Source organism: Bos mutus, chromosome 7, assembly GCF_027580195.1.
Source record: "Bos mutus isolate GX-2022 chromosome 7, NWIPB_WYAK_1.1, whole genome shotgun sequence".
NCBI classification, from domain to species: Eukaryota; Metazoa; Chordata; class Mammalia; order Artiodactyla; family Bovidae; genus Bos; species Bos mutus.
In genome coordinates, this window is record NC_091623.1 from 70,463,606 (window position 1) to 70,607,784 (window position 144,179).

At 41.8% G+C, this 144,179-nt stretch overlaps 1 protein-coding gene across 2 annotated transcripts; it reads right to left on the reverse strand.

Moving 5' to 3' along the window:
- Positions 1 to 7,820: 7,820 nt before the first annotated feature.
- Positions 7,821 to 121,490, reverse strand: PRDM6 (PR/SET domain 6). 2 transcript variants are annotated; one of them, XM_070374082.1, is made up of 8 exons: positions 121,102 to 121,490; positions 119,989 to 120,580; positions 110,620 to 110,927; positions 44,324 to 44,451; positions 40,656 to 40,780; positions 29,317 to 29,659; positions 20,268 to 20,444; positions 7,821 to 13,259 (listed from the first exon to the last, which is right to left on the reverse strand). In XM_070374082.1, the coding sequence occupies exons 2-8, from the start codon at positions 120,563 to 120,565 to the stop codon at positions 13,145 to 13,147; spliced, it is 1,773 nt and encodes a 590-aa protein (XP_070230183.1). In that variant the 5' UTR covers positions 120,566 to 120,580; positions 121,102 to 121,490; the 3' UTR covers positions 7,821 to 13,144. The 2 variants fall into 2 exon arrangements, with proteins under 2 accessions (XP_070230183.1, XP_070230184.1); XM_070374083.1 differs by lacking the exon at positions 121,102 to 121,490 and having other exon boundaries at positions 119,989 to 120,896.
- Between the last annotated feature and the right edge of the window lie 22,689 nt (positions 121,491 to 144,179).

The following is a 144,179-nucleotide window of genomic DNA, read 5'->3' on the forward strand; positions in this document are numbered from 1 at the left end:
GCATTGTAAAAGAGACATGGTAAGTCTTATGGATCAATGGGTAGAAGAGCAAATGAAATTACCTTGATGGAGAGAATTTCCCAAAAGTGAATTTGATTGCCAGATGGACAGGGAGGCCTGGTGTGCTGCGATTCATGGGGTCGCAAAGAGTCGGACACGACTGAGCGACTGATCTGATCTGATCTGCCAGATGTTGGGTTATGAACCACAATGGTGTATTAGTTTCCTACAGCTGCTATAACAAATTACTACACACCTAGAGGCTTAAAATTACAGAAATGTATTCTGTCACAGATCTGGAGGCTCTAGGGGTCTGAAATCAAAGTGTCAGCAGGCCCATGATCCCTCCAATGGCTCTAGGGGAAAATCTTTCCCTGCCTCTTTTAGTTTCTGGTGGCTCCAGGTTTCCTTGGCTTGTGGCCGCAGCACTCCAATGTCTGAATCAGTCTTCATACAGCCTTCTCCTCTGTGGGTCTTCTCTTCTTCTGTCTCTTATAAAGACACAGCACTGGCTTTAGGACCCACCTGGATAATGCAGGATCATCTCAAGATCCTTAATTATACATGCAATAACCCTTTCACAAAATAACGTCACATTCACAGGTTCTGGGAAGACATATCTTTTTTGTGGGTTTGGGTGGGAGTGGGTACCATTCAGCTTGCTGCAAAGAGGAAAAGGGGATGGCAAAATTCAATACAAATGGAAATGTGAACGTCTTGTTAAGGATGCTAAAGATAAAATGGATTGTAATCTCTTATAAAATGTGTGTGTGCATGCTTGTGTGGGGTAGTCACCTGAAAGCAGGAAAAACTGACAGAAAGGCTCTGTGAACTTGCTCTGTTTTATCATATGGTGAGTTTGGGACTAAAGGTTCAATTTTACCTACTCTGACAGGTACTAAAGAACTGATTGTGGTTGTCCCTAGTATTCCAACTAATTAGTATTCTCTCACAGTTGTAGGCATGTCGTGCATAATTTCTGTACACTCACATTTTCTTTCAGCTTAAGGGGATGGGAAAGAGGAATAATCTGGGATAACTGGTGGGGAAAATCTCTGCCTGGCTGTGAGTTCCCCTTTTAATGGATAAGAAAATGACCAATCTGTTGATTTGGCCTGGCTTTCCGGGTCTCTGTGGTCCTCATGCTGCAACATAAACAGGGAGAGGTGCTCTTGGTCTCAGAAGCAGGTATCCAGGCCTCTTATCGGCCTTGCTAGAAGAGGGAGTCAATCCGCTCTGCTTGCTCTTCCACATTACTTAGAAACTTCACGGAGAGCATGAAGAAATACACATCTCTTGATTAACTGCTCTATCTACTATTATTTTCATTTCCACTCAAACTTTTGAAGCTCTAACAACTGAAGGGCACCATTCAAAATGCAAGATCTTAAGAGTCAGGGTCTTAAGCTGAGATCCAGGACCCTTCCCTGAAGTTCAACGTAAAGTTCAGTGTATTTGTGAAGCTTTCTGTGGAGCAGTCACATTCTCAAAGAAGTCCATCACCCCCAAAATGTAAGAATATCCTTCAAGATGCTCCTATTCTTATTTTTCCTGCACTTGATAAAATATTCTCAGAGAAATGTTAATATGTCTCACTATGATTATACACTTTTTCTTTTCCTTTATATTTCTTCTGGTTTTTGCTTTATGTATCTTTGTTTCTTTGTTGTTAGGTGTCTAATGATTTATAATGTCTGTCTTCTTTGTGAATTGTACCGTTTATCATTAAAAATATTCATCTTTGTTTTAAAATTAATTAACTAAAGGCAACATGCCAATAAAAGAAAAAAAATATCCATAGATTGGCTCAATGCTATGAAGCATTAGTTCATTGCTGACCTTTGGCAAATTCTTTAATTTCCATGTACAAACATATCAACATAGGGGATGACAGAAATGATAAAATTTCAATGAAACAAAAGAAAACAAAACAAAAACCCTTTGATTCAAATGGCATAAATGTCCTAGGGTAGCACACATTGGGTTGCCTTCAACATAGGTGGCAAATTTTCCAAAAGAGCTCAGACGGGCAGCTCTTGGTGGTAATTGTTGAATAGGGAATACAAACACTTGTCTCTGTTTCTTTTGACTCCCATCTCAGAAAGCAACTTTGTGGACTTGCCTGAACTCCTCCTGAAGGGAAAACTATTCTCTCAAATCTGTCCCCAGTTGCTTATACAGCCTCCTAACAACCTGTATATTTTACTCAGTTATGTGTTTTTCTCTCTCTTCCAAATTTTATTACCCACCATGTCCTACTGATATTTGTACTAAGCAAAATGGAATCTTAGCATATAGATTTTTAAAAATACTTTTTAAGTGGATACATGAATGAATGGATGAATGAATGACAAACACGAATTGTCTAAGGGCATGAGTTTCACTACACCTGCTTAGAACTGTCCCAACCGGAGGCTGAAAACCACAACTGACTCTCTGGCTGCCCTGCCCTGCCCTCCCGCCACCAAGCACAGAGCTGACAGCATTGCCAGAGAAACAAACACCACAGGAAAACAGTCTCATGTGTATTTCCAGAGCACCCTTCCTTAAAGGATCTCCAGAATGAGACGCTGGTGCCCCATGGCTGCTGAGTACTATTACTTTGAAAGTAGATCCTCACTTCTGCTGTAATCTTTTACTCAAGAAATGTTTGCAAGTTGTTCCTGGACAATGGCATCTCCATTTGGTGCAACAGAAGAAGCAACCTGGAAATTCCTTGTTTCCCAGATGGGGCTCACTGCTGAGCTTGGCCACTCAGAAGAGCCAGCAACCCTGTCAGACAGCAGCATGTTGGCAGGATTGTTTCCACATTTATTATACTGGAATCATGCTGGTGCTTATGAAAAAATAGCTGTTGTTGTTTAGTTGCTAAGTGGTGTCTGACTCAGTGACCCCATGGACTTTAGCCCACTAGGCTCCTCCCAGACAAGAATACTAGAGTGGGTTGCTGTTTCCTTCTCCAGGGGATTTTCACAACCCAAGGATTGAAACTGCATCTCTTGCATTAGCAGGCAGATTTTATTTTATTTTATTTTTACCACTAAGCCACATGGGAAGCCCACTTATGAAAAAAAAAAGCAACCAAAAAATGGAGAGTAAGCTCCCAAATGAGCTTCCCTGGTGGCTCAGTAGTAAGTTGGATATGACTTGGCGACAAAACAACAATAAACTCCCAAACAGAAACAGCGCATCTTTCAGTTGCTTAGACCAAAACACCTTGTAGTCATTCTTGACTCCTCTCTTTATGTAACATCTCACATCCAACCCATCAGCAAAGCCTGACAATCTTCAAATTACAACCAGAAGTTAACCACTTCCTGCCATGCTGATCACTCCCATCCAAGTGGAAGACACCATCACCCTCTCCATCTGTACTGAGATACACTCCTAATCATCTCCCATCTTCAGCCCACATTCCCCCACAGTCTATACACAACAAATCACCCAGAATTATCCCTTTCAGTCAGCTCAAGCCAGTTTTGTGAGCAATTTCAGTTTTTGAGCAGTTTCAAACTGCTCAAAGCCAGTTTTTTCCCCCACCTCACTCAGAGGAAGCAGTCAGGTTCTCACAATAGCCTCCCAGGCTCTAAATGGTCCACCTCACTTTACCTCTCCAACCTCACCTTCTACAATCTCTGCCTCTTTCCATCCGCTCCAGCCTCAGTGTACTTGCTAATCCTTGAAGCTCATTTATTCTTTTTCTTCAGATACAAGTGGAATTTTATTATCTAACAGAATCACAGATAAATGAAATAGCTGACTTGAGGTTTCTGATTGAGGGCCCCATGGCCCTGGATATAGAGAAGAGTCGCAGATCCAGGTTCCTCTCAGAGCAAGTAACCTTCTTGAAGTTTTATGGAGGCCAGACATCAAATAAAATCCATCCAGCCACAGAATTGTGGCTGGACCTCTGTACATGAGTTTCCTTGAGAGGGGACCCAACTTGGATTAACAGATGAGCATGAGAGCAATCTCAAGTATACCAGATAAATCACAGGCATGAATTTTAGCCACCTTTCTGCTAGCTAGCTCTACAAGCTTTCTCACTCCATTTTCTAGCTCATGTTTCCCCCCAGAGAGTTTGTTGACTGCCTAGGCCCTAAGCTGCATGCTAGAATTAAACAATTCGCACTTGGAAAAAGGACCAATGTGGGACTAGAAAGAATCCAAGGGCAGATCAAGTCATCATAGGAATGTTTTATTTATCAAATATATTTATGTTTCTTGGCCAATTATCTCCAAATGTGTTTTTCATTTAAATACAATTGAATCCTGGTAGATTCTATCATAAGAGTACAGTTGCATGCATGAGTTCATTGGTTCTTTGTAGTTTTTTAAGATGTGAGTTTAATAAGTTTGTTTTTTTTTTAAAAAAAACAAGCAAATTGTTTACCATTCTAATGCCAGGATGATTGTTCTTGTCACATCAGTGGCTTCTAGAGCAAGGGATTCTCATCATTCACGGTAAGCTTCTCGTCATTCTCTTGACTGACTTGTTAAAACTTTTCAAACCTCAAAAATCAAGACTGAAATAGAGCCCTAACTCTAGCATTTTCTTTGTGGGGAAGCTGAAGAGAGACTTATGTTTATTTCAGCGAGAACATTTACAGTAAATTTTAATTAGCATATGAGGGAAATCTACACAATGCCCTGATAGCAACTAAATATCACACTTTTATTCAGTTCAGTTCAGTTGCTCAGTTGTGTCTGACTCTTTGCAACCCTGTGGACTGCAGCACACCAGGCTTCCCTGTTCATCACCAACTCCCAGAGCTTACTCAAACTCAAGTCCATCGAGTTGGTGATGCCATCCAACCATCTCTTCCTCTGTTGTCCCCTTCTCCTCCCACCTTCAATCTTTCCCAGTATCAGGGTCTTTTCAAATGAGTCAGTTCTTTGCATCAGGTGGCCAAAGTATTGGAGTTTCAGCTTCAGCATCAGTCCTTCCAATGAATATTCAGGACTGATTTCCTTTAGGATGGACTGGTTGGATCTCCTTGCAGTCCAAGGGACTCTCAAGAGTCTTCTCCAACACCACAGTTCAAAAGCATCAATTCTTTGGCACTTAGCTTTCTTTATAGTCCAACTCTCACATCCATATACGACTACTGGAAAAACCATAGCCTTGACACGACAGACCTTTGTTGGCAAAGTAATGTCTCTGCTTTTTAATATGCTGTCTAGGTAGGTCACAGCATTTCTTCCAAGCAGCAAGTGTCTTAATTTAATGGCTGCAGTCACCATCTGCAGTGATTTTGGAGCCCCCTAAAATAAAGTCTCTCACTGTTTCCATTGTTTCCCCATCTATTTGCCATGAAGTGATGGGACCGGATGCCATGATCTTAGTTTTCTGAATGTTGAGTTTTAAGTCAACTTTCTCACTCTCCTCTTTCACTTTCATCAAGAGGCTCTTTAACTCTTTGCTTTCTGCCATAAGGGTGGTGTCATCTGCATATCTGAGGTTATTGATATTTCTCCTGGCAATCTTGATTTCAGCTTGTGCTTCATCCAGCCCAGCATTTCTCATGATGTACTAATATACAGCCTTGATTTACTTCTTTCCTGATTTGGAACCAGTCTGTTGTTCCATGTCCAGTTCTAACTGTTGCTTCTTGACCTGAATACAGGTTTCTCAGGAGGCAGGTCAGGTGGTCTGGTATTCCCATCTCTTTAAGAATTTTCCACAGTTTGTTGTGATCCACATAGTCAAAGGCTTTGGCATGGTCAATAAACCAGAAGTAGATGTTTTTCTGGAGTTCTCTTGCTTTTTCTATGATCCAACAGATATTGGTAATTTGATCTCTGGTTCCTCTGATTTTTCTAAATCCAGCTTGAACATCAGGAAGTTCACAGTTCATGTGCTGTTGAAGCCTGGCTTGGAGAATTTTGAATATTACTTTGCTAGCGTGTGAGATGAGTGCAACTGTGTGGTAGTTTGAACATTCTTTGGCATAGCCTTTCTTTGGGATTGAAATGAAAATTGACCTTTTCCAGTCCTGTGGTCACTGCTGAGTTTTCCAAATTTGTTGGCATATTGAGTGCAGCACTTTAACAGCATCATCTTTTAGGATCTGAAATTGCTCAACTGGAATTCCATCACCTCAACTAGCTTTATTCATCATGATGCTTCCTAAGGCCCACCTGACTTCACGTTCCAGGATGTCTGACTCTAGGTGAGTGATCACACCACACTTTTATTAGCATATTACAAAGCTGGATGTCCTTCCCTTGAGATAACAAAATAAATTAAGGGAACATCAGGTTTCCAAATTAATTTTGCTGATCTGAGCCAAAGTTTTCCTCAATATCTGAGTCACCAACCTGGCATGTGCATTCATGTCTGAGGAAGTCTCTTTCACAGAGTACCTGTAACTTCCAAGGAGAGAAATCTCGCCTATTTTTCACTATTTCATTCTCTCCAAGATGGGAGAAGCTTGAGTATATGAACTAAACTATTTTGAAAAAGTGAGTCTACAGGGTTGATTTTTAGCGTTAAGATGATGCTTGAATGGGGATCAACAGGGATGATGAGCTGGTGGAGAACTGATCTAAAATGGCAGCTCTCCCCAAAATGTGGTGATCACCTGCCGTGGGATAGGACTTCTTAAAAACCTAAACAAGTTCTGCTGTAGAAAAATATACCCAAGTTGTTGAGGTCTGTATCAAGATAATAATTTTCAGTCAGGAGTGATGTGCCAAGTTTGGGGGAGAAAAGCAGCAACAGGGATGTTTTGTAAGGCAGGAAACACCAACTGGAGTCCACCATGTTTGACGGGGAAAACACATTCACTGTTTTGACAATCACTGTGCCTGTTAGAATCTGTGGAAAAACAACATAGACTGTACTCTGAGGACCACAGTAAAGAACTGGCTTATAATTCAGTTCATGAAGTTTTATAAACTTCCTTCTTAAATACCTCTCATAAATAGTCTCATCTAGATTATATCTAAGAACATGAACTGGTTCCTTGAGTACCTCATGCATAGAACTACATTATCTGTGTCTTTGACAAACCAAACCTATGAGTCCAGTGTCTCTACCTCAGTGCTTTAAACCAACAGCCTAGCCACAGAAGCTCATATTCTTAATGGACACAACTGCATAATTACTCCATTGATGTCTGCAAAGTAACTCACTTAGCATTCAGTCAGAACAAAGAAAGAAAACTAGATTTCACTTAGCCCCATTCAGGATGTGTTTTCACTTGTCAATAGCATTCAAGCCTACTTTTTCTTGGCCAGTGTCCAACATAACTTGCCTTCCTGACTGTTGCTATTTGTCCTAATGTGTATCATATGCTTGAGAGGATTTTTTTCTTTTAATGTGGAGTTTTACTTGCAAGTTTAGAAAAACAAAACAATACCTGCTAGCAGTGGGATATTTGAAATTCTGCTGTCCAGAGGCACAGGTTGAGAGATGACAAAATCAGCAACTGCAATAATACATATTTTGAGAACAGTTTAGCATTTTTTCCACAAACGCATTTGACAAATTATATTTGTGTTTAAAAAGCTTTTATGCTTAAAGAGAGTTGGAATAAAGATATTTTCCCTTTTAAAAAATACTCTCAGATGGTTTTGGAGTGGGAAAATTGTAGACCTGCAAAGATAAGATTAAGAATATAAGAGAAAAGGATAATAATTTTATCTTTGTTACAAGGATTAAATTAGATAATCCATGTTAGGCAGTTAGAATGGCACCTAACAGTGATTGCATCCATGTTAGGCAGTTAGAATGGTGCCTAACAGTGATTGCATAAAATAAATTGCTATCATTATTATCCTCATCAACATTTGAGGGAATAAGCAGCTCAGATTTTATTTTTCCATTAAAATTTACTCAACAGATTAGCATCTCAATGCATAGGGCAGACAATCCAATGGCTTCCTGTTTTCTGACATATTTTTGTTTTTCTAAATAATTTTTCATATTGATTTGATGAAACATCTGACATCCATTACTTAAAAGAACAAACCAAATAAATATTTTAAATGTTAAACATGACCATGGATTACAGGCTAAACATTTGTGGCACAGCTTCCCCAGATAAAGCGATATCCTTTTCAGCTTGGCTCCCTTTGGTCAGTTGTCTGGGAAAGCTGATTGTTGGATTTGCAGAATGTAATCTTGAGAAGGTCTTGAAACATGTGGTTTTTCCTGGGATCTTGTTGTTATTTTCTGGTAGTTCAGATAAGCACTAGCAATAGGGAAAGCCTCAGTTCTTGGGTGGATAAGGACCTAAACATCCACCTAGCCACTTCATACAATGTCTCCAAACCTCTTCATCTTGAAAGGAATTTGATAAATGAGTGACATATCTGGAACCTACTGTTATCACTTAAAGAAGCACCTCTCTCAGTATCTTTCAGGATTTGGTGTCAAGAATCGGCAAAGGCTATGGGAAATAAAATTAAGTTCACATCAAGGAAGGAAAATTGAAACTCACTTTTTCAAAAATGTGTTTATTTAGTTTGTTGTTCTTGGCCTTGTTTCTAGAGGCATATGTAGTCCTAATATGAGAACGACTGATCTGCTCTTCAACACAGGCTACCACTGGGCCTGCTCGGAGGACCCATGACCCCATACTGTTCTGGAAATACCCTGCTTCATGAGATGTGCCACGTTTCCCATTTTAAACAGCTCAACAGGCACTACATTTGATTTTCAGAATCAGCACAAAACAAGTAACAGTACTTTTACTACAAAAAGCAATGAAACATTAGTTTCTTACATGTACAACTCAGATCCAATTATCAGCAAACGGCTTTGCAATAAGGTACCAGATACCTGGGGCCTAGGAGGTGGTGTCACTACAGAGGAAGATAGTCCAGTTGTAGCGCTTTAAGAAGAGCTGGATAGTGAGGTTCAAAAATAAAGTTATCGAAACAACTGCTATCTTTAACCAGCAGTGAATATTCACCCTGACAGGGCTCTCTGAAGCCTGTGAGTGCAAGTCAGGAGTCCCCACCTCTGAGAGCACCACAGCCACACACCGGGAACAAGGACCACACTGCCAAGGCTTGACACTAACGAGGCCACTCAGACCCACACAGGGTCTGCAGAGCTCCTGTCCTGAGCAGCTCCAGCCCTGTCCCCATTTGTTGCCTTATCACTGGAAGAGGCTCATAAAAATCTAAGAGCCAGACCCTCATCCTGGTATCTTGAGATTGTTGCTAAGAAACAACAGCTGGGCTGATCAGACAAAGACAACCAAGCTGTATATCTTAATCTGTTTTGAAACTTGCTACCTTCTGGTCACCAGCTGAATTTACATCTCTCTGATTCTCCCAGTTGTAGCAATCTCTGTAACTTCAGAGACACTGGTCTAAAGCAATAAAAGATCCATTGCTATTAGCCAGCCACTTAGGAGGAAGATACTATTTTCTCATCAATAGTCATTCAAACAAAACTCCTTACAGCAAACACCTAAAATGGGGTCTTTATACAAAATTAGACTTCGGTAAATACTTGACGAATAAATGAATGAAACAATGAACGAACCAACTGATGAAAAAAATTTGATGAGTTGGTAAATGTTAGTAAATCTTTGTCTATCTTGACTAGAACGAAGTTTTCCCAAAGTACAATCCAATAACTCGTAAGCCATGTGAGGACACATGTGAACCCCTATTACAGTTTCCCCCCTATAAGGTTATATTTGAATGGACATTCAATAAATATTTACTAATTGAATCAAATTATATAAATTATACAAGATTTAGTTTTATAGTCTTAATTATCCTAAGAACTCTATAAAAGCATATCTCCTCTTTTAAAAAAGTCATTTTTAAAGATAAAGACAACCAAAACGCAAAGCTTATCTTAAAAAAAAAAATCATGCACATTTCCTGGGGAAAGTATTTGGCTTTATCTAAAGTTACTGAGACTTTTCTGGAATCTGCATACCCACCTGGGATTACTTGTTAGCTTAGGCTCTTAGCCACACAAACAGGCATATGCTGGGATGGCATGTCTTATTCTGGAAAAAAAAAATTCCATCTCCAATGATAGAAAGGGGCAAGAAGGGTTGCTTCAAGAGCCAAACACAGATTCAGTTTAGAGAGTCTCCCTTTCTCATCTTAGATATCCTCCCCTCTCCACAATGACTCCGAGTTTTTCTTCTCTCTACACAAGGATTACTGGAGAAGGAAATGGCCACCCACTCCAGTATTCCTGCCTGGAGAATTCCATGGACAGAGGAGCCTGGCAGGCTACAGTCCATGGGGTTACAAAGAGTCAGACATGACTGAGCGACTAACATTACATTACATTATACAATGATTAGGAAGTTGAAAATAAGGAAAACTAGCGACTCTTGATGACTGCAGCATCTACTACCCATTTGCAGTGTTCCTAGAGAATATCTGTTAATTTTAAACAGAAAAGGCTAAAGCAATTGTTGGTAGGTTTTAGGGAGAAACTCCCTCCACCACCCTCCTGCCCAATACATACTTTGATTAAAAGCATTTAGGACCCAAACGATGCTAGTATATGCTTCAGGGCTCCAAGTCAATCCACAGGTGCAGGCCTGTCTTAACCAGTAGACCGACGGCCAAGGCCAGTCTGCTAGAAGCCAGCAATGGCTCAGCAGTGTGAAAATTCTGAATGTCTCTTATAAATTTCTATTTATTAAGTGGCAAATATTTTCAGGCTAAATTTGGTGGAAATGACATGGCAAAATTATCCCTTACTTATAAAGGAGGAAAAGATGCTTACATGAGCAGAAAGCTAGAAGAATCTTTCAGTATTGAGGTTATCACCATATTAAGTGGGAGTTTGGGATCAGTTGGCAAAGCCACTAGACTGGCAGAGACCCCTGTCACTGTCACAGAAACTCTGACTACATGACTACAGGGCAGAGAGAAGGCTTCCCATACTCGCATGGGAGCTCACAGGCACTGGCTGGGGTGCACTCTATAAAACTTAGGAAGTGAGACAAAAACTTAGGAAGTGAGACAAAACGCAGAACTCGTTTTTCTCATGGAAAACAATATTAGAAACAAACAGGTGAGTTCCTTATCATGTTGAAAAAGTATAACCAAATGTTTCAACTTGAGTAAATCGAACAGCCTGCTCATCAGTGTAGCCAGTGTGTCACTGTCTTGGAGATTTCCAGTTAGTACCGCTACATAATTCTTTCCACCCTCCCCAATGGCACATGTTTTCGTCAAATGTCTCCATCACTTAGGACAAGAAACTATAAAAGTTCAACACATTCCAATCCACCAGAGAAAGCATTTTCCATCAGAAACAGCAACACAGTTGCACAGATTACTTACTACTTTTATGACAAGGGGCCAACAAGAATGGGGGGAAATGTGAATGACTTCAGATTGGACAATGGAGGTCAGAATTAGCAAAACTCCATGAAAGATTATTTTGAGACGTATATAAATAAGTTAAAACACAATTAGTGAGGCCCTGTTTCCTCCATTTTAAATGTGGCAGAATGGGTGCTAAGGGATGGCGAAAGTGAAATGAAGAGGGAAGGAAGATTTCTTAGAACAAAATACATGACAACAGATTAAACCAAACCACAGATATCCTTGCCTATCGGTGACCAGTTCAGTTATGTGTCTTGTATTTTTGTTACAGGAAGACAATGGGAAGGCTAAAAAGACAAGGAATTCCTTAAAAGGGTGTGTCCTGATATCACATGACCAAGAAACCTACAAAGACTGCTGCTGGTGTGTGCTCTAAGCTGTTCAGATTTACACTGGTCATCAAGGTAGACTCAGTCTCTCCAATGTCGCTGGGAGCTAAAGGCCTATAAGCGAGGGCTGTCAGTTCTTCCCGATGTTGGATCATTGCGTGGAATAGGACCCAATCTTATTGAGCACCGTTGCTGAAAGGCTAGCTGAAGTGACACTCACTCTCCTAGCACTCAATCAAAGGTCAGTGAAACTGTGCACACACTCCTTCCTCTCTCAGTAGATCAATGCTGAAAGAAGAATATTATCAAGGGCCAGAGGGGATGAGAAGGTAACTCTTCTTGATAAAATTAGCTGTTCCAGGGCAGTCTGTTTTAACCACAACCCTCTGCATGGCTCCTCCTCTCAAGGTTTCCTTGTCTGGGCTATTTTCACCTATTTTTGCAGAAACGCTTCCCCACACTCAGGAGGGCATCCTAGGCTTCCCCTTGGAGGTACAAGGAAGAAAGATGAAGATGCCTAGAATGGTCTTGACGGTGGGGCTTGGCATGACTTTTGCCACATATTCAATGCTTTCATAGACACAACAAAAAAATCACTGGAAGCTTAATATCTTATATTCAGCCTCTCACTGAAGTACTTTATTTTCGTGGGTTTTTTTTTTTTTAACGCTAAAATGTTACTGAAAACATGAAAACAAAATTTTCTCAACTACCTGCTTTGGAACAATAATATACTGTATTATGAAGCTCCATACATTTTAAATGTTTCTGAAATCCTGACAGGACACGGTTAAGTCCCCATTTTTCTTTTCCACTTGAATTTTAAATTTTAAACCATCTTCTTCCTCTTTCAGGCTCTTCTGCATCAAGACCAGCTGCTGGATAGAAGGAGCCATGAGAAAAGTGCATGAGAAGTAAGCGTGGAAAACACAGACATGGAGCGCCTGTAGGGCTGAAGATGGCCCAGACTCAGCAAAGGCTCCAGCAACTGCATCCGTAGTCCCCGCTGGGCGGCCCGAGGCAGAGGCCAGGCCAAACTGCAACAGCAGGAAGAAGGGTTGTACAACGGGTCCCCTTGAATTCATGCTACTAAAAAAGGTGCAATGAGAAACAAGTCCCTGTGCATTCTCAGTCACAACTGTGGGCAGAAGAGCCCATCCGATTCCTCCCTTTGGTATTAAATAACAGTTTTTTTAAAAAAAAGCTTTTTAGAAACAAAGCAAATACACGGTGGGCCTGGAAATGTAAGCCATCCCAGGTTGGTTGTCCACTGAAATGAGTCTCATCCCTAGTCATAAATAAATAATCTCTCTCCTGGTCTGACTTCCACGCCAGGATCAATATCTCTTAACATCTTACTTATTTTATTACTGCTTTTGGTTTTCTGGGACTGATTGAAAGTTGCTTCGAGGAAATCTTTGGTTTTGCTTAAGTGTCCGTGACATTTAATCATGACTTTCCTTGCAGTTTAATTCCAAGCAGTCAATCAGTTAATCCACTTCGATTGATTCTGGGCTCTCGGTTATTGGCTTGCACTCATTGGGCATCCGCTGGTGTCGGCTCAGCTGGGTGGCCTGCGTGAAGCTCCTCTCACACCTCTCACACCTGGAGGAGGCAAGAGAGAAAATTGAGACCAGGGAGCAGGGCCCGCAGGGTGATGGGCTTCCTCTCATCCTGCCTAATCAGAACAGACACTCCAAAGTGGCTTCAGATTTTACCGGCTCAAGAGGTTTAATTGGTGGCTCCTTCCAAGGCCCGGACGCCCGTGATGGGACAAAGCCCGGCTGATGCAGAACAGAGGGATCTGTCAATAGGCAGGGGGAAGGTGATTTCTCCAGAGGGCCCTGTCCTGCTGCAGCTCTGATCACTGTCAGTTCAAATAGATAAAGAACAAAAAGAGATTTTTAGGAGTGAGCCATCAAAGCAGCAGCTTGTCTGCAGTTTTCTGCTCTGTAACCCCAAAGAGAAATGGATGACAAATAGAATTTCACCTGCTGCTAATTTGAAATCGGGAATTCTACTCCCCTCAGCACAGTGGCCAGAGAGCCATCAGCCCTGAATCTGGAAACTGGAGGAAGCAATGCATTAGTCTGTGGTGAGTGTGGGAGGTGGGTATGAGTGGCCGCTTTTGTGCAAAAGCTAGAGTATTGCACCTCAACCAAAGTTAGGGTTAAAAAATGTTTGCAGAGGGATAGGGAAAAACTCAAATTCAATCAATATTTGTGTGTTTCAAGTTCACCTCTCTACCAGACACAGAAGAAAGAATGTACATGTGGGCCATACTTAAGAGTCGGTGTGTCCATTAAGAACAAAACTGGCATCACGTTTCAAGAGTATCTCGTCTCCTTAACTTAAAAAATAAAATAGCTAATCTAGAGACCTTGGGCCTAACCCATCTTCCATGCAACACATACCAACTCGCTTGATGGCTACACAATCTTCAAAACACACACACACACACACACACACACATCCAACGGTGTCCTCTGGTTTTTCTATGGTGGTGGTGGTTCCTGGCTGGTTATCGATGATTGTGTGTGTATACACATGCGTGCACACACACACACTGCAGAAGCAAGCTCTGCAGACAGTGGCTTCCCTGTCACTCAGGCTGCTTGTCTGGGCTACCTGGAGCACTGGGCAAGCACCCACTAGGGCACAGCAGCCACCTTAGCTCTCCCCCTAATGTCCTCTCCTCAGACTTTTGAAGGAAAAGATACTGGGGAGAGCTGCAGACACGTGTCTTCTTTTAAATGAGGCCATCCTGGTCACTGGTGGGGCTGAGGGAAAGCCCTCAGCAGAAAGTCCACATTGCATCACACGTGCTGTGAGCCCCATTATCCAGTCGGAGGGTCTCTCATTTTCCTTTTGAGTAAAGTACACAAAGTGCTTTGCTAGGAAGACAATTACCTATAAAAATAAAGCGCCTCTATCCATATTAGGGAGTCCCACCAATTTTTTTTTTAACATTGGGAGGCTGGAGCTTGACCATCACACTTGGATTTTTCAGGGCTCCTGTGCCAGCTGGATGGTCAGGATGAGGAAGTTGTGTTTCTTTGATTGTCTTTCAGGGAATATTCTTAGCAGCCTGTTCCACTGTTAAAAACTGCACTGTGATCTTGACAAATGTATAATGTCAGCTTTAATGTATCAGACCTATCAGCTCAATGAAAATAACTCAGAAGTATTGATCAGTTAATGATTTTTGGTGTATTCATTAACGTCCATGGGCAGCTTATCCCCTCTCCAGAGCTCCTGAAGTGCTGATGACATGCCAGCGAACTGCTGATTGTTTATTAGAAAACTGATTAGTTACTGGATTGGTGTGTCAAAATATACTACCTTTCACTGCCTGATAAACTTTCAAATTATTATTTGAAATAATTAAAAATTTTTAAGCTTTAGAATCAATTTCAAAGAGAGCAGAAGAGTTTGAACAATTGTAAGGAATGACCAGTCACGTAGGTTGTGCTTTTGTACCTGTGATCCTGTGTATCAGAATATAAACAGTTCAGAAGTGGGAAGTGCAGTGCTTCGTGTATGGCAAGGGTGCATGTCTATATATAAGCATCAGACAGTACAAGCTGGGTTGACACTTTTCTCATGTGTTTGCCTAAATGCCTCCCAGATATTTACACTCATGGAACCATTTGTTGTTGTCATAGTCGGGAGATTTACTAAATCTATCGGGCTCCTGAGATCATCACTGAAAAATCTTCTCTAGGGCCATCTGCTCACCAAGTGTGAGTGAAAACGTACGCAGATGTGTAGACAGTTACCTTAACTTAGATCCTTTACCTAGGAATTTCCCCTTCTGGAGAAAAGTGGGCTACCAGAATTAATACTTATGTGTGTTGGTAATTATAAGAATACCATTTATATAATTAAGGAAGTAAAAAAAGCTTGATAGAAAACCATTTTTTAATAAAGGAAGAGCCTTGGTTTTATGTTCATCATCTTTAATTTTAGAAACAAATCTCTTCACAAATCATTTTCATAGACAATAAGAACTCATCAGGACAGACTGACAGCTCTGGCAGGTCAGAGCTGGACTTCAGCTGGACTGGGATTGAACTAATCCTGAATTACAATCCCAGACAAGTGCCTGGGCATGGGACCCTCCAAGCTTGGATTTCATGCTACTTAGCAGAAAAAAAAAGAAGGAAAGACATGGGTAATGATCCAGGAGGAAAAGACCTGCTCGGGCACAGGGTCCTTCTCACGGTGCTGATGTCACAACCTTGAAGGAAATGTCGCAGGAACAACGAAGGGAAAGTTGTCCAAATATTTCAGCAAAGAGCAAGTCCCCAGCTTTGTACCAATGTGGGCATCTTATATAATTACACTTGAGTTCCTTTTAGATTTGAGATCGTTCTTTACTTAACATGATAGTTGACTGGCTTATAGGTTCAGAGGGAGCTTAACAATTGTCATCTGAAACTGACCGAAGTGTAAAATGATGTCAAGTTCTGTCACACAGAAAACATGCAGGAAACTTTCTTTCTGGTCCTCGATGGCCTGTCACCAAATACTTCCTGAATTAAATCAGATTGCTTCATACTTATGATGCAATGCACATTCATTGCATATTATGCATATTTACTGATGTGCTTTTTTGATTTGCTTTGATTTTGACTAGATCTTGTTAAACTATAAGATGCTTTTTGGAATATCCTTTGATTATTTTCTATACTAAGTCAAATTGTCTTAAGGCAAAAACGTAGTGATGAGCCTTTCCCCTGCTTCTAACGGTGAGGAAAAGAAACTCTATGGAGACTCCTGGTCTTCCCAGGCCCAGAAGCCAGGCATCGAGCAGCTCACATGGATGCCAGGCAGAGCAGCCTCCCTGAAATCTTGAGAGTTTATGTTTAATAACAGAGAAGGAGAAGGAGATCTTATTGTAAAGAGTAAGTTGGAGACTGACAACTTCCTTCCTTCCCTCCTCTTTTTGATAAAGCGCTTGGCAATTACTGTGAGATGAAATGAAGTCTTATCTTCATCCCTTGTTCTCCACAACTTCCAGTCTCACAGTACAAACTGAAAGTACCTGATCCTTTGAAATGTGCTTTTCCTATGATCTCCTTCACCTTACACATTCGGAGTCCACAGCCCAGGTTAGCCCTTGACAAGCTCAAGGTCTACCTAGAGCATGGGGGGAGGGGGGAGAGGGGAGTTTTTCAGTGGGATTTCAGCCAATCACACCATGAGACAAAGCCTGGAATGAAACTCTCTTCTCAATACCAGATCTCCTCCGGACTGCTTGTACGGCACCAATCTTGATTTGCCTTGAAAAACCACTTTTCAGCGGAAGATTTTAGAAGTTATAAAGGGCTTTCCCCTGCTGGGGCCTGGCCCCCGAGAATCCTGCAAAGGCCTCCCAGGCCCTGGGGTGGGACAGTTTGGGGACTGAATCCTTTGCGGCATCTATTTGGAAGCTGCCCAAGGTGTATAGTTTAGGGTTGTGCTTCTTTACAAGATTCTTTTCCTTCTTTGCAAAATTGTTTAAGTCAATACCCATTAGTTGAAGTAGTAAAATTAACTGTTGTGGCAAAACCCATTTTATTGACTAATCTGCAACAAACTTTTTTTTTGAATGTTTGTTTTATAGGCTTGTAAAAGGATATCTTCAAAATATTTACAAATGTCCATGGGATGGATATCCATGAGCTATAGTTGGAAGATTCCCAAAATTCCCCTGGGATAGTTCAATCCTGAACGATCCGGTTGTATACACTGAAGGATTTAGCTTTCCATTTCCTAGAAGACGTTTATATCTTGCACTCAAAAAGTAAGTGTTCACTCAGGTCTCCCCTGGCAATATATATTTGAAAAATTTTTAAAAACCCCGCAGCATGTGGCTATCTTAATACAAGCAGCAGCAGAAGGAACTAAACCATGCACAAAGAATCTGATCCAACCAACTCTGGGGTTTCTTTGTTTTTCCAGATGAAATTAGGTTACGGTCCCTAAAAATACTTTGATAAAGGAAAAACATACAAATACTAAAGTCCTGGAACTACTAATCTCATGAATTAAAAGTAAGTTAAAATGGCACCTTTATTGGAAACATGACAAAAACGGGATGTTAGAGGAAAAAAATTGAGTGGAGTCAACGAGGTTACACTTAAGTAACACCTTAACATTAACAGAAATCTATTTCCCATTCTGACCCTGAAACCTCTTCAATTAATTACTAAAATCTATTTACACAGCAACAAGATAAAAATCAATCTGATGCCTGGCACTGTGTCTGTCTGGCTGCCTTCTCTGTTATAAGGGGCCAGGAGGATCGTTGGCCCTCTTGCATCTCTGCTTTTGAAGAGCTCTCCTGCTCACAGGCACAGGGAGTGTGCCATTGTTATCTCCCACATCCAGAGCAGTGGTGAAGCCAGAGATTGTGAACCCCCTGAGGACCTGGGGCAATGACAAAGCCCACTGTGCAGGACACAGACACCTGCCCTAGGGAACTCCAGGGCTGTGCTAACCCACTTGGTTCTCACAGTGGACTAGAAGGAAAGGGGCTGCTCAGGGCTATGGCAGCCCCAGAGAACACGCCTGCCTGGTGTGGTGCAGGCTGGATTTTTAGACCTCATCCAGTCCCCTCACCAGATGTCTTATGCAATAAACAAGCTCCACCCACAAACACAGACAAAAATGAAAACTTGCAATTATTAATTAATGTCATAAATTAAACCACAATGGAAAATAGTTAAGAATAATGAATAAAGGTTACTAATTCGTGAGGAAGTGGGTGAAGATGAGTGTTTATGACCTTTCCCTCAGCTGCGGACACTGAGGCATGCAGGATGCAGACCAACAGGACTCTGCCACTGTGAGCCAAGCCCCGCCTCCGGCTGAGCACCATGGCAACCGCATGCTCCACCCGGCAGGTTCGGAGGGAAAAGCATGCGGACTGACACTCTGCGGAGACTCCTTGGCTGAGACCAGCAAGGGGATTCGCCTCCTACTGCCTGAATCATTTCCTTTCTTGCTTGATCTTATCCTATAGAAGCAAGGAGATCAAACCAGTCAATCCTAAAGGAAATCAACCCTGAATATTCACTGGAAGCACTGATGCTGAAGCCCCAATACTTTCACCATCTGATGCAAAGAGCTGACTCACTGGAAAAGACCCTGATGCTGGGAAAGACTGAAGGCAAGAGGAGAAGGGGATGACAGAGGATGAGATGGTTGGATAGCATCACTGATTCAATGAACATGAGTTTGAGGAAACTCCGGGAGATAGTGAAAGACAGGGAAGCCTGGCTTTCTGCAGTCCATGGGGTCACAAAGAGTCAGACACAACTAAGTGACTGAACTGAACTGAACAGAAGGTAAACAGAGTGTACATCCATGCCCTTTTCATGCTCCTTCTTAATGAAGTACAGTCATCATGGCAAATGAGCAAAGAGAGATATAAGAGGGCTGAACAAAGAAGAGCCTATCACACAGACAGTAAAACCTGTTCTGAGATGACCAATTGTTCACACAAGCTGGTTCACACTCCCAAGCCTTTCCGTATCCCACATGGGCTTCCAGAAAGCCTTCTTTCCTTGTATTTCTGGAAAACTCCTACTCAGCATTCAAAACATACCTTAAACCTCATCTCCTCCAGACAGCATTGATTACTCCACTTCCGTGCTACCCGAAATGCTGTATACACACGCCTTACTGTTTTTCAATTTTGCGCCTTCCCCTATGTGGTAATACTTGCTTATTAATTGGGCTTCCCCCAAAACTATGAGGTCGTCAAAGATTAGGGGGCTGAGTCTCATTCACCTTTTTATCTCTTATGCCTAGCAGTGTGCCTAGCACAAAAGAAGGTGCTCAATAAATATTTGCTGCATGAATGAACACACACATACATGAACGAATGGGTGAGAGAATGAAAAGGCCATCTTACAGGATTCAAACGTCCGCTGTTTTCATGACCGTGCTGTATCTAGAAACATCATTTCCTGCTCAGGTGTCCTTGCCTTAGCCAAAGCCCTTGTCTACCTCTTTCCACATTCCTTGAATCCTCAAGAACTCAAACATGTCCTGTGTTTGGTTTTGTTTTTCTTTCTTTCATTACCATGGTAAGTCTGAAATCCAAAGGGGCACATTGAGAAGCTACCAGTTAGCTGCTGTAATAGATTCAAACCTCCTTACATATAAAAGAGGAGGAAATCATTCATCAGAATTTTAAAGGGTTCAAATTTCCCAAGAGACAATTATTCAGCTGTTCTCAACTGTGGCCACCTTGCAGATGGCCACAGATGGCACTCTGCGAGGCTCCCAGTTCAAATTCCAGAGGCACAGACCCTGAGAAACTAGAAAGAATCTCTAAATTACTCATTCCTACTTCATTATTTTACTTATGAGAAAACAGATCACAAAGAATGTCTCATGTTCAAGGCTGCACAGCTCAAGCCAGGCTCAGTATATAAATATTCTGAATTCATTTTCCCAGCATCAGCTACTACACAAGCAGGTAATTCTGCAGTCTGGACGCTGACTTTGTACCCAGCCTTCTCCAGCAGCTGGCTAAGGTGGGCACTGCTGCCCACCTTGTCTGCCGGCTCTCAGGAAAGGCGAGGAGAAAGGAAGGAGGCAGCACGAGCCACTACTTACTTGAAGGGCTTTTCTCCAGTGTGGGTTCGGATGTGGTTGTTGAGAGTGGTGGCCCCAGCAAAGGCACGACCACAGTAGCCGCATTTGAAAGGCCGGTCACTGGAGTGAGTGACCACGTGGTTCCTCAGTTCTGAAGGCTGGGAAAAGGACTGGGAGCAGTGGCCGCATTGGTAAGGTCTGCAACAAATGAAGACACTACCTGGTCATTATATTCTACATTAGTCAGTAGAAGTTAGCATCACGAGGCTAGGGCCAAAATGTTATGGTAACATTCAGTTTTTGTAACAAAGCATAGAGCTGGGGCCACTGGGTTCTCATTACTATACTTGTTGCCACAGGAACAAAATTCACAAAGCTGATGAGACACATTCAATACCCCCACGAATATTCCTTTCCAATATTAACCACACCATTTCCACAACTTCTATTTCCTACTTTGATCCCCACCCCCAGGCAAATATGGGAGCTTTGAGAGTACAGACTTGATGAAGCAGAATGGTATAAGAGAAAATATGTAATTGTCTCTCATAATTCTGTGGCACTTTAACTTTACAAAGTGCGTTAAAATCAATTATCTGGTTTAATCTTTACAATAATCCTCAAGGAAAGCAGTTATTATTATCTCTGTCAGTTCAGAAAATGGAAGATAAACTGTCCTCAAAGGAAATAAGCTCTTGATGCCAAGGTCACTCAAGAGTGATTGGACTTTATTCTAAGTCCCAGGCAAACAGGCAGGCAAGTTGGCAAGCTGCATGTGTGTCTTAAAAGATACTAGGTGGTCCTGGGCTCTGTTTACAGCACATCCCCAACTTGTGGCTATCTGGTAGCGCACAGATCAACACGGTCATGCACTAAGATTTGCTTCTTTGAAAAAGACATCCTGATTTCAATTTACTCTCTCCCCACCCACAACCCTGACTTATATTTATCCACTGGGTCTTTTTCTGAAACTTCAGCTCCCCAGTTTAATCTGGTAGCAAGCGATGATTTATAGTAGCCCAGAAATGACAGGATATCACTATGTTTGCAGGAGGAAGACTGGGATGCAAAAGCAAATGGAAGGAAGTTGTGACAAATACCTGATAATTAGCAAGATTATCAGAGCACGTTCTTTTCAGCTCCTGAGAAGGAAATCAATTTTTGGTTTTCATAAAATAGATTAAAATTCTGTCTTCTCTACAGAAGCTCTTCTGCTTACTTAAGCAGAATCTGGTGAGTGATATAAAACCTGGGGAGTTTTCCCTATTTGAGGCTATTTCATATCATTCCTTGACAGGGCTCTAATTTGTTTATCAAAATTTTTGTTAAGAAAATTAATAATCTGTCATGAGAGATATCAAGAGAGCTCAGGAAGCCCTGGCTTGTGGCGCAAACATTTCTGGCTGTGTTTAGAAAGCCAGTGACTAAAACAGTCTTAACTGCTCTCCCTTTAGCAAATGCATACGTTCCAATGACTGGAAACCAAAATGTAGGGCCAGGAGACAACGGTGACCGAGCATGTACAACAACTCAATTAAGTGCAAAATAAAGTGTACCCTCTCATTTGTCAAGTGAAGTGCTTAATTGTGGCTACTTGCCTCACTGAACACAAATACTATTATTTTACCAGGCTTCAGCACACTGAGCACTGATTGTAGAATTTTTTAGCTTGATTAATAGTCCAGGATTGGTCAATAACTCAATACTATACAATTTTAATTACTTACATTTAGAAATCTATCTGCTTTCAAACAAGTTTCCAAGAAATATATAAGAGTCCTTGGTAAGGAGTTTATCAAACTTGACAAATTGCACATGCATTTTATTACAATGATAAAATAAAGCTTTGATGTCATTAAAATTATATGTAGATGAGAATGTCCTTTTGCCAAATCTATTCTTTGTAGTAACCATTAGCCTTAGAGGGGTCCTCCAGAAATCATTCTCTCAGGGTGAATTTCTTTAATGTTACTGAAGATCATAAACAAAATAATGTATTAATATATGCTATATCCACTGACAATTGATTTTTCTAATAGTGAAGGACCATTAACATTTATTAGCCTCTGGTTATCTATTTTTAATAGCTATCACAATAAAAAATAAGCCACTAAATAAAACCAATTAATCTTTTCTTCTTTTTTTCTAATTCTTCTGTCAAAAGTTGGAGTGATTTATCTCCTGTAGTCAGAAGTCATTCCAGCCTTCTTATACTAATAATCAAGGTGGCAAAGATTTACACACCAAAGAGAAAAAAATGACCACAGAGGGGTTTATGCTGAATTATTATATCAAGGTAACAACAATGAAAGGCAAACTGGATTCTAAAACATCACCTTGGCCAGTACTAGCCTGAGAGAGGTTTGCTAGGTATCCCGTGACCTATGGCACAGCTTTTAAAACTCTGCACAATTCAGCTGAATGAATGGAATGGCCTCAAATGAGGGAAATGGAGATGAGTCCTGCTTCAGCCTCTGAACCTAATCAGCTGTGGGACTTGACAAGTCGCCCAACTTCCCTGTCCCTCATCGCTCTGGTAAGCAGGATGGACTGAACTAGTTGCCCTCTCACATCCCATCCTGTTCTGCTCCTGCTTTTAGATAATCAACAAACATGTGCCACCTAAGGATCTGGCCAAGACGCAGCCTCATGGGAGACAGCATCAACCATGTGACCTCCACCCTCCATCGTCCAGCCAGTGCCCTGTACCCAGGCTTCCACAGTTTTGTCTCTAATCCTGCTAATTAAAATATGGACTATTTAAACTAACTTGGTAAATCATTGAGACTTCCAAGCAACAAGAAAATCTAGAACTGAAATACAGGAACAAACTTTAGCTGATCTCAAAAAACAAAGTGATATCCCTTTAATTCTGGTACCCTGAAGAGTAAGATTTTAGACCATATTGTCATATTCACCTTTGCAGATACTTATATTATGTAGACTTTAGTACCAAAATGTGTACTCTATTTGCCATTATAACAACAGATCCTCTCTTTCAGCCTAGAAATATATGGAAAGTGAGCCCTCAGGAAATATAGACAAGATCTTTCTTTCTCTGGATTTTCAATATTTCTCAAGAATGAATAAAAGGAAATGATCAAAAAGTAAATTTAACATTGATTGCATCCCAGTGTTGACCTAAGCACACAGGAATACCTTTAAGACAGAATAAAATCTTCATGCCCAAGAGCAGCGCTTAGAAAACATCATGGTTACTACAGAATCTCAGATGTCACAACTTGTTTGGAAACAATTGACCTCAGGATTTAAGACTCTGTAGGTATGTTTTTATTAGCACACCCTGACTCCTCACCTCTCAGTTTACATCCAAACGGCTTTGAGGGCACAGAATCACTTGCCATTTCTCAGCTTTTTATTCTGATGACTAACATTCCCATTAACTTTTCAAGGTCTGGTTGTATAGGGGCAATATAGGGATGGAAGAGTGGGAGATGCAAACTCTTGGGTGTAAGACAGGCTTAAGGATGTCTTGCACAAGGGGAATACATTCAATATTGTGTTGTAACTACAAATGGAAAGTAACCTTTAAAAATTGTACATTTTAAAAAAAGACTCACAGAATAGAGGGTAGGGTTTGAGAAGTTCTACAAATAGAATTTTTTTAAGTGAAAAAAATGAAACTATCAACAACAAAAAAGTAAGTCTTAATTTATTAAACTCTTGGATACGATCCATTTCAGTTCCCAAAGTCTGCATCCCTTTGATGCAGGAGCAGCACAGGAGGACTGGCATTGTCATGTGCCGTGTTCAGCTTCACTCTTGGTAGGATCGCAGGTCACTGGGCAACTAAACAGACTCTCCTTTCTAAAGCACTTGGATTCTCTCCAAGTTATCGTACACATATATCATTTTATTATTCTCCAAACAAATGCAATGAGCATTCCTCACAAAGCAATCACATCTAGTAACCAGAAAAAGCTTTTGGCTGTTTGGTTTTTTCTAAACACTACTTGAGATACCTAGCAGTGCTGATGGAATGTTCTGTATCTACACTATTCAGTAGGGGAACCACGAGACACACACAGCCACTGAACACTGGAAACGCGGCTAGGGTGACTAAGAAACTAAAATATTATTTTACTTCATTTGGATTAATTTAAATAACCTTGTGTGGCTTGTTCCAACACAGAAATATCAAGTTTCAAGAAAAAGTAGGAGGTGCTCTGTCCTCAACAATGAAATATCTAAAAAAACAGACAAAGCCTGGGTCGATTTAGTTAGCATATATCAATGCCGGTAAATTTCTACGCAGAAAGAAAGCAGCAGGATGGTTTTCTGCATCCCCTGGCATTCTCTGCAACTGGTGGCTCCTCTGCCAAAGATGACGAGTAAAATGTGCAATTCATTTACTTTGAGTCTGTAATTGGTTTGGTGTACACACAGGAAAAGGATGAAAGGTTTAACAAAATTAAGTGTGGTTTGGTTTAAAATATTATTAATCCTTCCTTGATTTTTCTTTCATGGCATGAAAGCCTCCAGGACAAAAGCTGTTCAGTTGGGCCCACGTTCCCTCCGTGCTCCCCGTCAGTCAAGCCCTAGAGCCCATCCCCAGAGACTTCAAACGGGGCGCCGTTTAGGTCACTGCAGGCTGTATTGAGTGAGAAAAGAACTAAGCTCTATGTAAGAAGGAAAAGATTTCAGGAGACTGGCAGAAGTACAGAGCCAAGACACTCGGAGAACATGGAGAGCTAGGGAGAAGATAACCTTCACACGTAGGGGAGGGGGAAACAATGGAACAGAAACACCAATGCATTCCAAAGCAACTATTAGGGTGATGGATTATCTTCAGGTTCCTCCCATCACACAGCTCTTTCTAGAGTTATCTTCCCCTCTGGTACTTCCACATACAATTATATAAACAAGGACGCTCAAAACACAAATGTGAGTGGCTGATATTTGTGAGTATGTCAAATGTGAGTGTGTCCACGAGTGTAAAGGCAAGCTTTCCCCATGTGGCACAATCAAGAAGGAAAGGAAAATGATGCAAAATAAAGATAAGCACTGTAGAGACATTCCGCAGAGAATAAAATAGAACATATTCATCAGAAAATAACCCACTGTGATTGAAGGCTTTGCTTACTCCTTTCTGGAGCGCCACGACCACTGCCACTACCCCCAGTGGGACCTTGGAGAGTCTCTGCAGCAAAAAACAGAAGGGAAAGGGATTTCTAATTCCTGGTTCAAGCACAAGTCTGTCAAGCTGCCCTGGCCTGGATGATAAGCTTATGTGCCTGTGTGTACACTTGGTCACTCTGTCATGTCTGACTCTTTGCGACCCCATGGACTGTAGCTCACCAAGTTCCTCTGTCCATGGAATTTCCCAAGCAGGAATACTGGAGTGGGTTGCTATTCCCTTCTCCAGGAGATATTCCCAACCCAGGGATTGCATCACATGCATTGTTAGGCAGATTCTTTACCACTGCACCACCTGGAATAAACTTATGCTAAACCATAAATGTTTTTTGAAATCCCTAAATAATATCTAGGTTGATCTAGATTCCTATAGCTTCCTCCCTTTGAATTTACTCATGAAAGAAAAAGTCAGTAGCTTGAGAAAAGGGAAGAAGAAATTTGGAGCGGTGGGGAGGTATGTTTAATATTAGGACATCCCTGGTGGCTCAGATGGTAAAGTGTCTGCCTACAATGTGGGAGACCCAGGTTCGATCCCTGGGTTGGGAAGATCCCCTGGAGAAGGAAATGGCAACCCACTCCAGTACTCTTGCCTGGAGAATCCCATGGATGGAGGAGCCTGGTGGGCTACAGTCCATGGGGTCACAGAGTCGGACGTGACATTAACACAAAATTAAGAAATAACAATCCTGTGGCTTCTGGACCCTATTATGGGTATATTTTTATCTTTAATGCTAACTGCTACTTTGCCAGGTCAAATGAATTTTCCTCTTGTGTTCAATGTAAATAATATGGCAGTGAAAATCGGTAAGGCTGCCAATCCTGGGTATCCTCGGATCTCTTTCCTTTGTATCAAGGCATAGACTTACTGATGGTCCCTCACATGAAAAAGCTTACAAATAAAGACACACACAGTCTCTCTGATGAAAGTTCAAATGTCTTGGGTTTCATGGCCAAATATTCAGTCTGTTGAGTGAAAAATCTTTTGGACCTAAGATTCGGGGGACTGTTTCAAAACTTGGACACATCTGAAACTAAACTCTAGCTTGTTTACTTTTTGACTTTGTCTTCTGAGTCTCCCTTTCTTGCCTCTAGTTGTAGCAAGATTTTCCTATCAAAATAAAAGCATTTGTGTTTTTCAAATAGAAGGGAAATGGTTTCTGACTGGCAGGTTCTAAGTTTTTTCACTGTTTAGGGCTGAATGGGCACAAACTGCCAAGGACTAAAAGTCAGTTAATTTTTGGAGTCAATCACTAAAGAAAATACATCTATTCAGCAGTTCAAAGTCTCCACGTGGATAATAAAAGACTCCAAATCTCACAACTATGCACAAAGTGATGCTCCACTTCAGTTCTATATATTTCTCCTCTGCAGAAATTCACTCATGTGGTTAAGAATTATGGAGAGAACGTCTTCTACCCCCAAATGTGCTGGTACAGGAAAGCTTGTGAGAGTGTGGAACACCAGCCATACAGCTCTTCCAAGCCTATATCCTGAAAGCACATTATGTATCTCAGTGAAACTAGTGGGTCAAGGAGACTGAGCATCTCTATTTCCCTTACCCCCACTAACCAACTCAAATGTGATGGAATAATTCAAGCATCTCCCTGTTATTAATAAGAAACACTGTACTTTATTACTCTGCCTATAAAAGGACTCCTTCATTGAAGTCATAATTCTTACTTTTAACTTATTCATGAATGATGGTGACCCCCTCTCAAGTCTTCACCAACAAAGTACAGGGAAAGGAGAAGGAGATGAGGTGATCTACCTGCATATCAAGTACATTACTTCACCCCATCTGGGAGGGCCTGGCCAAACCACGCCTGGACATCTGCATCAAACAAGCCCAGTGGGGTCTCACACAGGATAGGAGTCTCAAGCCACCTGGATTTTTGCCAGTAGCTCTAGATTAGCTTGGAATTGGCAATAACCTAACAGTCTCTCGTGGAAGTGTATTTTGTACACTTTGTAAGTTTTCTAATTTGTCAGGCACTTGTCTGACAGATTACATAGATGCTTTACAAATTCTAACACTATTATTTGACAGAACAGACTTCACAGGAACTTAAACCAGAATACACACATGGTTTTCGAAGCGAAACTGAGGTCAGACAAAACAGTCTGTTTTGCTATCTTTTTATTTACCATGATATATTTCATTGTTTCATATGACATTCAGTGTGAAGTCATCATACTCAAAGCTAAGCTTTCGGTTCCTCCATCCAGAAATTTTCAACTATCATTTCATCTTACCTTGTGTATTCAGTTGTGATGATCACAATGAATCTCTCAGGATACACCTAAACTCATGCATACCTAAAGTCCCTCAATTTAAAAAGCAAGTTTATAATAACAAATTGTAATGCACTTCTTATATTAAAAAAAAACCAACCAAAATGCTTTGCAAACTTTGAAAAGATATATCTTTAGGCTATCCGTATACTTGCAAGGAAAGCAAATTAAAAAAAAAAAAAATCCTTCTGGAGTAAGAAAAACATTTCCAAAACTTTTGTGTTCCCTTAAAGCCAACACTACAAAGATATGCAGAAGTCTGTTGGTATTTTCACCAGGAGGCTCTCCTATTGAAGGTAAAAGATGATACAGACACAGCTGCCTTAATGGCCTTAATATGAATGTTTCAACATCAATCAGTTACAGCAATGCTTTGATGCCAAGCAAGTGGTGTCTAGCATGGCACAAAAGAAAACATATACACACATAAAAATGCATGTGTACCCTAAAAATGGATCATTATCTGAAATAAAAAGATAAAAAATATAAATTAAATGGAAATAAAATAAATTAAAAAAATAAAAAAGATCTGCCCCCTCTCCAACATCCTCCCTGCCTGCTTGGGTTCCAGCACACTGCTGTATCCTGCAGAGCTAAGGAGGGGACAGTTGGGTGCATATATCTTAGGGCAAGGAGTGCTGAGTGGCTTAAGGTTAATCAGTGGCTAAATTAAGAAAATTAATTCAGGAGTCCTGCTTTGGAGTCTCCTATTCTACTTCCAAAATTTACTTTCTGCCTTTATATTAAAAAGTTTTTTAGGTAGTTTGCATTTAATCAAATTTTCATAGGATGTGAAGGAGAGATAAAACACTGTCCTTTCTTACTGAATTAATTTGATTTTTGTCTTTTGCGCTACCAGCTATCAAGACTGTCGAATAAACCCGTTTTGATTCATAAATAATAGTTCCATTATGTCTACTGTGCCACTCATCAAAGTACCTGAAATTTTAATTCACTTGTTCAGCTAAATTTCATCTTCAGTTCATGGCCATAAAATTCTTTATTGACAAACTTTCAAACCAACTTTGACTCCGAGGTATCTAGTCAACATTTTTCTTCTGTGTGGATATTAGTTTATTGAATAAGTGGCATCTGTTTTCCTCCACATCACTAGCAGAGTAGGTATTTCCTTTTGACAGCTTTGCAGGATTTATGGGTTTGCATGCTCTGAAGAAAAATAGTACTAAGCAAAAAATTCCAATTCATTACCTCTTAGTACTTAATTAAGTTCATACCCACGGCACACTGGAGGTGAACCCTGAGACGACTGTGACAGCAGCGGAGCGGGCAGCTATATTATCTTTGGAAGACAGAGAGGATTCTAATTATCCTGACCTCATTTTTTCCACCTATGATATTCATAAGTTTGCACCTTCTATTTTGCCTCCCTTTAGACCCAGGCAGAGCTCTTTGGAAAGTGACAGAAGATTCCTTTCTGCAGCCCCCATTCATGCAGCCCTTCTACACAATAAAAGCCAAAGAAGCACCTCACATGACTCTCAACTTTCCAGACCTCTGATTGCAGGATTTTCCCCCAGGTGTGGCTGGAAGAGGCGACAGGAAGGCAAGCAGTGAGTCTCACAAGCACGCACACCCTGGGAGCGACGAGAGGTGGGGTTACCTGTCAGGGTTCTGTGTGCACACGTGCATCTGTAGCAGGATCCGCTGTGTAAAAGTCTTAAAGCACTGCCCACATTTCCAGAGGTGCCAGTCACTGAACTCCGAGTGGAGCTGGCTGGTGGAGGTGGGGCTCGCCAGGACGCGCTGGTTCTTCACGCTGATTTGATTAAATCCAGATTCCAGGGGCCCTGACTTATCCAGGAGGGAGAAGTTCCTGCCGCACGGAGTCTGGGGGAAGACAACAGAGCGCTGCTGGGGAGCCTGGGAGAGTTTGCTGCTCTTGTTGAAGGGCTGCAGGGCGTCCTGTCTGCACATGGCTTCCATGACTGTCGAGGGGACATTTACTGGGAGAACAGCAAAAGTTTGAGATCAGTTTTATTTGCCCTTCAAATAAGCAAAGCACAGGCTTCTAAAAAATTCCTAGAAGTCATAATAACAAACAACATCTAAAAAAATTCCTGTAAGTCTGTATTTTAAAAATTGGCTTTTCTGGTCTCAGAATAAATGTAAGAGCAGACAGTTTGATTTGAGGGGGAAAGCACAATTATCCAAAATGAACTCATTCAATGTCTATTTATTAAGCAATGATTATCTGCTCAAGATTTTCATAGATGGTCTTTGCCCTCACAGAGTTACTTATGACCTGAGATAAAAGACTCCATAATGAGGCTCCACACTGCAGCCCAGATGTGGAGACCGTTGAGATGGGAGGTGCAGCAGGGGACAGGGAGAGGAAGGAGGGCTCCCCGAGAAGGGGGCTTTGAGCAGAGAAGGGAGATTCAGGCCCTCTGGATTTCAGGCCTTCCGCTCAATCCTGTCAGCACAAAACAGGTTTTCAAGGAAAACTGGCTGAAGGATGAAGGCAACCCTATGAAAGATGCCTGGAGACAGAAGTCTGGCACGCTGGTGGGATGGCGGGGAATCAGGCCGACAGAACACAGCATGGGTTTTCGGCACTGGGGGAATAAAAGGGCAGCAGGGGGCAGACCTCAGTGGGCCTTTAACGTCCAAATAAATAAATAAACAAAAGACCTTGGGCCTAAGAAACAGACACTGACTGTTTTTGAGCATAGGAACAGCAAGAAAAAAGAAAGAATTAGTGTTCAGGGAGGGCCCGAGAGAGGCACAATGCACAGACAGGGTGCAGTGGATAAGGTGAAGTGGGAGGCAACAGAGTAGCAGTCACGGAGCTTGAAAGTTGGGCTTTCGAATCACAAAGAGCTATGTTCAGATCCTAACTCTGCCTTTTATTAGCATGGTCACCTAAGGCAAGTTACACAATCTCTCTGTCTCTGTTTCCTCATCTGTAAAATGAGGGCAGTGGAAATAGTAATCTTCACAGTAATAGCAGCATGGCTTAGTGATTCAGATGGCCAAGATTTAAACTCCACTATCTACACCCGTCCCTTGGTATCCAGAGGAGTTTGGTTCCAGAACCCTTGCAGATCCCCAAATCTGTTGATGCACAAGTCCCTTATATAAAATGGCACAGTATTTGCATATAATCTACTCACACCCTGCTGGATACTTTAAGTCATCTCTAGATTAGTTATAACACTTAATACCATTTAAGTGCTATGTAAATAGTTGCCAACATACAGCAAATTCAAGTTTTGTTTTTTGGCACTTTCTAGAATTTTTCTTCCAATATGTTTCATCTGTGGTTGGTTGAATCTGCAGATGGAACCCACGGATACAGAGGGCTGACTGTATTACTTTTGACTGTGGGCAAGTATAGGACATCTAAATCCACAATTTAGTCCTTGGTAAAATGTAAAACGGTCATCAGAAGGACTGAATGAGATAGTGCAAGAACTCTTCATTGGGCTGATGCTGCAGCTCCAATACTGTGGGCCCCTGAAGTGAAGGGCTGACTCACTGGAGAAGACCCTGTGATGCTGAGAAAGACTGAGGGCAGGAGGAAAAGGGGGCAATAGAGGATGAGATGGTTGGATGACATCATCAACTCAATGGACAGAAGTCTGAGCAAATTCCAGGAGATGGAGGACACAGAAGCCTAGCATGCTGCAGTCCATGGGTCGCAAAGAGTCGGACATGACTGAGTGACTGAACATCAACAACAAGGACGCTTTACCTCTGAGTGTTGTAATAATCACATGTATAAGGTGAATTCAACAAAGGAACAGCTTATCTTGCAGGGCTCTGGATTGGCCCATGCAGTTGGCCTGGCCCGTCCTGTCTTAGGAAGGAGAACTATCAATTTAAAAAAGAGACTCACAGACCAAGGGAGAGTTTGTCTAGTTGGCAGTTCTTTACCCTGAATGCATAATAGACTCACAGGGGAGATTTTCTTAAAAATACCAGAATCTCTTGGTAGGGCCTGGGCATCTGCATTTTTTAAAGTCCCCCCCAAGTACTTATAATATATAGATATGAGAACAACTGATCCAGTTCTACCCTCTCTTATAACCAAAAAAAGAAAAAAAAAAAAAAGCTGAAGGTCTAATAATTTGCTCACGGTCTAATAACTGCCCATGGTCACACATTTGGTTAAGGACACAGCTAAGCTGAAAGTTTTAGCTCTCTGATTTCCAGGGTGATTTTTTTTTTTCCTGACCACACTCCAATTCTGTGTCTACTCAATAGCTGTGTTGCAAAAATAAAAAGGACATTTCACAGCTAGTACAGAGGTTTTTTGTGTGTGTATACAAACCCATAAATAAACATAAAAGTTATAAATGCACCTATAAACCCATGCATATACATATTTATGTCTATATTTCATGTATAAAATTTGTGTATAATTTCAACTTCTGGGGCAAAAGTGTATCACCAATATGAAATGTGTGCACACATTTTAGACTTTCAAAAAAACCTTTGATTGCACAGAGGCTGTGACTTCTAAACTACATACTGAAAGATAAAGAGAAATGTTTTATGTTTTGGCTCTTTCTTAAAAAACAAAACACCAGTACTGTCAAGAGATTAAGGTAAAACTCCTCTTACTTAGCCCATTTATAACTAATCCGGAAGAGATAAAGCAAAGGGAAACCCGCAGGTCTTCAGGCAACACAGAGCTCTGGTGGGTTGGGAAGGCCAGACTAGCAGGAAGGAAGGCAGGGTGGGGAGACTGTGGAATGAAGATGTCATCAACATGCAAGAGAGCAGGAAAGCCAGCCAGAAGCTCACTGCTGGAAAGAGGAATATGATGTCTCTGGGGGAAATCATACAAATAATACTCTGAGTATAGATTATAAAGGCTGACTTCTCACTTAAGCTCTTGGAAAGTAACTCAAGAAACTCATTTTCAAAAATTGTTAAGGTCACATCACCTTTCTATTAAAGAAAAGAATGTGTGGGCCAATAGATTTTTCTAAGTTTAATAACCAAAGTCAAAATAGTAACAAAGAAAAGTTTATATTAGCTTTTAGGATGATTTGGGATAAACAGGGATCTAAGTTAATGATAATAAGAGCATTGAGGTAATAGGAGTTGGGATGCTTATTCTCTGTCTTATTTTCTCTTACAGGGTCCTCAAAACAAACATGTTTTCAAGATATACCAGCAATGCTTACACTCTATATTCTGCTTTTGGCATCACCTTTTCTTGTACTTGTGAATAAATTCAATCTTACTGAACGAAATGGGCATATAATTTAGAGAGAGAAAAAAGTAAAGCTAGGAATGGATAATTTTCACAAAAGAACTGTATTTGCTCTCAAAGTTGTTCTGCAGAGTGCCTGCACATGCCCACAGACCCTAGAGGTCTAGATACCCTTAAAGGTCTAGAACTTTAAGCAGGACTTAAAGGACGCAGAGGATCATTCTTTCTGAATACCACTTTGATGGGGCCAATAAACAAAAGTATTAATGAAAAACAGGGAATTATAAGAGGACAAGAAATGAATCAGAAAAGACTATGCTATCCCAAGCCAAGACAGTCCAGACAACTGCAAAATGCCCAGAGACAACTAAGGAAATTCCTCCAAAGGATAAAGGGGTTTCTCCATGAAGACATGGTAAGCAAAGAAGACTTTGTCTTCAGTCTATAAGACAAAGATTGAGGGGGAGAGGGAAAACTCTGGAAGCTCTAAAGGATATACTCAAGAAAGAACGTGAACTCACCAAATCCTGCGAAATTAAAATTCTGAGAGAGAGCAATACAGGATCTGTATAACAAAGTCCTATTTTACACCCTCAGTCATTCATTCAGCCCATGAGTGCTTACAGAGCATTGGTGACAAGCCAGACACTGCAAGCGCTGCAGATATAGAGGAACAGGACAGTAATAGCCCGACTCTCAGACCATTTAAACTCTCATGAGAGAGACAGATATACAAACGTCTTCACAATTATTTACTTGGTTTCATCAAATTTAAAGTTCCATGAATTGCAAGCTGCACCATTAATTTTAAGTCACTGTCATTAATTTTAAGTCACTGTGCATTGTAAGACCAGGTTCAGAAAGATTAAAATGCAAAAAAATATGCAAATCTTAGAATTGACAATATATAGTCTCTACAAGTATAACTGCTGTGACAGAGAAGAAAAGGAGTCAGGAAAACATCTATCAGGGCTGGAAACTTGGGGTAGGAAAGATAGTTTCCTTGAGACAGATACCTTGAATGTGAAGTAAGTTAGTACAACAGAGGACGGTGGGATCTGTAGCAAACCAAATAGAGCATGGGCAGTCTGATGATGCTTGAATTAGAATTTTACAAAACACTAAGTGAGCCATACAAAACATTTCTGAAGACTATATGTAGTCCATGGGCTATCATTTTAAAGAGCTGGGGATTGATTATAAGAGTAACGGCAATCCAAAAAAGGGGTTGAAGCTAGGGTGTAAGGTGATTGCACTTATACTTTAAATGCACCATCACCCTATATCATTAAATGAAAAAGTGAGCTGCAGTACAAAAAATCTAATAGTAGTAGTGTTAGTTGCTCGGTCATGTCCGACTCTTTGTGACCTTATAGCCTCTAGCCCTCCAGGCTCCTCTGTCCATGGGATTCTCCAGGCAAGAATACTGGAGGGGGTTGCCATTCCCTTCTCCAGGGGATCTTCCCAACCCAGGGGTTGAACCCAGGTCTCCTGCATTGCAGGCAGATTCTTTACCATCTGAGCCACCAGGAACCGAGAGGCAGAGAAAAAGAGGGAGAATGTGCACAAATGAGAGAATGGGCAAAAAAATACATCTGGAAGGACACCTTAGAACGTGTCAACTCCCTGCCTCTGGAAGAAGAACTACATGTCCGTATTATCTTCTGAATTCTGATCAACGGAACCAAAAGTTAGTTAAAAACTAACTTTTAACCAAATAAGTGATTAAACTGAAACAACAAAATCAATGAGACTTCACTTTGGCTGCTGTGATACTAAAACGAAAAATGCAGAGGTCCAGGCCAAAGCTGTTTGTGAGGCTGATCGGGAGGTGGCAGCAGAAATGGAAAGAAAAGCATTTAAGAATATATAATCAACAGGGATTTATGAATGACTAGACAGATGGGCTGAGAAAGAACAAGGTGTCAAGGTTTCTAGAAAGAACAGCTGAGTGAATGGGAGTGAGGTACTGAATTGGGAGAGAGACAGCTTGGGGGACAGAGTAGGATGGTTTCAGTTCACTATGTTGAGTTTGAGACATCTGTGAGACAGGCAAGTGCAGGTGGGAATTCAACAGGTTGACAGGAGCCTGGGTCTCCAGTGAGAAGTCTGAGCTGGCAATATAAATCTGGTAGCACCTGTCTGAATTCAGGTCCCCTGGGAAACAGTCTGAAATGGAGATCTGCGTTTTGTGTACAAGAGGTTTACTGCAGAACGAGGAGAGAGGATGGTGTCAAGAGCAATTAAAAGCACTTAACTAAGCACTTAATTAACCTTTCGAGTCATCTGGCTTTGGAATAACGGGAGCAGTCCTTAATACCCACCCACACTGACCAGTCCCTGGACACAGGCTACACGGGGAGGGAACACGACCAAGGGTAAAGTGGCTCTGTAGGCTGAAGACAATTCAGCTCTCAGCCCTCTACACCCTCAGAAAGCGGAGGGATGCGGGCCTCAATCCTAAAGCAAGGCTCGCAAGGCGCCAAGGACTGAGGCATCCAAGAGGTCAAATCTCTCATGACAGCGGGCTCCTCTGTGTCTTTTGCCGCTTCCTTCAATGAAGGTGTTTTTCAGTGGCCACTGCCTTCTATTGGAGTCCTGAGCAGATACCTCTGGGGTGGAACTCTTCTCTGCTTGTTCTAGGACCCTCCATGTCCCTCCAGTTCTGGGCCAAGTTTTATATCAGCTTCTTGGCTTAAGGTTTCCACAACTGGCAGGTAATGCAAAACCCAACTCCATACCCTCCCATAGCTGGGGCCGGTTTTGGAATGCGACATACTGCTTTCATCAATGGCCCCAAATGGAGAGCTCCTTGGACTACGGGCCTGAGGGTAGCACTTTCTAGTCCCCATTCAGGGACAAACAGTGATTTCTAGTTCCCGGATTTATGGGAGGGGTCCAATCTCAGCTGCCCACTGTGCACGAGGGCCTGGAACTGGACTTGTCCCAGTTCCTACCGGCCTGGTGGCTCAGAGAGTGGAGAATCTGCCTGCAACGCAAGAGACCTAGGTTTGATCCCTGTGTTGGGAAGATCCCCTAGAGAATGGAATGGCTACCAACTCCAGTATTCTTGCCTGGGAGAATTCCATGGACAGAGGAGCCTGGCGGGCTACAGTCCATGGGGTCGCAAAGAGTTAGCCAGAACTGACTGACTATCACTGACACCACCGAGGCCAGCTCCCTGCTATGGCCATGTCACAAGGCACCCGTATTAGGTTCTACAGTGTAGTTTTTGCTTATGTGCCTTCTCCTACACTGAGCCCTTCGAGGACAGGGTCTGAGGTTTTGTTCCCCATCACGATGCTCCCCATAGGGTCTTGCAGACCGATGTTCTTGTTGGACTGAACTATACCATCATCTCCTCAATGTTCACAGACAGAAGGCTTGATGGAGCCTTCTCTACCCAGGGCCTAGTTCCACACTGTTGGTGGGATGGTGGGGCCAGGGCACCATGCAGAGGTGCCCGTCTTTATTTTCTGCTCTTTAAAATCAAAACGAAAAGGCAGGCCTCTCTCAGACAGAGTTTAGTCCAGTGTAACAACCTCTGTGTTGCCATCAAGTTTCACATTCCACCACCTCAGCTTCATATGCCAAGACAGAAAAAGCAGCAGGAAGACTTGTTTAACATTTATTCCCAGGTTTTTTTTTTTAATTTCCTCTGAAATGAATATGAATACACTATGGTCTTTACACTCTGCAGGAGCTAATCCCCCACTGGAAGCTTTGGGGAACCTCATTCCTCCTTGCGGATACAATCTGTCGACACAGGCGTTCCTTCAGGCTCTTCTGAAAGGCCCACAGTGGACGCAGCCGTGCTCTCTTTGCAGCTCTATTACATTTAGAACTATGGGTTTTTTTCTTTTTTCTTTCTTAAAGAAAATAACATATGAATTGCTTCCAGAGCCCAAATGCCTGTGTGAAACGCTGCCCTCTCTTTGAGGCAAGGCGGCTTTCAATGGCTGGTCCGGGCAGGGAGCGTGTCCCACTGCTTCGTGGCCGCTGCCAGAGGGGCCAGTGCCTGAAGCCTGAACCCACCCCACACGCTCAATAGGAAATGTGTACTTTCACCGTTGAAAGAACCATGGGAAGAAAGTGGTATTTTTATAAATGAAAGTGCTTAATAAGTATTATTCACTAAGCAAAATCATATTTTCCTTGAATGTCTTGGATCATGTAACAATTTTATTAACCAAGAAAAAACAGCTGGCTGAACTTTGTATCCATCGCTTCTAATAATGGCAGTAAAATCCTCAATATATATCCAGTGAGTGTGTATTGTTTACTGTGTGCACAGCACTAGAAGGAGGCTCTGTGGAGGCATTTTGTCAAATAAGTCTTTGATCTCAAGAAGCTTCTTTATAAGGTACCTAATTTATTTTGTGGCTAGCTTGGTAGAATAAAAATTGTCTTCAAATTGCTAATCCTGGTGAGATGATTTAAATTACTCAGGGCTGTGAAAGGCTATCTGTTAAATTATCTGTCCATGCCCTTTCACACATTTGCTCTTTTAAATCACACCGAGTATTTTCTCGGTACAGAAAAAAGAGCCCTCATTATAAAGCCTCCCTAGGTACCTCTGTGAATCATATGGAATGAGAATCCATCTTCCAGTTAGAGTCAAAGCTGTATATCTACCCCCACGCCATCTGATCAAGCTTTCTACTGGTTTCTTGGGTGGCCAATCCCATGATAGATATACGACTTTGAGACAGGAACTGAAATAAAATTCCTATAATACCCTTAGGGGGATGGGGGATTGTCACTGTTGAACATTTTAGTCAATGACTTAATTCTCTTTCAACTTCCCTCCACCCTTACTTAGAGCTCTGAACTCAACCCAAAAGAGCTACATGGTTTGTCTACTGAATCCATAATACTTGAAAGTGCTGAAGTTTTGCGAATTTCCTTCCAAGGATTTCAGGTGCTAAATGATACATAACATGTGCCCTGGTAGAGTTTATTCAATACTCTAATCAGCAACCTCAAGAATGCTTCACAAAGGCTGAACTATGGGAGAAAGAAGGTCTGAGAAGCAATGCCCCTGGGGTTGCCACCAAGCACATTTTGGATGGCACTAGCATACAACCTGGAGACCAGCTGGTACACTCCCAGACACCACAGTCAGGTGGCTGTGAATGGCACACAAAACCCAAATCATCCAGCCCAGGCCCTAAATCCCTCTCATCCTTGTAACAGCATCACAAGGTAGAAGCAATGTTGCAGACGTGAGACTTCCACCCCAGAGATCCACGTCAAAGGGAAGAAGAGCATTCCCTGAGCAGTCACTTCACGCTTCCCATGAGTGACTCGTAATCCAGTTAAGTGGCCACTCCATCCACCCAGCTCTTCAGACCAAAGCCCTGGAGTTATCCTTGACTCCTTTCTCTTACTCGGCATCCAACGTGTCAGCAAATGCTGTTGACTTTACCTTCAAAATGTACCCAGAATCCAAGCGCTTCTCACCACCTCCACCACTTTTACCCTGGTCCAAACCACCATCACCCTTCCTCCCTGGATTCCAGCAAGAGCCTCTAGCCGGATCCTGCTCCATCCTCACCCTCACTGTCAGATCTCCACTAAGTGGCCAGAGTAAACCTGTAACAACTTCAGTCAGATCATATCACTCTTCTGCTTGAAACTCTACAATACTGCATTTGTCCAATGCAAACAGAGTAAAATCCAGAGTCTTGACAGTGACCTTCTGGACTTTATAAGATTCTTGTCCCCAGATCTAAGTTAACTCCCCCCAACCCACTCTCTCCAGCTGACATACCTATGCTAACCATTGTGATGCCCTTCCTACAGGCCAGTAGCATCTCCATCTTGAGCCTTTAGGCTTGGAGTCCAGCTGCCTGCAACACTCTGCTCCCAAAGAACATGTGGCTTGTTCTTTCACTTCCTTAAGTCTTTGCCCAAAGGCCACCTTCCTCGTAGGGCCCACATTGGTCATCTCTAAACCCGCAACTCCCAATTCCCAGCACTCCTCGCCCCTTCTCTGCTTTGTTATCTCTATGACACTTATCATCACACGACAAACTAACTTACATTTATTGGTTGATAATCTGTCTCCCTCCATTAGACTATACGCTCCATGAGGGCAGGACTTCCTGTATGTCTTGTTCACTGCTGTACTTAGAGTATGCAGCAATGACACTGGTCCTTAGTACGTATTCAACAACTATCTAATGAATGAATGAATTTTTGGACTATGTGCTACGTACTTTAGAACTCTACACTTTGATGTGTTTACTTCCAGACGTTCCTTGACATGCACACCAGAATATCTTCAGAGTCTGTAGCAGGCTGTACTAAAGAAGGAAATAGAAGGCCGTATAGGATTTATGGAATCTTTCTGGATCAGATTCCATCTTTTAGAAGGTGAAGCTACACCGAGGTTCTAACCAGGGGAGCTGATAACAGTGCTTTTCCACATGTGTACCTACACCCAGTCTTGGGAATGCTGAGCATGGAGCCATCCTGGGAAGACAGAGCATACTGGCCGCCATGGCCATTTCTGCTTCTAACACCAACCACACACTCATGTCCAACATGGAGATTTTCCCCTGTGAAAACAGACACTCCCTCAAATAGGAGCATTACTGCAGAAAAAAAAACTTTCCAATGGAAACTTGGTAAGTAAGAGGAATGTACTTATATGTCCAAAGATTCATTTTTTTGATTTGAGATTGGCTTGGGGTTAGGGTAAAACAGAAAAAGAAAGTTGAGCATAATATGCTTTTTGAGGATTCTATTTTTTTTTTACAAAGAAAACAAAGATAACATGGAAAAGAAATATCTGATCATCAGCATTTTGATCAGTAATATTATAAATATTTTTTTTCAGTTCATATGTGTGTGAGAGAAAGTAAGTAGAGAAGGAAAAATTAAAATAACACTTTTTTTCCCCCAAAATTAAGTTTCTTACATAAATCTGTTCTCTCTGCTTCTTTTTCTACTGCATAATCCAAATTTATCAGTTCACAGATCAGTCAGTTGGATGACAAGAAAAAAATTGCATCATTCAAACCAGTGTTTCTCACTGAAGCACATCAAAATCACCCAAATCTAAATCTATTCCAAATACTAGAAATCACCTTATAACATTTTCCCCAAAATTGATAAAAACAAATATATAAAGTTTATATGAAAACTACTGCAAAGGTTTGCATTAAATTATTTTTTCAAACATAATGATAGTAACAGTAATAAAGATAGAAGAAAATTACACGGTTCATTTTAGACTAAGATGTTTAGAGACAAATTCCTCAATCATATGTCTATGGTTTTGACTACCATTTCTTATTCCAACAACTACTTAAGAGGAAGAAAAGCCAATTGACTGGAGGGGTGTTGTTCCTGATTAAAGAAAGTGTTGTCTCCTTACTTCGTTTTTGCAAACAGTGTGACTCCAGCAAGACTGTGCAATCCTTCAGAGCAGAAGTTATAACTTATGCTGCTCTTGGAACCAGACACATAGTTGGTACTCAGTAGATACCAGCTGCCTTAACACCACTGCTGGCAATGATTTAAACTAGGACAAAGGTTTTCAAATCATAAATGGGTGAAAAAACATTGAGCTGTATAGGTCAAGACATCCTTGGAAAAAGCACAGGATATACAAGGAAAAATAAAATGATGGAACAGACTTGTGCACATTTGTGTTACACAGCAGAGTGAACCACATTTCAGGAGTTTCAAACAACACTCTTATTTTAAAAGTTAGTTTTGAAATAGGTATTTGGAAATGTGAATTCAGAGCTAAAATAAATTCTTACAGTTTTCATCCTGGGCAATGCATTGTAAAGGGATCCCAAAGAAAGACGTATAGCTGTCATTGTACCACACGAGAAGCTCGGTACCCCTGGGAATATCTATACAGGCTCGGTAGAATATATTCGACCTATTCAAAACAAAAGAAAACCCAGCTTAGTAATCGGTAGGACTCACATGCTCCATCCACATTGTTATTGCCCCAAAAAAGTTCTGCCCAGTTTCCCACCTAAACAATTTCTGTTTGTAATAAAATCTGCACCCACCTTATCGTTCCCAGCAACCAATTAGAGCCTGTAACCCAGTACGATAAATAGCTCACAGTTTATTTCCACAGTGTCCTTCCATGGAACATCCTGGCCAAAGAGACAGATATTTGGCCCCGGAGAGTCAGCAGAAAGGAAGAGTTCATTTAAAGAAAAAATTTCATCTCACACTAACGAGAAAATTCTCTTTCTTGGTAAACTGCAGACTCTGGTACGTCGACCCCACATACAAATTAACACCATTGATTTCTTATTTGAAGGAAAAGCGTTAGGTGTATTCTTACAACTTGGCATGGGAGTTCTCAAATTTGTAATAAAATTAAGCAGCTTTGTGATATAAGGGCTAAGAGAAATAAAAATCTTCCCCATAGCTTTTTTTTCCTCTAAAATTTGATACAGAAGAAGAAGGAAAATAACCCTCTTATGTGAAGTGGATGGAAATTCAATAAATACAAGAGGGGCACTTTACTCTGGCTGAAAGATTACACTATGAAATGACAGAGTGAAGGTACCAAGAACTAAACAGCCATGGCACAGTGAATAAAAACCTACAGATTTAAAAAAAAAAGAAAAAAGAGGAGCCTGTGATCGGTTTTCTCAGTGAAGAATTGCTACAAACATTAGCCTCAAGTTCAAGATAAAAGGGTTCAGGGTTGGTGAACCTTAAATTTAGCCTTTCTGTAAGGAACTGGCCATAGCAGGGCAATCTGTTCCTTGTACAACACTGTAGACATAAGGCGAATCCTTCACCACATTTTTCACGGCGGTGAGATATGCACTTGTCAACATATTTTGTCACCACAAAGTGGCTCTTGGCAATAGGATCATAAAGATCAATAAAAAAGTGCAGATTCTCAATATTTTACTTGCAGCTGCAAAAATTTCATTTATCTTGTTATTTTCCTTACTTGCTGCCATTCTGTCTCATGAGGGCACTGCTAGCTAAGCAGAATGTTTTTCCCCAACATTCTATGAATATCTGACAAAAACTCCAGCCAGTTGTCCAGACCTCACTCCCCTTCCTCCCTCCGCATCTCCAAGAGCTGTGCATTTTATTAATTCTTTCCACTGCTACATAAAAAAATCAAAATTGGAGCTGGGATATAAATCACTGGCATCTCCTAACTTGAGAAAAATTGAGTCGACTTTGTACTTCACCCTTGTAACATTTCATCTCTCGGTTTGGCTTCCCTTAATATAAACACAGCGCCGGCAAATGAATGTGCTAAAACCAAATGACACACTTTGCCGCTGAAAGAGCAGAACTGTTTTCGAGCGATGGGTGGTCTTTTGAGGCAGAGTAGGCCAAAAGGGGAAAAAGAAAAGTGTAAGCGTACACCGTTCCTTACAAGCGGGCAGAGCTTCCAAAACTCGCAGAAATCTCTGCATGTTGAAGCACATCAAAGGGATTTTTCCCTTTTCAGATAATATTTCCTTTGCTGACATGTATTTAGGATTGTGGTTGGATGACTCATAAAGATAGCTTCATGGCGTCCCAACGCAGCTGAAGCGGAACACACGCCAACAAACATTATTGTCAGCCTCAAAATAAAAACAAAACGTTCAGCTAAGGGTCAATCAATCAAGGGCGCTTTGAAGAAAATTCCATTTAGATATTACAAATCATAACAGAATGAATCTAAACCAGCTGACTTTTTGTGAAGAGGACATTCATGTATAATAAAAATTAGGCTGGCTCTTCAGGGTCCAACTTTTCTATTTTCTTACTCTTGGACGTGGTCACTGGTGATGGATGCCAGTTTTTAAATTGTGTTTTTGTAGTTCATTTTATAAAGATCTGAGGTAATCGAAAACAGATCGGCAGAGAGAATTCAGTGTGGAAGCACCATAAGGAAGGGAGCAATAAAACCCACTTAATATTGACAGAAAGGTAACGACTTTCTCATGCCCACCTTTCTTGCAGGGGTTTCTTATTTACCCAAAGTCAGAAGTCTCCTCAAGAGCTCCCAGGGTGCCCATGACGGAACCAGCCAAACTATCTCTTGCCGAGTAGACAAACACAATCTTTACTACTTTACTAGCTCCGAGTTTTATAAAAACTTCACAACAGAGATGCAGCTGCAGGGAAGGTGGGTGAAGCCCATATACAGACTGTAACCAGATACCATCGTGTGCAAGTTCATATAAACCCTTATGTAATGAAAGATAACTGCCTAGGAAACCAAGGCAGTGAGTCACATGCTGTCCAAATATGTTCCCTTTGAATTTGGAGGCCTTCGGAGAGCAAGCCAGATTTGTGCAGCCTTTAACCTATAAGGGGAATAAAGTTTGCTTCTTTTTTTAAGGCTTCATTTTTAAAAATAAAAAAAAAAAAGAAATTGTCATCAGCAGGACTCCAAGTTGCCGAGCAAGGCTCCTTCTGCTTTGATGTGTCTGTGGTGCCTGATAAAGTTAAACAGTTGCTTCTGATTCTAAAGGGAACGTGGCTGTTTATAACTGAGGTCATATATTTACATGGCACATGTTTTCGAGGGATTCTGAGAAAAGAAGGCTTCGTGGCAGGGCTTTTTTCCTATGGGATCTGTGTTTGCCTTTGGGTTGCCACTCTAGCCTTTAGTACTTGATAGAAATGCTTGACCAACAGGTGCATCAGGCAGGTGTGGCTTTAGATCTGGGATACCCACTGGCTTTTCTGCCCCTCCCCCACTCTAGGCCTCCCTATGAGACTCTGGGAACTGGGGAGGCTTCACCTCATCTCCACTCACCTTTGGGATTTGCCAAAATATCTCAGGGGACTGGTGCCTTCTCTGTGCTCTGGAACCACCCCATCCCCCTGAAACATACTCTGAATGGCCGCAGGACCACAGCCAAATGCTTTGGCACCTTTCAAGGGATCAGGAGAGGTTACTATGACTCAGTCAAGGCTGTTGAGCACAATGGTTTCAGGAAAGCAGCCTGGGGAAGGTTGAGACTTCTTGATTTCCCATGCCTTTGTGCAACTCAAACTGTTTCCTCTGAGAGACAGCCAGACTGAAGGCGACTGAAAGCAAGTGACGTGGGCTGAATCTGTGACCTCCTGTTTGCGTGTGGACACATCTGCTGGGGAGGAAATCACTGCAAGTCAGTGAGTTCACTGGGCTCACTCAGGCCATGGTGAACATTCATGTGATGATGTGGAAGTAACTTTTTCATGTGCAGTGAGTGAAAAAGGCCTTCTCCTAGCATCCTTATTCCTGAATTCTCAAGAAATGACTGTTACAAGAACTAGAGAGATATCACAAACCTAGCAGAAAAAAAAAAAAAAAAGAAATTCCTGCCAGCCCTGCAGAGTTCTTCAGGACTTCAGGACTCTGCAGGATTTTTTCAAAACTAGCAGCAAGCCTGAATTTATATATGCAAGGCAAAGGGCTTCGGCTTTGTAAGTGGTAAATCAAGGTATACTTTACCTGTACTGAACTACTGTTAGATTCTGTTCTCCGCAGTGCCTTGCACATCGGATATACCTCATCCAGCTCGACTTACTAGGTTCCCCACCATCAATAAAGTGCTGTAGTGTCCCATCTTGGTCATATATCTAGAGAAGAGGTCAGAAGGTCAAGTAGTTAGAACGAATCATCAGCAATCATTTCCCCTGCTTCCCTTGGTGTCTTTATGTGTTGGCTGCAGCAATTTATTGCCCATAGGTTTGCTAGTGCTCAGGAATGCTTGTGGAAACTCAACTAGAATAACAGGAGAAAAACATTTTCTGGTGATGCAAGTCAATCACGTTTTTCTTATCAAGCCAATCTTCCCTTTATTAAACATATTTGTGGCATCTCAAGGATGTGAGTGACCATGTTTCCCAAAGAATATTTAACCTCTTTTTGACAGGCTACTCTTTAGTAATGAACTGCTGGATAAACAAAGCAAGCTGAGAGGCGAGGCCACGCTGACATGGCTGGAACATCCACATGAGAGGCCCTCGTCTCAAACACGTAACTGGTCGAAGGCATCTGGGAGGCAGGGACTGTCGGCTCAACAAGCCGGGTGACACCTAGCAGGGGTTGGCGCATTATGGAGCTGTTTCAGACTGATAAAATTAGACTCTGATTTGGATTGAAAAAAATGGACTCTCACCTCGCAGAAGATGTAGGACTTCAGCTGTCAGGACCTGAAACTATTAGGAGAGGAGTCATCAAAAAAGAGGGACCCTCGCAAAGGGAAAGAAAAAAATAAGAAAAGTTTCCTATGGATTTAAAATGTCTTAACTGAGGTCGGTCTAATCATTATTGCCTTAGATCACCTCAAGCAGATTTTCTTTCAAGATCACATCCAAGGTAATGGAATCCCAGGCAATGAGCATGGGACCAAAAACCTTCTGCTAAACAACTGGCCAGCCCAGGATGTTGGAATCAGGGCTAACAGCAGAAACAATCAGCCCCCACTTCCAGAAACCAGGCCAGCCCTGGGCACCTTGGAGGCTGGGGTATCTGGAAGGGTGGATTGGGGAGTTATATATGGGCAGCAATTCTGGAAGGCCATCCTCAGTCCTAGGGGCAGCCAGGAAGCAAGGGGTACAGTTCTCAGAAGGATCATGGCAAAACTGGGCCTTTTAAAGAAAAATCAGCAGTAAGATTGTGTTCCGCAGAGCATCCTGAGAAATTAAGTCTCATTCTTGCTAATCAGCCTTTCCGCTTTTCTTTTCCAAACAGACACAGAGAACAAGTCTCCTGGAGCGCCTCACTGGTTACATTTCAGCCCTAAAATTAGTAAGGTCATTCATATTAATTTAGCTCAGCATTTCTATTCTGGGGGCCAAAAGACTTAGTGATGACAGTTCTTTTTATCATCATCAGTCATTTTAAAACAGTTGATTTGTTTTTTGGTTTTGTTTTGTTTTTTTTTTTTTTTTTGGCTTTCTTGAACTCATTCGTCTTCACCCCCAATCTTTCCACTAACCCCCACAAATAAAACTAGAGATGAAGCCAACCTAATCAATATAATGGTTGGAGAAGCTATGACTGGGTAGCAGGCTAGAATGATTATAGTTGATAATCAATGTAGCCTGAGAAGAATGAAGAGAGTCCTAGATTATATTTAAGATAATGACTTTAAAATCTTAGTTTAGGGATGATAGCAGGAAATGGGAGCATTTCATGTGGTAGATACATCTGCTCCGTAAGCAACCTGATGACAGATTTCCTATTTAGGTAAGATTATTACACGGTACTTATTTTGTTGCTCTTATTTTCGTTTTAGGAAACTGGTTCAAAGGCTCAAAGTCGCAATCTTGAGTCTGCTGTCAACAGCCCATGTGACACTGTACAAAGCCATCAGTTCTTTGAATACCACTATCTATCTATGCAGCTAAGCTAAGTCACTTCAGTTGTGTCCGACTCTGTGTGACCCCATAGACGGCAGCCCACCAGGCTCCCCCGTCCCTGGGATTCTCCAGGCAAGAACACTGGAGTGGGTTGTCATTTCCTTCTCCAATGCATGAAAGTGAAAAGTGAAAGTGAAGTCGCTCAGTCGTGTCCCACTCTTAGCGACCCCATGGACTTCAGCCCACCAGGCTCCTCTGTCCATGGGATTTTCCAGGCAAGAGTACTGGAGTGGGGTGCCATTGCCTTCTCCCTATCTATCTATAATGGAGCCCAAAATGTTGAGGACCCAGCCCTCTGCCCTGTCCCTCTCCCATGAACAAACCTTCCATGACAGCTGCTGGTGAAAATACTTATGAAGCACTTGGAGAAGTGCAGTTCTCCTTCATGCTTCCAGCCAATGTCCTCAACAGCAAGTTAAACTCTCTAACATTTACACATCACGGGTGTCGCCGAGTGTTAGCTCATCTGAACACCAGACATTAGCCAGTCAGTCTCCAAAATAAGTATAAAAAAGTGTTTTCTCCCACACTGTTTCAGCAATAACCTCCTTAAACTAAGTATATTGTGATTACAGGAATCCTACAATTCTTGCCTGCCTGGTGAAAACGCTACTTGCTTTGAGGAAAAGTAGATGGTTATTTGCAAGGCTTCCCCAAAGTATCAAACACTGAGCACATACCGTGAAGCTGAGCCTCCCCTGCTCCAGTCTGATACCAGTATTACACTGTTTCACATGAAACCTGACAAAAATCCCACTTACCAAGTTAGATCCCGTAAGTGTGCACCCCATCAGAAATGAGGAAACTCAATCAGGCTTGATACTGTTCTTTCCCTTAGCACCCAGAGCCCAGCCATCACCAAATCCAGCTGAATTTACCTCCTAAAACTTTTTCACATGCATCCATCTCTCCCTCTCCACCATCACCATCCTACCTGAACCAGCTTCCTCTCTCGCCTGAAGGACTACAAAAGTCCCTTGACAGATTTCCCTGCTGCTGCTTCAGGCCCTTCCAACCTAGTCTCTCAAGTACAGCCAGAGGGATCTTTCAAAATCCAAATGTAATGATTGCTTTTATCCCCCCTGCCAAAATAAGAGTTTCATAAATGCCATAAAATGTCAAGTAATAACAACATACATTCTCAGCATGTGAGATTTCCTCAATGGGATCCATCATGCTAATATGGGCAGCACCTCGAGCCGAAGTTATTTAGGGAGGCTGGCCAAAAACATGAACCTTTGCATTTGGCTCAAGGCCATCTTGGGGCCCTTTCTAGCCTGTGTTGTTAAACATTTAAACTGTGTTTCTTGAAAAAGTAACAAGGGCCCAGCAGTCAGTGATGCCTATTTCTGTTCATTTTCCTAATAAAAGTAGAATAAAATTGGAAAAACCACTATATCCACATGTAAGCTCTAAAGAGGAACTTTTCAAAAAAGTTCTGCATCCCAATTTGTGTGTTGTTATTAATCTCCATCATTAGCTCAACTTTGTTTTCATTTCAGAGTTCAGTAAAAGAATTTTTTAAAAAAGAGGGAGATAAAATTCCACATGCATCTGAACTATACAAGGACACTGTCCCTGTGCCCAGACGGGCTGACATTTGTCCTTCTGGGAGACAAGCAACCACAAGTGGGGAAATGCTTCAGCAGACTTCAGTCCACAGCAGCTGCAACAATTTCAAGGTCGAGAAGCTGTTATTGGAGGCTGCACCAACATCTACATTTGTGTGACGCTAAAATGTAACTGTAAGATAGATACCTAACAGGTCTAAAAATGTTAAGGAATTTGAGGAGATTTATTAATGCCAAGACCAAGAGTTATTTTGTTTTCATTACCTTTCAAAAGATTTAAAATAAGAAGAAAAATATAAAAAATCTTACACAGTGTTTAGATAATCTCCTCAGGACCAATGAAAATGTCAAAGAGGTCAGAAATTGAATTCGTTCAAATGGTAAGAATGCAAGTAAGAGTCAAATTTAGGAAAAAATTCCTTGAAAGAATCCTTGAGTCAAGCATAGTTTTGCTGAAAACTGTGCACTTTATTCTCCATGAATATGAACCACCATAGTTTTATACTTGCTCTGTTTTTTCTAAGGAAGCTAGAGGTAGGGGAAACACACGTAAAGAAACACACAGGACACCTGGAAGGAAAAGGGTTAAATTTTGTAACGCGAACCCCTCGAAACTGTAGAAAGCATATTTGTTTTACAAAGCTAGTCCTAGCATTGCTGAAAGGGAGTATAAAATGGCACAGTCATATTGGAGAACATTTTGGCAATGCTGAAATAAACTTGACAATGCATATTTCCTGTGACTCAGCAAGTTCACTTCTAGGAAACTACTCCAATATAATTCTGACACCTGTGCCTAAGGAGAAAAGTTCAAGGGTGTTCACTGGAACACAACTTTTAATAGCAAATAAGTATAAAAAAGAGAAATATCCATATCAGAAGAATAAACTAACTGTGGTTTATGTATTCAACAAAAAAGTACTAAACACTTAAAATGAATGAACAAAACCTGTTTGTATTCAGATCTAGTTGATATAGATCAAAACATCAAAAACATAATGTTGATTGAGAAAATCAGTTGCAGATTAATGCATATGATATCATTTGTTAACATTTCAAAATATACAAAATAATGCAATTGTATATTTTAATATAGTGTATATTGTAATATACAGATAGCAATATGTCTATCTATCTGTATCTGTTTACAATAAACATGCTGGAAGGATTCACCATTAACTTCATCAGAGTCCTGGCCTTGGGAAAGAAGGGGATGGAAGGATAACAAAGGGAACACACATATATCTGAAATGCTTTATTTTTCTTTAAAGAAAAAAAAGTTTCTGAAGCAAATATGACAAAGTGTTAACATTCTCTTTTTTGGCATTTATATATTATACTTTGAACTTATTCCGGTTTTTTAAATCAAAGTGAAGCAATAAATGAAAAGTCTAGTCATCTATTTCTGTGTACATCAATTTTGGCATGGGTTGTTAAAATAGAGGAGCAGATTATCTTACCCAAAGTTAGAAACTATCTGTGTTATCCTCCTGGAAAACTCTCAGTAATATGCACCCACTGATTGCCTTTCTGATTGCTTTGTTGCTATTTTAAAACCCCTGGTTGTGGTCTGTACTTTTTCTTTTATCCTGTATCAACAGGACGAGAAAGATAAGGGGAGAGCTCATTCTTACCTTTTTAAGGATATTTTTATAGTTTACAAACCAATAATATTTACTGAAATGCCACACATGTGGTTGAGATAATGATCACACAAACTGTCACTCATTATAAACCATGCATGCCATTAACTGAAAACCACTATGTGAAAGACTTCATTGCAATCCTGAAGATCAGGGAACTGCACTCTTTGCTACAATCTTACTTTCCTAGAACACTAAACCACTTTAAATGAGAACAGCAGGGCTTCCCTGGTGGCCCAGTGGTAAAGAAGCTGCCTGCCAGTGCTGCTGCTGCTGCTAAATCACTTCAGTCGTGTCCAACTCTGTGCGACCCCATAGACGGCAGCCCACCAGGCTCCCCTGTCCCTGGGATTCTCCAGGCAAGAACACTGGAGTGGGTTGCCATTTCCTTCTCCAATGCATGAAAGTGAAAAGTGAAAGTGAAGTCGCTCAGTTGTGTCCGACCCTCAGCGACCCCATGGACTGCAGCCTTCCAGGCTCCTTCATCCATGGGATTTTCCAGGCAAGAGAGATATGGATTCGATCCCTGATCAGGGACGATCCCACATGCCTAGGAGCAACCCAGCCTGTGTGCCACAATTCTTGAGCCTGTGCTCTAGAGCTTGGGAGCTAAAGCTACTGAGCTCATGAGCCTAGAGCCTGTGCTCCATAACAAGAGAAGCCACTGCAACGAGAAACCCAAACACTGCAACTAGAGAGTAGCCCCCGCTCATCACAATTAGAGAAAAGCCTGCACAGCAACAAAGACCCAGTGCAGCCAAGAATAAATAAATCGTTAAAAAATGAGAACATGAGTGAAAACCGCACCAGTGTTGTGTCTTAAATAAGCTGGTCATGAGAGGTTTATCCACGGCTTTGTCATTTATGAATGCTGCCAACTTACATTAACAACAATAATCATCACAGAAATAGTGTAAGCTAGGAGAAGGCAATGGCACCCCACTCCAGTACTCTTGCCTGGAAAATCCCATGGACGGAGGAGCCTGGTGGGCTGAAGTCCATGGAGTCGCTAAGGGTTGGACACGACTGAGCGACTTCACTTTCACTTTTCACTTTCATGCATTGGAGAAGGAAATGGCAACCCACTCCAGCGTTCTTGCCTGGAGAATCCCAGGGACGGGGGAGCCTGATGGGCTGCCATCTATGGGGTCGCACAGAGTTGGACACGACTGAAGCGACTTAGCAGCAGCAGCAGCGGTGACTGACTTGGGCCCATTTTAACGTAATACAGAGAAAAACATCTTCTGAATGATAGAAATTTACGTATATGGGTGGCTCTGAGCAATCTGTATCTCTAAAACAAGATCTGCAAACTGGTGACTCTTGGGTTGAATGCTTGACCAATTTTGTTTTTCCACAAGTGTTTTAAAATTTTGGAAATTCTATCTAATTTTTAATTTTTCTTGAGGAAAAAAATCAGAAGATGGGTCCTCAATCTCTAGGACTAATCCACGGAAACTTAGGTCACCTTCAAAGTGGCACCCTGAGATCAGCCATGGGCTTTTCTCCTTCCCCATCCTCCCTACCCTCCCCTATTCTTAGCTGTTCCTTACTTCACTCATTTACTTAGCTGCTCAGCCTCATGAAGCACCTAAGTTGGTAAACCCTGCTGTAAAGGAATTTTTCTACCCCTGAAAATCAATCTGCTACAGCTGGGGGCACTTTCAAGAAAAATCATCTGATCTGATGGCCTGGAAACACTGCAAATGTCCATCACTCCTTCACAGCCCAGAAGCCATCATATGACTGGGATGCAGGCATTTTGTGCTATAGTTTTCCAGGGAGTGGGAGAGCAGAGCAGAGCGTTCATTTATTTTTACCAGAAGGGCTTTCAATAGTCTTTTAAAGCAAGGGGTCCATTTTAATTCAAAGACGTCATAAATGTAATTACACTATAAAATCAGATAAAAGTTGCCTGAGTCTACTTTAAAAACAGATACAAAGAAAGCTCATCAGGAAGCACCCCACCACCTCAACAAACCTCACCTTTGCTCTCTGATGCAGGCGCTGGGACATCACCAAGGGCTGGCAGGGAAGGGGGGACCTTGTTGGAAAAATGCCAGACAGAGCACTTCCTCTGCCAGATAAGCTTCCATTTCTTCTGTTAGACCATTGAGTACCACAGCCACATTGAGAGGTCAGGAAAATGAGATAGGGAAGAGAGCACCAGTTCTAACCTCATCAGCTTACAGACAGCTTTTGTTTCTCTTGCGAGTTTTGTTTCTCGCAAGTTTCTCTTGGGAGTTTGCACCCTCGGATTGGATTCAACCAATCACGGAGGGCAACTCAGGGCCAAATGCACTAGTCCAGCTTGTATAAGGGATCTTGAATGATGAAGAGTAGGGTATCCACGGTGGGTGCTGGAACTGACACCACAAGAAAACCCAGGAGCGATTATATACATAAGAAAAAGGGGTCTCCAAAAGTTAGTTGTATAGTGCTGTGTTAGTTGCTCGGTCGTATCCAATTCTTTGTGATCCCATGGACTATAGCCTGCCAGGCTTGTCTGTCCATGAGGATTCTCCAAGCAAGAATACTGATGTGAGTAGCCATTCCCTTCTCCAGGGGATCTTCCCAACCCAGGGACTGAACCCAGGTCTCTTGCATTGCAGGCAGATTCTTTACCATCTGAGATACCAGGGAAGCCCAGAAATTAGGGACTTCAACAAACAGACTCTAGTCAGAGGCACAATGAGGCCTCCTCACACCTCATTCAATACTACAAATAAAGAGAGCCAAGAACCTTAAACAAAAGAAACTTAAATTATAACATTAAACATTAATCCACTCCTCCCAGAACCTGGTTCTCTGAATCTTGGCATGAAACAGAGGAAAAAGAAAAGACCAAAGGTTGTATTTGAAAGGCTTAGCCAGTTTTCAGCTAGCAGGGAGATGTCTCAGGCTCCCTCTCCTGTGATTCCACACCGTGCCAGGTCCCTATGCCAAGGACCCAGACAGCAGCATTTGGTCCTATACTGAAACACCGGTATCCTTCAGCTTTCCCCCCAAAAAGCTAAGGTGAGGGTGCACATTTTATACCCAAACATCTAAAACAAGGCCTAACACATTGGAGGAACTCAAAATACGTTGAAGTGAACTGAATTCTCACAATAATTAAATAGCTTCTTAAAGATCTCAAATTTTATTCAAAACTTGAGAAGAAACCACCACTAAATGCGATTAAAAATCCATTCTAAGCGCTAACCACCAGGGCTTTTTAAAGAAAATATTACATCTTTTTGAACTTAAGTTCTTTCAAGTCTATGAAATGCAAAGGTGGTTTTCATAAGATGATTAAAATGTAATAAACAGTTGTGTCTATGTCCATGTGCTGTACTTAGTCGTTCAGTCATGCCCGACTCTTTGAAACTCCATGGACTGTAGCCTACCAGGCTCTTCTGTCCATAGCGATTTTCCAGGCAAGAATACTGGAGTGTGTAGCCATGCCCTCCTCCAGGGGCTCTTTCCAAGCCAGGGATCAAGCCAGGTCTCCCACACTGCAGACAGATTCTTTACTATCTGAGCCAGCAGGGAAGCCCTCAGAAAAGGGTTGAGGAGAGGTCTTAGGGAGTTTCCCAGTTTAGACCTGAGAACCCAGCACTGTTTTAAGACCTCTCACAGCACTTGGAGAATCCAGGGAAGAATAGACACAAAGATGGTTTCTCAGATCTTCTCTACCTATTCTCCACACACTACCTTAGATGGCCCCATCTTTCTGTTAAATTCAGAAAATGAGGGCTTCAATAATCAAGTGTATTAGTAATTTGAGAAACTCAATTGAAAACTATAGTTTGCAAAGATAGATAAAAATGTTTTACTGTGAGATTTCTTTGTATCAGAAGATAAGAGGTGAGAATCTGTTTTGCAACTATTTACACAAGAATAATTCCTGACTGAACTGTGAAAAGTTAAAAAACCCAATACCTTTATTGCTCAATAAAAGACTTTACTTTTAATATTATAATTGTTAGAGGGGAATTTCTAAAGTATTACTAATGAAAATATGCAATAGAAGTCATCCTAGTCAATAGGAACTGGAGAGGGGGTGGAGGGCAGAGGTTAAGAGCATGCCTGTGGGTGTCAGCTCCAATGTGTGTGAGTTACAATCACAGCTTCATGTCTGCTGGCCAAGTGACTCTGGGCAGTTACTTAACTCTTCAGGAAGGTGAGACCTTCTTTGAAAAAATGATGCTACTGACAGTCCCAGTCATAGGGCTCATATGAAAATCAAATGAGCTAGTGTAGGTGAAGGACTTAAATCAGTGCTGGGCACACAGTAAGAGTCCAAAAAGCATTAGCTTATTCTGAGGCCATCACATTAGATGGGACACGTCAGCCCAGGCTTCATCTACTAACCTGCTCATGGACCGTGACCACAGGATAATATGTGCAGCGTTTGGAAACTCATTATTGCTAAGATTATAAGACCAGAAGATTGCAAGCTCACTGAGGGCAGGAATGCATTTTTAATATTTTAAGCTTTTACCCATCAGTATCTTACACAAAGCTTTGTACACATCAGGAAATCAACTTTTGTTCAAAGAGAGAGAGAAAAAAAAAAAAGTTGGAAATAACATAGATGGGGTGTAGCAATAAGCCAGTCATTTATGTTTTTGTTCCTCTGATGAGTCTATCAAAAAATAAAATACTGAAAATGCTGGATAAATGTGAATATTCTCTAGAAAAAACAGTAAGGAAGCATTTTTCCAGTCCTACATTTTCCATTTGCTAAAGTTAACACAAACACAGGTACCTACCACACCTTTAAGAGCACTCCTGGAGCTTCTGTAACTAACAGGTTGTTCATGCTCAGTCACTCAGTCATGTCTGACTCTTTGCAACCCATGGGACTGTCGCCCGCTAGGAAGTGTTTTAATTTGCTGTGGCTTCAGCCCTCTTACTGAACAATACCTACCACGTAGAACTGCTTGACTTCTGAAGACACTGACATTTCTAGCTAGAAGAGGCCCCAACTCACAGTATCTCATATGCACATGAACCTTGAACAAGGTCCAGGTACATGAGCTTTCTGTGCAGTCAAATGTACCTGGATGAGGGGCAGGGGACATTTGTGGATGGCAGCCTGGGGAATCAGATCAACAGGGAGCACTGTCAGCCACGGCTTCTGGGTACTGCTTCCCAATCCAGAGAGGAGGACAGCAAGGACCACACCACTGTGGTCTCCTAACCTTTTTACTTGTAAACTCTCAACTCCAGCTAAATCCAGCCTTGAGAATAGAGACCACAAAGCAATACTCTCAAAGGAGTGAAGCATCTGCCACCACCTAAACACAAAGAAAGAACAGCAGCTAATGACCAGGTCATATGCATCTGGTGGTATTTTGATTTATAAAATACTTTCCCAACCTTCAGTGATCCTTATAACTGACCTAGAAGGTAGACTGGAACATTTATTCCATTTTACAGATCTGATACTTTGGGCTGAGAAAGGGGAGATGAGTTGCCCACAGTCACATAGCAGGTCTGTGTGACAAGGAGGAAATGTTCCTGAATCATAGGCCACCATGTGACTATTGCTTTCATCACATCCCACTCGTCCTATCAAGGAGAACTAGTAGAACTCTTTCATTAAAACTGCCTAAAACTCTTAATATGTAAGAATGAGGGCTATAAAACATGTTCATAATAATTAACAACGTCATTTATAAAACAAACTCCTATCATTCAGAGAAAATACCAATTTAGTGAGAATTACTTAACCCATTAGTCAAATTTACACAAAGCAAGCATGCACTACTGGATAAAGACACCACTCTCCTCCTGCTGACCATGTGCTATGACAAGGACCATCAAAAAATGGCTAGGGTATAAATCTATGGAGGAAGATACACATTTTAAAATGAAAGCTTCTTCCTTAAAGCAAATATTGGCTAGTGTGACCAGAGTTATTTGTGTTCAGTTTTCCCACTTTTTTTCCTCAAATATGTAATACTACACTTTTTTTTATTTCAGTAGTTTCTCTCTCCATTAGAATTAAGTTGTTTCATTGCTATTTTTCATAAGAAAACTCTTCCCTCTCCTTCTGGTTTGGAGTACATTGGAATGCTAAGGTTTTGAGTTGAGGTTTCAAAGGTCAAGTAATAAATGCCCCATAAAAGAAATGAGTAATGGTTATATACACCGTTGCCGTATTTTCAGTAATGCTGATATAAAGCTATATACTGTACTTTGTCAATTCACATTCATCAAGTTCCAGAAATATTAGAAAATCATTAGAGGTTTATGTTGAGTTTGCAGATAATACTAACATATAAGTCAAGACTGAAATATGGTAATCAGAAAAACAGTTGAAAAGTGTCAATAAACCATAAAACACCGGTGGTGGTATTTGTGAAGTCTGCCTCAGAGAGCTGGGCACGGACAGAGATGAAATGGGTGTTTCTGTCACACTCTGGGGCAGTGGCTGTTATGCTGCAGGCTGGCAGAGGAGAGTGGGTGACTGAGGATTCCAGCACAGAGACTGAGAGCTCCCGAGAGCCACTGAGCACTTGGTGAATCTCCCTTATCTCCGAGGACAGCAGTGGTCATCCATACAAAGTCTGCCATCCATCAACCCAGAAGCTTCTTCAGACATCCTGTCTGCTGATCGGAGGGGAGACTTTGGGGAATCAGGCTTGCATTATCAGGACTTTGTCTGTGATCCGAACAAGCCACTGAACCTTCAACTTTTCACTTGGCAGAAGCCTACATGCTGGAAAAGTCCTGACAGTTCATTCATTTTGCTCCATTCTGGAGCCAGCTGATGTCTGACTGAAGAGACCCGCCCTCTTTGATGTTGTCCTCTTCTGAGAGTGCCCTGCTGTGAAAAAAATTTTATCCATCCAAATTAAAGGGAAATATTTTTGCGTCCAGCTGTTAGCTGTGACATGTTTGCCATTTTTCAGGGCACTGGCTTGGTGCCATCCTCAGGCTCGGCTGCAAACCTATATCTTTTCCCTTCTCCTTCGTCGCAGCAGTAATATTCACAGTGCACAACTGTCTCCAGTGTCCATACAACATCGACACTGAAAAGGAAAATACTGCTAATCCTATACTGCTAAGAACAGTCTTGGAAATATTTTCAAGTGGCAATTTGTTTTCCATTCCTTTTCTTTTCTTTTTTTTATATCAGCACTAATGTCTTTCATAAACTATAAAATTTTTTGATATAAGCCATCCATTTAAATATTGCTTCAACTCAGTTTTTTAAAAATCCAGTTTTAATTAAATTCACCAACAAGAAGTCCTGACCAAATGAAATGAATTTGGATGCTGTGAAAACTTGTTTCATATACACTGAGTCCACACTTAAAAATGGACATTTGTCCAGTGGAGAGAACTCTGTATAAATGAAGAAAAGCTCTCAGGGAAGCTTGAATAAACATTTAGATCTAAGTAATCAAGAAAGCTTGTATCTTCTCACATTTGCTAAATGCCATTGAAGTGAAGTGAAGTGAAGTGAAGTGAAGTCGCTCAGTCGTGCCTGACTCTTTGCAACCCCATGGACGGTAGCCTGCACCAAGCTCCTCCATCCAACGGATTTTCTAGGCAAGAGTACTGGAGTGGGTTGCCATTTCCTTCTCCAGGGAATCTTCCTGACCCAGGGATCGAACTCAGGTCTCCTGCATTATAGACAGACGCTTTACCGTCTGAGCCACCAGGGAAGCCTATAAAGACTGCTGCCATGAATTGTGTGTGTTATAAACAAAGGGCAGCTCTCAGCATTACCACGTTTTTCTCCATCTACTGAGATGAACAAGTAAAACACCGCAGTTTCCAGCCACCCTCCCATTCTGGCCTTTCTTTCCTTTCTCACTTTCACTTTTGTTGAGAAGAAAAAGAATCGGTGGAACCAGATCTCAGCACTGAGCCTCAGAGAATCCTGCCTTGATACTGATCTCAGACTCTGACTAGCGAACACGCACAGCACTCACCATCCTTTATTCTATCCATGAGAGGTAGATTAAAACAAAACAAAACAAAACAATAATGTATTCCATGTGAGAAAGCATCAATTTTGGAAAATAAAACCACAGGGAAATTTGAATGAACATACTTGGAAAAACAAAGCCTTAGTTATCTACCAAACAGGAAAGGGGACTGTTGTTTTGTTAAAATAATCCTAGATTATTACCAATGTGAACTTCTGGGATGTGCAAATTATCTATGACAGTGTACTAAATAGTTCTATGATTGAAAGCTATAAAAAAACACAGTAAAGTGACTGCACTGTGGCAAGCACTTGAATTCTCCATATGGTATCTCACGGGGTGCTATTTAACCCTTATTGCGGTAGAAATTTCTGGTTTAAAAATTCCACGTGGTATGATACTATGCAGACCTTTAGACCTTGATGAAAATGGTTAGTGATTTTATACTTCAGCATGGTAGCTACGATTTGCAAGAAGTAGCCTGACCAAAGCCTACGTGCAAACTGCTATGTTAGCAACTGTATTAAAAACTTACAAGGTACTAAGTGGGGAGTGTTTGCAAAGAGAAGGTCCCTAAAAAATCAGAAAGAGGCGACTTCCACGAATGTATAGACACACATGTACCATGCCCTAGAGGTCACCCTCTTTTTTTAAGTAAAAACTTTCTGAAGACGCAGAATGTTTGTTCCAATGAAATCATGGTTTCCTATGGTTTTACTTCTTTTTTTTTTTTTTTTTTTCTTTTCAAAGTAGCCTACAGCTTTATTTCTTCTCTGAAATGTGTCACTCTCTGAATTATTATGTTTTCTCAAGTCTACGACATTTTCTTCCTAGCCACACCAATAAAGTGTGACTGTCAGACATGCTTTATTAAGGGGAAAGTGACCATCTGTAGAGGGTAGAAAACATATTTTCAGATCTTAAATAATTTAGGTGACATTCCTTACGTCAAGTTGGGACAGTACCAAACATGCCCTCAATTCCCAATTTACACCATCATGGCCTGGATCACAGGAGAAACAAGGAAACAAAATAAACCCTAGATTCAGGGCGCTCAAGAAAGTGAGAGTGTGGAGGCTAACACAGGCCTAGATCAAGTGGTCCTGAGGGGAGTTTGCTGTTTTCCCAAGTTGGAAAAGACTCTTGGGAGTCCCTTGGACTGCAAGGAGATCGAACCAGTTAATCCTAAATGAAATCAACTCTGCATATTCATTGGAAGGGCTGATGCCGAAGCTGAAGCTCCAAAACTTTGGCCACTTGATGTGAAGAACTGACTCATTGGAAAAGACTCTGATGCTGGGAGAGACTGAAGGCAGGAGGAGAAGGGGAAAACAGAGGATGAGATGACTGAATGGCATTACTGACTCAATGGACATGAGTTTGAGAAAACTCCAGGAGATAGTGATGGACAGGGAAGACTGGCATGCTGCAGTCCATGGGGTCACAAAGAGTTAGACACGACTGAGCAACTGAACAAGTAACTGCTTGCAGGAAAACCTGAGTGAAATTCCAGGTTTGTCCTGGAGCAAGAAACATGGTAGAGGGATGAATTTTGGCTTCTTGGAACCGTTCTTGAAGGAAGGTTTGCACAGTTGTGCAGAGGACTGAATGAACACATTGGTTTGCACAGAGCTCCTCCCCATCAAGACCCAGGAGATGATGCAGCCAAGAACAGAATATCATAGCAGCAGTGGCGAGCCTCGATATGAGACTTCTGACTCCCCAGACGGCATTCTTTTAACAAACATTTAGAAAGTATCCACTATGTGCCAGCCACTGTGCTTAGTGCAGGTTTAAAAAAAACTGCAGACCCAGGCCCTACCTTCAAGCAATTTACCATTCAATAGGAGAGATACACGGAGAAGGCGATGGCACCACACTCTTGCCTGGAAAATCCCATGGACAGAGGAGCCTGGTAGGCTGCAGTCCATGGGGTCGCAAAGAGTCGGACACAACTAAGCAACTTCACTTTTCACTTTCATGCATTGGAGAAGGCAATGGCAACCCACTCCAGTGTTCTTGCCTGGAGAATCCCAGGGATGGGGGAGCCTGGTGGGCTGCTGTCTATGGGGTCGCACAGAGTTGGACACAACTGAAGCGACTTAGCAGCAGCAGCAGTAGCAGGAGAGATACAGGTGGCACCGTGGTAAATAATCTGCCAATTCAGGAGATGCAGATTCGATCCTTGGGTCGGGAAGGTCCCCTGAAGAAAGATGGCAACCCACTCCAGTATTCTTGCCTGGAGAATCCCCATGGACAGAGGAGCCTGGCTGGATATGGTCCACAGCATTGCAGAGAGTCGGACACAACTGAGTGACTGATCACAGCACAGCATGCAGAAGAGATAAACACTTAAACAAATCAGAAGACGTTCATCCTGGCATGACTCTCTGTAGATTTTCCTATCCAGTCTTTGCACATTTGATGTCTAGAATGGGGTTCCTAAATGTAGGAAGAGTAATCCATTACAATTTTTTACAGCGTAAAAAAGACATGAAGACTTAAAGAGCTAAAGTTAAAGCTCTTTAAGTCATCTCAATTGTTTAAACAACTTGTGGACTGTGAAGGCAGCATTAAACAGATGTTTAATTAAAATCTGCTAGGCTATAACCTCAATGAGGACAAAGATAAAATCTGTCATGTTGCCTATTAATTCCCTAGTGGTTAATAGAGAGCTCAGTTCAATCAATGTCTGTTGGTTAGTTGGTTTGGTGGGTGGATGGATGGGTGGTTGAGTGCGTGGCTGGTTGGATGAATAGATGGACAGTTAGAAGGATACAGATACCTTCTAGGTACCCAAACACTAATGGCTGGACCATGTCACTCTGCCCTCTGGGCAGGTCCACACATCTCAGGCAGGGCTGAATATTCTGGAAAATTTTAAGGAAAGCAGCATTTCCAAAAAGGAAATGCTTTTCCTCACTAGTTAAAATGGACACTCACGATTTCACGATTTGATCCATAGCTCAGTTGTGTCCAACTCTTTGGGACCCCATGGACTGTAGCCCCCTGAGAGGCTCCTCTCTCCATGGAAAGAATACTGGAGTGGGTTGCCATTTCCTTCTCCAGAATCTTCCCAACCCAGGGATCAAACTCAGGTCTCCTGTATATAGGAGGCAGATTCTTTACCATCTGAGCCACCAGGGAAGCCCTTAAAAAAAACTGACACTACTTTTATTATTTTTCCCATAGTCTTTTGTTTCTTTTTTAAATTTCAGTTTTACTGAGGTATAACTGATAAATAAAATTGTAAGATACTTAAAGTATACATGGTGGTAACTTGATATATACTGTGAAAGGATTTCCTCCCCATCTAGTTACTTAACACACATTCATCACTTCATCTTTTTTTTTTTTGGTAAGAACATTTAAGTTCCTTTACAAATGCCTAATTGTCTCTGCAGAGCTGAGGTCAGTGAAAAGCAGATGGATATAGACTTCAGTCAACAGCAAGGCCAGAAGTTACTCAGAACCTGGCAGATACCTAACTTTCTGCTGTTGGCCCCTCCTCCCATCCCACTCCCCAAATCTACCCCTAGCTGGGGATCACTGTTACTATCCCTTGACTCTTTGCAACCCCATGGACTGCAGCCCACCAGGCTCCTCTGTCCATGGAGCTTTTTAGGCAAGAATACTGGTGTGGATAGCCATTCCCTTCTCCAGTAGATCTTTCTGACCCAGGGATTGAGCACAGTTCTCCTGCATTGCAGGCAGACCCTTTACCATCTGAGCCACTGGGGAAGCCCAGAGTCTTTCCTTAAGGTGGCACTTTTTCTACCTTCCATCACGCTTCCAGCCCTCTCTCCTGGGCCCAGTGTTGCCCTCATCAGGCTCCCAGAAGCTGAGATTTATACCTAGTGAATGTAGGTCAAGGTGCTGCTCCTAGAAGGAATATTTGCATCTAGAACTTCATCTTCAAGTGAGGCTTGGAAGGGGGTCTGCCCTCAAAAGGAATTTGAAGTACCATAATAAGGGCTGAAATCATCCTGGGGAGAACAGATGACCATCCCTGGAACCCTGGCATGGCACAGACAGTCCATTTTGATCCTTGGAAGAGAGGCAGGGTAAGGCCACTGACTGTACTGCTGTAGCTCCAGTCAAGGGCACAGGCGTCTTGTGAAGGGTAGGGGCTCGGAGGAGAAGGTCAGGGACTCTGGGCAATCCCAGTTACTCCTGCAGAAGAGTTCCCTGCAGATCCCCTCCAGGTGGTGCCAACAGGGCCATTCCGCCTCATTTATGTAAAGAGCCTCAAATTGAGACCTCTGAAGTCATTTCCAAATGAAGTTACACATGCAATCACAGAGACAGACCCACAGGATTAAAAGGAAGCAGCCTTCACACTCTCTGATCTTGGGTCCTTTGACCAGACCACACTGCCTGAAGTGAGTCATAAATTAACATTTTTATAAATCCTGTAATTATCTTATGAATAGCACAATTATATGTTGCTGGTATTAAAAGCATTAAGTTGTTAAAGGTAAACATTTTAAAGTATACCACTGTTTTTGTAACCCTGTTTCAGCATTTTTTCATTTTTCCATATATCAAGGACCTCAGAAAAATGGAAGTAGCCCATGTCTGTTAAGCCTTCTTTGCTGCTGCTGCTGCTAAGTCGCTTCAGTCGTGTCCGACTCTGTGCGACCCCACAGACAGCAGCCCACCAGGCTCCCCCGTCCCTGGGATTTTCCAGGCAAGAACACTGGAGTGGGTTGCCATTTCCTTCTCCATTGCATGAAAGTGAAAAGTGAAAGTGAAGCCACTCAGTCGTGTCCGACTCCTAGCGACCCCATGGACTGCAGCCCACCAGGCTCCTCTGTCCATGGGATTTTCCAGGCAAGAGTACTGGAGTGGGGTGCCATTGCCTTCTCCGAAGCCTTCTTTAGGGCTTGTTAATAAAGCTCCTTTTACACAGTTGGGTCAAAGGACTGGCAAGCTTGGAGCCGGCACTGAGGTTCGCTGCCTTCCCCCCAGAGACAGTCCTGTGTTCCTGGTAAGGCAGTCAAGTCCTTAAGGCAGGACTCCCCGGAAATCCAACCAAGAGATGGAGTAAACCTGGACGTCTAGGGCCCCAGGTTTGCAAATCCTCTGGCTAGTGGGGGTGTGACATATGTCAACACCCAAAGCAAAGCAACCACCTAATTATCACACTGTTAGAACACGCACATTTCGTTTTAGACAAGACTCGGGATTCCTTTCTTTCCACAGGAAGCATCTGTGAGCTGAAAGGAAAGAACGGAAAGAGATCTTTCACACCAGGGTGCATAGTGAAGTTCCAGGCAAGGCTACAAACACCTTGAATCTCAAGAAAATGATGGATGAGCATGTGAGTAATCTTCTGGGAAGAAAGTCTGCAGATTTACTGGAGTCTCAAATGGGGTGTGTTTACACACACACACACACACACACACACGGAACTACTGCCAGAATTCTATACATTCAGATAGGAGAGTACTGAATGAAGAAAAGATGAGACCCATCTGTGGATGATGAGCTAGAATCCTTGAGGTGTTTTATATACTTCTGTTGAGGTTCTCTTTAAAGACTGATAGGCTTCTCTGGGTCTCTGAATTATCTGATCTCATTCTTATTTCCTCTTCTCTGAAACCAAGGACCCTGAGTTTCCTGTGACCCCTTTACGGGACTTTGATTTTATATTTGATTGCAACTGTGTTTTGTTGTATTGGTTTTGCCTATATCTCTGATCACATTTTCATGACCACTAGAAAAGTAAACTGGAATAGTAAACCTTCAGTTTGTTTATTTCATAAGACAGATATTTTTAGCTTAGAGATTATGTGGGCCAGATTACATTGGATAGCTGAGTGTTTCAGTTCGGTGGACATAAACATTCTGGATTTAGTGAGTCAATGGTTATTAATACTCTAAAGTGTTTCTTTTCAGCTTTGATCAAACCCTGATGCCACCATTTTTTACTACTAAAAGGAAAGTATACTGTCACACTAAATCAACTCACCAGGTAGAACCACTTGCTTTGTAAATGGTAACGTTTTTATAAATTAAGGCATTATTTACTTTCTTCAGGCATATGCCTTCGTATCTCCTAATTAACTCATTGGCACATGAGCTACAAAATAGGAATCCTGGATTCTAACTCTGCTTAGCCAGTACTAACTCTGTGATGTAGATAAGTCACTTAACCTGACTTCATAAGTTCTACAACGTGAAGTATGGATGTTAAATTAGATAATTTGGGGATCCTCCAGATCAACTTCTATGACCCTATGAATTGATGACTATGTAAACATGTTTTAAATATAAAAACTTGGTTGCTGGAACCTAGAAGGATAAAAGCCATAACAACAGTTTTGAGTACCTATAAAAATATTCTGATATCCAATTACAGGGTGGGGGGGACATGCTTAGAATAACAACTATAAGTCACATACTTTTTCATTAGATCTGTACAAATTCAATTACAAATCTGTACAAATTCATCTGTACAAATTCATACCTACCAAGCTGCAGAACAGACCTAAGTCAAGAATAAACTCTTCAACAGTTAATATATTTTTAAACAGCATGTAATTGAAAGTGAATTCAATTATGTAGATATGTAATGGTTACATTCAGATTTCAATGAAAAGGAGACACAGTCATGGAAGATAATCAGACAGACTGGGTCTGAGTCTTGGATTCAGCGATTAGGAGCTGTGTAATCATCCTACGCAAAACACGTCTCTCATTTGTAAGATGAGGAAGATGTGAATGCAACTGCAAAAGGGTTTTGTGAGGATGAAATGAGATGATTCATGTAAGTGCATGAATCATCGCAAGTGCTCAATAAATAGCATCACTGCTGCTATGCTTTGCTCAGTAGTGTCCGATTCTTTGCAACCCCATGGACTATTAGCCCACCAGGCTCCTCTGTCATGGAATGTTCCAGGCAAGAATACTGGGACGGGTTGCCACGCCCTCCTTGAGAGGATCTTCCCAACCCAGAGATCGAACCAGCTTCTTTTGTGTCTCCTTCATTGGCAGGCGGATTCTTTACCACTGCGCCACTAGGAAAACCCTAAATGTTAATAGCGCCATTATTGTTGCTTTTTAACTGATGGGTTTAAGTTTTCCTTTCCAAACAAATTTCCCTCTACTTTAGTATTGCTGAAAAACTAATTACAGAAGAAAATGATAAAGAATTTTCAACTCCAGGGTGTTTCAGTATTCAATGGAATTGGGCAGAGCAGGAATAAAATCTCAGCTGTGTGACTCTGAACTGTGGGTACCTCTGAGCAAACTGCTTAATATTCCCACGTTCATTGTTTCATGTGTAAGAAGAGAATAACACCCTGTGCTAGGATTGAGAAAAATAAGGCATAAAACAAGAGCTGAGAATAGTGTCGGACATGCAGCTACAAAAGATAACTATTAGAAAAATTAAACTTTCTTTTTCTGTAGTTCAGTGGCCCCGTAATCTTAAATACAAAGAACACCAAAGAAGAACTAATTCTGAAAATCCTCTATATAACTATTTTTAATCAAAAACATAAATGCCAAAGTACTCAATGTTTAAAATATTAACTGAGGCACATTTCAACTTGAAAATATATTTCCACATCATTTCATTTTTATCTCATTTTACTGAACCACATTATATTTTATGTTAAAATAATAGTTTAAAGGGGGAAAATACTACTACTACTATATCCTCAAAAGAATCAGAATTTGATATATTTATTTTACAGAACAATTCTGAGCTTGGGATATAATTACTCAAAACTGGCTTATAAAACCAAGGAAGTATAATCACAAGAAGAGTCACAGACTTTATTTTTTTCTCTATCTAAATAGAAATATTTAGTTTCCATAATTACCCTTGTAACAACTACCATATTAACCCTAAAAAAAAAAATTGACTTCATTTGAAAAAAAATTTAACATTAGAATCTGCGGTTCAATTTAAAGGGGGAAGGAATGCAACTGATGAAATAATTGTTCAATAAAAACATTAGAAACAATAATACCTATAACTATAATTTATTTAATAATTAACAAATTGATCAGTAAACCATTTATAAACCAGACTCCCAGCAAGAGTAAATATATATAACAATTTCACACACCAGAGGGAAGACTGAAGACAAAGATTCTCTCATTCATAACTCCTGCTTCTGACCTTTGCTTTCCTTAGAAAGCAAAATTAAATAATCTTACCAAGATATGTGTCATTATTTAAGACTCTTTTCTATAAACCATCTTTACATTTCTCTTGTCATAAATTCAACACACATCGTATTCTAAATGGCATAATTAAAATTCAACACATGTATATTTTTCCTTTAAGTTGAATAATTTTGTCCTGCTTAGAAACTGCATAAATCTTGACTAGTCTGTACATTTTTGCTTTCAAGGATGTAATGTGACCATTGAAGCTGTTACATCATGTCAATAAATTTCAAAGATGGTATTAATATAAAAACTATATCACATAACCCTAAAAATTTAATATAGCTGCCATGGCAATAACCAGATCATTTTTCCAAACAAATATATATTCCATCATGTCATTTTGAACTTTTTCTGACCTATTTTTTAAGAAAGAAATCTACAATTGAGACCAAATGTTTTGTGAAAGAAAATACAGGCAAGCCGATTTGGCCAAGCAGAGATAATTTTACATGTAAGGTGTTCTTATATCTTAGAACTTAATCCATTTTTTTCATAAGCATGAAAATTATAATTATGATCTGAAATTTTGACGTCACTTAATTGCCAACGAAGGTCCGTCTAGTCAAGGCTATGGTTTCTTCAGTGGTCATGTATGGATGTGAGAGTTGGACTGTGAAGAAAGCCGAGGGCCGAAGAATTGATGCTTTTGAACTGTGGTGTTGGAGAAGACTCTTGAGAGTCCCTTGGACTGCAAGGAGATCCAACCAGTCCATTCTGAAGGAGATCAGCCCTGGGATTTCTTTGGAAGGAATGATGCTAAAGCTGAAACTCCAGTACTTTGGCCACCTCATGCGAAGAGCTGACTCATTGGAAAAGACTCTAATGCTGGGAGGGATTGGGGGCAGGAGGAGAAGGGGACGACAGAGGATGAGATAGCTGGATGGCATCACTGACTCGATGGACATAAGTTTGAGTGAACTCCGGGAGATGGTGATAGACAGGGAGGCCTGGTGTGCTGCGATTCACGGGGTCGCAGAGTCAGACACGACTGAGCGGCTGAACTGAACTGAACTGAGGAAATCTATGAGCTTACAACTGTACTTAGGATATGTTTTGAACAGCTTGATATAAACTGTGACTACCAATTACACAGCTCTTTTATTTAAAAAAAAAAATCAAATGCAGGGATCACTGCTGTTTGAAATAAAGGGTACAATTCTGTCAGCATCTTTTCACAAACAAATTACAAAAACATGTACATCAAATAGAGGCCATTCCTGAAGCATCTTTTTTGCCACCCATCCTTCCCCATTCGTTCCAGGTCATCCTCCCCCATTACTCAGCCCAGTCCTCGTGCTCTTCTCTCTCTTAATTTAGTTCAACTCACTGAGCAAGGGGTTTCAGAATCTCTGCACTCTTTCAATCCAACTTTGACCGTGGAATAAACCCAAAGTCCCTCAATTTCCACATTTTAAACATTGGTTGGATCAGTCAATGGAATCAAAACAGTAGACACAGTGACTTTATAGAAATAAGTCACTAGAGTCAACACTGAGGGAAGCCTATGTCCGCAAGGATGGGCTCAGCATATACCAGTAAGGAAATGACTCTCCAAAGACCTTTTCAAGAATGGAAAGGACCCCATGGCCCACACTGTCCTGTATCCTCCTCTCTCTCAAGATCACCATCCCAAACTATGCACAAAAGAAATTACTCCAAAATGGATGCTAATTTTAACACCGCAGCAAAACCTGACTTTCACTATATATAATCTCTAAATGATTGGCTGTGTTTCTGAATCATCCGTATGAGGAGATTAGCTCACGGATCACCTAAAAAAGAATTGGCTTTCAGAATCTACCAAGATTCCAAGTTATGCTTTAAAGCTGATTTAAACCAGACTAGCTCCCTAGTTGGAAAGATAATAAGAAACTTCCCCATTTTTTGGTCACAGAACTGCCTTTTTAATATTAAAATTTCATTCATTTAACAAATGACCAAGTATACTTTCATGGAGAGAGAGAGAGAGAGAGAGAGATGGTGCTTAACAAAGGTGGGTGAAGCATCATGGATGGACCCAGAGATTGTCATACTGAGGAAGCCAGACAAAGAAAGAGAAATATTGCATGATTACACTTATATACAAAATCTTTTTTTAAAAATTACACAAATCAACTTATTTACAAAACAGATTCACAGACTTAGAAAACAAATTTATGGTTACCAGGAGGAAAGGCTGGTGGGGAGGGATGGTTAGGGTGTTGGGATGGGTATGTACACGCTGCTATATTTAAAATAGATAACCAACAAGGACTTACTATATGGCACATAGAATTCTGCTCACTATTGAAACAATCTAAACAGGAAAAGAATTTGAAAAAGAATGCGGATGCTGCTGCTAAGTCGCTTCAGTCGTGTCGGACTCTGTGCGACCCCATAGACGGCAGCCCACCAGGCAGCTCCTCCGTCCCTGGGATTCTCCAGGCAAGAACACTGGAGTGGGTTGCCATTTCCTTCTCAGATACGTGTATAACTGAATCACTCTGCTGTACAGCCAAAACTATGAAAACATTGTTAATCACCATACTTCAATATAAAATAAAAAGTAAAAAAAAAAAAAAAAAGAAAAACAAGGGTGGATAAGGGACCTGTCATTCCTCTCCATGAGTTTGACTGACATTTCCAAGGGCTTCCCTCCATGCTTTCAAAAAGCATCAACAAACAGCACAAACAACTGAAACGAAACCAAGCATTTGTTGCCTAATATGCCCAAATCCTGAACATTCTACTTCTGTCTGCTTTGTTTTAAAAAATGTGATAAATAAATAACTGAATTTATAAGAGTTACGGGTGATTTTGTTTGACTAGTAAAAACTTTACTAGTTTTCCTTAGAATGTTCGACTTCAGCAGAGCCCTAAAGGTTAACCTGAACGAAACAAATTCAAAGTACTCATACCATTGCAAAACTACAGTTACTGTGTGAGAGAGGGTTTACCTGTGTGTCCACACAGCCACAGAGAAGAGATGATAAGGGTACGTCACAATCATGTGGAACATGAGTGGGTAAATGTACATCTGTGTGTAATAAGATAACCCTCTATCAGAACCATTCCTGACATTTGGGTTTTCATATCTGCCTTTTTCCTCTAAAGTGCATCTCACACTTCGCTCTGCTCAGTGCCACTGCCAATGACCACTGCTTCCCTTTGCACTTAGGATTCTAGAACAGGATGTCATTTGATTAACCAATATCCATTTATTCACTTTTTAACTTAGTAGAACAGGAAAAACTCCTCAGGTCTAAAAAAAAATCTCTTTGGGCATATACTCATGAATTAAAAAAAAAAATCTTAGATCATAGAAAACCATGTGAGCTGTCACAGAGTTCAGTGTCTGAAACTGATATGGAAAAGCAGGATTTCCCAGACCTCAGCTTGCACGTTGATGATTTTTGCTTTATCTTTACAATATCTATACCATTACCTACCTGATGTCCCATTTTAAAATGACTTTAATTCTATTTATTCATATTATTTAGCCTCAGTGTAAACAATACTATTTATAAAACTGTGGGTTTGTTTGTATATTACTGCTGTTACTACTTTAATACTACTAATCCTGTAACAACTGTAATACTATCTTAATACTACTAATATGGTAGTATTGAAAACATTTTTCTGTATACTGCCTAGAATTCTTTTTATCTACAACAACATGCTCACTTTGGCAAATATCAACTTTAGAAATAAGAACACAGCATTGGCTTCCAAGGTCAGCTCTGCCCTTGTGACTTGGGGCAAGCAACTGCAAATTCTACGGATCCCCTCTTTTGTTCAGTCATAAGTAAAACATTAGGGCAACCTCAAGGCTCTTCTAAATTCTAAAAGGTGATAATCACAGGACTCCTGGAATGATTTGCACCATCACTGAGCTCAAGAAAGCTAGAGGAGAACCAAATCCAGACCTCAGGCTTCTTGACTCCCAATTGAATGCACCTTCATCCTCATCCTACCTTGCAAACAAATTTGCAAGTGGCTTGGAAATGAGTGTATTGGGAAATGACAACAAACACCTACCTAGTGCCTACCTTGTGCCAAGGATGGTGCCATGGATGCACCATATATTATCTCACTTGATCCTCATAGCCATTCTTTAGCCCATTTCACAGATAGGAAACTGAGGCATGAAGAGATGAAGGAGGTGAGATAGCTGGGAATTGGAGCCCATGAGCCTGGCGGCAGTGTGGGCTTTTAGGTTCCCATGCACACTTTGCTGAGGATAACGTCAGAAGATGTAAGGAGAGCAGATAGGAGGGGCAGAGAGAGAATTTAAAAGTAATATGGAAAGCAATTAAATTAAAAAGTAACTGGAAAAGGTCAGTTTTCATTCCAATCCCAAAGAACGACAATGCCAAAGAATGCTCAAACTACCACACAATTGCACTCATCTCACATGCTAGCAAAGTAATACTCAAAGTTCTCCAGGACTTCAACAGTACATGAACTGTGAACTTCCAGATATTCAAGCTGGATTTAGAAAAGGCAGACTAACCAGAGATCAAATGGCCAAAATCCATTGAATCATAGAAAAACCAAGAGAGTTTCAGGAAAACACCTGCTTCTGTTTTATTGACTACGCCAAAGCCTTTGACTCTGTGGATCACAACAAATTGTGGAAAATTCTTGAAGAGATGGGAATACTAGACCACCTTACCTACCTCCTGAGAAATCTGTATGCAAGTCAAGAAGCAACAGTTAGAACTGGACATGGAAAAACAGACTGGTTCCAAATTGCGAAAGGAGTACGTCAAGGCTGTATATTGTAATCCTGCTTATTTAACCTGTATGCAGAGTACATCATGCAAAATGCTAGGCTGGATGAAGTACAAGCTGGAATCAAGACTGCCGGGAGAAATATCAATAACCTCAGACATGCAGATGACACCACTCTTATGACAGAGAGTGAAGAACTAAAGAGCCTCTTGATGAAAGTGAAAGAGGAGAATGAAAAAGTTGGCTTAAAAGTCAACATTCAAAAAACTAAGATCATAGCATCTGGTCCCATCACTTCATGGCAAATAGATGGGGAAACAATGGAAACTGTGAGAGACTTTATTTTGAGGGGCTCCAAAATCACTGCAGATGGTGACTGCAGCCATGAAATTAAGATACTTGCTGCTTGGAAGAAAAGCTGTGACCAACCTAGACAGCATATTAAAAAGCAGAGACATTACTTTGCCAACCAAGGTCCATCTAATCAAAGCCATGGTTTTTCCAGTAGTCATGTATGGATGTGAGAGTGGGAACATAAAGAAAGCTGAGTGCCAAAGAATTGATGTTTTTGCACTGTGGTGTTGGAGAAGACTCTTGAGAGTCTCTTGGACTGCAAGATCCAACCAGTCCATCCTAAAGGAAATCAGTCCTGAATATTCATTGAAGAACTGATGCTGAAGCTGAAACTCCAATACTTTGGCCACCTGATGCGAAGAACTGACTCCTTGGAAAAGACCCTGATGCTAGGAAAGATCGAAGACAGGAGGAGAAGGGGATGACAGAGAAAGAGATGGTTAGATGGCATCACTGACTGGATGGACATGAGTTTGAGCAAACCAGGGAGTAGGTGATGGACAAGAAAGCCTGGTGGGCTGCAAAGAGTTGAACACGACTGAGCCACCAAACTGAACTGAATGGAAAGCGAACAACAGTTGGAAAATGAAAAGGAAACTGAAAAGAAATACACTGCAAAATGTATTATTTACACTAAATTTAGCTTAAATGACATCAGTAATATTAAATCTTTCAATAGTACTACAATCAATTGAAAAAAAGAAAAAACCCAAATAATCCATACCCAATCTCTGTCTGCCCTGCCCCCTAAAGGATTCTTATTAAAAAGAAAGACTGTGGTTGAAATATTCCAAAGTAGAGTCAAATGCGCAGCCTCTTTGATTTACTGGCTATTTAAAATAGTTTGCAGTTAGGTTATTTTTTTTTTCTTTTTACATGTTCATTTTTTCTACAGAAGAACAGAAAATAATAACTTTCGGAAACACTTTGACTGGCCTCTTGGGTATCTACTTCGTGAAACAGTCTACTGTATTAGGCGAACAATGTTGTATATTTCACTGTCATTCCTGGCCAACACGAACCCTATAAACACATTACAACAATTAGAGCAGAAATAAAATAGAAGTGGTTCATTTAAGGCCTGCTTAGTTCACATTACACTATGCGACGTGCCAAGGAATACATTCAGAGTTGTAGTCATACGATCACTGCCTTAAAACTTAAAAGGAATGATTTCCAAAAGGAGATAAAGGTCTGACTTCAGAGTATGAAGAGACTGAAAACACAGCCTTATAATTTAACTCTTCCCCAAAATTTTTCACAAGAAACCTGGCTGCTATCACATCACAGAGACCTCTAAAAACCATGAATGTACGCAGAACAGTGAGACTTGGCCCAACAAGGAAGTTTCGTTTTTATTGTAAGATTTTAGACTATCTGCAATTTAATTTTAATACTTTAATTTCCTTCACTTAGTGAGAGTGAAAAAGTAATTTTAAAAAATTGAAAAAAAAAATATCCCAGGGCAATGTGACAGTTAAAAAAAAAAAAAAAAACAAAACTCAAAAATAATTATGTTGAACTTTGTTGCCCAAATGGATTGGTCTGGTTATTACAATATTTGTGTAACATGGATAAATATGTGTGTGTATGTGTGTGTGTTGTGGGGTGATGGTGCATGAATAGATTCTAAGGAATTTAGAAATTCATCCAAAACCCAGCAGTTTGAGATGACTTAATGAGTTTGATAATAGGATACAGAAACTTTAATTCTTAAATCATTTGTTTTATTTCAAAGCAGTCAGAGGTGATTAATCAATTTTAGTAATAGTTTAGTGGCTTAGATGTATAGTTCCTGGGGCTCTGAGCTAGGGAGATGAGGTTGGTTTGGGGTAATGCTGCATTACCAACATCCTTTCTATAGCAACCATTCAAGGATACACCTTAAAGTTTTATTAAATCCACAGGTCTTTAATGCAAAGCTGACATACAGCTGTCAGATATGAACACAGAGCGGAGCCACATCATTGGAGAAACTCTTGCATTCACTCTTGGAGCCAGGGATGGCTTTCCGGTTTGGTTTGTTTTGTTCGGGCGAATGGCCTTAGCTTTTTCAGCATGGAGAGTTTCACAATCACACACTGCCTTCAAGATGTTCTACGAACACTTTATCTAAACTGCTGACTTCTATCCCGTCTTCTGTTAGGATGAGTAAATGTTTTCAATGCTTACAGTTTCATCCAAGTTCATCCAGCATCACTGTGCATTTGTGCAGAACTTTATTGTTTTCAAAAAACTCTCATACATTTTACCTCACTATGGTTTCCAGCCTGTATAAACCATTCAATAATTGCTACCTCTGGGATGCCCATGATCTTTTAAATCAAGACAACCATACAGATTTGTTTTCAGTCACAGTTTCTAATTACTTAAGGAGAACAGGAATTGATGAGCCTTGCTGAAAGAATATTCCGGCTTTTTTCATGCATTTATTTGGTATGATCTGGGTGTCCTCAAATCCTGCAGAGGTTGAATGTGTCAACCACTGCAGGTTGAATGTCCCAGCACTTGTGATCAGTTTCTTAAAACCCTGACATCTTTTCAAACGTTCTATTGTACATCTCCACGTGCTAAACAGTAACTGGAGATGAACCAACCTATTGAAATGTACTCAGATAATTAATTCTTGGGAGCTAAACCATACGACTGTTCTGCAGAAATCCTAACTGAAAATGATTGGTGGAGATGTGAGGTTAGTAATGTTTATGTCTGTTTACAGTTATTCTGGCTTAATTTCATTTAATGAATCCATTTCATGACAAACACAAACAGGTTCAGGTCCTTTCAAAACATAAATTAAAACATGCCCATAAATTACTTTTTATATGCTACTATAATTTAAAATACATGAAAATTAAAAACCTTTCTAAAGAGATGGAGGAGAGCAAACATCTATCTCTTTATACCAAATTCATATTTTATTAACAGACTGTACCAACCCTCCTCATTAAAGTAAGTTTAACATATTACTTTGAAATTAACATGTATAATTTTTTCCCAAGTTTCTTCTAGATGCTACTTTGAAGTATCAAAATAAAGACCTCTTTAAAAACTTAACTGATTTTGAATGCATCCACATTCTTTTTGGTGTTACATTTTAGAGCTAGTATTTCCCATAACTAAGGCCATTACAACTACTAATAAAAAGTAAAAAGATTTTAACAAATGCAGTGATAAAATCACGCTAGGAAAAACATTATGTAAATCTCACATTTATTTTTTAGAGACATTCTGAGTTTTCTACAAGAAGATAACAACTACAACTTGGCTGACAATGAGAGAAAGATCTTTGTGAAAAGACAAAGTGATTTTGAATTGCTGAAACTATTTATACAGAAGTAACCCAAAAATTTGTAAAGTGATCCTTAACTGGCTTGATTAAAAGAGGGTAATTAATAAATGACAAGACAGAATGAAAAGTTCATTGTGGCATTTGATAAACCACCCAAGAAGTTAAATCAATATTTTTCTGTTTAATTTCACTATTTGTTTTCCATTTGAGCCGCCCATTTTTTTTAACATGCTACAGAAGGAAGAGAAACTTTCCCTTTTATTTTTTTGATTGGTAAACATCACAGATTTTTGTTTCAAGTCAATTGAACTTTTTTAAGATGGTGTTTGCCTGTGCTGTCACCCTTCTGGTGAAGCCATTATTCCATCAAAACTCTTTAAATCGCCCCCCTTTCTTAGCCACTTTGACAGGAACACCATAACAGTTCACATCACCCTTGACCTTCAGGGTGTATATCATCTTGTCAACATATAAACAAACACATTATTGGTTGTGTTTTAATAGATTTTGTAAATATCAAGATCCAATTTATCAAAAGGTTCACCTTATGTGACAGCTCTTAAGTTCTGGGTTGTATTTGCAATGCTAATTATGACTTTTAATGAAAAAAGATATTTTGGTTGTGTCTTGTTCTTTTGTCCTTTTCTTTAAAAGGTGTAATATGCTATCAGAACTTTTTTTTTTTTTTTCCTTTTCTATGATGGAAGCTCTGACTCTGATTCTATTTTAAAAGGAGAAAACTACCAGTACTATCAGAGGTGGTTATTTCTCTCAGTTATAGGAGAAACTTACATGTTTGAACAGGGAGAATGTATATGAGATTCCTACTTTTTCTTTAGTTTGGCAAAATGCATAACCTATGATTATAAAAATACTTCTTTTTAAATGGAAAAGTGGATTATGGCAAAGGTAATTAACACGATTTCTGCTATCAAGTCATTACTTTCTTTTTACTTTCATATATATAGCCATCTCATACTAGTGTCGTTGCCTTTGTATCTTCTTTCCAAAACAGAAAATGTGTTATCAATATCAACGTGTCCTCTCTCCTTACAAGGCCCTTCACTAGGGAGATATTGTACATTTCTAGGGCTTACAGAATTGGATAGACAGTATGTCCTATTTGTCAGAAAATAGCCTTCAGGCTAATATTTTCCAAAGATAATACGTAAGAGTTTATCGACGCTCAACAACTGTAAAGATAAAATATCTGAAAGTGAAAGCGTTAGCTGCTCAGTCATGTCTGACTCTTTGCGACCCCATGAACCGTAGCCCGCCAGGCTCTGCTGTCCACGGGATTTTCCAGGCAAGAATACTGTGGATATTCTGTAATGTGGGTAGCTATTCCCTTCTCCAGGGAATCTTCCTAATCAGGGATTGAACCCAGGTCTCTTGCACTGCAGGCAGATTGTTTACCATCTAAGCCAGCAGGGAAGCCCAAAGTGTTAGTATCTACATGTTGGCAAAATTTAAAAAAAAAAAAAAATGAGCAAAATCTAACATGTCTGAGAGAGAAAACGCTTAATAAATAATTAAAACCTCTAAAATAATGATGTTGAGAGAAAGGCAGGGGTCTGGAAAAGATACCTTCCTATACATACATGTGTACAACCACAATTTTACCATATTAGCAATCATCCTTGGAAACTATCTTATGCAAGCACATTTCTCTGGGTCTGGGCCAACCACTCAACCCCAAATACCAATGCATTTAGAAACATTCAAAGCTTCCTGAAATGTCAACACACTTTAAGAGTGCTCCACCGGAGATATGCGAATGAGATACCTGCTCTTGTGAAAAACTAAACAAGGAAACCCATTAGAAAGTACTTACAGAACATCCAGGATTTGGAAACTTCTCTTTGATAAGTTAGGAAGAGGAAACAAACAAAAAACCTCACATAACTTGTTGTTACTTGGAAGAGGAATTTGTTTATCCCACTTATGTGAAGATTGAAGTGAAGTGAAAGTCACTCAGGCATGTCTCACTCTTTGCAACCTCATGGACTATACAGTCTGAGGAATTCTCCAGGCCAGAATACTGAAGCCATTCCCTTCTCCAGGGGATCTTCCCAACTCAGGGATGGAACCCAGGTCTTTCACATTGCGGGTGGATTCTTTACCACCTGAGCTACCAGGGAAGCCTATGTGAAGGTTGAGCCAGCAATAATTCTTATTTTGGAAGGCCTGAGGTGTTTCTCTACATTTATGTACCCCGTGTGTTAATGAATAGGCTTCTCAGCCCTAAAAAGCCCGCAAGGTAGGAATTTGGCTTGAGTAAGTAGGGTCTTCCTTACTCAGACAAAGGAAGTCTGGGTCTCTCTACATGAACACTTTTTTTTTTTTTTTTTACTTTTACAATATTGTATTGGTTTTGCCATACATCAACATGCATCCGCCACGGGTGTACACATGTTCCCCATCCTGAACCCCCCTCCCACCTCCCTCCCCATGCCATCCCTCTGGGTCATCCCAGTGCACCAGCCCAAGCTTTCTAAGTATAACCTCATGAAAGTTAATCTACAGGCATGATAACTATACTCAATAATACCATACTGAGCACTACAAATATCTTAAAATACAGATTTCAAGTGCACATAATACACACAAAAAAACACTATGTGAGATGACATGTTAATTAGCTTGACTGTATAATCATTTCATTATTCATATGTATATATAAATCATGCCGCACACCTTTGTTGTTGTTGTTTAGTTGCGAAGTTGTGTCTGACTCTTTGCAACCCCATGGACTGTAGGCTCCTCTATCCATGGGATTCTCCAGGCAAGAATACTAGAGTGGGTTGCCATGCTCTCCTCCAGGGGATCTTCCCCATCCAGGGATCAAACCCATGTCTCCTGCATTGGCAGGTGGATTCTTTACTGCTGAGCCACAAGGGAAGCTCTGCTGTACACCTTAAATGTACACAATTTTTATTTAAAGATATGTATATAATTTTAAAAAGAAATATAGATTAGTTGTTTGTCGGTTGCTTCATTTGCTATTATTTTCTCCCATTCTGAAGGCTGTCTTTTCACCTTGCTAATAGTTTCCTTTGATGTGCAGAAGCTTTTAAGGTTAATTAGGTCCCATTTGTTTATTTTTGCTTTTATTTCCAATATTCTGGGAGGTGGGTCATAGAGGATCCTGCTGTGATGTATGTCGGAGAGTGTTTTGCCTATGTTCTCCTCTAGGAAGACACGTGTACCCCAATGTTCATCGCAGCACTGTTTATAATAGCCAAGACATGGAAGCAACCTAGATGTCCATCAGCAGATGAATGGATAAGAAAGCTGTGGTACATATACACAATGGAGTATTACTCAGCCATTAAAAAGAATACATTTGAATCAGTTCTAATGAGGTGGATGAAACTGGAGCCTATTATACAGAGTGAAGTAAGCCAGAAGGAAAAACATAAGTACAGTATACTAACGCATATATATGGAATTTAGAAAGATGGTAACAATAACCCGGTGTACGAGACAGCAAAAGAGACACTGAGGTATAGAACAGTCTTATGGACTCTGTTGCAGAGGGAGAGGGTGGGAAGATTTGGGAGAATGGCAATGAAACATGTAAAATATCATGTAGGAAACAAGTTGCCAGTCCAGGTTCGATGCATGATGCTGGATGCTTGGGGCTGGTGCACTGGGACGGCCCAGAGGGATGGTATGGGGAGGGAGGAGGGAGGAGGGTTCGGGATGGGGAACACATGTATACCTGTGGCGGATTCATTTTGATATTTGGCAAAACTAATACAATTATGTAAAGTTTAAAAATAAAATAAAATTAGAGGAAAAAAAAATAAAAATAAAAAGAAATATAGGTTCTTTTATGAAAAGAGCGCATACTTTGGAATGAGACACACCTGGGTTGGAAATAATAATGATATAGTTAATATTTATAGCCTGCCTGCTCTGTTTCAGGCATTAAGAGCTTTATATGTTAACTCATATAATCCTCAAACTGCCTTACAGAAAAGACACTGTTATTATGCCCAGTTTGCCTCTGATGCACATGAGGCACAGAAAGGCTAAGCAATCTACCTAGTGGAGGACAAAGCTGAGATGCAAAGCTAGATTATTCTAGATGCAAAACATCTAGGCACATAGTAAGCACTCAAAATAATAAATAACTCTTACCACCATTGTTCATCCAGCAAATATTTATCAAATATTGAGGTTATACACTTGACCCTTGAGCAGCATCAGTTTGAATTGTGCAGGTCCATTTATACACGAATTTTGTGATAGTAAATCCTACAGTACCACATATCCAAGGTTGGTTGAAATCCCTATGCAAAATCACAGATGGGGAAGAACCATGGATACAGAGGGCTGAATATAAGTTATATGTGGGTTTTCAATTGGATAGATATCAGCATAGTCAGCATCCCTAACCCCCATGATGCTCAAGGGTCAGCTGGACATTTGAGTCAGACGTGATCTGTAACCTCAAGTTGCTTTTATTCAATCTACTGAGAAATACAGATATTAAAATTTATGACTACAATGCCCCACCATATTGTGATAGATATAGCTTCCTAATACCTGTTTTTGATGTATAAAATGGACATACTTAGGGCTTCCCTGGTAGCTCAGTGCTAAGAATTCACCTGCCAATGTAGGAGACATGGGTAGGATCCCTGATCCAGGAAGATCCTACATGCCCAGAGAAACTACGTCCATGTGCCACAGCTATTGAGCCTGTGCTCCAGAACCTGTGAGCCGCAACTACTGATCCCAAGTGCTGCAACTGCTGAAGCCCACATGACCTTCTCTAGAGCCCATGCTTTGCAAAAAGAGAAGTCATCCCAATGAGAAGCACATGCACTGCAATTAGAGTTGACCCTCGCTTGCCACAACCAAGAAAAGCCCACATAGCAACAAAGATGCAGCACAGTCAAAAATATAATGAATAAAAAATCTTTAAATGGGCACAATTAAACCACCCTCAGAGGGATGATTCAAGGATTAAGAAGCATAATGTGTGCAAAGTGTACAGAATAATGCCTGGTATATTGTAAATGCTGTTAATACTAATAACGGTAATTTTTAACGTAATGAATAGACTGTAGTAGCCTGGAATACTGCGTGCTGTCAAGAACAAGGAAATACAAGTGGAACTACAGTGGTATCAACTTCTCAGACCATCTCTTGAGAGAATTTGTAACTGCTGCTGCTGCTGCTGCTGCTAAGTCGCTTCAGTCGTGTCCGACTCTGTGCGACTCCATAGATGGCAGCCCAACAGGCTCCCCCGTCCCTGGGATTCTCCAGGCAAGAACACTGGAGTGTGTTGCCATTTCCTTCTCCAATGCATGAAAGTGAAAAGTGAAAGTGAAGTCGCTCAGTTGTGTCTGACTCCCAGCGACCCCATGTACTGCAGTCTACCAGGCTCCTCCGTCCATGGGATTTTCCAGGCAAGAGCACTGGAGTGGGGTGCCATCACCTTCTCCTTGTAACTGCTTATTGACTATCATTTGATTCAAATGCAATTTTTACTCTTAATACTGGAACACATGGACTTAATCATTTTAAAGAAAAATCTCTAAATAAATAGAGAGTATTTAAATAAACTCATTACAGAAAAGACCCTCTGTGTCTGAGTCTGATCCAAAAACGTACGTCCATTGCTGCATGTATTAAGAAATGAGTTATTTGCCATGCTTGAAGATTTCCTGATTCTTTAAGATGTGTTTCAAGGCTAACGGCCATTGAGAGAAAGACAGAGGGGAGAAGGGAAGGGAAGAAAGGAAGCAGGGAGGGAGGGATGGAGGAAAGGAGGAGGGAAAGAAGGAGGGAGGGAAGAAGCAAGGAAGGAAGGAAGGAAAGAAGAGGAATTGCTTAGGTCTGAAATACTAGATTTGCTGATTCTCTCCGGCTTAAATGTAAAGTGAAGCAGAACTTCATAAATTTTTTTTTGAAAGTGCAATAAAGGGAAGGAAACATTTACTGAGAACCTATTATGTGACAAGCAACATGCTTCATTTATATAAATTAGTTATATTTAATTCTTACCAAAGTTAGATAAGACTGGTATTCCGCATTTGACAAATGAGAAACCTGAGGCTAAGAAAAATTAAAAATGACTTGCCCAAAATCACACGAAGTGGAGTCAGGATTTGAACAACCTGCATAATTACCAAGGCCTTATTCATTATGTCCACCACCCCACGTAGCTCCTTTCACATAAAGGCTCACTCTTCATACAGCACTGGAAGAAAAATGCCTAGGCAGATCACACAACAACCTTTATTTAATATTCTCAAATGTTGTTGCGCTTGTTTACAATGCAAGGTCTTTTCCAGACATTTCAGTAGATTTAGGGGAAACGGCAATCCACTCAAGTATTCTTGCCTAGAGAATGCCAGGGACAGAGGAGCCTAGTGGGCTGCTGTCTATGGGGTCGCACAGAGTTGGACACAACTGAAGCACCTTAGCAGCAGCAGTAAAACTTCATGAAAACCTAAGATATTTTTACTGTGCCTAGAATTTGAGGACTTTGTTTTTTTTTAATGATTATTTACATACCAAGTGAAAGTCCCTCATTCATGTCCAACTCTTCAGGACCCCATGGACTGTAGCCCACCAAGCTCCTCTGTCCAAGGAATTCTCCAGGCAAGAATACTGGAGTGAGTTGCCATTTCCTTCTCCCCATCGCAGGGATTAAACCCAGGTCTCCTGTACTGCAGGCAGATTCTTTACCATCTGAGCCACCAGGGAAGCCCTATCCTAGAGTTGATATGATCCTAAAAGGCTTCATAATACTAACATATTATTTGGTAAATACTTTAGTCTATCAGTTCTTTAAAAGTTCTGTTTTAGGATCAAAATTCTTCACTTTATTTTCATCCATAGATCTTTTCTGGCATGGATTTAAAAGTTAACAAACCTTGAAAAGGGTTAAGTCTCATTACCAGCAATGTTTTCATTCTTTCAACCCCAAATGTACAGTCACTTCTCCAGTTACTTCTTTGAATGGTGCTACATAAAGAGACCAGATTGTTTGCCCTCAAACATATAGTTCCAAGGATTAGAAATGAGAACTTTCTCCCAACCTCTTGATTTTATTTTTTCTTTCCACTTCAACTGTCAGATTTTCCCAGTGCTTCTGATGAACAGGAACGTAAGTGTTGGGAGTCAGGTGGGGTCTTTGTCTATGTTTGAGGAGCCTGGCTTTTCAGTTAAATTTACTGCTAAGTCATCTGTACAAAACAACAAACATTTAACATGTAACTTTCCTTACACCAACAGAAGAAAGCACTTTGTATTACAATATTAAACACAAAAATCTTATTAATAACTATGAGTATAATTTTAAAAATCTTTCTCAGCTGGATATCTGCAATGTTTCTTTGCTGTAATACTTGGATATTCCTGTCATTGGCTAGGAATATTCTCCTTAAAATTAATCTCATTCTCTACATTCTAAGAAAATGTAGGAATATATATCACCTGTTGTCTAGGAAATTTATCTTGCTTAACTAAACAAAACTTGGTTAAAACAGAATCCAAGAAACTGGTAATATCTTAAAAAGAACTGGACCAGTTCTGAGAATGTGCCAGAACCCAGGTACAGTGTTGGCTGGCATGAGACCATTTCCGCAACTAATTAGCTAAGCCCAGAGAAAATGCTCTTCCCAAACAGAACCCCCTGCTCACTGCCAAAGGTCTCAGATCTCTGTTACTACAGAAATGCTATATTTGAATCTTCACTAGGAAAATCACCATCAATTATAGCCAACAACCCTTCCTTTCAGACTTCTAAGCAGTCACCTAAGAACAAAGGAGGTGTCCTTTGACATTTCATTCCCAGCAAGAGACAGATTGTCACAAACATGGCATAACTCATAGAATCCTTTCCTTCTCTTTGCCTTTATTGATATGACCCTATCCCTCTCAGATTAATGAGGAAGACTGGGCCTAGTTACACATGAACAAGAGTGAGAAGCTGAAACAAATTAGGGAGAATTCTTTGCAGGCTGGTTCCTCATTTCGGGGCTTTCCTGGTAGCTCAGCTGGTAAAGAATCTGCCTGTGACACTGGAGACCCTGGTTGGACTTCTGGGTCAGGAAGATCTGCTGGAGGTCTTCCTGATAGGCTACAGGAAGGGATAGGCTACCCACTCCAGTATTCTTGGGCTTCCCTGGTGGCTCAGCTGGTAAAGAATCCACCTGCAATGCAGTAGACCTGGGTTCAATCCCTGGGTTGGGAAGATCTCCTGGAGAAGGGAAAGGCCACACACTCCAGTATTCTGGCCTGGAGAATTCCATGGACTGTATAGTCCATGGGGTCACAAAGAGTCGGACATGACTGAGCAACTTTCACTTTCACTTTCCTCATTCCCAGAATTCGTCTCCTGTGCCAACTTAGTGCCTACTTCCTAACTGTTAAAACATAAGTAATTAAGACCTTAAAGTAACATGTGTCCAGCCATAAATGAAGGACTAAATCTCTACCCCTCCCAACATACAGCTAAGCACAGCAGAATGAACATACAGAGAGAGGGACACAGAGAAGTCCTTGACAAGGACTTGGAAACAATCATATGTACCCTGTTCCCCACGATCTCTGAGAAACGTCATTCTACAGTTTTTTTCCAACGTCTGTGTGTTAGGGCTGCCCAGTATCCTTCAGACCACAGAACTCTTCAATGGAGAACACTCTGGGAAATTGCATCTGTTTCAGACATCTGAAACCAAAAGCATTATTTTCTGACTTTCAAGTTTCTCCCACCAGAAGTCACATACACACACACACACACAAAACTATATATATATATGTATGTATATATTATATATATATATATGTCAAAGAAATAAACGCAGGAGGAAGTGTTCCATTTTGAGTATCAGGTAGCTTCTTGCCTAATTATAATGTCCCCCACCCAGGAGTATTCATCTGGCTTACATTTTGCTATAAACTCAACAGGCACACTGGAGGAGTAAGATTGGAGGAGGGACCATGTCAAGTCAACTTTGAATTTTTGGCAAATGGCTCGTTGTATATTTCATTTCAAAGGCCCAATTATGTCTGCATAAATAAACTGTGCTACGCAGCTTGATGCATGGCCATTTGTCATATTAAAACAATAGCATCCAAAGTAAATCCCCATTAACGTTGTTTAATTTTAATGCTTTGGGGTGTTTGCTACTCAAATGATTAAAAAAAATGGAGTGATTTATGATACCACAATTTAAATGAGGCAACAAAACAAATAGACTGTGAGTCATCAGACTTAAAATGTACTATAAGCTAGCTGGGTTAGCAGCACAAAAGGCACCCACCCACAGCTAAGAGTCCCTGGGTATATGTGTATATGTGTGTGTGCATGTGTGTGTGTTTATATACACTGAGTAGAGTACTGGCAGTACTTGCAATGCAAGGTTTCAAAAAAAAAAAAGCTTTATAAGTTGTCCACACAAGTCACCAGGGAAATATTTGTAATGATGAGGTTCTAGCATCAAATCTTTGGGATACACATATGTGACTAGAGGAAAAAGTTTTTTCAACAGATCTGGATGCAAAAGCATGCATGGTTTTCCCCTTTATTTTACCTTTTTTAGAAAACTCAAAGTAAAGTATCTGTATTTTAGATGAAGAGAAGAAATACAGAGCTTGAAGATATAGCCCTTCAGAGGTCAGTCTTCTAAAGTAAAGTATGCTGCAAAGGTAATAAATTAATAAATGACAGTTGTCTAACTTTCCAGACTTCCCTGGTCTTAACCATAAATGTTCTGGATGTGGCAATGTCTTAGTTTTCACTGCTGTCAAATTTGTATACTTTGCTCCTAGGTGGAATCATTTTATCCCCTGATCCCTGCCCCACCTAAATCAAGGCAGTGTGACTGCCAAAAACAGCAAAGTTTCTGAATTAGACACTGTAACTGTGAAAGACCAGAATCATTTCATTTAATGCCAGCTCTATGTTAGGCTATTGTCTTAAAAAGCAGATTTGGATAAATGTATTTACCAATGGAGTAATAATATTTTTGCCTTAGCCCTTGAAAACCAAACTTCCTGTAAATACTTCCATAAAAATACTTTGAGGTCTTTTAAAACAGAGCACCATATGAAGTGTGTCTAAACAGCACAAAAGTAAACTAAAATTTGGCAACATTCATTGTACCAATGTGAGTGGCTACACTAGACAATTTAAGATAAAATCATTTTCATTGGCGTCTGAGTTATCCTGCTGGCCATCTAGACGGAAATAATTATTTAGAAAATCACCAGATTGATTCTTCCTGTTGTGCTGCATAAACAGTCACAAATGAAAAGTATTCTGGTGTGATTCAGTTGAATCAGTTAAGTCACTCAGTAGTGTCCGACTCTTTGCAACCCCATGGACTGCACCACATCAGGTTTCTCTGTCCATCACCAACTCCCAGAGCTCGCTCAAACGCATGTCTATTAAGTCAGTAATGCCATCCAGCCATCTCATCCTCTGTCATCTCCTTCTCCTCCTGCCTTCAATCTTTCCCAGCATCAGGGACTTTTCCAAGGAGTAAGTTTTTCACATCAGGTGGCCAAAGTATTGGAGCTTCAGCATCAGTCCTTCCAATGAATATTCAGGGTTGATTTGCTTTAGAATTGACTGGTTTGATCTCCTTGCGGTCCAAGGGAATCTCAAGAGTCTTCTCCAACACCACAGTTCAAAATTGCTCACAACAATTGCCTCACACTAGAGATGCACAACCCAACTCGCCTGCAACACAGAAGGAGCAGCAGCCCAGCCTGGCAGGTCAGTCTCCAAGACTGGCCTGCCCTGAGCCAAGTTGAAATTTGCAGGGGATCCTGTCTTCCCTGGCTTGACTCTTTCCACTCTGATGAGCTTCATTTAAAAAAAAAAATAATAATAAAGACTGTCATCTACTCCAAACCATAGATTTCTCCAGTATTTTTAAATATTCAAAGATCCCAGATCTCTCTTTCCCTATCCAAGCCTCAGCAGTCTCTCCATGTTATTCCTTTTTCAGTCACCCTGTAATGATAGCCCACAGAGCTCCCATCTGACACAAGAGATTGCACTGATGGCAGCCAAAAAAGCTAGATAAGGTATATTAAGAGTCCACGTCATCCAGGGCTGATATTTCAAACTACATCAGTGTGGTATGAGAGTTTGCATGGGAGGAGAGAGAGAGCATATGTCTATCATATCATCAGTACAAATATGCAAGGAGAATGAAGGCAATAAAAATGAAAACTATACTATCAATTGTAAAAATTGTTTCCTGTAAACTTGGACTCTAAGATCCTAAAGATATCTGACAACGTTCATTTATTTTGGATTCATTTTGCTTATCCACAAAACACAGCTACTTCTAGAAGCTGTTGTTGTTTGGTCGTTAGATCATATCCGATTCTTTGAGACCCCATGGACTGCAGCCTGCCAGGCTCCTCTGTTCATGGGATTTCCCAGGTAAGAATAATGGGAGTGGGCTGTCATGCCCTCCTCCAGGGGATCTTCCTGACCCAGGTATCAAACCTGAGTCTCCTACATTTTCTTTACTGCAGAGCCACCAGGGAAGCCCACCTCTAGAAGTAGGGTACTCCATCATCTCTGTCACAATGCAATATTTAAAATGATCAACCTAGACAAAAAAAAAAATTTCAACAGCCAGCTGCATGGTTCTATCATCCTTCATTCCTGAAATGAGAGCAGAGGGCTTTGAACTGACCACAGGTGGCATCTTTGACCTCCAAAATATACTTTCTTAACACTCCAAGAGTCAAAAGGACCTAATATTGAATCATTAGGTATGAGGTGCTTCAGAAAGCATAACCGAGTGTAAATGAGGTACTGTATTAAAAACCACTGATACAATGAGGGAAGAACACATAATTGATTTATAATAGACAAACAGCATTGTCTTATAAAGACAATGTAGATAAGGGGTTAGGGGGACAAATATTGTCTCATTCACAAAGAAGAATGTAAACTGACACAAGCCTCCTGAAGGCAAATTAGGCAAAATTAAAAGCCTTTCAAAGGTAAAAACATTTTAGCTTAGAAGAATAAAAAGTTAAACCAGTAAAACAATCATGTATAATTAAAAGAAAACTATAACAATTCTAACAGAATATTACCTATTCCAGTGAAAAAATTAACAAGACAAATATATTAGACCACACCCATATGCTTAAATACCAGTCATTAAATTTATAGTATAGAATGTTTAGATATTGAAAAAAAAATCACAACATATGTTAGAAAGCTACCAAAATGTTCATAATAGAACTTAAGACTTTGCTTTTTAAAAAGTCTACTGCCATAGGAAAAGACTGGAATGAAATACAGTGAAATTACTACCACTGATTAGCTCTAAATAGAGTATAGGTAATTTTTATTTTCTTCTTACTGCCCTATATATCCACATTTAAAAACTTTTCACAAAGATACATAACCAAGGATATAATGCAAATAGACTGAGAAATTTTTAGTATTGATTTTTAAACAGGTAACAGTAAAAACACCCATCAGGAGGAATAATCAAGAGAAAAAGAATTTATTATGAAAAGAATCATCAGATCAGATCAGATCAGTCGCTCAGTCGTGTCCGACTCTTTGCGACCCCATGAATCGCAGCACACCAGGCCTCCCTGTCCAACACCAACTTCCGGAGTTCACTGAGACTCACATCCATTGAGTCAGTGATGCCAGAAAAGAATCATAAACCACCCCAATCATCATCATCCATACAAAAAGTAATTTTCATTTGGGGAAAATCCAATAAATAAAGAGTTAACATTTATATAATAAAGCACAGAATTAGGGGTGATTATTTTAATATTTCAAAACGTTTCCTCCTTTACTAAAAATTAACTCCAAAAGTATCTTAAGGATACTCTTTTGTACAAGAGTCTCAAAGTTGTTTCTCCATCAGAACCACTGCTAGAGCTTCTACAAAATGCAGACCATTAAACCACCTCCCTGATGATCACAATTCAGGAGGGGAAGACTCTAGGGTCTTCTAGAGGGGAAGATTCAAGAATTCTCATTAAAAAACAAAACCAAAACCCCACAACTATTCAACAGTTACAATCAAAATAGACCTAAGAGAAATTTCAACAAAGTGCAATGTGAAGATCTTGGTTTCACTGTTACTCAAACAAACCAGTTGTTAAAAAAAAAAAAAAAAAGTGGGAAGAAATGAGGGAAAATGGAAATTAAATAATATTAAGAAATTATTGTTAATATTGCTGAGTGTAATGATTGTATTATGGTTATGTGGGTTTCTAAAATCTATATCTTTTAGAGAAAATATCTGTAGGTCAGATGCTATGGTGTCTGGGATTTGCATTAAAATAGCCGAACAATAACAAAAAATACAAAGCAAAATTAAAACAAAGCCAAAAAAAAGCGGCATAGAACAAATGGAAAAGGATGGAAAGAAAAATTATTCAAAACAGATGCTGTGTACAAGAGGACTTATACGAGTTCTCTCTTCCTTTGGGTAGAGTTTAAACTTCTATGAAAAGTTAGGGTAAAAGTTTCCCCGTGGGTTGGAAACCCACTGGCCTAGTGATTTAAAAATGACTAAATCTGCAAAATTGAACCTAATTTTCAGAACTTTTCGGAACTCTCTCTCTTGTAGAACATAAAGTTAAGAAAATTACATTTTTGTAATTATCATTTTCAAAACATCAGTAAGTTAATGCTTATAAACATCAACTCACAGATCTTAAGACAGCTCTATTTATGTCAAAAGTAAAGAAAATGTGGTCCATATTTAATAAGAACCTACTATTTATCCTATATTACCTTATTCATTATTATCAATAACCCTGTAGGAGAGAAGTCATTTCCCAATACACCAAAGTCCAAACCATGGTAACAAATATTAATATGTTTACAAAAATAATGAAAACCTGTAAACAACACAGCTAAATGCCTAATAATGAGGAAACAGTTAAACTAATCCTGACTCCATTTGCTGGACAATATATTGAATAAAGTGATAAAGAACATTAATTATACTCAGACATGTTTAGGTAATAATTTTAAGCAAAACATTTTTTACATAAAACACACAAACATATATATATAATTTTCTTTAAAATACATTTAAAATTTAGAGTTTGTAAAAAAATAAAATAAAATTCAGAGTTCATTATCAGGTGATGGGCTATGAGAAGTGAATTTTTTTCCTGTTTTTTAAAAATTTTTTGATAATTAACATCAATTACTTGTTCTATAAGAGAAAAAAAAGCAATTTAATAAAAAAACAGTATTGCACAGGTACAGTCAACTACAGCCCACAGACAGATCCCCACAGACAGACTTCCAGCTGCCCAACTCTGCAAGTGTCTCTCTGTCCTGGGTAGGACATTGCCTCCAGATGACGGAGTAAAACATCACATCCTGGTAACATCATATCCATCCGATAAACAAGTAAACAACAGAGCACCTGAGGCGGGGATGGTAAACCAGCTAATCATGTCATAACAACACTATCTGGATACAACACATGCCAGCACCAAAAGAGTACCTTGAATATTTTTAAATTACTCACATTTGTTGCTATTTTCCATCTTCATCTCCCTAATACATTTGTCTCTAAACGTAGACTCTCTGAGTCATTTTAGATCTTTTTGGAACAAGGTAAACTGAGAACAAACAAAAAACGCCTTGAATAAAATGAAAGATAACGAAAAACTGAGCAATAACTCTTCACAAGATAGCTAAGGTGTGCCGGGCATTGTAGAAGACATGATGAGGGGAAAACCTGTAAAAATAATTTTTAACTTAATATTTTCAGATTAAAAAATGTTAACATATGAATTAAAATATAATCTTTCCACCTTGTTTAAAGCTCTGGAATAAAACAGACCTGACTTAACTTTGTTGTAGAAGCTGAGACATATTTTAATTTAAAATGTCTCGTTTAGCTTGCCCCCTTGAATTCCTTTCTGTTGCTTAATTTTCAAATAAGAGATATTACTGCTAGCCTGAAATGGATGGATCATCTGAGAGGGGTCTCCCTGACATCGCCAACAATGTGGTTTTAAAAACAGAAAATTATAGATCATCAGGGAAGGAAGTTTAGAAGTATCAGTTTGGGGTCTGAAGCATGTCTTGTGAGGCCACCCAAAAAGACAGCTTTCTTTGGTAGTCGCCCACTCAGAACTCTAATCTCCAGCCACAAACAGATGCATTCCTCTAATTCCAAGAGGGGGCAGGGCTTGCCATTACAGCAGAAGCTGCTGGCTGTGGCCCTGAAGGTGACAAGCCTGTAAGCCTGGCCCAGCCTGGAAAGTGCACGTTAGGGTTTTATGGGCGTTTTTCCCCCGCTCTCAATTCCTTCTTTATTTCTCACAGACTATCATCTTGTTGCCCAGGCCCTCTTTTTTCGCCTCATTCTTTATCACCCATTTCATTCTCATTCCTTCTTTTTAAAAAATCTATCATCTTGCTTTTCCCTACCCTAATCTTGATGGGGGGACACATGTGTACCCGTGGCTGATTCATGTCGACGTATGGCAAAAACCATGACAACACTGTAAAGTTAATTATCCTCCAGTTAAAATTAATTAATTTTTAAAAACTGCATTCCTTAGTACTCTTACTAGTTTGGAGGATGGTTTAGGTTAGTTTCTTTCTCCTTTTTGTTTCTTGGTAAGTAGAAAGTACTAACAGTTAATGCTACCTGCTACACATCAGCCACTTAATACATCACACAGATTCTTTTTTTCAAGTGTCATGTGAATAGCCCCTCCCTCTTTCAACCCAGTATTCCTAAACAGCTGGGTTTCTAGTTGTTGTTGTTGTTGTTTCTATTTGTACAGCTCAGTGCTGTCTGTTGAAGAACTTCATAAAGGTAGAAATAATTAGATCGTGAGTCTAATGAGATGCATTCATTTGTCACAAAGCATAAGATACACCTCCTTGTTTCAACAGAAGAGCACACCCCAGCTGTGTGGCCCAACCATGAACACTATCAGCAAGGGGGGGAAAAAGGTTCTACACAGAAAATTGCTGTTTTAGAGAAGCTCCTAATCCCCTTCCAAGCATCCTTCTACTTATTGCTCACTCTTGGAGGAAGAGGAGAAGGGGACGACAGAGGATGCGATGGTTGGATGGCATCACTGACTCCATGGACATGAGTTTGAGCAAGCTCCGGGAGTTGGTGATGGACAGGGAAGCCTGGTGTGCTACAGTCCACAGGGTTGCAAAGAGTCGGACACGACTGAGCGATTGAACTGAACTACTCCTTTGTCCATCTAATTCGATGCTGCTGGTGCTGCTGCTGCTGCTAAGTTGCTTCAGTCGTGGCCGACTCTGTGCGACCCCATAGACGGCAGCCCACCAGGCTCCCCCGTCCCTGGGATTCACTTGGAGTTAAATACCAAATTTAGGATGCTACAACATTCAACTGCCCTGAGAGAGCTATGCACCTTGACCCACAGCTCATGTGTATGATGAACTGTGCTTTAGTCTTTGAAATTCTCTGGGATTCAGGGATGTGCCTAGCTTTGTTAAAATCTTTATCAGTCTGACTGAAGGCAAGATCTCAAATGCTGGTGAAACTTCCATCACCTATAGTCATAGAAGTCAAAATACTATCTGCAGAGTCCAACTCATATCCTCTTCATCTGCAACTGGCCCTCCTCAAGTGAAGCTTCTAAAGATAATGCTAGAGTTTCCTATTTGCACCTCAATCTCAACTCTCCAACCAGTTTTCAAGAATCCCACTGATATGCCTTTTTGTTTCTTACTAGCTTTGTTCAGCTTTGTTTCTTACTAGCACCCCACTGAGAGACACCAACAGATCAAGGGATCCTTTCTGACAAAAGCAACTTGCACAGGCTCACAGAGAACAGACTTCTGGTTGCCAGGGGACTGGTGGAGGAGGGAATCCTGGGAGTTTGGAATTAGCACAGTCAATTATATATAGGATGGATAAACAGCAAGACCCTACTGTATAGCACAGGGAACTAAATTTAATACCCTGTGATAAACCACAATGGGAAATATATATGTATAACTGGACCACTTTGCTGTACAACAAAAATTAACACAACATTGTTAATCAACTATACTGCAGTTGAAAAAAAGTTTTTTAAGTAGTTTATTCCTCCTCAAGCCTTTTGCACCCCTTTTTCTGCCTACCTGAAATGCCACCTCTCCTCTTGGTTACTATTCCACTTACACCTGTCCCTGAAAGCCTTGACAGCAGCTTCACCTTCAGAGGCTTTAGATGACTCTCTTCCCCAACTGCCCTTCATTCCCCTCTTGAGTTAGCACTCTGGATTTTCACAATCAGTTCACAATCTGTTGTACTCACTGTGTGTTGCTTCATTTAAATATCTTCCTAGGTTATTTGATGACTTTGTAGGCACAGACTATGTCTTTCTAAGACAACACTACCCTCCAACAACCCTGAATAGTGAGTACCTGGCACATGGCAGGTGCCTATCAAATATATAGACTAACTAAGTGGCTCTCCTCTGTCACACTGTGAACTCTTCCAACTTTGCCTCTGTTAACACTTTCTGCACCTCCACAACTCCCACTCCACTTCTCAGTAGGTTAATCATCATGCATGCAAAGCAAATGTTGCTTGGACTTTACACTCATTCCTACACGACACTCTCTTCAGCTGCTTTGAGAGAAGCTCTCTGCTCAGGAAACTTCGGCAAGATTTAAATAGAACTTCCACCATTAGATATCTTATGCCAGCAGGGTAAAGCTAAGCAAAATCCATTGGTGACTCTAGCCAAACAGGAGAGATGATGAGACACCAAAATGAAACCACCCTGTTTCCTGCTGGTTATCTAGTCCTTTAGAATGTATTTGTAAAACACCCATTTCACACTTTCCAGACACAAACTTGCTGTGATCCAAAGTTAAGAGCGTGAACAGTTCCATCATGCCAGGCTACTAAACAGTTTTCAAAAGTAGAATTCACTGACGTTCCTCTCCCTCGGCCAGGAAAAAAAAAAAAGTCAAAAACCCACGGTACCTCAAATGACCCATGCCTTCTAGGGCAGTCCAACCTTGGCTGTGACCACTTAGCCATCAGCCCCCTAGCAGAGACTGCTGGGTGTGTTTACTGCCCTCTCCCAGTACCCACACCCCTTATTAGAAACCTTAAGACTCTTAAAAGTTGCATAACTCTAGAATTACTCTGGACCTGGGTCCAAAATTAAGCGAACTGTTGGGATATCAGGCATCCTTCGATGCCCCATGGGGAAAGTCATCAGAAAGCCCAAAGCTAGTTCAGGGCTCAGGAGCACCCTGGCAGTGGGGTGGGAACCAGCTTGTGCATAAAAACAGGAGGTAACTTATACAAGAGTCTCCAAACAGAACTTGGTGGCTGGAAAGTAGGTTTATTTGAGGTACAGAACGAGGAATTAGTCAGCTACAGAAAAGTGAAGTAAATTAGGGAGAACAAGGAAATTACTGGCCGGGAGACAGGGTTATTATGAAAAGCTGATGTAACTGTCCAAAAATGTTAGCCTGCATTTATTCTCAAAATTATCCAAATATTTCAGCAATTATCTATTTATATGGTTGTTTTCTGAATATATCCTTACTGTTTCTCTCCAGTCCTTTAAAGACAATGAAAGTGATTCACTTCTGAAACCATTTCCTCACTTTCATCATAACCTATAAGGCCTAACCTATTTGCCTCTGTGGATCCCAGAGGTCAGAACTTGGAAAAAGGGTTTCAAGTGGCCTGAAGAGAAATGTCCTGAAATAGAAAAAACTTTTTTCACTTTGCTACACAGTTAAGTTTGATTTGCATATTGATCCCTTGCAAGAGCCAGTGTGGACAGTGATCCAAGTGTGTTTTTAAAAGGTATTTCTATTTTCCTATAAAACTCTAGGCCTGGAATACAAGATGTACAAAGATGCGAAACCCTTTTCTCAGTTGGAAACTGGTTCCATCCTACCTTGGCAAGGCAGAGCATGCAAACCAACTTTTCTCTGTTTTGTACATTTTCGAAAACAAAGCTCATAATTATGAGCGCATGAGTCATTCGCGTGGAGGTGATTTATAATTCAAATTGAATTAACTGTAAATGCAAGCAATTTGAAAAAAAAAAAAATGAAGCCCTTATGTTCAGTGTTCTCACTACATTTGTTAAGGATTTCATCACTGTGTGGAGGCGTCTAGTTCTAGGCTAACATTTGGACAGATGGAAAGCTCCCCTGGAGCATTCGGGTCAAAAGAGCCAGCCCCACCAGCCCGGCCTTCTGAGGAGCAGAGCAGGCAGCCCGCAGGCCCCAGCTTCCCCACCCCACTCCCACCAGGCAGGACAGAGAGCTCTCTGCCTCCTCCGTGAGGCAGCAGCAACAAAATCAGTGAGCCGGTGGGGTGGCTAAACCTCGTATAAACTAGAAAGTGCAGGACAAATGTTTCCTATTGTTAATATTATTTTTGTGAGTATACAAAGGGAATTTTTCTCTGTGTGTGTGTTTTTCCTGCAGGTATTTTGGCAAACATGATTCAACACACTCGGGATATCAAATGATTAGAAATATTTTCAAAGTAAAAAGAGAAGGTAGAAGGAAGGGAGGGAAGGAGAAAAGGAGAGTGAGAAGGAGAAAGGGAAAGTTCAACAACTGTATACAACCATATTAAACAGTATATAACCAATCAACATTACTGGCTGTATACTCAAAGAATTTTCAATATGGGGAAAATGATTATTGATTTGATGATAAAAGGCAAACAGCATGCTTCCTTCTGTATAATAAAAGAAAAAACTAACTGCAATAAGAAAGAATGACACCAAATTAATTTCAGCTCATTTTTCTTTCCTTTTAAAAATATTTTTCTGCATTTTTCCAAATAACTCTTCATAAATGTTTAGCTCTTATAACCATAAAAAAAATAAAGATTTCACAAGAAGCATGGTTAAAATTGGGCTTCCCTGGTGGCTCAGTTGGTAAAGAACCCACCTGCAATGCAGGAGATGTAGGTTATATCCCTGGGTCGGGAAGATCCCTTGGAGAAGGAAACGGCAACCCACTCCACGATTCTTGCTTGGGAAATCCCATGGACAGAAGAGCCTGGAGAGCTACAGTCCATGGGGTCTCAAAAGAGTCGGACGTGACCTAGCAACTAAACCACGTGGTTAAAATTACAAGAGAGAACGGGGATGCCTCACAATGAGGAGAGGACATACACGACATTTTCCACAGAATGTGTAGGTGAGTCAGGTTAAGCATCTCCTTGAGGAAGGATCCTGGTAGAGACTGCATTTAGGACGTATTATATAGTGGCCTCATGGTTCACAGACTCCAACACATTTAAGAGCAGCAGCATCACTCTAAGTCACTATATTATTGTCTCACTGCCACTCAATCACAGAGGCAAAGTAAGGACAGTCCCCATTAATGGCACAGGAAGAACACAAGGTGATGCATCCACAGTTGTGCCCAACCTCATGGCTCCTCATCCACAGCCAACCTGCAGATCCAATCCACAGAGGTTTCTAGAACTAGAGAGGTCATAGCCCTCCTCTAGGCAAAGCTCTGCCTTCCCACACTGCCCAGCTGAACTCAAGTGGCCCTACAGATTTAAACAGCCATATGCTCACAACTCCTAATTTATTTCTCCAGCCAAATCCTGTCCTCTGAGTTTCTCCTGCCGGCATACACCCTTATCCCACAAGACTGTTCTCCACACGGTACCCAGTGTGATCCTTTTAAAACACAGCAAGCCTGCGCTACTCCTCACTCAGGATTAAATGCAAAGTCTTTGCCATGGTCTCATTTACCTGAACCCAGGTACCTCTGACCTTCTCTCCCATCACACTCCTCTGAACTCACCATGCTATTGGCATACCGGCCTCCCTGGCAGTTCATTCCTTTCTCCATCAGGTGTCTCCCCAATTGTCATCTTAATAGGATCCTACATTTCACAAATTAAAAATAGCAAGAGAGTTCCAGAAAAATATCTACTTCTACTTTATTGACTATACCAAGGCCTTTGACTATGTGGATCACAACAAACTGTGGAAAATTCTTAAAGAGATGGGAATACTAGACCACTTGACCTGCCTCCTGAGAAATCTATATGCAAGTCAAGAAGCAACAGTTAGAACTGGACATGGAACAACATACTGGTTCCAAATCGGGAAAGGAGTATATCAAAGCTGTATATTGTCACCCTGCTTATTTAACTTATATGCAGAGTACATAATGCAAAATGCCAGGTTGGATGAAGCACAAACTGGAATCAAGATTGCCGGGAGAAATATCAATAACCTCAGATATGCAGATGACACCACCCTTATGGCAGAAAGTGAAGAAGAACTAAAGAGCCTCTTGATGAAAGTGAAAGAGGAGAATGAAAAAGTTGGCCTAAAAGTCAACATTCAGAAAACTAAGATGATGGCATCTGGTCCCATCACTTCATGGCAAATAGATGGGGAAACAATGGAAACAGTGAGAGACTTTATATTCTTGGGCTCCAAAATCACTGGAGATGGTGACTGCAGCCATGAAATTAAAAGACACTTGCTCCTTGGAAGAAAAGCTGTGACCAACCTAGACAGCATAATAAAAACCAGAAATATTACTTTGCCAACCAAGGTCCATCTAATCAAAGCTGTGGTTTTTCCAGTAGTCTGGTATAGATGTGAGAGTTGGGTGCCAAAGAAAGCTGAGTGCCAAAGAATTGATGCTTTTGAACTGTGGTGTTGGAGAAGACTCTTCAGAATCCCTTGGACTGCAAGGAGATCCAACCAGTCCATCCTAAAGGAAATCAGTCCTGAATATTCATTGGAAGGATTGATGCTAAAGCTGAAACTCCAATATTTTGGCCACGTGATGTGAAGAACTGACTCATTGGAAAAGACCCTGATGCTGGGAAAGATTGAAGACAGGAGGAGAAGGGGATGACAGAGGATGAGATGGTTGGATGACATCACCAACTCGATGGACATGAGTTTGAGTAAGCTCCAGGAGTTGGTGATAGACAGGGAAGCCTGGCATGCTGCAGTCTATGGGGTTGCAAAGAGTCAGACACGACTGAGTGACAACTGAACTGAACTTTCACAAATAAAAATACAGGACACCCAGTCAAAGCTGAATCACAGATGAACAACAAGCAATGGTTTAGTCCAAGTATGTCCCAAGTGTGAGCTTACCAAACTGAGACTGCAGGCAATATTAGGCAAAGAGCAAAGCTTTAACTGTCAAGGAGAGGACTGAAGGAAAAAGAATGTGGAAAGGGTGGTGCAGATGTGGGATTCACACCCAATGAAGATACAACTGGAAAAAAGTAAAAGGTACAGTTTGACCAGAATAAGAAGCAAAAGCCTTCTGGGTGAAATAACAGCCTAGGCAAAATCACAGTAGTGGAAATTAGCAACACAAGGACACAGAATAGGAAGCAGTCCACTTAAAAAGCAGCAGCAGACAGAGGGAGGAGAGCTGGACTTGTAAGTACTGTCAGGGGCTGGCTGACGCTCCCCTTGGAGCATCCTTTCTCCCAACCTCTAACTCTTGAGCGTTAACTATTTATGTCCCAGGGTCAAATTCCTCCTCCTTTCCCTGGTCTTCCCAGCAGGAACTTCTCCTTTCAAACAGCACTTTTTGGACACTGTTCTCAACTGGAATTACTCATGATATCTGTGCCATGCACAGCAGTTTCTCCATAAATGCACTTCTCTGAATGCTGGGGAGGTTAAATTTTCTGGGGATGATAAATGTGAAGTCCATGGTCCTGGAACATGGACTAAGTATGTTAGTCCTGGGCTAAGTATGCCAAAGGTCTGAGCTATGGGGTCTCTGGGAAGATAGCTGGGCTGCATTTGACAAACCAAAGCAGTGACCACCAGGGAGGGAGTGTTCCCAGCCAGGGCCAGAGGCAAAGTCTGGGGTAGAGACTGGAGCCCTGTGTGATATGATGGGAGCTCAGGTCTGAGAGTGGGAGGGGGCAGGATTCATAGCTATAGACTGCTGCTGCTGCTGCTAAGTCGAGTCAGTCGTGTCCGACTCTCTGTGACCCCATAGACAGCAGCCCACCAGGCTCCCCCTGTCCCTGGGATTCTCCAGGCAAGAACACTGGAGTGGGTTGCCATTTCCTTCTCCAATGCATGAAAGTGAAGTCGCTCAGCTGTGTCTGACTCTTAGTGACCCCATGGACTGCAGCCCACCAGGCTCCTCCATCCATGAGATTTTCCAGGCAAGAGTACTGGAGTGGGGTGCCACAAAAACTCTGCACCCCACACCCTCTGGAAACCCTACCTTGACTACCTAAACCTTGGGCGAGTTACTTCTCCTTCATCTGAAAAGTGGCTTCATCTGAAAAATACTGTAATAGTCTTTACCTTATTGGGTGATTCTGAGGGCTAATTGAGATCGTTCCTATAAAGCTCCTAGCAGAACGCCTCGCACAAAGTCTCAGCTTAAATGTATTAGCTCTTAGTACTGTGGTCAGATCAACAGTGTTTCCCGTGTCAGATCATTACCCCCTTACTTTTTACAGAAGTAGACTCTAAAAGTGGATCTTAGCACCAACTGCAGCTTGTGTCTAAGATGTCCCACTGCAATTTTTAATACCTTGTTTATAAAAGTGTCACAGATAAGATTTGTTTAGACATTTTAGTACTGTCAAATGAGTCACAAAGTTCAAGAATAAAAAGAAATCTTCTTTTATTTGTTATTAGCAACAGAGGATATTTGGCTTTCAGTAATGGATATTTCTGGCCAGAAGCTAGGATACAATTTAGGATTCATATTTAGACTGATTATTTTTTTTACAAAATAATTTGTATGCACCATTAACTTTTACTTGAGTGATCCTCCAGTTTGTTCATATAAAAACTCCAACTCTAAAAAATAGAAAAAGATCAACAGTGCTTATTAAGTGCCTTTTATGTGCCAGATACTCTGTTAGTTGCCAGGAATAAAAATATTTTAAAAAGCTATTACAGGGACTTCCCTGGCAGTCCAGTGGTCAAGACTTTCCCTTCGAAGGCAGGGGGTGCAGGTTCGATCCCTGGTTGGGGAGATGAGATCCCACATGCCTCACAGCCAAGAAACCAAAACATAAAAACAGAAGCAATATTGTAAAAAAAAAAGTCAATAAAGATTTTAAAAATAGTCCACATCAAAAAAAAAAAAATCTTAAAAAAAAAAAGCCATTATAGTAACTCCAAAATGTTGGGCTCATAGGTCAAACAGGACAACCAGAGCACTGTAAGTTAGGAATGCTGCTGCTGCTGCTAAGTCACTTCAGTCGTGTCCAACTCTCTTCGACCCCACAGAGAGCAGCCCACCAGGCTCCCCCGTCCCTGGGATTCTCCAGGCAAGAACACTGGAGTGGGTTGCCATTTCCTTCTCCAATGCAGGAAAGTGAAAAGTGAAAGTGAAGTCACTCAGTTGTGTCCAACTCTTTGCGACCCCATGGACTGCAGCCTACCAGGCTCCTCCATCCATGGGATTTTCTAGGCAAGAGTACTGGAGTGGGGTGCCATAAGGAGATACTTATTTGAGGAGATGTGAGGTGAGGATGATTAGTGAACTCATTTTGAAACAATGTCTGGATATCTAAATGGAAACTTCCCACAGACAAGTGAGGATAGACAATCCAAGAGAGATGAGTGTGGGAAGTGGCACCATTTGAAACAACAAGAGCAGGTAAGCTCTGATCAGAATACAGGCTGCATGTTCCCTCAACCGGCAGAAATGCAAACCTGAAGAAGACCGAAAACAACCAGCACATTTGCAGATAAAGTTGGCTGCAAACTGCAAATATTATGCAAGCATATGGCCTCTCTCTACGATTTGGATGCACAGAAGGGGCTGGCAGGAGAAACAGAAAGGACAGTGCCATCGGATGTAGCACTGGTAAGAGCCAAGGGAGGGAAGGTATCTGCTTGCAGTCACATAGCTGAGACCCGGTGAGAGCTGGAACTCGACCTGTGAACCTACCGAACGCCTTTCAGCAGGCCACCTCCTCCTGAAGCACACTCTGATTGCTGAGGTGCTAATTACACACTGCAGTCGGCATGCTGTGGAGAGCCTTCTCCTTTTTGGCTGCTTCCTTATACCTGGTCAGGTGGACTTCAGAAAGACAGAAAAGATGAAAATCAGGGAAGTCCATTTTCCTGTCTGTTGAAGTGAGGTGAAAGTTGCTCAGTCATGTCTGACTCTTTGCGACCCCATCGACTATACAGTCCATAATTCTCCAGGCCAGAATACTGGAGTGGGTAGCGTTCCCTTCTCCAGGGGATTTTCCCAAACCAGGGATCAAACCAGGGTCTCCTGCACTGCAGGCAGATTCTTTACCAGCTGAGCTACCAGGGTTGTCTGTTAGTAGCTCTGTAATATTTATATCTTTTTTTAAATCTATCTACTTATCTATCTATTTTGGGGGTGGGTGGTAAGGGAGAAGAATGGAAATGCCCATAGATTAGCCAAGGTGTAGCAGAAATGAAAGCAAGGGTAAGACTAGAATTCACACAGGAACAGATGAGACCAGGTATGGAAGGGAAGCTGAAGAGATACTGGATTTGCTCAAGAGCAGCCAAGACAAAGAAGGAAGCAGAAAGGGAAGTGGACAACCAAGGAGTAAGGCAGAGAAAGGTAGAGCCTGGCATTTCATTTCTTCAAGTGTAGTCCCAGCACCACATTAGACACTGGTTCAGAAAATAGGTTCCTAAGTCCTTCTGCAGGACTGAATCAGAATCTTTGGGGAGCAGGTTCCCAGACTGAACTTTGCTGAGCTCCCTGTACCTGGAGATTCTTATGGATGTTAGAGTTTAATAATCAGTGAGCTAGAAGAAAAATCACTGGACATAGAGTTATTTTTCCTTTCTTATTATGGTAAAATGCACATGTTATAAAAGTTACCATAGTTTAGTAGAGTGAAGAATATCCACTATGTCGTACAATCAATTTCCAGAACTTTTTCATCTTTCAAAACTGAAACTTTACACCCATGATGGATTATCTGTTTAGTGGCTTTGCTAAAGCTCTGCTAGCTAGTCTAGCTTTGGAGCTGATATCAGCCCATGGAGCACAGATACAATCACAGGCATTCAGGTTTATGGGCAAGGTATAAGCTAAGTGAAAAGTGCCAAAGTGAAGTCGTTCAGTTGTGTCCGACTCTTTGCGACCCCATGGACTGTAGCCCACCAGGCTCCTCTGTCCATGGGATTCTCCAGGCAAGAGTAGTGGAGTGCGTTGCCATTTCCTTCTCCAAGGTCTAAGCTGGTGCTTGTCAAATAGTTTGACTATCACCTTCATGGGATTACCAAAGGAAAAACTCCAGATACCATAAAAGACATGGTTAGTATTCAGTAAACATATGTTAGAAAAAATACAAATTTCGATTAGTTTTTGCTCTCCAGGACATGTTTCAGCATTTATGCTTACTTTTTTCATTAAAACTTGTTCTGTCACTTGGAATTCTCGCTTTACATACATTTTATGGTTAACACTGACACATATTCAGGAGTTGTACAATGCACTATTATGTCAGTATTCACTGGTACACAAGCAGCTACACACACATTTTAATGGACAGTGGCAAAGGTGCCATGATGTTGACTTGCTGCTATTTAATATTTATTGACAAATCACAATACGCTGGGCACGGAGATGTTTTTCTATTCAGAATTCAGTATGTGGGGGCACACCTACCTAACAACTTGCTCCTGATCAGAGTCAAAACACCTTCAGGTTTAGGGCCCTTTGTGATTTTACTGAGTCCATCCCCTTCCACATCGGGAGTCAATTCTCAGTTGTGAGAAGTGAATCACACACGCTCAGTCGCGTCCAACTCCGTGCAACCCCGTGGACTGCGGCCCGCCAGGCTCTGTCCATGCAATTCTCCAGGCAAGAAGTGGGAGTGGGTTGCCACTTCCTTCTCCAGGGGATCTTCCCCACCCAGGGATCAAAACCACGGCTCTTGTGTCTCCTGCACTGGCAAGCGGGTTCTTTACCATTGCATCCCCAGGGAAGTCCCCCACACTGTATGGTATCCCTTTAACACATAATCCTTTGTTACCTGAGAGCAGTGCTAAATAAATTTGTATTTAAATATTTTTTAAGCCTGATTTTATAGTAATTAAATTCAAGCTATGTATCATGGTCTACCATGTACAATCTTTTGGTTTAACAAATAACGTAATTCTTTATAACTCTATGCAGAGTCCACTAGTCTTAAAAAGTATCGTTAAAACCCTAACTGAAAAGAGAAAGATCTCTTTTATTACACAAACATCACAAATATTGCCCCTCTAATTTGCATAGTAGTCAAATATGGCTCTTTTTTCCATATGGATAAATAAGAGATACAAAGAAATTAAGTATGTTCCCTGAAGTCTCATATACAGCTACATAAATATAGTATTATTACTTAGAAAAGCATTTCAAAGAGATCTGATTCTTTTTCGTTAACACCTTGATCTATTAAAAGAAATAAATTTTTTTCCTTCTTCCTGAGGACCATTAAAATCTTCCTTTAGATCCCAGAAAAGCTCTGGTCTTATTAAGATGGGCTATCAAACATATGAATATACCAGTAGAAATGCATCTACAGTATCAGTGGGGTCTACAGATTGAAATTTCCCACCAGGAAAGATACAGAGATCAGAGGATGGAACTAGACACAAAATCTATTCATGGGTGAGCCAAATTTAAACATCTGCAGGAACTTCCATGAAAATAGTGTCATTATTTGCTGCTTTAAAAATGTGTTTTGTGGTATCAAGGAAATAACACAAGTATCTTTACTCAAACTGTGATTCAATGTATATACAATGCATACACAAACAAATGTATATTATATCACATTATATAATTATCTCTCAAAAGGCTATTATAAAAATCATCATTAATGGCTACCTTTGGTTTATACTTTTATACAGTTTAAATTTCTTATGATAAGAATTATTTTTAATAGAAAAGCTCATTTCTACTAAAGTTTTATAATTAATTTTTTTTTGTAGATTACCCAGGCCAAATTTTAAATTGCAATTAATCTTAATAAACTGAAATTAAGTGCTTTCCTCAATAGACCAATACTTTTCAGGATTCTCTGCCCCAGGAACTATTTGTGCATTTCGCATATCAAAAATGAATTTGAATATTAGTCTGGGACAAACACAACAGGTTCTAAAAACATTACACTCTAACATATAATTTATTTATGGGTTATCTACCATTTTGGAGTTTGCAAGCATATCTCAGAATTTAGTACTGCTGCTTTTGCACTAAACATTAATATTCCCAAGTGTGCTAACAACACTTAAGGCCCCAGTGCTTTACAAGATACCGAAAACATGACTTGATTACATTTAATTTGATTCCAATTAAAAAGCACTTAAGAACTTTCTAGTGAATTAGATTACACTGAATGTTTCTATAGACAACACTTCATTATCTGAGGCAGCTTTAATTTAAAATGATCACAGAGAGGGAAAAATACTGTTCATTTTAATAAAATGGGCTTAATCCCATATCATTATTTGACAAACATGTGCATGAGGTGTTGGTTTATTAAATGAATGTGCAAAGGGACAAGTAAAAACATCTATAAAACCGAGTGCCTCATTCAAAGATCTCCCAAGACAGATCTAGTGACACGGCCTCTAATTCTTAACAGAAACCAGAATACTGTGTAGAGAAATATTTAAATAAAAATGAAGAGATCATATCAAGACACAGTACTGAAAACACTGCCTTTTGTACTGAATTTTTAAGCAGTGAATTTTACAACTAATTAAAAGTGAAAATGAACTTCTTATTTACAGTATTAAGTGACAGTACCTAAGTAAGTGCAAAGTGTCCACAAGCCACAGGCCTTCCCACAACGTAACATCTTCACTTTAAAACAAGGAACTACCTCGAGATCAAATTATTATATATTCAAATCAGGACAAACTGAACAATTTTTTGCCTTCCCCACAGTGTTAAACAATTTTATAAAGTGTTATTCTTTTACAAACCCCAGTTTGTGTTAGAGTTCCAAAAGGGGAAAATTATGATTAAAAACAAAATGATTGAAAACAAATGGCTAAAGTTATTTTGTACTAAGCATAAACTGCACGGCTAGCTTTCATTGGACAGAGCTCTGCAGACACATTTGGCATGCCCATCTCTGATATTTCAGGAATCAAGACAACTCTGTGGTTTGTGGTTAGTGATTAAGCACCAAGTGAACTTCTGTGTGTTCATATATAGGAAAATCTGCAGCATTTTGAGTGTTTCGCACTTGTAACAATGTCTTTATTATACCTTCCAGAATTAACTGACCTAAAATCCAGTGACTCTACAATATATCTATTGGATAATTAGAACTCTAAGGACCAACACATAAAACACATTATTGACTTTAAGATCTTCAATCAAACAAATATTTACAGCTGCAATTTGCAAAAATTATTTTCATTTAAGTTGGCAACATCTCAAAATCTGTGCTGCTAATCTGAAGCATATCACGATTATTCATATCTTCCCCCCAACTCAGAATTAAAATATAAAAACAATGTAACAACCTTTAGAGCAACCTGGACCTACCTACTCTCACAGCCTAGGTGAGTCTCCTCTGAAGACAAATAAAAACTTCATAATTATAAGCTTCTTTGAAATCAGTCTGCCTGACCTTGAGACCAAGAACAGCAGAGGGGTGAGGAATAGTGACCTGGTTTAGTGACCAGTAGCTACAGATATCAGAGAATGTGCTTGTTGTCAATGATCAGTGCTGAAATCTGTCTATACCACACTGGAACAATCAATTTTGTAAATGATTGCAATAATCAAGGAAATTGCCTAATTTATAAATCCTTGCATACAGCATTTTAATGGATTCCTCCATTTTAATGCTGATGCCTTCTGAGCTCAATGAATTGTTGTCCAGGCTGTCATTACACAAAATGATAAAAACATTCGTCTGGTAGAGAAACCACATCTCATGGATATTCAGACCCTCAACCCATAATCACTCATTAGTGACTTCCATGAAAGTCTCACCCTGCTAAGCCCCAGGAAGAGTGGGCTTATTTATGTCTGTGCCTTGGTGGAAATTCCCTGGTACAGTTTGCAATTTGAACAAATTACCTTTCACTGAATTGTAACACACTGGATGTGTCTCCCAATTTTGACAGCCCCATATTTTAATGTTTTTTTCCTCTCTCTCCTTTCTAATGCTGGGACTTTTTTTTTTAACCACCCAACTCAGAGTCAGCAGGCTCCACCACTCTGAACTCCCAGATTGTGCAGCATATCAACACCAGGATGCTGGATGCTCTGTGGCAAATGGATGACACCCCAACCCTTACAGGTAAACCTACGGATCCTACCTGGAAACCCTGGCTGCACACTTAGCTCTTTCCCTAAGAGCACCACAAGGAGATTGCTCTTCTCAGTTAAACCTTGGTCAATTGATTCCAGCCAATAGTGTGCTGTCAGTACTTTACTTACTGCTCAATCTCACTAACCTGACATTTATGGTGCACTGATTGGCCTCTGTCAGTGGTGCTGGTTGTAAATTCACTTTGAAAAGCTTTGTGTTAACAGCCTTCAACCAGGCTCCAAGAAGAGTACGAACAGGCAGCCTGACAATTGCTCGACCTCCTGCCCTTATTACAGTGAGTAAATCAGGGTTTGAGCCATTAGGCTGGAGCCTGGGGCCTACACAAAAAGGATTGACATGACGAAAGGTCAACCTCTGTCACACATGTGTAACAATTTGGATAATGGAATTCTGTAACTTATCTGAGTGAGGTGGCAAATGCTTACAAGGAAAAGTATATTCTGCTCTGGCTGCTCTGGCTTTTATGCTAAGTAGTTATACCAGAGTCTGTATTTCTTGTGTAAATACACAAGGAATGTCTGAACTCACGAAATCTGGGAGTATATATGAGTCTAAAAAAGAAAGAAAGAAAGAAGGGGGAGCAAGGCGGTCTCATAGTGGTTTCATGCACTGCATTTTTTTTAGAATGGCCAAACACCAAAGTATCACATCTACCCTCTGAGAAAAGAGGATTTTGATACTGTAGACACGATCTCTCAGCTGAGTAAAATATAAGACTTTCATATTCAACCAAAATTTTTTAAAACTCACAACATTATACAACAACTATAAATGGTTTCTGGGTAACACAATAGATTTCCCTGAATAAGTAAAACTGCCTTAATTGACACATAAAATTAAAAGGCTCCCCTGCAGGTTTCTCTGATGCAGTGTTACCTAAATCACATTTTCATCAAATCACTTGCTGCCACAGAGTGACTGGGGAGAGCAGATTTCATCTGTCCAGTAACCTCTGCAATTCTGACTTTAATTTCCATTCTCTATTTTAATCTCCATTCTCTATTTTTCCCAGTGTGGGAAAAAAAATCATACAATGTAAGAAAATATGCAGTGAACCACAAAAAACTTAGGAATTATTTTCTTCATGTGGACAAAATGCTATCAAAAGAAGCAATCTATAAACAATAGATAAACTGAATTGACTGATCAGAAAAGCAGTCCTTCAGATATAGAATACATCATTCTTTATAAAGCATTTGCAACTAAAAAAGTAAAACACTGTAGAGTCACATGTATATTTGGATTAAACTTCACTAACATGAGAATTTCCAAATGGCTGTTATAATTTTTTTTAACAGAGTCATTTTTGAACTTAGAAACCAAGGGTGGCATTTGGTACATAAACCAAGAGTATCGGGACTTTATATGACCTTTTCAAAGCCAGCTTTAAGTACTAAGTTTTTATTTTTAACACAATGCTGGAAACCATTCCAAGAGGCGGCAGATGGTTTTACAGTTTATGTAAAACTACAAAATGCTCACACTCGATCAAATGGGCACCACTATAAAAGACATCTTCAAATCAAATGAGGCAAAGTCAACGAGATACACCAGCTGTTCCTCTGCATAATTAAAAACATAATAGTAACATTACTATGATTTGTTTTGAAGGAGAATATTTGGATTTCATGAAGTCAATACGTTCAAAACTGAAATGACAGTCTGCTATATTAAATGATAAATTGCTGAGAAACATAACTTTTACTTCAATACAGCTGTGATAGCTATATAATCCTGTCCCCTGGTACTTTGGTGAATCAGGCCAAAATGAACCCATGTCTATAGAGCAAAATATGGAATATACAGTTACAGTACAATCACTGGAAAAAATTTAAATAATTTTAATTGAATTTTTAAATTACTTTTATTCAATTTAAAATTATTCTTTTCAAGTGACTTTTTTACTATCTAAATATATACAAATGTGTACAGTACTACATATGGAACTGGGTCACTTATGAAAACATACATAATACATTTAAAATACGAGATCAATTCATTTCCTTCTAGTACCAATTACCTGTGATGGCTTTGAAATATAAACATTTAGTAGCATGCAATATATTTTTAATATTGGTTTTCATTAATGTCTTTTGACCTAAGCTAAATAGTAATGATGAAAAATAGACTATTTGCTTCAAAGTAAACCTCTTATTAAATCTAAAATATTATGGCACAAAATCAAACCACAAAAAGGACCACTGTATATTATCCCCCTTGATTTTCTGAAGAAAAATAATTAAAGTCTCTACATAGTAAAAATGAAAATGACACCCAAATTAACCTAGGCAAAGAGAAATTCTATAAAATTAACTCCAAAGTATTGCAGAGTACTCCAAGTTAGTGTAATTTCTAATACCTTGACTGTTATCCTAACAAGTTACTACATTATTTCAATTAACAGAGTAACTTTTCTAGGGTGAAAATAAGTGCAATTTATTTTGTCAATGTTGTTAAAACTTGTCAGATCAGACTTTGAGTTGAAAGGCCTGAGTAATTCTAACCTATCTTAAACTGTAACTTTATTTTAAACTTCCGTATTTTCTTCCAGTAGAATTTAAAGTATACACTGTGTACATTCCTCAGGTCCAGTCATATTAAATTCTGATGTTAAGCAGAAAGGAGAAACCATGTGTGGACTAGATTAATTTATCTCAAGGGAAAAGGGGCACATTAATAATGGAGATAATGTTTTCATAAATGTTGGAATTAAATGTGCCTTTTCACTTCTTTATTAGAAAACACATTAGGACAAAATTATCTCACTCTCATCACTAAGACCTAGTTGCTGAGAAAGACTATGTTTTCTTTGCAAAACATTTAGAAAGATTTTTCCCATTATGGCCAAATAGCTAGAAATATATCATGCATCCAAGTCTTGCTGGAATAAATGTATACAAGCAAGGCAAGTGATTATTTAATCTATCCAGTTATATTTCTATTTTAAGATATCTAAATTTACTATTTTTGTAAAATACATTAAAATTCTGATTCTAAAAGAAATTGGCCCCCCAAAATGATAAATTTGACTTTTAGCTTGTTAACCTCTTCAAGGCACACAAAAAAATTTTACCTTGGATTATTGCTAAAAAAGAAAAATTCTTAGAATTTCCCATGGTACCCCAAAGAGTCAAAACATAATGAAGGTAGTGGTATGATATTTAATTTTCATAAAATTATATTTTTATGAACCAGTATTATACCCAAAGAAAATATTAACTAAAAGATGACATCACACTTACAAACCAATCAAGCTCTTCATAGCTGATATACTTTAAATATTAAAAAAGAGTCATTTTTCTACAAGAAATAGAGCTTTCAAAAATTCAACAAAAGGAGTAACTAAGGTGAATCTGTTTCTGTAATAAGCCTTCATGTGTATAATAAAGTACAACCACACTAAAAACAACGAACTGTAAACTGAAACAAAAATCCATCATCTACTTGGAAACAGTGATGGGAAAAGATTAGCAGTCCATTTATTGTACTGAAATAAAGATAAGTAACCTTAGTAAGATCCATCAGGACCTGAGTATTGAACTCTAAATATAAAGACATTTCTTCATCAGCAAGGGACGAAAAAATGTGAGAAACGATTCCAGTTAACATTTACAATGCAATAGTCATGATTCAATTCTTTTAATTTTTTCAAGATCTGCTTTATGTCGATCTGTATTCTAGAAGATATCTTTAAAAGTATGTTTTCAAAATGGATAATTACTACATGAGTCATTAAACAATTATTGCCAAGAGTTTCTATAGACCTACAGTGTATTCCAATTACTGATTCTTTCTGATATAAAAAATATAGCAATTAAAATTTTTTTTTCACAATAAAATCTAGATTTGAAAGGAAAGACTAAAGCCTGAGGAACAATTCAACATTTAGAATTTTGTTATAAATGTAACTTAATCCAAATAGTCACATTTCATAAAAGTAATAAATCATAATGCTTAAAAATTAAAAATAAACTTATACTTCATATTTTAAAAAGTAATTATACTAGTAAAAATCTGAAACCTGTTGAAGTATTTCATCTTACAAATGGACATTGGCACTGTTACCTGACCTCAGCCAGTCACATTTTATATGATCTCCCAGAAGTCTGATACATTTTATGTGGTCACAGTTTTAATATTTCTTCAGTCCTGTAAAGGACTGTCATTATAACTATTCTTACAGATGATAAAAATAAACAGATTATGTCCTTTTTAGAAGTAGACCATTCGAGCATAAACCCAACAAGTATTATTTTTAAACACAGAACCAAGTCTATGCACCAATCCCCAACACACTCAACTCACATACCTCAAGCAACAGACAAAACTCACTCTATCTACCCAAGCATCACCACCAACAGCAAATGAAATTCCCTGGCCTCCACTGCAACAGAATTTTAACTTCATCAAGTACAAGTAAAGGTACAGAAAAAAGACTCCATAGTTTTCAATATTGATAAAAATCATCACATTCTACCTATAGAGTGGTTTCCTGCCAACATCTCAATCATTCAAAGCCTTTGAGGAAAATGAAAACCAACAACGACAATAAACTATGGGATTTTTTACATGATTGTGGCTTTGTCCCCAACACTCTAAAAATAGACAGGCACTGAACTCAAGGCATCAGAGGGCAATATAATGGCTCTCACTTTTAACACTTCAGATAGAATAAATCTGTACACTAAACAATTGCTTTACAATTTCCTCAGAAAAGTACTGGCAGACCTTCAACTGTATGGTACAGTGTTCCTAATAACACCACTGGAACATGAAAAGTGCCTGGAATTGTTTTGCAAACTTTAAACCACACTGGAGGTTACAACTAATTAGTCAGAAACAAAAACCAACTAGGAAACATTTCAGAACCAGATGCTTTATTTCCCACTTCTCAGTTTTTCCTACCCCAAAATGCTAATGTCTAACTTGCCTCAATGTATCAACCATTTTCTCCTGCCCCATTTCCCTATATAAAACTGTTTTTTTAAAAGCACTATTTAGTAACAGAAATATGTCTCTATGTTCCCCTCATTCAAGAATCCTAATCTGAAAGACTGAAAATGTAACTGTTTTCCAATAACAATTTAGGTGTGAATTGGAACCTGGGAGCCTGGGCCCAGTGCACCAGTGGAAACTGTATGGTACATAGCCCAACAGCCACCATCAAGTCATCTTGGGCTGTTTCTCTATGAGCTCATCGATTTAGCTCCTCCTCCATCAAAGGTGGCTCTGAAGACACAAGCCATAGTAGCCCACTGCCAACAGTCATATAAGTGTTCTGGAGACCAAGTCATTGTGCTGGCCAGAGAAGGTGCTCAGCAAAAATCTGAGCAGATTGTTGAATCCCATGAGTTTATTTAGTGACTAAAGGGCAGCTTGCAATGAAAACAGTCATCTTGCAGGATACTGAGCCAAGTGTGGGGTTCAGGCTGTTGCAGAAATGACCCATTAATGGAGCCCTAAGGTCCATGCCAACTTGGCCCCTGGCATTTAAAAATGTTTATTTTCTGGCTAATCCTATTCCATTATATTCCCTGGTCTCTGTCAGATTTACATATCGCTTAAGGGTAAGACTTATGGCACCTTATTTTCACGAACAACTCTCCATGGTAGGAATATCCAAAATTGGTGGGGGTGTCTCTTTCAGAATGGACCTTGGTCATCAACTATGAAGCTCTGAGACAAATCTCAGGTTAATATTTTTCAAATACATTGTTGATTTTTAAGTAATAGCATCAGGTAAGACTGTACCGTTGAAGTTCTATCAATTGCGTTACACCGAACCACTTCAGAGTTTTCGTACAGTATGATTTTCTATCTGAACAATTGTACCTTTTCAGAGAAGAAGCAGAATTTGTGATTTCTGATTCACAATATAGTCTTGCTTTACTTTGGGCACTTTGAAAGTTGTGGAATGTGTTACAGTCTCTCACATTCGGTGTTTACCTAATTGTCTGTATTGGAGAAAATAAGCCTGACTCTCCTTCTTCCTGTTTATGCTTATGTTCCTTCTTGCCCAGTGGACAAACACAAAAACGTGTTGGAAGAGATTAAAAATAGGACACAAAATTCGCCTAGTTCACATCCCAATGCCCAACCTCCTCTGTTATTTCCTCAGGTGTTTTCTCTTTTTCTCAAGATCAAGGGAGACCAAGGGTCAAATCTATCGCAGCTGGACTGGCAGCTTGTTAAGGTGATTCCATCTTCAGAAACCTGTAAGTCTGGGCTGCTTCCTGGCTGGGCTGCTATGGGCACCTCTTTCTCTGCAGGAGCTGCAAATACCAGATATTTGCATGACCAGAGAAATCGTGTCTCCACTGCCCTCTGGGGAACAAGGGAGGCTCTATATGGGCCTAGATTCTGCCGGGTGGCAAGGTCCTGGGTGGCCAGGAGACTTACCTCCCAGAGATGCTGCGTGTTCCTCACGGCGCCGGCCTGCACCTTTTCCGGGGGCAGGAGCACGCCCTGGAAGGGCCCGATCCAGGTGCCCTGCTGGATCCTCTGCGCCGCGCAGATGCCGTAGGCCAGGCCGGGCACGGTGCTGGTGCACAGGCACACCTCCCTGGGCAGGTCCCGCAGCCACTCGGGTAGCTCCGGCGGGGGCGCGGCGGCCGCGGCGCTGCTGGTGCCCACGAGCCGGCGCAGCGAGTGCAGCGGCCCGTGCATGGGGCACTCGCCGTTGCGGTTGTCCGCGCACATGTCGCAACCTGCCGGAGACACGCGAGAGGGAGGGGAGGAAAGGGAGAGGGTTAACCCCTGGTAAACCCCGAGACAACAAGCCTCCCCGCCCGGGTGAGCCACCTGCGAGGGAGGTGACGCCGCGAGGGCGCCGAGGCCACTGGGAGCAGGGGCAGAGGTGGACTAGACGCTCTCCCTTGGAATTCACCGTGCCCAAACCCGCCTGGTACCGGGTCGAGACCCCGCGCGCCCTCCACAAGCCTCCGGAGCCGTCTTCCAGCCTTCGGATGGCGTCGTCGTCTCCAAGGAACCGACGGGACAGCTGGCGGCTTCTCCTCCCGGCCTCTGCCCCGCTTCCCTCCCTATTCTCCTTCTCACCCTCTTCCCTACTCTCGCTCTGCGTGGTGTTTCGAGGTGTGTTTATCATTGTACCAGGAGGAAAGTGTCTCTCGACCCATCTGGAATCGCGGAGAGATTCTACCTTGGTGGAATCTTGGCTATGTTTGGTTTTCCTTTCTTTACGAAGAGATTTTCAAAATCACCAGAGCAGGCGGGCGACCCTACCCGCCACCCCCGGGTCCTCGATACACGCTCTGCTCCCGCGAGAAGGTCCATGCGAGGGGCGGAGCCGGCCGTGGCCCCGTGGAGCCGCAGTCCCACACCCCAGCCACAGAGGGCGCCCTGGCGCGGTGTCCCCGGCTCTGCTGGAGCCGGTGGGAGACAAGGGGGGATGCTCTGGCGGGTTTGGGGTGCCCTGTGCTTGCGTGCAAGCTCTTCTCCAAAGCCCCCCCGAGAAAAAAACAAACAGCAAATGTAATGATCAAAATAATGGGTCTTTAATGATGAAGATAAAGTTTCCTTGGAGAGGGCCCCAAATCCCTCCCAGACGGTTAATACCGAGGCTAAATGCGATTTTTTTTTCTTACGTTATAAACTAAGTGAGAGCTTTAGTGAAGCTTTCAGAGCAGCCGGCGCATGAGGGGACCACCCCTCTCCCAACCCCCTCCCCCAACACCCGCGGCCTCACACACACACCACACCCTCTGGGGCGGCCGGCCGTGAACGCCCGGTATCCCTCGACTCAAACCCGGCAGGAACAGGCCCGGCAGCCGCGGGAAGCAGGCCTGCGGCGACCATGCTGTCGGATCGCAGCGCCCTCCGGGTTATTAATGGGCCTGGCGGAGCCGCCGTGTCTGCGCCCCGGCTCGGCGGACCTGCCTCTGGGACGCGGTCTCGGCGCCCGCCGACGACACCGGCCTCTCTGGCCCAGCCTCCCTGGGGAGCCGCGGCGCCCCTGAGCAGCAGAGCCCTGTGGCACTGGGCCTGATATAGGGCAAGCCCCGACTGGCAGAAATGGCAAGAGCTGGGCACCAGCGGATGCGCCAGCACTGGGCGACGGATCACCCTCTGGACACTTGTGCCCAGCCTTGATCACAGCCAGTCCTGGTGGATGGCCCTGGGTGTACTCTATCCATGCTAGAACAACGGAAATGCCCAAAGAACTCGTGACAAGTAACTCATGGAGCAACCTTCGAGGAACATCTGATGGCAACCCAGCTTGGTGAGTGAGCCCCTGTTTTCCTCAATTGCTTCACAGTGAACTGAAGGTTGACTACCGGAGCATCCTATCTCAGTGAAGAAGGGCTCCAGCCCTCTATGCCCTCCCCTCAGCCGGCTCCTCCTACACTTCTCCCCAAAGAGCCCAGAGAATGAGGGGACCTTTGGAGCTTCTTGAGGGTGTCCCCAGGCCTCTCAAGTGGAACGTAGCAACCTCTTTCTGCAGGTAGTGAAGTGACCATGCCCCTTGGACTGCCGTCACACAAAGGACCCCTCTTTCAGCAACACAAACTAACCATCAAAACTGTGCCAGGCTATGCTTTTGACCCTGGGGCCTAGATGGAGGGAGGTACTCTCAACTCCTCCAGAATGTACTCATTTCTCACACCTTCTCAAGTTCCTGATTGTGAAAACAAAAACTTTAAGAGGAAGAGGGCATGGAAAGAAAGACAATAAAAACTCACAATTACCAATTGCCTACTATGTGCCAGGCACCCATCTTCAACCAAACAGCTACTATATTATTGTAATATCACGATTCCAATTTTGCAGATGAGGCAAGTGAGGCTTTATGAGCAATCTAACTTAACCAAGGACCAGAAACTTAGAAAGGGGCAGATAAAGATTCACCAGCAGGTCCACCTGACTCTAAAAGCCTCCAAATCTAGAGATCTAAGATTAAGGAAAGCCAGGAGAATTTTATATTCAAACTTATAACTCAGTCAATAGAATTGAAATATTTCACTGAATTCACTATTTGGCGGCAGGGGGGTGGGGGGTGCTACAAAACTGTTGTAGCATGATGGAATTAAACAGATTTCTCCCTTTTCCACACTCTGGGGTTTGGGGAGTTTAACTTAGGATGATTTGAAAAGTAAGATGATAATGTCCATAATTTTGAATTTTAGTGCCTAACTTCAGAAATGGCCTTTCAGCACCTTAGCAAAAATAGCTTAAAACAAATGACAATAAGCAAAGGCAATATGCCCGTAAAAGTAAAAATAAATCACCCCAGGGATTTGATTAACAGACCTTTCCTTTCTAGTTGGCTCAATGAAACAAAGTGTGAGAAGAAAGAGTATTTGGTATTCACTCCCTGACAGTCCATACCAGAGATTCTGTCAACCTACAAGATAACCACAACCTGTAACATCATACCAACTACATCAGCAATAAAATAAGGAGCAAAGGTGGCAACTTCAGCCACCACCCACACAGACAACAAGCATATTCCAGTTTTTTGTTATGCATGATAGAGTGTGTCTAGTCCTTTCTCAAAGATGTCCTCTAAAGCACTTCTTCAACTTAGGAACTTTCATTTGTCTCCGTGAAGTGTTAAAACAATAGTAGCACTCCGCAGAGTGACAAGCAGAGGCTCTGCCAATATGTAGAAGAATACTTGCAGGATAGGCAATCCCAGTCCACTGTCGTTAGTCCATCCAATAGAAGTTATCATCATTTATAAATGACTTCATGCTATTTCAAAATATTCCACCCCAAAAGCTGACCAATTACGTCAAAATACATGTTAATCCTAACAATACTGTTTCTTAATACAAACAGCTTCTGTCACTGAAAATACGTGACTTCTGACTTATGTCTCAAGAGTCCCAAAGGAGCCTAAGAATGGCTAAAACAAGTAACTGATTACCTGGGGTTGACAAATGTGGCCCAAGTGGACAAACATTCTAGATAGCAAGCCAGCAACACCTTCTAGTGTCTTCTAGATAGCAAGCCACCAACACCTACATGAAAAGATTTGAGGGAGAAGTGGGCTAGATGCCTAAACTACACATAAAAAATACATAGGTATTATATATATATAATACATGTTACAGCATTCTAGGCCAAACAATACATAATATGTCTACTTGTATTCATAAAGAAGAGGCAAACAAATGTTCCTACTGTCTCTTAGGATCGTGAGAGATAGTATACTCTCCAAGCAAGATATTTGGAAATGCCACTATAGCACTGGGGAATATGAGATCAGGGTCTCTATCTTGAACAGATCTTTTAAAGCTCCTGTTTATTGGTCTCTGAATGAGGAGGAGGTATCACTAAGTTAAAGACTTGTTCACCCACTGACTTCAAAAGGCCAGACCAAGTGGAGTGAAGAACCGACTTTCACTCTTCGCTCCTTATCCTTCTGTACTGTTTGGATGTTTTTACAAGAGCACGTGGGGCTCCTGTAATTGAAAATGGATCTCTTTTAAGGCAAAAGGGGCAAAGGAGGCCAGAGTCCTCTGGTATCTCATTTCTCATTCTAGGAAACGTGAAATATACAGCGTTCCAGGGCCCTTCGACAGGCGCGTGTGGGCGCAGGCGGAGCGGGGCCCCTGGGGACGCGCCCGCCACGCTGGGCCTTCGCTCCCCAGAGCCTCCCCGCCGCTTTCTCCTGCCATCACGCGTGCTCGGGACAGGCAACCGGGGAGCAGCTGAAAACCCTGCCTCCCCGCCCGGACCGTGGTAACTGCCGAGCTATAAATTCTCTGCGACCACCGCCGAGGTCGCCGCCCTCTGTCCTGAGGCCCAGCCCCGCGGGGCTGGCGCCCATCGATCCCTGCCCGGCGATGGCGACGCGGCCCCGGGAGTGCCGCCTGCTGGCAGCTCCGCCTGCTTCGTGGCAGGAGTGGGCCGGGGGGTGGCGCGGACCCTCAGGGTCGCCGAGGGGGTCAGCCGACAGGGGCCTGGGGCCGGTGGAGTGCAGAGGCCGGGAGTCTCCCGCACGTGGGTTCGACGCCCGATTCCAGCGCGCACTCTCCTCTCAGCCCTCTCCGCGCCCAGCCGCCGGCTGGCTGGGATGGTGATGGACCTTGAGCGGGGTGGACGCCGGGCCCCTCAACACTTAACCGGAATGTGGAAGTCCTCGCCCCCCTGGCTGCCAGCGAACGGCTTTCTTACAAGACCAGACGTGATCGCCACCACCCGCACTCTGGAGCTCCTACCACCCGCCCGGCCCCCTTCCTCCCCTGGGAAGGGGTCTTCTAGGCTTCCCGGAACTGGGACTAGGAGCGAGCGGATCCAGAGGCGAGGCAGGCCAGGGAGGGGAGCCGCCAAGCGTGGTCTCGGCCTCCGCGGGGTGGCCCAGCTCGCGGGGAGCCTTCTGCGGGACTCTTCCTAGGCGGGTTTAAAGCTTTCCCGGCGAATCACAGCCGCGTCAGGCTTCCCCTGCTCGGCCTGGCTGCCGGCTTGGCCCTGGGACCAAGAGGGAGAGACAAAAGGGGGAGGGAAAGAAAGAGGAAATGTGATTTTTTTTTTTTTGTCTCCCGATGACTGTATTAATAAATTAAATGGGAGAGCCAGTGTGTGAGGGCGAGAGAATATTGCGCAGAGATAAACCTCACCGGCCCCTGCCCCTGCGAGGCCGCCATATACAATGCGAAGATGATGAATAGGAGGCGCAAGAGGAGATCGAAGCGGGTCTGGGCCGGCTCCACTCTCTCCTACAAAACTATAGGGCAATTAATTGTGGCTTGTCCCCTCATCCTTCATCTCCTGGTGGCACATATCGATGGAGATTACTGCTGATGGACCATTTTATCACCTTAAATAAACAGTCGCCACCTCTCCTAACCTCAATCTAATATATGGCTCTATGCTCAGTTTCAGAGCACTAGATAACGGATGATGTAAAATAGCTAAATCATGTGTGTTCCGGGATGGGGCTTGGGCCTGCACACAAAAAGACAGCAAAAGAGAACGACACAAAAGCCCACACACTGACGCCGAGCCGCCTCCCTCCCACCGAGGACCGGGTCTGAAATCTAAGTCGCTCGAGGGCCATTGACAGTGAGGCCATCACAGCGAGTGTGTCTTGGTGTCAGGAAAATCCCACTGGTTGGGTTACTGGGCTCGGGAGCTTCCCAAACAGGACCTGCGTTTTCCAACTGGGTGGGAAGAGATTAAGGAAGGTCAGAAAACACTCACTCTCCTTTTATCTCTTCGCCCTGACCTCTCAACTAAACAAACCCCAGCTTTCCTTCTCCCTCCAGTATCTCTCCCCAAACCCTCGGAAAGGATGGCGCTACCAACAGGGGAGCCTCAACTCAACAGGGGCCCCAACTCCTACACCTGTGCTCCAGCCAGTGCTGTTCCCAGCGCTGTTCCTTGCACAGCAGGGCTACCCGAAATATCTGAAGAGAGAGAGACCTCCTGCTGGGGAAGCTGCGGAATGCCCCGACTCAATTCTCCGCAGAGAGACCCGGGACAGGCTTAACCCCCACCTCTCTCCCAGGTAGAAAGGAGGATGATTTTAATCAAAAATTAAAAAGATATGAAGAGCAAAGTGGCTCGGCCAGCCGTTTCTGAACAAACACAAGCATTCAGCGCGCCGCTTGGCTGCTGCTCAATACCTTCCAAGAAAAGTGACAGGGTCTCAAACGCACTGAGCTCCCAGAATCCAAGAAGAGGCTGCCGCTGCAGCAGAGCCTGACGGAATCAATGGCGTCAAGCAAATTGTCAGCGAATGAGGGCAGTAATACAGGAAGAGGACGGAAGATCCCCCATCTCCCATTTACCTTACACAAGTCCCACCTGACTTTAAACAGATGCAAGAAGAGGCAACTAAGCATTGAGAGGTTCAGTGGAAAGTGTACTTCAATTATAGAATAACTTCATACACAGAGTTAGATATATACTAGAAGAGCTCACCGGGCTAGGCTGTATAGTTTCTGCTGTTTTTCAGTCTTTTTATGTGTGAAACAGAGCTGCAACACCCTTCACTATGCCTTCCCTATGGCAGTTCTCATAGATGCCAATACAGTTTCAAGTGAAAGGAGTGCTACTGATGGATTCGCAGGAGTTACTGCGTTGGTGATCCCAGGCAAGTAACTCTTCTAATGGGAAAAGACAAGTCTAGAGGCACCTTTGCCTTGTAAAAAAAAAAAAACAACAAAGACAAAACGACTCAATACCCTTTTACATACAAAGTAATAAAAACGACGCAATGCTGAGTGGTCACTTCACAGAATTCTTTTAGAGGGAAAGGGCAATAGACTAAAAGGAAAACTACAAAGATCTGTGCATGATAAATTAATAGGTGATTCCCTTCTGTCCATCTCTCACCCCACCCCCACCCACATACAACCTGGGAATGGGGTGAAACTGTTTTTCACCATCTTTCAAGTGATATATCAACTTCCCCTGCCAAGTAAAAAAAAGTTTCCCACTCTATGCATTTCTGATGTGTTTTGATCCTCTAGTTAGATTAAACTCAATTGCTTCTCACTTTGTCTTTGTAAAACACATCTCCTGGTTTCAAATGAGTGCTTACTCTTGCCCAGAGAAGTTCCTGGAAGCATGGCACACCTGGTCTCCTGGCATGACACAGCCACCCACCTCAGCTTTCTATTTTCTTTCTCAATTGCCTTTTAATTAGAGAGCAACATGAAGTGTAACTCTAATAGGGGAATCTGACTTCCTTTCTTTCCTGTCTTTGCCTCTGCACTTTGCCCACTGGAGCAGTCCAGTCCACTCAAAAGGAGATATCAGAATATTAACACAATAGGAATAATTTAAATAAATTACAATTCATTTCCTCCAACCAGGAAAAATGGTACCGAGACAATAAACTGGTTTAACAGTCATATTATTAATTAGGACTCTGTCCCAGTTCTTTCTCTGATAAGTCCAGGTTTTTCTCTGATGAGAATGCATTAAACCTCAAGATTGCATTGTAAACACTATGGGGAGCTCAGCGTACAGACAGGGCTTTGGGGGTGCACTGCTGGTGTCTTTTCCAGCACTGACTTAATTCAGAAGAAAGTCTGCAAGTTTGATGAAGCACTCTCAGCCCACAGTGACTATACTTCACTGAAAGAAATACCTTTTTACTAAAGTATTAGCTTTTAATATTTTTTTATAGAAATGCTTTGAAAACAACACCATCAAGGAATTCAGTAGTCGATAAGTTTTTTTTTTTTTTTTTAAGTCCATTCAGACAACATAGCTTTGTAGCATTTTCTGGAACTCTGAAATACAAGAATTTCCTTAACTGCAGAACAAATTTGAATCGAAACCCTCATTGTAAACCCAATACTTTAGCCTCAGACCCTAGAAAGGAAAAAAGTAAATACAACTGCTCATCTTATTAACAATAATTATCTCCATTGAAACAATTATCTCCAACTATTATGAAAAGGTTAATACATCTCAATCACTAGGGTCATTCCCAGTGTTTTAAATCAAAGTAATAAATTTGGGAGTCCTTTCACTAACCAAAACCTGTAGTTATTTTGTTTTTACAACGAATTAAGAAGATTGCAGGTTAGTATACATTCTGTAAGAAGGGACATGATCAAAATAGAATGACCATACACATTTGTAAGCAACTTTGCTGACAGAGAAGCTAGGTGAAGGAATGAGATGAAGAAAGTAGCTGAGTGTTGCTCTTTCAAATCCTGAACTACTTTCAGCCTCACTTTCTTAACCTGCTTTAATGTTCTCTCCTGGGGGTCTCTGGAAGTGTATTTGCAACTTATCCCAACACAGAAAGTGTAAACATAGCATAACTTCTGAAATGACCAAAAAGAATCGGATATAAAACATAAATAATACATTTTTGGTGCTCATTTAGAGTTTTACTTCAAAGCCTCAAAATGGAACTACACTTGTGATAAGGGTTTGAAATTGTGAATACAGGAAGGGACGCTAGAAGAAAACGGATGCTAATTTAGGCATTTTCCGTTTACATGGGGACAAGAAGAATACGCTTCTTATACTAAATTACTATTACCCTCATTAAAAAAAAAAAAAACAATGTGTGAGCCCACAAGCGTGGCTACGGACTGTAAATGTTTGCAGGATCAAGGTGCACGGAGAATGCGGGATCCGCAGGAAACGACTCTGGCCTGAAATCAGAAATGTTTTCTCACTAAGTAACTGCCATTTCTTTTTCTTTTCTTTCTTTCCTAAAATAAATAGTAAACTTAAGAATAATGCCTGCCTGCAGGGAGAGACTGATCCAGTGCCATCCAAAACTCCTACTAGAGGTTCGGCCAGCCAGCAGCTCCCGGCTGGTCCCCCGGACAACCCCACGGTCGGAAAATGAACTGACACAGTTAACCCCAGAGGTAAGATAGAGAGGAGGAGAAATCAGCCCTGGAATCCACGCTCCCTAGAACCGCTGAGAGTTCCTGTCTTGTCCCTCCGAAGGCCAGACCAGGCCGGTCCCGGGACACTCCCATCGCGCGCTGCTAGAACCCGCCCGGCGCCGGGCGCAATATGCCGCGGCAGGGAGGCGATCTGTACTGCTCGGTCCGCGGGAAACCTGGGTTTAAAGACTCGGGACTGGGAAGCAGGGAATGAGAGTAGGGGGAAGAGGAAACCCATGGGGGCCACCCCGCCATTCTAGCCGTTCTCCTTCCTTCTCTAATCCAGAAAACTTTGGTCACAGTGGTCAGGGAGGTGCAGGCCCGCGGTCCGGACAGCCAACCACCCGGGGTCCCCTTCATCTGATGCGCCTCCTGGACGGGCGCCCGCGCTCGACGGACCAGCTCCCCGAAAGAGAGCGCGCGGGCTGCTGCTACGTACGGTTGTTGGGGTCGCTGGTGTGCTGGTTGAGCGGGATGATCTCCATGCGCTGCTGGCCGTACAGGTAATAGTCCAGCTCCTCCGCGCTGCAGCGGAAGCGCGGGACACCCCGGCCGTCCCCGCCACTGCCTCCGCACTTGGAGGGCCCCGGGCCCGAGGTGGCGCCGAGGCACAGGTCCTTGGGGGGCAGAGGCTCCGCGGCGACGGTGGCCAGAGGCGCGAACACCGGCAGCTGCGCCACCGGCAGGGCCGAGAGACCGGCCAGCGCGGCGGCGGCGGCAGCGGCGGCAGCAGCAGCGCAGGAGGAGGCAGAGGAGGCCGAGGTGGAGGAGGAAGCCGGAGTGGACGAGGCGGAGGAGAGCGAGGCCGGCCGCGGCCGCAGGCTGTCTGGCTGGGGCTCAGCGCGCTCCGGTGGTGGCGGTGGCTGGAGAGGCTGTGGTGCGCCCAGGGGACCCGCGGCACCGCCGCCCTTGAGCGGGCCTCCGCCCCCGTGCGGGAAGAGTTGCTGCCAGTGTTGCAGATAAGCTGGGTCCACTTTGAGGAAGGCCGAGCCGCCGGGATCTCCGGGCTTCAGCATGTCCAACGATTCAAGCTGGGGACAGAGGGCAAAGAGATGGGTGCGCGTGAGCCGGACTCAGGGCCTGGTGCGAGAGGGGCGGGGAGGACCTCAGCCAAGACCCTGGAGCGAAGAGTTTGAGTCCTTGGCTCCGCCGGCGGCAGCCGAGTTTGGCGGCTCCCTCTTCCCAACTCGGTTGGGGCGCAAAGTTTAGTCTGAAGCCGCGGCGTCGCGCGGTGGTAGCTGTGTGCACCCTGCCTTGCCTCCCGGCCCGAGGCGCCCAGCTCCCACCCTGCGCTGTCGAAGCCCGGCGAGAGGGCGCTTCCCCGCGGAATTCCGCGGCAGGACTCAGCCCCCGCCCTCTGCCGGCGCTCGAAGCCGGCCCGAGCCCGAGCCCGAGCCCGAGTGGCGCAGCGCCTGAGCCTGAGCCGCGCTGGCCTCCGGCGCCAGGAGGCGGGACAGTCTCGCCCCACAACCGCCCCCCGCCCCCAGCGCGGGACCTCCAGCCTCCTATTTCCGCGGCCCAAGACCCTCAGCCCTAGACGAGCCACGCTTACCGGAAAACTCGGAGCTGCCTGGCGGGTTTGTGCGTGCGTGCGTGTGTCTGTCTTGGCGAGCGTGCAGGAGAGTATGTGCCCCCGGTACGCTACATGCCCCTGGGCAGCGCAGGAGCAAAGCGCTAGAGATCCGGCTCCCCGGGACCCTCCGGGGCCACAAGCCAGGGATGTGGTGGAGGCCTGCGGACGGCGTGAGAGCAGTTACTCCGAGTGCGGGAGTGCGGGGCGGTCCAAGGCGCCGGACCGAGCAGCGGCGGCGGGCTCTTGGCCGCTGCCGCGTCCCGGCTCCTCCGCTCCACGCTCTGGCAGCCTCCCGGCTGGACACGTGGGTTTTACGACAGCACAAAATACAAGTGTGTGTGCATGTGTGTGTGAGAGAGAGAAAGAGAGAGAGGAGAGATGGGGGTGGGGGGAGGCAGGAGGCAGGCCAGAAGAACCAAGGGGAGGGGAGAGGGAAGAAGGAAGTTCTAACTCGAGTGTATCCACACACAGATCTTGCCCCTCTCTCGCACAAATACCCCCTCTGCCCTCCCACCCCCCACTTTTTTTTTTTTTTTTTGGCGTGACGTCTCCGGTTCGCCTGTTGTCTCTTTCTGCCCATGATATATCTTTTCTAGGTGCCGGCTCACTGCCCTGGTCCTGGAACCAGTGGAAACGCGGAAACCGGAACGCATCTCGGCACTCGCTCGGGTGTCGGCATCCGGGCGAGCGCGCGCGGCCGGGCGAGTGGGACCAAGTCCCGGCAGTGGGTTTGCGCTTTTGCCGGGCTCAGTTTTTCTCAGGAGTACTGCTGGGTGCCAGAGTCGACTAGCCCGCCACGCAATCTCTAACATAAATCTTGGTGGAGGTGGGCGTGAAGGGGGAGTCCGGGGTGGGGTGGGTTGCAAGCTGGAATGAAATTCAGTCGGCAATCGAGAAGGCTGTCTTTGAGAGGTGGAAGGCGTGAGACCGAGAGGGTCTCTAAAGGGCACCGGTCCTGGCGGGACTCAGGCCTGGCCGCGGGGCTGAAAGGAGGCTGCAGTGGAGTCTCACAGCGCCCAGCCCTCAGCCCACCCGCTCTCGAGTGCTCTTCCTGGGAGGCTGGCTCCTTCTCCCTTTTGGCATGCAAGGCAAGTATCCCGAGCTACGTCTGGTGGTACAAGTGCTCCGGACACAGGCGAGGCTTATTTGCCTTTGGCTGCCCGGGGTTGCCCCGGAGGGGACCCTCGCCCCCCAAAACCTGGTGTTCGAGGTACGGGGTGGGAGCGCAACCCCACCCCCATCTTACCTCCTCCCCGCGCCTCAGACCGTGGCAGCCCTTCCAGGCATGGTTTCACATCCAAGGATTAGACACCCGCCACCCCCAGCTCTATAAGGCATTCACAGAAGTCAGGTAGGCAGAGGGCACCGGACCGGCTCGGGCGCTTTCCCATCACCGGAGTTCTGTCCATACCTCACAGAGAAGAAATAACATTCATCTCCCCCACCCCGCAAAAACAAACCAATTTATTTAGCACCTGCCACTCTGAACAATTAATAGCCATTCTTTCCTGATTTCCGCTTGTTTCTTTTTGTCTTCCCACCACTCATTTCTTCTGAGCCTGGGAAACGCGCTGTTTAGACTCTGTCCGGTCTCACGCAGGATGCCTCGGTGCTGGTTGGTACGGAGTTGGACCGAAAATATTTTGACTGGCGTCGCTGTGACAAGGTCATCAGTCATCCCTGAATAGATTGATAGTACCGAAGTTTAAGGCAAACACCGCTAGGGAAAACCCACGGTGCTGTGGACCCCCGAGGCGAGTCACTCAGTCTCCACCGACTTTGAACGACTCCATCGGGAGGAGAGGGGGAAGGGCCAGGCCCCTTTAATTCATCTGCCCGCGGACTGCCGAAGAGCAGCCTCCGTTGGGCCAAGGGAGAAGAGTCATACTGTCTTTCTCATATTCTTTTCCTCTGTTCTCTGGAACAAAGACAGCACCGAGGCTCCGCGCCCGGACACTGCAGCAGCGGTCCTGCCGCCTCCTTGTTTCTGAGCAAACCCGCTACTTTACAAGTGCTCGGTCCCCAGAACTAGCCGTCTCGAAGAACTCCTCCTAAAACTGCCCTCCAAACACACTTCAAAATCTCAGGATTTGGGAACTGGCAACTACTGGCAACTACTCCCAAGGCCTCTTGCCGCCCACACTCTGGGAAGCCCGAGAGTTCCCTTCCTAATAAGACTAGCTGACCGTCTGTGAGAGCTTTCGACAGGCCAGGCGCGGGAAGAAGCTTCAAGTCCGCCCTGCAACCACGCGGAGAAAGCTTTATCATTCACCCCATATTACAGATGGGGACACTGAGGCTTAGTAAGGTAGATTGCCTGAGGTCACATTAATGAGTGATGGAGGCAGATTCAAACCCCAGTCAGTGAGACACAAAGTGCATCTTCCTGACCACACTAGTCCGGAAGGACTGACGCCAGATGTGTACTGGGACACCATGGGGGGAGATTTGGCTCCTCTTGCTGCGCGGGGGTTGGGGGCACGGGGAGAAGTAGAAACTAGCGGAGCCCATTTCTCCTTCTCCTCTCCCCTGCGGTATTCCTGACCTGCCAGATTTGAGTACCACCCTCCACCCCCAGCGGCCCCAGCGTGCTCGCGTCTTGAGACAAAGGGACCCAGGGCCCAAAGGTCTTAGGGAACCAAGGGTTAGCTAAAGGAGTGGGTTAACGTTAAAGGGGGCGCTCAGAAGGTCGGGAAGTCCAGGAGCGCACGAAAAGCTCTCGAGGGAAGGGTCGCAGGGATCCGAGCCTCCCCAGCAGGCCCGTGAGGTGGGGCGGGGCCCTAGCTCCCACCGTGATCTGCGCGAGGTCGGCAGGGGCTTAGCTGGGGCAGAGGGTCAGCGCAGTCCCACCCCGGGGCGCACCGTCGCTGCCTACTTGCTGCTACCCGGGGACAGCAGGCTCTCCGGGCCGTTTTCCGCGGACTTCTTTGTCTCAGACCACCCTGTCATGTCTCGGAAGTTTTAAAAAAGTGAGCCCACCGGCCTGCACCCCCTCAAATCCGCACCCCTGGTCTTCATTATTTAGAAGACCAATGAAACAAATCACTTCGATCACTTAGGAAGCGATCAAACCTTTATAAAAATCCATCGCTCCCAAATCGATGGGTGAATATTTGCTGGGAATTTGTTCCAGAGGAATAAATAAGGAGCGTGAGTGTATTAAATGCAAACGGGGGACACGGTGGTGTTTTTCTTCATTGATTAATGACCTCTAAAATAAAACAAGTGGGAAGAGGAGCCAGGATCGATAAATTAACTACCCAAATTCATCATTTTCTCGAGCATTTTTTTTCCCCCAGAAAATTATCCTTGGGAAGCCATTGGACCCTTAAGCTTGGAGGGGGAACTGGTGGGTGGGGATGGGGAAAGGGCAGAGAGGGAGAGGCAAGAAGGGGCAGAAAAGCAAAAAGAGAATTCTTTCCCGGGGACTCCCTATCTGATTTCGTTTGACATACAGTTTTAAAGTTTGCCTTTTATATAAAAATTTTTTTTTCCTAATGGAGGAGGGGAACAAATGGTCGGTTGCCTTTGACAGGACTCCAATAAAGAATTCAGCAGCTCTCCTCTCTGCCCTCCATGCTCCCTCTTCCAGGTTTAAGGTCATGGGTGACTGAGTTAATAATTCATTAATACAGACATTTATTCAGAAAGGTTCTCTGAGATCCACTCTCCTGGCCTCCTCCCAGAGATTTATTTTCCTGGGAAATGAATGGGGGTGGGAGGGACTGCAGGTGAAAAAAGGGGAGGAGAAAAAGGAAAAAGGAGGCTGGACCCAGGAAGGATCTTTGTATATTTAGCCAGATTAGTGGACAGATGCCTCTACCCTGCTGTTAAATACCTGGCTGAAAACGTGGCATCCAAACTGCACAGGGACTCTGCCTCTAGCAGTGCTTTCCCCTACTTTTACATCTGTTCATTCACATTCGTTCTGAAAACGCCATCCCTCCATTCTTTCGGAAGGGGGGAGCCACCTAACTGAGGACTTGGGAGTGCAGGCAAAAGAGGGGAACCTCTGAAAGGAGACTACCCACCTCCCACCCCCCCTCCAACCCCTATGACGTTCCCAAAGAGGAGCTTTGCAACTTGCCCAGACCTGGGGTCCCAAGGAGGCTCCCCACTCCTAAGGGAACAAGCAGCTTCTGGTGGGCATTCTATCTCCTCAGAAAGGGGCTGTGGGGGCCTTAAAGCAAGATGAACCCAAAAAAGTCCAGATCCCCATGAAGATGACTTTGTAGGGGGTAGAGACAGAATAAATAATAAATAAGTAATTGTCAGATGGGAAGAAGTGTTATGGAGAGCAGGACAGAAAGGATGAGAGGCAAGATGAGAGCAGTAGGTGGAGAGTGTCACTATGTTAAATCTAGTGGTCAGAGAAGGCTTCTCTCATAGATGAAATATGGGTGGAGAGTTAAACAAGAGGATGCCAGTTTTGTGCCTGGAGTGGGGACATTCCCTGGCGTAACCTGTGGCTCAGTGGTGAACACTGTGAAAAGGGCTTCCCCAAAGAGCACCCAAGATATTGGAGAAGGCTCCTGCCTCATCAACCTCTGGCCACACTTGGTTCCCCTTGCTCCTACCTCTTCCCACCTGGTTCCCACAAGATGCTATGAGCTACTCAGTATCCTTTCAAATACATCCATTCACTATTAATATCAGCTGAAGTCACCTTCGCTGCTGGTGACTTAAACGTTACACAGTGACCTATTCCAAACTGCCCTGAGCCGCAGTTTCTTCCATGGTCAAAAAAGAGGATGGCACTAATGTAGCTGTCTACTCTAAGCTCTTTCGTAAGCAACTCTCCAATTCTGCCCTCCCTCTGCACTACCCATTTTCTACCCCCACCCCCTGGATGCCATGAATCTAAGGCGTGTGGGGTGAAGAATGTATTTGAGAAACTCACACCATTTACTTGAATCACTGCCCTCTTCCAATTGATCCCTTTGCACCTTCACTTGTTTGTCCTTACTCAGTTTTAGAAAACAGTGCCAGCTACCTTCAGAAAGCTGAAGTGTGAGGAGGAAGATACAGGAGAAGAAGATGCGTTAGAGCTTAGCCCCGACAAGTCAACTCTTCCCACAAAGCTGCATGAATGCCTCTGTTTTTCTGAGGCCTTGGCAGTTTTGTACATGTCATCTCCTCGGCTTTCCTCCTGTCGCAACCATCCTGGGAAGGCATGCTCCTCACTTGGCCAGGTCGAAGATGGCCTTTGGGGCTGAGGCACGGAGCTCAGTCTATCTTCCAACCACTCTCCCGTCCTCCGTCCTCTGCCAAGATCACAGACAGCACCTGTTCACTTCACTTGAATGCAGCCCAACCCTCCAGCTCTTCTCATCCTGGTCACCCGACAGCTGTCACTCAAACAATGCTTGTCAGCCACCCCAGACCTGATTTGGATTTGACCTACTGACCTCAAGGTGGAAGGCTCGACAGTCCATTACAAATCCCCAGGGGCTGATTCATTCTCCCAGGAAAGTCTCTAAATATATCCTTTCCATTTGCAGGGAAATCAGCTATTATTTGCAAAGGCTTCATGCAGTTTAAAACACAGTTTAGTCCCATAAAGATTTAATGAATACCCAATGTGTGAAAAACGGCTGCTCTTTTTAAAAAATAATTCTTGGTAAGTAAAGGAAAAGAGTAAAAATTAGACAAGGGGAACTGGCCCTTCAGAAACTCATATTTTCCCTTCATTATCTCCTTTGCAGCCACTTGTCCCCTCATACTTTATTCTTCATTTTTCAAAGAATCTCTAAGAAGAGACAAGCCCAATAGAAGTTACCTACTTACAAAGTAACAGCTACAAATAATATCTAATGAGCACCTACTGTGTGCAAGCAACTATTGGTAGGGATGTTTAGGACAATCTCCTACGAAATTCTTCCAGCAAATGCTACCTGGTTCTAATACAATCTTCCTTTGGTGACCAGTTTGTCACCTCAGTTGAAGCCTGTAGGCTTTAAATTATAATCAGGATGAGGCAAGCATATTGCCATGCATCTGTTTGAAATTAGGAACATATGCTATGGTTGATTCACATTCTGAGGGTTGGTGGGTCCTAGTGCGTGGTGAATTCCCTGAGTGCTCAACAACAGTCTCTAGGAGCCAGGATGGCCTACAGGTAGCCTCAGAAGTGAAGGGGCCCTGAGGCCTTCCGCCCCACCAGCCAGCCTGAGGAAACAGGACGCATAGTCCCACAGAGGCTCTTATGAATGTCTATGGGAACCCTGGAAGCTTGTCTGCTCCCTCAGCCTACCCTCTCCTGTGTGGACTAGTGCCCACCCTTGCCCTCCTCTGAGTTAGTGGGTCAGATGATGACACGGAGGCTTATTATTATTGCATTATTTTTGGTGAGTTTCTGTTCACTGTGTAAGAGCCTCTCAGTTAAAATAATAACAACAACCTATTCTCAGCTTCCTTTTTGGAACCAGAAAACTTCTCTTTAAAATAAAGACATTATGGAAGTTGTTGTGTGTGCATGTGTGCTAAGTCACTTCAGTTGCGTCTGACTTTTTGTTGACCCCATGGACTGTATAGCCCACCAGGCTCCTCTGTCCAGGGCAAGAATACTGGAGGGGGTTGCTCTGCCCTCCTCCAGGGGATCTTCCTGACCCAGAGATTGAACATTGCAATGCACATCTCTTGCATTGCAGGAAGATTCTTTACCAGAGAAGCCTGGAAGTTGCTGTGGGGAAAACCAAAAGAGTGTAAATTGCAGTGCCAGTGTCTTTAAGAATCTTATACTGGGGAAATCTTTCAAGAACTCAGCTTTCCCTCTCTAGTTCTTAGGACCTGGAACCAGTGCGTGGCATAACAGATCAGAAGAGGAAGCCACCACTTTAGGTGAGGAGAAGATCAAGCAAAGTTTCACAAATGAGATGAGCCATAAAATTTCCCCCTGCATTCAGGCAGGGAAAGAGGAACTGAGGAAAGGGATCCTAGATCAGGAGAGCCGCCTGAGCAAATGAACTGTCTGTACAAATAAACTGGGAGCCCTGGTGACCTTTTTCTCCATTCATGACAATAACGATTGTCTGGCTGACTGCTTCCTCTCCAAGGCCCAGAACACCATCTCCTTGGGGGGCCCTGCAGTCATATTCCATAGAGTCAGAAAGATGTGTTTATGAGAGCATCCTGACCCAATATGCTCAAGTTCAAGTCTGAAATCAACTCACAATTAAGATAATTGAAAACCAGTTGAAGGTTCCAAGATGAAGCCATCAGCACAGAGGACACTGCACTCGACAAAGATTTGGCAAGTTCAACATGCCATTTTCTGGATGGTATAAGCTATGATGTTCTGAACTACTCTTTTTATTTTTTAATTAATTAATTTAATTGGAGGATAATTACAATATTGTGATTTTTTTTTTGCCATATATCAACATGAGTCAGTCACAGGTATACATGTGTCCGCCCACATCCTGAACCCCCTTTCCACCTCCCTCCCCACCCTATCCCTCTGGGTTGTCCCAGAGCACTGGCTTTGGGTACCTTGCTCCATGCATCCATCAACCTTGCACTGATCATCCGTTTTACATACGGTAATGTTTCAAAGCTATTCTCTCAAATCATCTCACCCTCACTTTCTCCCACTGAGTCCAAAAGTTTTGAACTGCTCTTTTTAAACTGTAAAGAATTATGCAAAAAAATGTATAATATACATTTATCATATATATAAATATATGTGTGTATATATATATATATATATATGAGAGAGTGATCTAGATCCCTCTGAAGTAAAAATAATACAGGAAAATATTTTAGAACAAGCAGATATGCTTTTTGAGGATTCTGACAGACTATGTTTAATTCTTCTTTTAAAGAAAAAAAAAAGGAATTACAGAAAAATGACAAGATTCTTGACTCTCAAAGGAAAAAAAATCATTTTTTTCATTGACAAGACTGCTGGGTTCTTAAATAGAACTTTTTAAAAGGCTATGCATTCTTAGTTCATTTTTATAACACAGTAATTGACAAGTGACACTGAAACATTGTTTGGAAAATTAATATTCTAAGAATTCAGTGCCTAACAATTTGGCTTTTTAAAATATTGCTAAGTTTGACCATGTTCTGGGCATTTCCTTCTTGTCTGTCTACACTGACAAGCATTTTCAACTGAAACATATGTTTAGGTAGACAAGTATTTTATTTGGCAGCAACCTAATAGTTTAAGTATAGATTTCAAAGTTAAATGTGTGCTCCATAAGCCAATGTCTTCAAACAGCAGCATTTCTCACAATTTGTTTCCTCAAAATAAATGTTTGTCTTGGAGCCAGCAGAGGCGGCCAAGCATTCCAGAAAACTTCTTCCATACATCCATCACTACTCTTCCGTCACCTTCAAGATTCTCTACTGGTCACATGCCTTACAGATTTCCCTGGGTTGCTTTACAAGGCTAACCCCCAAAATGCTTTGTAAGACAAGGGCAAGCATTTTCAAAATGATTTTTTTTTTCTTGGTAAAAATGGCTCAGATAACACATGCACATTTAGCAATGTTTCATTTCATTTTTGTAGATGCTATTTTATTTGTGATCTGATTGTTGGTTCCATCCGTCTTCTCATTTCTGGATACATATTTGTGAAAGTGGGTAGCATAGGCCCCTCTACTCTCTGCTCCCCATAGACCTCATCTGTAAATCCCTGGTGTTGTTATGAGCATTCAATGTGTTAGTCCTGGAAAAAAAATATATTTAGAGCATAGAAAGCACTCTCTCGGAAAAGGCAATGGCACCCCACTCCAGTACTTTTGCCTAGAAAATCCCATGGACAGAGGAGCCTGGTAGGCTGCAGTCCATGGGGTCGCGAAGAGTGGGACACGACTGAGCGACTTCACTTTCGCTTTTCACATTCATGCATTGGAGAAGGAAATGGCAACCCACTCCAGTGTTCTTGCCTGGAGAATCCCAGGGACGGGGGAGCCTGGTGGGCTGCCGTCTATGGGGTCGCACAGAGTCGGACACGACTGAAGCGACTTAGCAGCAGCAGCAGCAGCAACAAGCGCTCTCTATATGTTTTATCTTATTATGTACAATGCCTTTTAAAAACTGTTTAAGATTTATTTCCACTACATTTTGGTTTCGTGGAGGTAACTCCAGTTAATATGTATGGCTCAGCAATTGACACACAGCATGCAGACAGAAACGGTTAATTGTTCAGTTGCTTGTCTTGTTCGCCTTCCCACTTTCACAGTGTTGAGACACTTGGCTCTAAGGACAGTTGGCAGTTCCAAAATTATGCTGCTAGTTTCCTTATTCAACCCCTGCTAAAAATCAAGGCTGATTATATTTTTATCTCTAAATGTTTATGAATCACAACACTATCCACATAGAGACTGTGTTGTCAGAAGAGTTAATGTGCCATCTTTACCACAGACCTCATCCTTTCTCTTGCAACTCGATTCCAGTCACTTTCAAGATAATTATGCTGATGTTTGGGCTGAACCCTTAAATGCACATTTACTTTTTTGGCTGAAGCTATTCTCTTATATTCTCTGTCTATGACTGTAAGAAAAAGCTAGATATGAAGTCAATAACTATGATTGAGAATATATATATTTCACACAAAAAGAAATGCCTCAGGAGAAAAATATGCCATTCAAAGTCTGTAAGAAGTAGGCTAAGTAGCTGGTTACTTTCTTGATCATTAGGACACTCAGAATTAACTGGTTAACTTAACACACTCAGATTCACAACCAGATTCACAACTGGTTAACTTAACACACTCAGATTCACAGCCTTTTTCTGTTGCCAGAAAAAGGATGGAGTTTCAAGATAAAGATAAATACTTTCAACTAAAATTTATTGAGCACAGACTGTGACAAATCGTGGATTGTTTTTCACGTATTATTTCATGTAATATTCACTTTGATATGAGTTACTTTATTTTTTAAACTTATTTTAATTGGAGGATATGAGTTACTTTTTAAGGGAAACACTTAGCTTTTTTCTTTATAGTTTTACTACCTAAGAGTGCATATCTAAATAATATACTTCATTTCACATGTTTTGGAACTTGATGAATAGAATCATACTGTTCCTTTCTTTAGAATCTTGCTCTTTTTGCTCAAAATTATATTTGTAAAGTTTATCCACATTGTTATGTGACACAGCTCATTCATTTTTAATGCTGCATATTGTAAGAATATACTCTTATTGTTGTTTTCATTATTTGGTTATTATGAAAAATGCCCCTATGAACATTCTTGGACCTGTATGCTGTTACATGTATGTGTGAGGTTCTGTATGGTGTAGACCCATGGGTGAATTTGGTGGATCATAGGGTTTATATATTTTAAACTTTACTAGAAAGTACCAAACTGTTTTCCAAAATAGTTACATTAATTTGTATTCCCACAAGAAATGGAAAGGGGTTCTTTGTATACCACGTCTTGTTAACACTTGGAGTTGTTAGATTTTAAAATGTTTGTCCAACTGGTGGCAGTTTGGGGGGCTTTCCAGGTGGCATTAATGGTACAGAACCTGTCTGCCAATGTAGGAGACATAAGAGACACTGGTTTGATCCCTGAGTCAGGAAGATCCCCTGGAGGAGGACGCAGCAATCCATTCCAGTATTCTTGCCTGGAGAATCCCATGACATTTTGATATTAATTTGCATTTCCCAGATTTCTAATGAGTTAACATCACTGTATTAACAGCCACTGTGGTCACTGGCTATTTCTCTTTTGTGTGGTGCCTACAGATGGCTTTTGCATGTCTTTATCTTGAGTTATATTTTTTAGATCTTAATCTGCAGGGGATTTTTTTCTTCTCATATAGTCTATTTATGAGTTGTCAATTATATGCACTACAGATATCATCCTCCCTTCTGTGACTTACATATTCACTCTCTTTATGGGGTCTTAATATTAAATATAAAAGGTTAATTTTGTGTGAGCAATGTTTAATGCTTAAGACATCTTTCCCTATCCTGAGATCATGAATACATTCTATTTTTTTCCCTAAAAATTATATTGAACTTCAATTTCCAGCCAAGATGGGAAAACAGGGACTGCATTTACCCTCCTGTCCAAAAGAACTGAGAAACTGAACAAAATATATGACAATCATTGCCAAAACAGTAACATCAGGCCATGAAGGACAGTGATCCTGAGAGGTCAAACACAAATGAGACAAGCTCTTTCACTCTCCCAGCCTACTGCCTTGAGATAGCTTCCAGGACACAGCTCAGGGAGGAAGAAACCAGGGGAGACCAGCAGACCCTCTGAGTAGAGGAGACAGAGTCAAGATTCCGGGGAGTCCAAGGTGGCTCGAGTTTGCAGAATGGGGGACTCAAGAGAGCGCTACTGCTGATCGGTGTGAAGCACAAAAGTTTTTAACTTTGACCAATTTATCAATTGTCTCTTTTGTCATTGGGCTTTTAGTGTCATTTTGTGATCAAAGTCATAAAGATTTACTCATTTTTTTTCCTTCTAAGTTATCTAGTTAACTCTTACATTTAAGTCTCTGATCTATCTTGAGTTATCTTGTGTTTGATGTGAGATAGGGGTCCAACTTCATTCTTTTGCATGTAGAAATCCAATTTCTGAGCACCATATGTCCAAGATTATTCTTTCACTATTGAACAGTCTTGGCATCCTTGTGGACAATCAGCTGACCATAAATGTTTATTTCTGAACTCTCAATTTTATTCCACAGATTTATATATCTATCCTTATGCTAGTATTAGTGAAGTGAGTGAAGTCACTCAGTCATGTCCGACTCTTTGCGACCCCATGGACTGTAGCCCACCAGGCTCCTCGGTCCATGGACCTTTCCAGGCATGAATACTGGAGTGGGTTGCCATTTCCTTCTCTAGGGGATCTTCCCAACCCAGGGATCGAACCTGGGTCTCCCACATTGTACACAGACGCTTTACCATCTAGGCTAGCGTCTTAATTATTGCAGCTATGTTTTAAGTTTTGCAGTAAGTATGAATCTTCAAACTTCACTATTCTTTTTCGAGATTTTTTTTTTTCTTTGCTATTCTGGGCCTCTTGAATTTCCATATGAGTTTGAAGATCAGCCTGTCAAATCCTGCAAAAAAGCCACCTGAAGTTTTGGTGTGTGTGTGCTTAAGTCACTCAGTCATGTCTGACTCTTTGCAACCCCATGGACTGTAACCCGCTAGGCTCCTCTGTCCATGGGGAGTCTCCAGGCAAGAACATTGGAATGGGTTTCCATGCCCTCCTCCAGGGGATCTTCCCAACCCGGGGATCAAACCCAGGTCTCCCACATTGCAGGTGAATTCTTAACTGTCTGAGCCACCAAGGAGGGCCAAGAATACTGGAGTGGGGAGCCTATCCCTTCTCCAGCGGAACTTCCTGACCTAGGAATCAAGTTAGGGTCTCCTGCATTGCAGGCGGATTCTTTACCATCTGAACTACCTGGGAAGTTTTGGTAGGGATTGTTGAATATGTAGATCAGTTTGGGGAGTACTGTAATTTAGTAATATTAGGTCATCCGATATAGAAACATGAGATCTTTTTTCCATTTATTTGTCTTTAATTTCATTCAACAATTTCTTATAGTTTTCATTTATAAGTCTTACACTTCTTCTGTTAAATTTATTTCTAAGTATTTATTCTTTTTAATGCATTTACAAGTGGAATTGTTTTCTTAATTACACTTTTGCATTATTCATTGCTATGTATAGAAATACAATTGATTTTTTATGTTGATCTGGTACCTTGCCACCTTGTTGCTGAACTTAGTTAATTCTAATAGCTTAAAAAAATTTATTAGTTCTAACAGTTATTCTGATTCCTTAGGATTTTCTATACAAGATTATGTCATTTGCTAATAGAGACAGTTTTACTTTTGACTTTCCTATCTGGATGCCTTTTCTTTCTTTCTCTTGCCTGGTTGCCTTGGCTAGAACCTCCCGGACAATATTGAATAGGAGGAGTGAGAGTGACCATCCTTGTCTTTTTTTCTGATCATGGAGGGAAAGTAGTCAGTCTTTCACTAGGTTAGCTGGAATTTTTCATAGATGGCCTCTGTTTGATCAACTTCCTTCCCTTTCCAAGTTTTTCAGGGCTTTTTAAAAACTCTTTTAAAGATACATAATTTTATTTATTTAACTTTTTATGGCTGCCGCTGGGTCTTTGTTGCTACGTGTGGGCTTTTTTCTAGTTACAGCGAGCAGGGGCTACTCTTTGTTGTGGTGTGAGAGCTTCTCATTGCAGTGCTCCTCTTGTTATGGAGCAGGCTCGAGGTGCACAGGCTTTAGTAGTCGTGGCACATGGGCTCAGTCGTGGCACACGGGCTCAGCTGTTGCAGTGCATGGGCTTAGTTGCTCTGTGGCATGTGGGGTTTTCCCAGACCAAGGATCAAACCAGTGTCCCCTGCATTGCAAGGTGGACTCTTAACCACTGATCACCAGAGAAGCCCCTTTCAGAGTTTTTCATTTGTTTGTTTACCATGAATGATTTTTTTCAGATCCACTGAGATGATCATGTGATTTTGACCTTTTTTCTATTGATACAGTGTGTTACATTGGTTTTTTGGATGTTAAGCCAATCTTATATTTGCTTTTATGTTTTCTATATGAACTATAAAATTAGCTTTTGGAATTTTACTAAGTTAAACTTAATCTTTAAATTAAGATAACTGAATAAACACCTTTATGGTATTTAGACAACCTACCCAAGAATATGGCATGCCTTTCTATTTCCTCATGTCTTTTCCTGTGTCTTTGTGTTTTAAAGTTTTCTTTATGTGCATCTTGCATAAATTTTGTTTGGTTTATCTTAAAGAGTTTTAGCTTTCTTACTATTGCAAATGGGGCTTTTCTTCAATTATATCTTCCATCTATATAGTTTTTACATATGACAGTGACTAAATATCTAATTTCATTTTATAACAAGTTGATGGTCTGAATTCCCTTATTATTTGCAGCAGTTTTTCTGCTGATTTTCTCATTGTTTTCCAGGTGTAGAATCATAGTATCTACAAATAATTATTTTATCTCCTGCTTCGCAATGTTTCATATTTATGATTTCTTTCTCATATGTAGTTGCATTGTTTAGTGTCACCAAAATATTATTAAATAATGATAGTAACAGTGATTCCCTCTGAAGCATGATGCTAGTTTTAGAATATACCTTTCTAATAGTTTTTATATTGAGAGGTAGTAGAAGTATAATGGTTAAGAGCATGAACTCTGGAGTCTGGATGACTAGGTTGAAATCTAATCTATACAACTTATTAAATGCATAAATCCAAAGGGCTCAATTTTTCATTTCAAAAAGTGGGTTGATAAAAATTTATCTGATAAAGTTGTTTTGAGGACTATATGAATTATATGTATATAAAATATGTGTGCTCAGTCGTACCTGACTCTTTGTGATACCATGGACTGTAGCCTGCCTCTGTCCTTGGGATTCTCCAGGCAAGAATACTGGAGCACGTTGCCATCTCCTACTCCAGGGTATCTTCCTGACCCAGGGATTGAACCCACATTTCCTATGTCGCCTGTATTGGCAGGCGGATATTTTACCAGTGTGCCACCTGGGAAACCAGCGGTAAGTACTGTACTGAGCTTACAATAGGGCCTGGCACATAGTAAGTGCGATATAAGTGTTCGTTATGGCATCATTATATCTTTATATAGTAGGTTTGTTCTTCTCATTTAAAATTGTTTGTGAGAACAATAACCTCCGGAGAGAGTGTGGAGAGAAGAGAACCCTCCTACACTGTTGGTGGGAATGTAAATTGGTATAACCACTATGGAGAACAGTATGGAGGTTCCTTAAAAAACTAAAAATAGAGCTACCAAATGGGGTAGAGCTATCTTATGACCTTGCAATCTCACTCCTGGGCATATATCCAGAGAAAAACATGATCCAAACGGATACATGCACCCCAGTGTTCATTGCAGCACTATTTACAACAGCCAAGAAGTGAAAGCAACCTAAATGTCTATCAACAAAGGAATGGATAAAGAAAAGGTAGTATATATATACAATGAAACATTACTCAGCCATTAAAAGAATGAAATAATGTCATTTGCAGCAACAAGGACGGACCTAGAGAGTGTCATACCGAGTGAAGGAAGTTAGAGAAGGAAAAAATATTGTATGATATCCTTTATATGTGGAATCTAAAAAGAAATAATACAAATGAGCTTACTTACAAAACAGAAAGAGACTCACAGACTTAGAAAACAAACTTGTGGGTGCTGGGGAGAAGGGATAGTTAGGGAGTTTGGGATGGTTGTGTACACAGTGCTGTATTTAAAATGGATAACCAACAAGGACTTACTGTAGAGCATATGGAACTCTGTGCAATGGTGTGTGCCAGCCTGGATGGGAGGGGTGTTTGGGGGAGAATGGATACACGTATATGCATGGCTGAGTTTCTTTGCTGCTCACCTGAAACTATCACAACATTGTTAACTGGCTACACCCCAATACAAAACAAAAAGTTCAAAGTGTGGGAAAAAATTGTCTGGGAATTTGGATATGTAACTGGTGCAAAGTGTTTAAGAGAAATATACTTGGTTAAATATGTGAATTATTTGGATGTTAATCAAAAAGTAAATAAAAATAACTGCCTTCAACTTTATGTAAAATGACTAGAGTTATAAATGAAATCCGTCTGTGCCCTGAGCCGTATCCTCAGCCCTTCCTACAGTTTAGGCACCCGAGCCAGTACATAGTCCTTTCTAAATGAACCGCTGCGCACAAGGCTTTCTCTCATTGGCAAACCCTGTTTGATTCGTTTACCCATGTAAACGTATATCAGAAAATTCTTCAGCGTTTCACATATGGTTAGGAAAATCGGACATTGACCCCTTTGCTCATTTTCCTGTCCCCTCCCCCCATGGCCTATCAAAGAGGTCATCTTATTCAGGGTTCATCTCCACCCTGCACTCCCAGACACACCAACTGACTATTGGGGAATGGTGAAATCCTGAGCTGTCTTAAGTTTGTTGCAACAGTATCACATTTATATTCAAGAGTGCCAGTGGTTCTCAAACCTGTACTGAATAAAGTCAAAAGGTGCTGTTTCTTTCAGATTCTTTCATCAGTCTGGTCCTGATCTAATTTGACTTTCACTTCCTACAACTCCACACATGGCCCTTTTCCTCTCGCCAGAATGGTCTCTCCACTCTCCCCTATAAACCATTATCATTTATAACCCTCTGCCTTAGCTTATCCTGTATTTTCTGCTTTGACTTTCCTTTTCTTTATTCCATACCTGCCAAAGGCCCCTATTTTAGGGTCCTGCTCACGTCCTTCTGTATCCAGGTAGCCCCCACTGCTCACACTTACCTTCCCTGATCTCCTTTAGCTCCTTCTCTCTAGGTCATGTTTTTGGTGCTGAAACTCTGAACTACAACATATTGCACTAAACTCAAAAATATGTGCTAGATTTCTCTCTCAAAGAAAGCAGTAAGTTTCTGGAGGACAGGGATTATGACTAACCTTTATCTGTATACAGTGCTCAGTACCTGCCATGCCACATGGCACACAGAGGCTCTCATCAAATACTGCTGAGTCACTGTCAAATGAGTGAATGCTTTAGTGAGTGAATGAATGAAGAAGGGTGCACATAAATGCATGTACAAGTGAATGAATGGATTATCCCCAAGGTCCCACCACATGGAGGCGTGTCAGAAACAAAACCTGAAGGGTCAAAGCCAGCAGGTGTTCAGAGACCGTGGCAGGGGCAGAAGATGAATCTGGAAGACCAGGAGAGTTTGAATCCACCTCGGCCCCCTGTATCAGGAGTGCTGTCTTTGCCCTAGGTACACAGAGCTCACTCTCTTTTATAATGCCGTGCACAAGTTAACTAAATTATTTCCCCATCCATACCTATTTATACTTCTATATCTTTCCTGAAGAAGAGGGTCTCTGTCTGAGACCCCCACGTGGCCCTCACACAGCCCTCGGGACACAATGAACTTTACCTTCATCAACAGTTCTTCCAATGGAGCAAGTAAAATTAAGAGATTCCTTCCTTCAAATAGAAAGATCGATAAAATGATCACATTACCATTATCTCTTACAAATCTTCCCTCTGGTCTAATAATTCCCATTAAGGCCTCATAAGCACAGCAAGAAATATGTGGTCCATTTTCTTTTTAATAGGTAATGACAGCACACGTCTGTGGACTGGCAGAAGGCACTCATATCTCACACCAGAGTGATGCCACGACATTCTAAATGAAGTCCATTGAGTGTAATAATGGTGCAGAGAAATCTTAGTATAAAACATGATGTGATCTAACCAACACAGAGGAAAGAAGCAGGAACTTGGCCAGTCTTAGCAAAACCTCGAATAATCTGAACGAGTAATCAAATGAATTTTGAATTCCATGGCTTTCATGAATTCCACATGAAAAATATACTTTGGAAATAATATAAGCTACATCAGATCCTGGAACAATGGGAGAGTTTCATTTATTAAACACGCCAAATTCACAGATAGAATTCTGAGTCAAAGCTGAGCAAATATATACACTCAAGAGAGAGACCCTGCACAGCTGGATGTTATGGTACTGGGGTAGCAGGGGAATATGGTAGGCCAGGGTAGATGGAGGTCTAATGAGGAAAGAAAAGAGTGAGGACAAAGCACAGGGAATTCCTCTCACTTCTCTGAAGGAACAGAATGCCAGGGCTGGGGAAATTAGCTTAGGCTTAGCAATATAATATAATGTAAAATGTGGTGGAGAAGGAAATGGCAACCCACTCCAGTGTTCTTGCCTGGAAAATCCCAGGGATGGGGGAGCCTGGTGGGCTGCCATCTATGGGGTTGCACAGAGTCGGACATGACTGATGTGACTTAGCAGCAGCAGCAAAATGTGGTGGAGTGGTAAATGGTAGCAATGACAGGAGACAACATCATTTGGTGTTTGAATCCTCATGAAGTCACAGGATCAAGGAGAGATGAGACATGAAAGACCAAAAGTGATCCCCACCCCTTCAATGTTGCCATTTGTTATCATGAGGAAAATGAAAGGAAGTTAGATAACTCATTTGATTTTCTATGGGCTGAAACACATTATCTTTATCTCTTTGTCTGGACTGAAATGCAATATGTGTTATATTGGGTTGACTAAAAAGTTCACTTAGGTTTTTATGGAAAAACCTGAATGAACTTTGTGGCCAATCCAAAGTAATATTCAGGATATCCCTTTATAACCAAAAGTAATGGTGGGCAAAAGGAGAGATAGAAGAAAGAGGAATAATTATTAGGGTTTCTCTAGATGACAAGGTAAGTTAGGAGAGAGTTTTCTAGGAATAATTCCCCCCAAAGAGTAGAATTTGAAATGGTTGAAGTGTGCCTAGTTGGAAAGTTCAACACTCACTACTCTCAACTTGTGAGTCTTGAAAGCTTAGATTGAGGCAAGCTGGTTTTAATGATCCATAATTTGTCCTAGACTTGGTTCATAAATTATCCATACTTTCTTTTCATGGAGCACATCTGTACTCTTCACGGGGTGTGAACTTCATTAGACTATTTCCATTCTATAGAAACCAGGCCATTTTACAAGGCACCGTGCCGATCCTGCACAGAATCTGAGCAGTAACCTCACCTGGTGGGTGTCAAGGCAGCTTCTCTACACATTCATGAGGTGCTGTACATCTGAAAGTGCACCAGGGCTCTAGAAGGTTCCAATTATGACTAATGAGCAGCTCACACGCTCTTTGTTACAGGATCCACAGAGCAGCAATAGCTACTAGGTGGAGGGATGAATCAGGCTAACCTATCAGCAGGGGTACCAGCAGAGGCTACCAGGTGATAAAAGGAACAAATGGGTAAGTCCTTGCAGCAGCCAGAAAGGAGAGTGAAACTTCTAAAGTAGATTAGCACATCCAATTAGCAGAGGAGATACAATTTGTCTCTCTCTCACATACAGCATTCCCTCCTCCAACAAACATGCAGATGAGCACCATTTCTGACCAAGCACACTGTAAAATCCATGCAATGCCAAGACGAAAGAGGGGGTACCTCCTCATAAGATGTACACAGCCCAGTGATGATGTGCATGCTGTACAAAGGTATCTGGCAGATTCCTTCAGAGGCACTGAGGCAAGTCAAGAAAATGAAGTGATGTACAAGGCAGGTGGCCAATGATATAAGTGACAGATAGATGTAACAGGAATATATGACATTTAAGAAAAAGTAAAAAAAAAAAAAAATTAACTCTTGATCATGCCTTGGCAAGAGCATAGAAGCAATGGTGGTGTGGGAGGGGGTGGGAGGTTGCAATGGGTTGAATAGTGTCTCCTGAAATTCATGTCCACTTGAAAGCTCACAATGTGATCTTATTTGTAAACAAGTTCTTTGCATATGTAAGTATTTAAGATAAGGTCACATTGGATAAGTTCAGTTCAGTTCAGTCGCTCAGTCATGTCTGACTCTTTGAGACTTCATGAATCGTAGCACGCCAGGCCTCCCTGTCCATCACCAACTCCCAGAGTTCACTCAAACTCATGTCCATCGAGTTGGTGATGCCATCCAGCCATCTCATCCTCTGTTGTCCCCTTCTCCTCCTGCCCCAATCCCTCCCAGCATCAGAGTCTTTTCCAATGAGTCAACTCTTCACATGAGGTGGCCAAAGTATTGGAGTTTCAGCTTCAGTATCAGTCCTTCCAATGAACACCCAGGACTGATCTCCTTTAGGATGGACTGGTTGGATCTCCTTGCAGTCCAAGGGACTCTCAAGAGTCTTCTCCAACACCACAGTTCAAAAGCATCAATTCTTCGGTGCTCAGCTTTCTTCACAGTCCAACTCTCACATCCATACATGACCACTGGAAAAACCATAACCTTGACTAGACGGACCTTTGTTGGCAAAGTAATGTCTCTGCTTTTCAATATGCTATCTAGGTTGGTCATAACTTTCCTTCCAAGGAGTAAGCGTCTTTTAATTTCATGGCTGCAATCACCATCTGCAGTGATTTTGGAGCCCCCCAAAATAAAGTCTGACACTGTTTCCACTGTTTCCCCATCTATTTCCCATGAAGTGATAGGACCAGATGCCACGATCTTAGTTTTCTGAATGTTGAGCTTTAAGCCAACTTTTTCACTCTCCTCTTTCACTTTCATCAAGAGGCTTTTTAGTTCCTCTTCACTTTTTGCCATAAGGGTGGTGTCATCTGCATATCTGAGGTTGTTGATATTTCTCCCGGCAATCTTGATTCCAGCTTGTGGTTCATCCAGCCCAGCATTTCTCATGATGTACTCTGCATAGAAGTTAAATAAGCAGGGTGACAATATACAGCCTTGACGTACTCCTTTTCCTATTTGGAACCAGTCTGTTGTTCCATGTCTAGTTCTAACTGTTGCTTCCTGACCTGCATATAGGTTTCTCAAGAGGCAGGTCAGGTGGTCTGGTATTCCCATCTCTTGAAGAATTTTCCACAGTTTATTGTGATCCACACAGTCAAATTGGGCTTTGGCATAGTCAATAAAGCAGAAATAGATGTTTAGGTCCTAAATCCTATGATCGATGTCCCTGTAAGCAGGCTGTGTGGAGACAATGACACACAGGAAGACAGCCACAGGAAGATGGAGGCAGAGATTGGAGCTACACTGTCAGAAGTCAAGAGACACCAGGAATCACCAGGAGCTAGAAGAGAAAAGGAAGGATTCTGAAGGCCTCTGAAGGGAGCATGACCCTGCTGACACTTTGGCTTCAGATTTCTGGTCCCTGAACCATGAGTGAAAGAGTAGAGTGAAAAAATTGGCTTAAAACTCAACATTAAAAAAACTAAGATCATGGCATCTGGTCCCATCACTTCATGGCAAATAGATGGAGAAACAGTGGAAACAGAGACTTTAATTTTGGGGGCTCCAAAATCACTGCAGATGGTGACTGCAGCCATGAAATTAAAAGACAACTTGCTCCTTGGAAGAAAAGCTGTGACCAACCTAGACAGCATAATAAAAAACAGAGACATTACTTTGCCAACAAAGGTCCATCTAGTTAAGGCTATGATTTTTCCAGCAGTCATGTATGGATGTGAGAATTGGACCATAAAGAAAGCTGAGCGCTGAAGAATTGATGCTTTTGAATTGTGGTATTGGAGAAGACTCTTGAGAGTCCCTTGGACTGCAGGGAGATCAAACCAGTGAATCCTCAAGGAAGTCAGTCCTGAATATTCACTGGAAGGACTGATGCTGAAGCTGAAACTCCAATACTCTGGCCACCTGATGGGAAGAATAGACTCACTGGAAAAGACCCTGACGCTGGGAAAGATTGAAGGCAGGAGGAGAAGAGGGTGACAGAGGATAAGATGGTTGGATGGCATCACTGACTCAGTGCACATGAGTTTGAGCAAGTTCTGGGAGTTGGTGATGGACAGAGAAGCCTGGAAGGCTGCTGCCCATGGGGTCACAAAGAGTTGGACACACCTGAGCTATTGAACTCAACAGAACTGAACCATGACAGAAGAAATTTCTTTTACTTCAAGCTACCCAGTTATGGTACTTTGGTAGAGTAACCTGAGAAAACTAATACAGGGATCATGAAAAGAATCACAGTTACATGCAAACAGTAAGCACCGGTTGAAAGAGTGAATGAGAGGATGCAGAGAAAAGGGCACCCTCCCACACTGTTGAGTAGGGCAGCCACTATGCAGAACACTACAGAGGCTGTTTAGAAAACTAAAAACAGAGTTACCATACGATCCTGCCATCCCACTCCTGGGCATATATGTGGAAAAGATGGACATGAGTTTGAGCAAGCTCCAGGAGTTGGTGATGGACAGGGAAACCTGGCATGCTGCATCCATAGGGTCACAAACAGTCAGACACGACTGAGGGACTAGAGTCAACTAAACTACTTCGAAAAGACTGTTGCAGCCCAGTGTTTACAGCTTCACTATTCACAGTAGCCAGGACACGACCGTCGATATATAAATGGACAAAGAAAGTGCGCAATATGTATACAACAGAATATTACTCAGCCATAAAGAAGAATGAAGTAATGCATTTGCAGCATTACTAGGTCATGGTTGGACCTAGAGATTATCATACCAAGTCAGAGAAGGACAAACATCACATGATATCATTTATACGTGGAATCTAAAAAAATGATAGGAATGAACTTACTTACAAAACAGAAATAGATTCACAGACAGAAAACAAACTTATGGGTACCAAAGGGGAAAGGTGGGGAGGGATAAATTAGGAATTTTGGATTAACAGATATACACTACTCCATATAAAATAGATAACCAATAAAGACCTCCTGTATAGCACAGGGAACTATATTCAGTATTGTATAGTAACCTATAATGGAAAAAAATCTGAAAACTGAATACGTACAACTGAATCACTTTGCTATACACCTAAAACATTGTAAATCAACTATAGTTCAATAATTTTTTAAAAAATGAATGAATGACAGTAGAGTTATTGCTCAGTGCTATTTGGAGCAAACTGATTGTATTTTTTGGACAAGCCTGGAACTCATTTTAAAATAATGAAATGTAGTCTCTCCCATTCCCTAAACCCTCTGTCATATTTTCAGGAACAAATTAAGTTGATGGTGAGGTGTCCTTACCTCACTGGGCTGTGAAAATGAACTAAACATGCATATACAAAGTATGTGGTGCACAGTGGTTGCCCATCCCCTAAACTTGAAATGAAACATCATGTGGAGAGGAAGAACGTCAGATCCAAAGCTCTGTGTTCAAGAATAATCACTTCCTTTCTTTGTATTTTAAGTGCTCACTTAGGCTGAGTGACAGAAATTCAATGTCACTTGGACAGAGCTTCCAGCCTTCCCTAGGACTGTGATAGGAAATCCTGGGGTGCTGTCATGCCAGGGCACGGGATTAGGAGCCCACCAGGTCCCCAGTTCCCAGCCCACACTATCCGCTGGGCTCCCCCTGCCCCTGCATGTGGCTCTTTAAGCCCTCCTGTCAGCGTCCTGATGCAGCCGGCGCCCCATGCGGGTTGCAGGAGACACCCCACTCTTAGTTCCCAAGGGCTGCTGTAACAAATGGCCACACGCTCTGTGGCTTAAAACAAAGGGCAAGTATTACCTTACAGTTCTGGAGGTCAGAAGCCAAATGAGCAAAATCAAGGTGTCCGTGGG

What these genes read in the sequence shown, in the direction of transcription:
- PRDM6 (XM_070374082.1), bottom strand. Translation starts at nt 120,565, where the DNA reads ATGCTGAAGCCCGGAGATCCCGGCGGCTCGGCCTTCCTCAAAGTGGAC. An exon ending in CATTGCCCAGGATGAAAACT is followed by an intron (nt 29,660 to 40,655) that starts GTAAGAATTTAT and finishes CTGTTCTCCCAG; the next exon opens with TAAATGTCCCCTCGACAGTC. An exon ending in TGCACACAGAACCCTGACAG is followed by an intron (nt 20,445 to 29,316) that starts GTAACCCCACCT and finishes CATTTGTTGCAG; the next exon opens with ACCTTACCAATGCGGCCACT.